Source organism: Electrophorus electricus, chromosome 21 (genome assembly GCF_041902795.1).
Source record: "Electrophorus electricus isolate QZ-2024a chromosome 21, ASM4190279v1, whole genome shotgun sequence".
In the NCBI taxonomy this organism is placed as follows: Eukaryota; Metazoa; Chordata; class Actinopteri; order Gymnotiformes; family Gymnotidae; genus Electrophorus; species Electrophorus electricus.
In genome coordinates, this window is record NC_137517.1 from 7,107,860 (window position 1) to 7,216,491 (window position 108,632).

General features: G+C 40.0%; 1 long non-coding RNA gene and 9 pseudogenes across 2 annotated transcripts; 9 read left to right on the forward strand and 1 right to left on the reverse strand.

Annotated features, from left to right (window-relative positions):
- Positions 1 to 2,615: 2,615 nt before the first annotated feature.
- Positions 2,616 to 3,899, forward strand: LOC145652888 (epidermal differentiation-specific protein pseudogene; annotated as a pseudogene). The gene is made up of 2 exons (XR_014119170.1): positions 2,616 to 3,625; positions 3,769 to 3,899. The product of XR_014119170.1 is annotated as an epidermal differentiation-specific protein pseudogene (transcript).
- A 15,863-nt stretch (positions 3,900 to 19,762) lies between these two features.
- On the forward strand, positions 19,763 to 24,629 carry LOC145652994 (epidermal differentiation-specific protein pseudogene; annotated as a pseudogene).
- Positions 24,630 to 32,388: 7,759 nt separating this feature from the next.
- On the forward strand, positions 32,389 to 33,671 carry LOC118240631 (epidermal differentiation-specific protein pseudogene; annotated as a pseudogene).
- An 11,065-nt stretch (positions 33,672 to 44,736) lies between these two features.
- Positions 44,737 to 46,237, forward strand: LOC145652995 (epidermal differentiation-specific protein pseudogene; annotated as a pseudogene).
- Positions 46,238 to 47,720: 1,483 nt separating this feature from the next.
- LOC145652996 (epidermal differentiation-specific protein pseudogene) lies at positions 47,721 to 54,841 on the forward strand (annotated as a pseudogene).
- Positions 54,842 to 69,859: 15,018 nt separating this feature from the next.
- Positions 69,860 to 74,726, forward strand: LOC118240659 (epidermal differentiation-specific protein pseudogene; annotated as a pseudogene).
- A 4,385-nt stretch (positions 74,727 to 79,111) lies between these two features.
- On the forward strand, positions 79,112 to 80,395 carry LOC145652948 (epidermal differentiation-specific protein pseudogene; annotated as a pseudogene).
- An 11,068-nt stretch (positions 80,396 to 91,463) lies between these two features.
- On the forward strand, positions 91,464 to 92,964 carry LOC145652997 (epidermal differentiation-specific protein pseudogene; annotated as a pseudogene).
- A 1,483-nt stretch (positions 92,965 to 94,447) lies between these two features.
- Positions 94,448 to 95,948, forward strand: LOC118240658 (epidermal differentiation-specific protein pseudogene; annotated as a pseudogene).
- A 6,264-nt stretch (positions 95,949 to 102,212) lies between these two features.
- LOC118240630 (uncharacterized) lies at positions 102,213 to 104,242 on the reverse strand. The gene is made up of 5 exons (XR_014119260.1): positions 104,195 to 104,242; positions 103,752 to 103,859; positions 103,516 to 103,659; positions 103,007 to 103,111; positions 102,213 to 102,593 (listed from the first exon to the last, which is right to left on the reverse strand). It is a non-coding gene; the product is annotated as an uncharacterized LOC118240630 (long non-coding RNA).
- Between the last annotated feature and the right edge of the window lie 4,390 nt (positions 104,243 to 108,632).

Genomic DNA, 108,632 nt, shown 5'->3' on the forward strand with positions numbered 1-108,632 from the left:
GCATAACTGCTGGTCACCGAATCATTATTTAAAGGACAGCACAAATATGCTTTTATTTCCTTTTGAGCCTGTAATGTCTTTGTTTTAACAGACACATGTTTAGGCAACTGACCAGTTGTTTCTCAAGACTAGTTGACTGCAGGTGCTTTCACTGAACATTCTTGTTTTAACGACAATCAACGATCAGTGCTGTGGGTAACAGCACTCTGCCCCTGAGGGGGCATGGGGTTCAAATCCTGTTCGACAAGTACTCTATGCTATACCAATTAGGGTCCTTGTACAAGGCTCCTAAGACTTCACTTGCCTACCTCTGTAATATGACTGAAATTTGTAAGTTGCTCTGAACGAGAGTGTCTGACCTGTGAAATATCAAGCCCTTCAGTCAGGAGTATTGGAAAGGAAAAAAGAACAAATTCATGAGTATAGGAGCAACTCTGGGAACTCGATTAATGCTGAATTTAAGGAGCAGAAGCTCTAATGCAGGTAGTAAACAGGGTCTACATGAAAATATAAATTACATATGTATTTTACATACACTCATCATATCTTGGATATGCAGCAGTAGTGTAGTAGCTTTACTCTGTGGTCACAAAAAAATTGACTTCATTTACTATTATTATTTCCAGAGAACTTTTCAGGTGTGGGAACCTTTTCGTTCTCCAGGCTACTGGGATACCCAATAAAGAATCTGTGTGACTAGCCCTGATAAGAAAAGAATAAAATGCTTTTTCTCCCCTATCTCTCTTGAAATTTTGATATTTGCTGTGTCGTTTTTTTAAAACATGGCATAAAATAATATAAAGAATAATTTAAAAAATCTAAGGGTCTTCTATGATGATCATGCATTGACAACATGCACTCATAAATATGCTTTACATGCATTTATTGTATATTCTAAAAGGGTTATATTATTAGCAAAATGCTTTTTTTGTGCTTTTCAATGTCATTTTTAGGGCAGACTTGCATTTCATTCCTGTTAGATCAGATGTATACAAAGCTTCTATCACATTCCATACTATAGAATATACGTTAGGCATGTTTCCGCCCATCTGCAAACAAAATATTTGTGGAAGGTACAATTGGAGTGCATGCATTTGATTAATGGGGCATTTGCAATGATCTGTGCATAACTGCTGGTCACCAAATCATTATTTAAAGGACAGCACAAATATGCTTTTATTTCCTTTTGAGCCTGTAATGTCTTTGTTTTAACAGACACATGTTTAGGCAACTGACCAGTTGTTTCTCAAGACTAGTTGACTGCAGGTGCTTTCACTGAACATTCTTGTTTTAACATGTCAATCAACGATCAGTGCTGTGGGTAACAGCACTCTGCCCCTGAGGGGGCATGGGGTTCAAATCCTGTTCGACAAGTACTCTATGCTATACCAATTAGGGTCCTTGTACAAGACTCCTAAGACTTCACTTGCCTACCTCTGTAATATGACTGAAATTTGTAAGTTGCTCTGAACGAGAGTGTCTGACCTGTGAAATATCAAGCCGTTCAGTCAGGTGTGTTGGAAAGGAAAAAAGAACAAATTCATGAGTCTTTCAGAGAATAGCAGTGCGGTTTGCAATGGAGATGGAGTCATCCTAGCTGTGGTGGAGGCAAGGCCTCCAGTGACCAGAGTGTCTTGAAGACAGTGTCATCCTGAAGACAGGGTGCAGCAGAGGCAGCACACTGAAGAAGAGCATCCTCTTGTGAGCATGGCGTGAGAGGATGGACTGCTGAGGGGTCAGGTGCTGAAGGATCCTCCTTATCTGCACCAGGATGTTCAGATGTTTAACTGACTTCATGCATCCCAGGTTCTTGTGGTCAGTGATCACACTAAAAGGGTGCTTGGCTCCTTCTAACCAATGTCTCCACTCCTGGATTGTTAGATTTACCGCAAGTAGTACCATTCAGCGGGTGTGTGGGAGTAAACGGCTATGAGATGGAGCTTCTGTTTGGGTCCTACACGCTGACACAACACTGCTCCTACCCCAGTCTCCGAAGTGTCTACCTCAAGTATAAAAGCTTTAGAAAGATCAGGTTGTTTGAGCAATGGAGCCATCATGATTGACTTTTTTAATGCACAGATGAGTGCCTCAGCAGCTGCAGCTTTGTGGGTGCTCCCTTTAGTAGAGCCATGAGGGGAGCAGCTATACAGCTACTATTCCTGATGAACCTTGTGTAGGATAGAGATAGGTATCTGCATAGAGGGAAGGTTAAGGGAAGGAGAGAGAAAAGGAGGGAGGGAGTTAGAGATCCAGTCAAAAGCACAGTTAATAGGGTGAAAGCGTAAGCTTTTGGCAAGGCCCAAAGCTACTAATTCCACATTCCTGTCTGTTTTCCAGTTTCAGGCAGAAGCACTTGCTGAATGCACGTCAGCAATGATGTGTTGTAAATCTTCAGTGCCATTTAAATGGCTGCTGGAAACTATTGGCTTGGCCGGTTTTGTTTTGGGATACAGTGCAGGTATCTGTTTCCTGTGCTTGGGAACAACCTGCAGATCCTCCCACTCCCACCCACTGCAGCCCTCCTATATATGAACAGGGATTCCTCCTCTTTTTCCACTGTCTAAGTCTCATCTGTTCCTGTACTGACTTCAGGGATACTAACTCTGCCGGACACCATGAACAAGATCATTGTCTATGAGCATATTAATTTTGAGGGTCTCAGCAAAGAGTTTACCTCCAATGTCTCCAACTTGGTTGAGCACTTTTTTAATGACACCATTTCCTCTTTGAAGGTGATTGGAAATCCATGGGTGGCTTACACAGATATCAATTTCAGTGGCTCCCAGGCTGTCTACGAAGAAGGAGAATACAACAGAGTGAATCCCAATGACAGCATTTCATCACTAGAGATGATTACAGATGACCTGACAAATCCTCAGATCACACTGTATGAACACTCGGCATACAGAGGTAGGAGCACTGTTCTTACCTGTGAGACAAACCTGGCCTATGGCTCTTTCAATGATACAGCTTCTTCTCACAAGGTGCAGAGAGGAGCCTGGGTCCTTTATGAGCATTCAAATAGAGGTGGCGCTATGATGGTGGCCAGAGCATCTCATGATGTGCCTATCTATGACTGGTTCAATGACAAAGTCTCTCATGTGCGCCCTCTAAACCCGGGCAGGGCCATTATAACAGCTGAGGTCCTCTGGAGCCAGAAGGAGGAACGTGTGTCATCTGCTGTCATTGACACCCTGGATGGTCGGAATGATACAGATCATGAGCAAAACTTCTCCACGGAGCTGGATCAAGAGTACGAGCAGGCTGTCACTGATACCTTCAGCTTCCACAACGAATCAAGCATCAGTGTGGGAGCAAGATTTGAGTTGAATGTGGGTTTAGTGAAGGCAGAGAGCAGCCTCACTTTGAGCAATACTTTCACAGTGGAAAAAGGAAGCAGCAACACTAGAACAGAGAAGAAGGCTGTCCGTGTCAGCCTGCCAGCCAAAATCCCTCCCCACACCAAGCTCACTGTGAATGTGGTGAGGAAGGAGGTGCAAGTGAAGGTCCCAGTCAAGCTGACCATCAACACAGGTTTCCTGAGTAAGGTGGAGTATGGTGAGTATAGGAGCAACTCTGGGAAATCGATTAGTGCTGAATTCAAGGAGGAGAAGATCTAATGCAGGTAGGAAACACGGTCTACATGAAAATATAAATTACATATGCATTTTACATACACTCATCATATGCTGGATATGCAGCAGTAGTGTAGTAGCTTTACTCTGTAGTCACACAAAAATTGACTTCATTTACTATTATTATTTCCAGAGAACATTTCAGGTGTGGGAACCTTTTCATTCTCCAGGCTACTGGGATACCCAATAAAGAATCTGCGTGACTACCCCTTATAAGAAAAGAATAAAATGCTTTTTCTCCCCTACCTCTCTTGTAATTTTGATATCTGCTGTGTCGTTTTTTTAAAACATGGCATAAAATAATAAAAAGAATTATTTAAAAAATCTAAGGGTCTTCTATGATGATCATGCATTGACAACATGCACTCATAAATATGCTTTACATGCATTTATTGTATATTCTAAAAGGGTTATATTATTAGCAAAATGCTTTTTTTGTACTTTTCAATGTCATTTTTAGGGCACACTTGCATTTCATTCCTGTTAGATCAGATGTATACAAAGCTTCTATCACATTCCATACTATAGAATATACGTTAGGCATGTTTCCGCCCATCTGCAAACAAAATATTTGTGGAAGGTACAATTGGAGTGCATGCATTTGATTAATGGGGCATTTGCAATGATCTGTGCATAACTGCTGGTCACCGAATCATTATTTAAAGGACAGCACAAATATGCTTTTATTTCCTTTTGAGCCTGTAATGTCTTTGTTTTAACAGACACATGTTTAGGCAACTGACCAGTTGTTTCTCAAGACTAGTTGAATGCAGGTGCTTTCACTGAACATTCTTGTTTTAACGACAATCAACGATCAGTGCTGTGGGTAACAGCACTCTGCCCCTGAGGGGGCATGGGGTTCAAATCCTGTTCGACAAGTACTCTATGCTATACCAATTAGGGTCCTTGTACAAGGCTCCTAAGACTTCACTTGCCTACCTCTGTAATATGAATGAAATTTGTAAGTTGCTCTGGACGAGAGTGTCTGACCTGTGAAATATCAAGCCCTTCAGTCAGGTGTGTTGGAAAGGAAAAAAGAACAAATTCATGAGTATAGGAGCAACTCTGGGAACTCCATTAATGCTGAATTTAAGGAGCAGAAGATCTAATGCAGGTAGTAAACAGGGTCTACATGAAAATATAAATTACATATGTATTTTACATACACTCATCATATGTTGGATATGCAGCAGTAGTGTAGTAGCTTTAGTCTGTGGTCACAAAAAAAATTACTTCATTTACTATTATTATTTCTAGAGAACTTTTCAGGTGTGGGAACCTTTTCGTTCTCCAGGCTACTGGGATACCCAATAAAGAATCTGCGTGACTAGCCCTGATAAGAAAAGAATAAAATGCTTTTTCTCCCCTATCTCTCTTGTAATTTTGATATCTGCTGTGTCATTTTTTTAAAACATGGCATAAAATAATAAAAAGAATTATTTAAAAAATCTAAGGGTCTTCTATGATGATCATGCATTGACAACATGCACTCATAAATATGCTTTACATGCATTTATTGGATATTCTAAAAGGGTTTTATTATTAGCAAAATGTTTTTTTTGTGCTTTTCAATGTCATTTTTAGGGCACACTTGCATTTCATTCCTGTTAGATCAGATGTATACAAAGCTTCCATCACATTCCATACTATAGAATATACTTTAGGCATGTTTCCGCCCATCAGCAAACAAAATATTTGTGGAAGGTACAATTGGAGTGCATGCATTTGATTAATGGGGCATTTGCAATGATCTGTGCATAACTGCTGGTCACCGAATCATTATTTAAAGGACAGCACAAATATGCTTTTATTTCCTTTTGAGCCTGTAATGTCTTTGTTTTAACAGACACATGTTTAGGCAACTGACCAGTTGTTTCTCAAGACTAGTTGACTGCAGGTGCTTTCACTGAACATTCTTGTTTTAACGACAATCAACGATCAGTGCTGTGGGTAACAGCACTCTGCCCCTGAGGGGGCATGGGGTTCAAATCCTGTTCGACAAGTACTCTATGCTATACCAATTAGGGTCCTTGTACAAGGCTCCTAAGACTTCACTTGCCTACCTCTGTAATATGACTGAAATTTGTAAGTTGCTCTGGACGAGAGTGTCTGACCTGTGAAATATCAAGCTCTTCAGTCAGGTGTGTTGGAAAGGAAAAAAGAACAAATTCATGAGTCTTTCAGAGAATAGCAGTGCGGGGTGCAATGGAGATGGAGTCATCCTAGCTGTGGTAGTGGCAAGGCCTCCAGTGACCAGGGTGTCTTTAAGATAGTGTCATCCTGAAGACAGGGTGCAGCAGAGGCAGGACACTGAAGAAGAGCATCCTCTTGTGAGCAGGGCGTGAGAGGATGGACTGCTGAGGGGTCAGGTGCTGGAGGATCCTCCTTATGTGCACTAGGATGTTCAGATGTTTAACTGACTTCATGCATCCCAGGTTCTTGTGGTCAGTGATCACACTAAAAGGGTGCTTGGTTCTTTCTAACCAATGTCTCCACTCCTGGATTGCTAGATTTACCGCAAGTAGTAACATTCAGCGAGTGTGTGGGAGTAAACGGCTATGAGATGGAGCTTCTGTTTGGGTCCTACACGCTGACACAACACTGCTCCTACGCCTGTTTCCGAAGCGTCTACCTCAAGTATAAAAGCTTTAGAAAGATCAGGTTGTTTGAGCAATGGAGCCATCATGATTGACTTTTTTAATGCACAGATGAGTGCCTCAGCAGCTGCAGCTTTGTGGGTGCTCCCTTTAGTAGAGCCATGAGGGGAGCAGCTATACAGCTACTATTCCTGATGAACCTTGTGTAGGATAGAGATAGGTATCTGCATAGAGGGAAGGTTAAGGGAAGGAGAGAGAAAAGGAGGGAGGGAGTTAGAGATCCAGTCAAAAGCACAGTTAATAGTGTGACAGCGTAAGCTTTTGGCAAGGCCCAAAGCTACTAATTCCACATTCCTGTCTGTTTTCCAGTTTCAGGCAGTAGCACTTGCTGAATGCAGGTCAGCAATGATGTGTTGTAAATCTTCAGTGCCATTTAAATGGCTGCTGGAAACTATTGGCTTGGCCGGTTTTGTTTTGGGATACAGTGCAGGTATCTGTTTCCAGTGCCTGGGAACAACCTGCAGATCCTCCCACTCCCACCCACTGCAGCCCTCCTATATATGAAGAGGGAGTCCTGCTCTTTTTCCACTGTCTCAGTCTCATCTGTTCCTGTACTGACTTCAGGGATACTAACTCTGCCGGACACCATGATCAAGATCATTGTCTATGAGCATATTAATTTTGAGGGTCTCAGCAAAGAGTTTAGCTCCAATGTCTTCAACTTGGTTGAACCCTTTTTTAATGACACCATTTCCTCTTTGAAGGTGATTGGAAATCCATTGGTCGCTTACACAGATATCAATTTCAGCGGCTCTTCTACGATGAAGGAGAATCCAACAGAGTCGAACACAATGACAGCATTTCGTCACTAGAGATGATTACAGATGACCTGACAAATCCTCAGATCACACTGTATGAACGCTCAGCATACAGAGGCAGCAGCATTGTTCTTACCTGTGAAAAAGTATTTTTGTGAAAATCCAAAGTTTAGAAGCACTTTCATTTAAAGGATATTTTGAACCAACCCTATATAGCTACAGGCTTTTCAGAAATACCCACGATAAAAAGAAAAAAAGTGGCTATTTCAAAGGACCTATATCGGTTAAAGAATCCCTGTTACACTGATTAGTAAACAGGCTCCCCAAACACTTTCACTGATTTCACTGAGTTCTGACAGTTATCAATTACGTGGTCTCAACATTAATATTCAACATATTTCCGCAGTCCAACATGCAGCAAAACTGACTTTCAAATTCTTTTTTATGAATTAGTTGTATGGCCCATTTATTTTGTAACGACATTGGCAGATCCTCACCTAGCAAGATCGTGTCACTGATTTCTGTCATTTTTTCACCAGCTTTTTAAATTCTTTTTACAAGGTTAATTATTAGCTAGCTGACTTCTCACTCATTATACACAGAGTCCATAGCATGTGAGCAAACATATTCACAGTATATGTTGTAACCTTTTGTTTATACTATAAGAGTAATGGAATTCTTAAACTCTTAGCTGGACAATTTGAGCTACAACCTTTGTGAAGGTGTGAGAGTGTAATGCAGAGTTGTCAAATTCAGTTGTGCCCACATTACATTCAGTTCAGTGTCAATGGAGCCAGACCAAAGAAGCATTTAAATAATATTCAGTAACACATCAGTAATATACACTATACTGTCAAAAGTATTCGCTCGTCTGCCTTCGCATGCATATGAACTAGAGTGACATCCCAATCTTAATCCATACGGTTTAATATGATGTCGGCCCACCCTTTGCAACTATAACAGCTTGAACTCATTTGGGAAGGTGTTCCACAAGGATTAGGAGTGTGTTTATGGGAATTTTTGACCATTCTTCCAGCAGCACATTTGTGAGATCAGACATTGATGTTGGACAAGGCCTGGCTCACAGTCTTCGCTCTAATTTGTCCAAAAGGTGTTCTATTGGGTTTAGGTCAGGATTCTGTGCAGACCAGTCAAGTTCTTCAACACCAAACTCACTCATTAATGTCTTTATTGACCTTGCTTTGTGCACTGGTGTGTAGTCATACTGGAACAGGAGGGGGCCATCCTCAAACCGTTCCCACAAAGTTGGGAGCAGGAAATTGTCCAAACTCTCTTGGTATGCTGAAGCATTAACAGTTCCTTTCACTGGAACTAAGGGGCCAAGCGCAACTCCTAAAAAACAACCCCACACCATAATCCCTCCTCCACCAAACTTTACACTTTGCACAATGCAGGCAGATAAGAACTGTTCTCCCGGCAACCGCCAAACCCAGACTCATCCAATGGATAGCCAGTCAGAGAAGTGTGATTCATCACTCCAGAGAACATGTCTCCACTGCTCTATAGTCCAGTGGCGTGCTTTACACCACTGCATCCAATGCTTGCATTGCGCTCGGTAACGAAAGGCTTGAATGCAGCTGCTCGGCCATGGAAACCCACTCTATGAAGCTCTCTATGCACTGTTCTTGAGATAATCTGAAGGCTACATGAAGTTTGGAGGTCTGTAGTGCCTGACTCAGCATCCACTGACCCTGCTGTGTCATTTTACATGGCTTACATCGTGGCTGAGTTGCTGTCATCCACTTTGTGATAATACCACTGACATTTGACAGTGGGATATTTAGTAGTGAGGAAATTTTACAACTGGACTTATTGCATAGGTGGCATCCTGTCATGGTACCATGCTGGAATTCACTGAGCTCCTCAGAGAGACCCATTCTTTCACAAATGTTTGTAGAAGCAGTCTGCATGCCAAGGTGCTTGGTTTTATATGCCTGTGGCCATGGAAGTGATTGGAACATCAATTAAGATGTTAGATTTGAATGTAGAGAGAGTTTCAGACTGTTGAACCAGAGGGGGAAGAAAATGCCAGAGTTGAAAGGAAAAAACACAATCGCCAGAGATTTTACAAAAGGATGAACATGGTAGATGTGTAGAAGTGGCTTGTGAGTGATTCAACATGTGTTGAGTGATTCCAAGTTGTTGCTTTTGAAGTGTAATGCTGTTAGCAGCTGGTGAGGGGTGCCGTACTGCAGAAAACCTGAATAAAACCTGCTGAGCAGGTTGCTCAACTCTTGGTTGAATATCTATTCACAGCTACCTTAACGCTTTGCATAACAGTAATTGATATGTCTTCCTTATGCATATCATGCATTAGAATTATACTGCCACCCATCTGACTATATCAACCCGCGTATTGAGAACTACCTTTATGAAGGTGAGCTATTTTTTCTAACAAGCACCAAACCCACAAGCATTATGCTAGGATATGCGTTTCTTGGGCGGTTTACCTTTAGATATGCCAACAGCCGAGATAATATATTAGCTAGGTGTGTGGGTGGTACACAAGAATTTATACTATAGTCTACCTGTATAATATCTACAGAACAAATAACAAAAATAATATTATTTGGTGAGAACCTGTTCACAATCTGTTAGTGACAGTATAATTTGTTTAAAAATCATTCTTACTTATGCTTAGGCTGGTGATGCTGCCACACTGAAATTGACACGGCTCTGAGTAATTAACCACTTAGCCCCCCCCCCCCCCCCAATAAATTAACCCGGAAGTTAAATCAGTCCATAAATAATTAAATATCAACACAAAATGATTCCTTATTCCTTACTAATACTAGTAACAACAGGGCAGTGTTGATTAAACCACACATGTATCAACTTAGAAAGACTTTACTCATTTTCTCTAAACTGTATTTTAGACTGCTGAAAAAAGCCAGTCAAAATAGAATACAATCACAATTTAAAATGCTACTCAATGATTAATAGGCAGTTAAAATATTATAAAATATTATAAAAATACAAATGCAAATGCTTTCTGGCAGGTGTATAATAAATGATTCTTTCTTTCCTTCTTCTTATCAAGACTGTACTGTACACCAAACACTGTTTGAGGAAATCCAAGAGGACCATAAGAGAGCCCATCCACCCAAGCCACAGTAATCTGTCACTGCTGCCGTCCAGGAATATGATTCAGAAGCATACAAAGCCAAAAACAGCAGGCTCAGGGTCAAATACCTCCTGCAGGTCATCAGGCTGCTGCATAGTCAGTAGTACTCCAACAAAGCCTGTACTCTGACATACACTCCCACCCTCTCAGATGCCACCTCTATTACTCTGCACCTTGTAGGAATATCAAGCTAAATACCTTAGACAATAAAATGACATCTAATGATATCACTTCCACTGCTATCCCACTCATTCTGCACTGTCTCACATATACTGTTTACTCAGGGTTGTTTTTGCAATAGTGCACAGCATGTTTGATGAATGCATGATGCGTGCATGATATGTATGACCATGACTGTACCATTGTACTCTTTTGTTCTTTAGCAACCTGCATATAACTTCCGTCTTTCCCCCCCGGAGTTTGTCAATAGTATATTCACAGATATTTGTTAATTACTGCCAGAATGGAAAGAGTTCATACTTCATCTTTTCACACACCTATAACTCCCATGAACAACTGTTTTGATTTTGAAGAACCCATGTCTATTTTTCATTAATTGCAATAAATGAACCTGTGTAGATCCTGAGTGTGTTCCTTCCATTTTGTTGTGCTCTGAAATCGGTTTCAGATATTTCTGGGAATGAAAATTCCCACAGTTTCATAACTGGAGTTTACTTTTAGTAGATATTGTGATTCTTCTAATGTTCTCTCAGTCACATTAGCTTGAATAAGTCACATAGCACAGGAGGCATCATTATGCTATTAAACTGAAACTGTAGAAATTAAAGGACAAGATTACACCACGGTTAATTCTTTTATTGTACTACATTAGACATCGTCATACTTTCTTGATACACAAAACGGAGAAATTACAAAGTTATCATTTAGGAATTGCTGTAGGTGCAGTATGAATGCATGCACACTGATTTTATAATTTAGAGCAAACATGGTAATAATTGTTTAAACCATTTCCTGAATGGAGGTTACCACAAAGCTGAGCTGAGGAAGGTGGAGGAGAGCAGATGCCCCAGAAAGACGAAGAGACTCAGTGTAAGCTGCCAGTACTGTTACACAGATCCCCCTCACAGCACTTCACATCCGTTATTACGTTTGTTGTATGCATGAGTGTTGAAAGGCCTTCACACACACTCTTGGTTGCACATCCACTCACGGTTACATTAATGCTGTACAAATCCACTGAGTGAGAGACAGGAAGAACAGAGAGAAATACTAAATCCAGTTGCATTATATCTGCATTATATCTTCCAATAGCCTTTCAGGTCCTTCAGGTGCTCTTGGTCTTGGTAGTCTGCTACGTCTTGGTAGTCTGCTACGTCTTGGTAGTCTGTCCATCGTAGCATGATTTTCAATCTCAGGCCAGCAGCTCTGGTAATGACCTTGGTACATGAACTCATTGGGTCTTGATTCCCATGTTTGGGGTGTGGGGATGATGATGATGATGATGATGATGATGATGATGATATCTCCCCTTTGACCTGTCATCATGGCTCCCCCTTGCCGTAGCATATGTACTGTATCTCTTTGATCTCAAGTTGTGATAGCAGTTGCCGCTTACGGATGTTGGAACACTGACCTACGAGTTAGTCCAATGTTTGTAATGTTTGTAGGAAACATTAAAAAACAGAATCCTGAGAGTCCCTCTTTTTTACATTAAATATTTGTAACTGTGGAGTCACGTGTACTCAGAAAAGTAGCTAGGTGACTATGTTAACAGAAATATATGTTAACAGAAAGTAGCATTCAATGTAACACTTTCTCATAGTGAATGTAAAAGGGTTGAACTCTAGCAGTCTCCAGGAAGTCCTAATCAATTTTATCACTGTGAAATGATACGTGGCTTTAATTTCTTTAACTCAATTTATGATAGTAATAAAGTTCAGATCTCCATACTTCTACATATGGTTGTCATAGGGCTTAATGTTGAACAAATGTTTTGTTTCTTGTCCCTATATCTGGAAGCTTATTTGAACCAGTTTTGTACTTGCATTTCCTACTACAACTCTTACCATAACTTTCAAAGAACACAAATAGCTGCACTTTTAAGGACAATGAAACAGCAGGTAACATTTAATATTAATTTTGTTTTTAATTATTAATTATTTTTAAATATTGTATGTGTTTTGGGGAAAAAAGCATGTTACTTATTAAAGGGGTTATACTTTGCTACATTTATGTTTCTGTCTCAATTTCTCTCCAAATTGAGCTGTTCAGATGTGATAGTCTAGTATGTTCATATGAACTCTGCATGTGTAACGCTCATGTAAAAAAGACATATTATTTAAAATTCACATTTAAATCCATTTTTTCAGTGCTCATGCATATGCATTTGGGTATCTGGAAATACCCACAAACTTTGAAACTAAACAACCCAGTCAGTTTCATGTTGAATTCCTACGTCAGATAACACAGGTTAAAACAACTTGTTCATATTTGGCTTCCTTATGCACATCACCTATGAGGGTCATTAGAATTATACTGTCCCAGTCTAAGTAGCTCCACCCACAGATTGAGAATTACCTTTATGAGAGTGAGCCATTTTTTCTCACAAGCGCCAAACCCACTGACATTATTTCTAAGAGCTAAGCAAGCGCACAACTCTGTTGTTGGCTGCACAGACCAGCACAAAGCGCATTTTCAACCCCCAGCCTCAGAGCACAGAAGAGAGAATTGGGCAAAATTTATTTTTAACAGCCTAGCTACATTCAGCAAATAAACTGTGTGCTAACCACTTTGTGTCTGAATGCTTTTACAACCTGGATCAGCACAACTCGGGACTGGCAATGACACATTAAGTAAAAGAGGGGACCACTCTTAGTAGTCAACTTTACAACACGGCAGGAACCAAATACTTGCATGCCAAGTATAGATGGAGTTTGCTGGTTTTCTGTTTAGGCATATCAAGCTGCATCTTCTTTGTCTTCTGGCACTGCACTCACTAATATGTGTAGAACATGCACAAGAGACCTGCGGTGGCAAAGTGATGAAATATTAGTCCATATTAGTGTAGCGGCACTGCCAAACACCTAAGCACTAGTAAGAATTACTTTAATATAAATTGTATTTGTCACTAAGAGATCTTGATCAGGTCTTCACTAAATAAAGTTATTTTTCTGTTTTATTCTGTAGGTGGTATACACATGGATTTTCGTATGAATACTTGCTTACCACCAAATGCTGTAGCACTGACCTCCATAATTTCCAAGCATTACCAAGTTTTCAAAACTAATAACTTTTCATAGAAAAAAGAACAGTACAGTATTACACATATGAGACAGTGTTCGGTTTCCAGCTATAGAAAAGTCTGCGGCATGGATGACATTTTAATTGGTCAAAAACACAGTACCTTAAAAGCTAAAACCTAGTGTAAACCTAGCCACTTTAAACTGTACATAGGAAACATCATGCACTTCAATGTAACTGAAACAAGTATAAATAGCAACATGTTTCGCATTAGATGGTTATCAAGGCAAAACCCAAAAAGCCACAGCACTGCAGTTTTCAGTTTTCACTGTGATTTTAATTCAGTTTAGACTGAAGTCTAAAGATATAGTGGCAGATATAATTGGATTTAATATATGTACCTTTTTAAACATTCTGTCTATTTTTGTCTTCCTCAGGTTTTTTGATCATGGATTAAGGGTGACTTTGAGTAGATGTGCAATCAGGAACATGTGTGAGAGACATCCATCACGCTTGCAAGAGTAAATGTCTTGAGAGCGTTAAGCCGAGTCTCCTCCTCGTGCTGGGACCTCTGCTGTCCTCCACCCTCTTATACTGAGCTCAATTCAGAGCACTGTGGCAGGTTTTAATTTTGCACAGTTCCTGTTTCATTGAAATGAGCGAACAAACAATTTCTCTCATCTTTAATGATGGCCAGCTTTCATTGTTCATTGCCTCTGTTGGTCGAGTCTATTGAACTGAATCACCCCCCCTTGTGGTCAAAGCTGGATGAAGTTATCGTTCCGTGTCCGGAGCTGGCGAGTCAGAGGCTTTTGAAGGTAGACCTTTCAGAAGCAGGAGTCTTGGTATATGTGGTTATGTGGCCCGTTTTTTCTTTTGATGACAATTCTAGAATGATTCATTTCTGCCCATATGTTGAGACTTGGGACTCAATCAAAACAATTAGGCGGATTTGCTTGATCACAAGAATTGGCAGTGAAGAGTGAATTTGGATTAACACGATCTAAAGATAAGAAATGAAACATAAACAAAATAAAATAAAGTAACATGAAACTTGAGTCTGTTTTAACCGTTTAGCAAGAGGTTAGGGTTAGTTTCAAAGAAAAGTCTGGATTTCTTCTCACAGATGTTCTTTGGTGGTATCTCACAGATTAGAGGTTTAACACCCCATTCCCTGTGTATTTCCTCCTCTCCTTTCTACCTCTATACTGGCTGGGGGGGTCAAACCCTTATCAGGTAGCCTTTTTCATGATAGGGAAAAATAATTCCTGCAAGACATTCTAAAAACGTCCACCACAAATCAATGAAACAAAAGAAACTAATCACAAATTTCTTAAACAATTTCATACCTCATCATTTTAGAATGAAGTTTCCAAACTAAAGTATCAAACCCTAGCATGGGTGAAGTGACTGGACAATCACTTTAATACTTTTCCAACTTTCTTGAAGTTACAAACTACTGACTTATAACTGATTCATATAAAATAGCAAACAGTTTTGAGTGGTTAAAAATTTGTTTACAGTAAACATGACATAAGCAACATAAGTGAATGTATTAGGATGGATAATGCAAATCATTAATGAAAAAAGTATTGAAGAGAATAAGGAAACAATGGACGATTATCAAATAATAGAAGCAAACACAATTTGAAGATTTTTCCTGTTCTATTCATAATCAGGCAAGATTTATTTTCCATTGTAATTCCACCATTTGGCAGGAAGAGGTATTGCTTTTTTACTGACTTTAAAAACAGGTGTCCAATGTAGTAACCGGTATGCATAGTGTTAAGGTTAAATGTTAAATGTTTTTAATGCTGCTGTTGGTTGACCGGCTGAGTCCTCATAGATTTTACTCCTGAGCCAAAGATTTGGAGAGGTGTGATAAGAACATGCATGTTGCTGCAATCATTATGTGTTAATGAACTGTTCTGTGGTATCTAGATTTCTTGTTGCCCCTTGAAGCAATGGTTGCAGGATTCTACTCTGTAAGGGTAACAACCATCTAGCTGCTGTTCTTTTGCCTTTCTCCTTTATTTTGGATGTTTATGTGCAATTTCTTGTATGTATGTGTATTGCATAATAGTGTATATGATCTCTTCAGGAAGGTGCACAGTACACTTGTGTGTATTAACTTTCTTTTTCACCTCCCTCTGCCTCTTTTTGCAGTTAGCCTGCTATTCTGACCAGGGATTTAAGCGTGAGGTGGCTGTTTTTATTGAAGTTGCTTTTTTAACCAGATAGCATTATGGCTATAGGCTGTTACAGGATATAGATGGCACCTTCCATCAGTATTTGAGTATTTGATGGCAGGTGTATAATAAATGAAAACTGTTTGAGGAAATCCAAGAGGACCATAAGAGAGCCATTCATTAGTAATGGTAAAAAAAAATGAAATAATAATAAAAAAGCTGTAGAAGTGGCTTGTGACTGATTCAACATGTGTTGAGTGATTCCCGGTTGTTGCTTTTGAAGTGTAATGCTGTTAGCAGCTGGTGAGGGGTGCTATACTGCAGAAAACCTGAATAAAACCTGCTGAGCAGGTTGCTCAACTCTTGGTTGAATATCTATTCACAGCTACCTTAACGCTTTGCATAACAGTAATCGATATGTCTTCCTTATGCATATCACGCATTAGAATTATACTGCCACCCATCTGACTATATCAACCCGCGTATTGAGAACTACCTTTAGGAAGGTGAGCTATTTTTTTGGGCGGTTTACCTTTAGATATGCCAACAGCCGAGATAATATATTAGCTAGGTGTGTGGGTGGTACACAAGAATTTATACTATAGTCTACCTGTATAATATCTACAGAACAAATAACAAAAATAATATTATTTGGTGAGAACCTGTTCACAATCTGTTAGTGACAGTATAATTTGTTTTAAAATCATTCTTACTTATGCTTAGGCTGGTGATGCTGCCACACTGAAATTGACACGGCTCTGAGTAATTAACCACTTAGCCCCCCCCCCCCCCCCCAATAAATTAACCCGTAAGTTAAATCAGTCCATAAATAATTAAATATCAACACAAAATGATTCCTTATTCCTTACTAATACTAGTAACAACAGGGCAGTGTTGATTAAACCACACATGTATCAACTTAGAAAGACTTTACTCATTTTCTCTAAACTGTATTTTAGACTGCTGAAAAAAGCCAGTCAAAATAGAATACAATCACAATTTAAAATGCTAGGGGAAATTATGTTAAAATGCTATTTGTCGACTACAGTTCAGCATTTAACACTATCATTCCCTCCCTAATCACTACTAAGTTGGGAGATCTAGGACTGCATACATCCCTGTGCGACTGGATCTCCAACTTCCTAACAGACAGACCACAATCAGTACGGGTGGGCAACTGCGCCTCATCCACCCTCACCCTCAGCACTGGAGCTCCTCAGGGTTGTGTCCTAAGCCCCCTGCTCTACTCACTGTACACCTACGACTGCACAGCCACTTCCAGCTCTAACACCATTGTCAAGTTTGCTGACGACACCGTTGTCGTGGGTCTGATCTCGGACAACGACGAGAGGGCCTACCTGGAGGAGATTAAACACCTGGAAAACTGGTGCCAGTAAAATAATCTCCTCCTAAACGTCAGTAAGACAAAGGAGCTGATCGTGGATTGCAGCAAGAAGCAGGAGCGGCACTACCAACCTGTGAGGATCAGTGGAACCACGGTGGAGAGAGTAGATAGTTTCAGGTACCTTGGTGTTCACATCTCGCAGGACCTGTCCTGGTCCCGCCATACCAGCTCCCTGGCAAAGAAGGCTCGTCAGCGTCTTTACCACCTCAGACGCCTAAGGGACTTCAGACTGCCCTCCAAGGTACTGGGGAACTTCTACACCTGCACTATCGAGAGCATCCTCACGGGGAACATCACAGTCTGGTTTGGAAATAGCACCAAGCAGGACAGACAAGCACTCCAAAGGGTAGTGCGTTCAGCAGAGCGCATCACTCACTCGGAACTTCCTGACCTGCAGACCACCTACTACAAGCGGTGCCAAACCAAGGCCAGGAAAATTGTGAAGGACCCCACCCATCCCAACAATAGACTCTTCTCTCTGTTGAGGTCAGGGAGGCGCTTCCGCTCCCTGAAGGCCAAGACAGAGAGGCTGAAGAGGAGCTTCTTCCCACAGGCCATTCGGGCCCTGAATCAGGGAAACTGATAAACTGTGGGGACCACCACCACCACCACGTAACATGACTGTATATCTGTACAGCTGTATATATAGATTTAGATTTATACTCAATTAACCTGTTACAACAACTGTAGATATGGTACTATACAATGGATCTGTACATTCTGTAGATTGTGTACATATATACTCAACCATATACATTGTACATTGTGTATATAATCATAATATACATATATTGTACATACATTGTTAATATATTTTTGTACATACATAGAATATATATTTATCTGTATATATATTTTTTTCTCTATGCACCCCTGGATCTCTTCCTCAGTTTGGACAGAGCACTCTCCACCATTTCACTGCATGTTGTACTGTGTATGACTATGTATGTGACAAATAAACCGAACTTGAACTTGAACTTGAACATAGCACAGGAGGCATCATTATGCTATTAAACTGAAACTGTAGAAATTAAAGGACAAGATTGCACCACGGTTAATTCTTTTATTGTACTACATTAGACATCGTCATACTTTCTTGATACACAAAATGGAGAAATTACAAAGTTATCAGTTAGGAATTGCTGTAGGTGCAGTATGAATGCATGCACACTGATTTGATAATTTAGAGCAAACATGGTAATAATTGTTTAAACCATTTCCTGAATGGAGGTTACCACAAAGCTGAGCTGAGGAAGGTGGAGGAGAGCAGATGCCCCACAAAGACGAAGAGACTCAGTGTAAGCTGCCAGTACTGTTACACAGATCCCCCTCACAGCACTTCATATCCATCACGTCATTTGTTGTATACATGAGTGTTGAAAGGCCTCCACACACACTCTTGGTTGCACATCCACTCACGGTTACATTAACGCTGTACATAACCACTGAGTGAGAGACAGGATATTCTTGTTTTAACGTCAGTCAACGATCAGCGCTGTGGGTAACAGCGTTCAAATCCTGTTTGGACAAGTACTCTATGCTATACCAATTAGGGTCCTTGTACAAGGCTCCTAAGACTTCACTTGCCTACCTCTGTAATATGACTGAAATTTGTAAGTTCCTCTGGAAGAGAATGTCTGACCTGTGAAATATCAAGCCCTTCAGTCAGGTGTGTTGGAAAGGAAAAAAGCACAAATTCATGAGTCTTTCAGAGAATAGCAGTGCGGGGTACAATGGAGATGGAGTCATCCTAGCTGTGGTGGAGGCAAGGCCTCCAGTGACCAGAGTGTCTTTAAGATAGTGTCATCCTGAAGACAGGGTGCAGCAGAGGCAGGACACTGAAGAAGAGCATCCTCTTGTGAGCAGGGCGTGAGAGGATGGACTGCTGAGGGGTCAGGTGCTGGAGGATCCTCCTTATGTGCACCAGGATGTTCAGATGTTTAACTGACTTCATGAATCCCAGGTTCTTGTGGTCAGTGATCACACTAAAAGGGTGCTTGGCTCCTTCTAACCAATGTCTCCACTACTGGATTGTTAGATTTACCGCAAGTAGTACCATTCACCGGGTATGTGGGAGTAAACGGCTATGAGATGGACCTTCTGTTTGGGTCCTACACGCTGACACAACACTGCTCCTACGCCTGTTTCCGAAGCGTCTACCTCAAGTATAAAAGCTTTAGAAAGATCAGGTTGTTTGAGCAATGGAGCCATCATGATTGACTTTTTTAATGCACAGATGAGTGCCTCAGCAGCTGCAGCTTTGTGGGTGCTCCCTTTAGTAGAGCCATGAGGGGAGCAGCTATACAGCTACTATTCCTGATGAACCTTGTGTAGGATAGAGATAGGTATCTGCATAGAGGGAAGGTTAAGGAAAGGAGAGAGAAAAGGAGGGAGGGAGTTAGAGATCCAGTCAAAAGCACAGTTAATAGGGTGACAGCGTAAGCTTTTGGCAAGGCCCAAAGCTACTAATTCCACATTCCTGTCTGTTTTCCAGTTTCAGGCAGTAGCACTTGCTGAATGCAGGTCAGCAATGATGTGTTGTAAATCTTCAGTGCCATTTAAATGGCTGCTGGAAACTATTGGCTTGGCCGGTTTTGTTTTGGGATACAGTGCAGGTATCTGTTTCCAGTGCTTGGGAACAACCTGCAGATCCTCCCACTCCCACCCACTGCAGCCCTCCTATATATGAAGAGGGAGTCCTGCTCTTTTTCCACTGTCTCAGTCTCATCTGTTCCTGTACTGACTTCAGGGATACTAACTCTGCCGGACACCATGAACAAGATCATTGTCTATGAGCATATTAATTTTGAGGGTCTCAGCAAAGAGTTTACCTCCAATGTCTCCAACTTGGTTGAGCACTTTTTTAATGACACCATTTCCTCTTTGAAGGTGATTGGAAATCCATGGGTGGCTTACACAGATATCAATTTCAGCGGCTCCCAGGCTGTCTACGAAGAAGGAGAATACAACAGAGTGAATCCCAATGACAGCATTTCATCACTAGAGATGATTACAGATGACCTGACAAATCCTCAGATCACACTGTATGAACACTCGGCATACAGAGGTAGCAGCATTGTTCTTACCTGTGAGACAAACCTGGCCTATGGCTCTTTCAATGATACAGCTTCTTCTCACAAGGTGCAGAGAGGAGCCTGGGTCCTTTATGAGCATTCAAATAGAGGTGGCGCTATGATGGTGGCCAGAGCATCTTGTGATGTGCCTAACTATGGCTGGTTCGATGACAAAGTCTCTCATGTGCGCCCTTAAACCCGGGCAGGTCCATTATAACAGCTGAGGTCCTCTGGGGCCAGAAGGAGGAACACGTGTCATCTGTTGTCATTGACACCCTGGATGGTCGGAATGATACAGATCATGAGCAAAACTTCTCCACGGAGCTGGATCAAGTGTACGAGCAGGCTGTCACTGATACCTTCAGCTTCCGCAACGAATCAAGCATCAGTGTGGGAGCAAAATTTGAGGTGAATGTGGGTTTAGTGAAGGCAGAGAGAAGCCTCACTTTGAGGAATACAGTGGGGAAAGGAAGCAGCAACACTAGAACAGAGAAGAAGGCTGTTCGTGTCAGCCTGCCAGCCAAAATCCCTACCCACACCAAGCTCACTTATATTTCATTCCTGTTAGATCAGATGTATACAAAGCTTCCATCACATTCCATACTATAGAATATATGTTAGGCATGTTTCCGCCCATCTGCAAACAAAATATTTGTGGAAGGTACAATTGGAGTGCATGCATTTGATTAATGGGGCATTTGCAATGATCTGTGCATAACTGCTGGTAACTGAATCATTATTTAAATGACAGCACAAATATGCTTTTATTTCCTTTTGAGTCTGTAATGTCTTTGTTTTAACAGATAAATGTTTAGGCATGTGACCAGTTGTTTCTCAAGACTAGTGGACTGCAGGTGCTTTCACTGAACATTCTTGTTTTAACGTCAATCAACGCTCAGCGTTGTGGGTAACAGCACTCTGCCCCTGAGGGGGCATGGGGTTCAAATCCTGTTTGGACAAGTACTCTATGCTATACCAATTAGGGTCCTTGTACAAGGCTCCTAAGTCTTCACTTGCCTACCTCTGTAATATGACTGAAATTTGTAAGTTGCTCTGGATGAGAGTGTCTGACCTGTGAAATATCAAGCCCTTCAGTCAGGTGTATTGGAAAGGAAAAAAGAACAAATTCATGAGTATAGGAGCAACTCTGGGAACTCGATTAATGCTGAATTTAAGGAGCAAAATATCTAATGCAGGTAGTAAACAGGGTCTACATGAAAATATAAATGACATATGTATTTTACATACACTCATCATATGTTGGATATGCAGCAGTAGTGTAGTAGCTTTACTCTGTGGTCACAAAAAAATTGACTTCATTTACTATTATTATTTCCAGAGAACTTTTCAGGTGTGGGAACCTTTTCGTTCTCCAGGCTACTGGGATACCCAATTAAGAGTCTGTGTGACTAGCCCTGATAAGAAAAGAATAAAATGCTTTTTCTCCCCTATCTCTCTTGTAATTTTGATATTTGCTGTGTCGTTTTTTTAAAACATGGCATAAAATAATAAAACGAATTATTTAAAAAATCTTAGGGTCTTCTATGATGATCATGCATTGACAACATGCACTCATAAATATGCTTTACATGCATTTATTGGATATTCTAAAAGGGTTATATTATTAGCAAAATGCTTTTTTTGTGCTTTTTAATGTCATTTTTAGGGCACACTTGCTTTTCATTCCTGTTAGATCAGATGTATACAAAGCTTCTATCACATTCCATACTATAGAATATACGTTAGGCATGTTTCCGCCCATCTGCAAACAAAATATTTGTGGAAGGTACAATTGGAGTGCATGCATTTGATTAATGGGGCATTTGCAATGATCTGTGCATAACTGCTGGTCACCGAATCATTATTTAAAGGACAGCACAAATATGCTTTTATTTCCTTTTGAGCCTGTAATGTCTTTGTTTTAACAGAAACATGTTTAGGCAACTGACCAGTTGTTTCTCAAGACTAGTTGACTGCAGGTGCTTTCACTGAACATTCTTGTTTTAACATGTCAATCAACGATCAGTGCTGTGGGTAACAGCACTCTGCCCCTGAGGGGGCATGGGGTTCAAATCCTGTTCGACAAGTACTCTATGCTATACCAATTAGGGTCCTTGTACAAGGCTCCTAAGACTTCACTTGCCTACCTCTGTAATATGACTGAAATTTGTAAGTTGCTCTGGACGAGAGTGTCTGACCTGTGAAATATCAAGCCCTTCAGTCAGATGTGTTGGAAAGGAAAAAAGAACAAATTCATGAGTATAAGAGCAACTCTGGGAACTCGATTAATGCTGAATTTAAGGAGCAGAAGATCTAATGCAGGTAGTAAACACGGTCTACATGAAAATATAAATTACATATGTATTTTACATACCCTCATCATATGTTGAATATGCAGCAGCAGTGTATTAGCTTTACTCTGTGGTCACAAAAAATTTGACTTCATTTACTATTATTATTTCCAGAGAACTTTTCAGGTGTGGGAACCTTTTCGTTCTCCAGGCTACTGGTATACCCAATAAAGAATCTGCGTGACTAGCCCTGATAAGAAAAGAATAAAATGCTTTTTCTCCCCTATCTCTCTTGTAATTTTGATATCTGCTGTGTCGTTTTTTTAAAACATGGCATAAAATAATAAAAAGAATAATTTAAAAAATCTAAGGGTCTTCTATGATGATCATGCATTGACAACATGCACTCATAAATATGCTTTACATGCATTTATTGTATATTCTAAAAGGGTTATATTATTAGCAAAATGCTTTTTTTGTGCTTTTCAATGTCATTTTTAGGGCACACTTGCATTTCATTCCTGTTAGATCAGATATATACAAAGCTTCTATCACATTCCATACTATAGAATATACGTTAGGCATGTTTCCGCCCATCTGCAAACAAAATATTTGTGGAAGGTACAATTGGAGTGCATGCATTTGATTAATGGGGCATTTGCAATGATCTGTGCATAACTGCTGGTCACCGAATCATTATTTAAAGGACAGCACAAATATGCTTTTATTTCCTTTTGAGCCTGTAATGTCTTTGTTTTAACAGACACATGTTTAGGCAACTGACCAGTTGTTTCTCAAGACTAGTTGACTGCAGGTGCTTTCACTGAACATTCTTGTTTTAACGTCAATCAACGATCAGTGCTGTGGGTAACAGCACTCTGCCCCTGAGGGGGCATGGGGTTCAAATCCTGTTCGACAAGTACTCTATGCTATACCAATTAGGGTCCTTGTACAAGACTCCTACGACTTCACATGCCTACCTCTGTAATATGACTGAAATTTGTAAGTTGCTCTGAACGAGAGTGTCTGACCTGTGAAATATCAAGCCCTTCAGTCAGGTGTGTTGGAAAGGAAAAAAGAACAAATTCATGAGTATAGGAGCAACTCTGGGAACTCGATTAATGCTGAATTTAAGGAGCAGAAGACCTAATGCAGGTAGTAAACACGGTCTACATGAAAATATAAATTACATATGTATTTTACATACCCTCATCATATGTTGAATGTGCAGCAGCAGTGTAGTAGCTTTACTCTGTGGTCACAAAAAATTTGACTTCATTTACTATTATTATTTCCAGAGAACTTTTCACGTGTGGGAACCTTTTCGTTCTCCAGTCTACTGGGATACCCAATAAAGAATCTGCGTGACTAGCCCTGATAAGAAAAGAATAAAATGCTTTTTCTCCCCTATCTCTCTTGTAATTTTGATATTTGCTGTGTCGTTTTTTTAAAACATGGCATAAAATAATAAAACGAATTATTTAAAAAATCTTAGGGTCTTCTATGATGATCATGCATTGACAACATGCACTCATAAATATGCTTTACATGCATTTATTGGATATTCTAAAAGGGTTATATTATTAGCAAAATGCTTTTTTTGTGCTTTTCAATGTCATTTTTAGGGCACACTTGTATTTCATTCCTGTGAGATCAGATGTATACAAAGCTTCCATCACATTCCATTCCATAGAATATACGTTAGGCATGTTTCCGCCCATCTGCAAACAAAATATTTGTGGAAGGTACAATTGGAGTGCATGCATTTGATTAATGGGGCATTTGCAATGATCTGTGCATAACTGCTGGTCACCGAATCATTATTTAAAGGACAGCACAAATATGCTTTTATTTCCTTTTGAGCCTGTAATGTCTTTGTTTTAACAGACACATGTTTAGGCAACTGACCAGTTGTTTCTCAAGACTAGTTGACTGCAGGTGCTTTCACTGAACATTCTTGTTTTAACGACAATCAACGATCAGTGCTGTGGGTAACAGCACTCTGCCCCTGAGGGGGCATGGGGTTCAAATCCTGTTCGACAAGTACTCTATGCTATACCAATTAGGGTCCTTGTACAAGGCTCCTAAGACTTCACTTGCCTACCTCTGTAATATGACTGAAATTTGTAAGTTGCTCTGAACGAGAGTGTCTGACCTGTGAAATATCAAGCCCTTCAGTCAGGTGTATTGGAAAGGAAAAAAGAACAAATTCATGAGTATAGGAGCAACTCTGGGAACTCGATTAATGCTGAATTTAAGGAGCAGAAGCTCTAATGCAGGTAGTAAACAGGGTCTACATGAAAATATAAATTACATATGTATTTTACATACACTCATCATATCTTGGATATGCAGCAGTAGTGTAGTAGCTTTACTCTGTGGTCACAAAAAAATTGACTTCATTTACTATTATTATTTCCAGAGAACTTTTCAGGTGTGGGAACCTTTTCGTTCTCCAGGCTACTGGGATACCCAATTAAGAGTCTGTGTGACTAGCCCTGATAAGAAAAGAATAAAATGCTTTTTCTCCCCTATCTCTCTTGTAATTTTGATATTTGCTGTGTCGTTTTTTTAAAACATGGCATAAAATAATAAAACGAATTATTTAAAAAATCTTAGGGTCTTCTATGATGATCATGCATTGACAACATGCACTCATAAATATGCTTTACATGCATTTATTGGATATTCTAAAAGGGTTATATTATTAGCAAAATGCTTTTTTTGTGCTTTTTAATGTCATTTTTAGGGCACACTTGCATTTCATTCCTGTTAGATCAGATGTATACAAAGCTTCTATCACATTCCATACTATAGAATATACGTTAGGCATGTTTCCGCCCATCTGCAAACAAAATATTTGTGGAAGGTACAATTGGAGTGCATGCATTTGATTAATGGGGCATTTGCAATGATCTGTGCATAACTGCTGGTCACCGAATCATTATTTAAAGGACAGCACAAATATGCTTTTATTTCCTTTTGAGCCTGTAATGTCTTTGTTTTAACAGAAACATGTTTAGGCAACTGACCAGTTGTTTCTCAAGACTAGTTGACTGCAGGTGCTTTCACTGAACATTCTTGTTTTAACATGTCAATCAACGATCAGTGCTGTGGGTAACAGCACTCTGCCCCTGAGGGGGCATGGAGTTCAAATCCTGTTCGACAAGTACTCTATGCTATACCAATTAGGGTCCTTGTACAAGGCTCCTAAGACTTCACTTGCCTACCTCTGTAATATGACTGAAATTTGTAAGTTGCTCTGGACGAGAGTGTCTGACCTGTGAAATATCAAGCCCTTCAGTCAGATGTGTTGGAAAGGAAAAAAGAACAAATTCATGAGTATAAGAGCAACTCTGGGAACTCGATTAATGCTGAATTTAAGGAGCAGAAGATCTAATGCAGGTAGTAAACACGGTCTACATGAAAATATAAATTACATATGTATTTTACATACCCTCATCATATGTTGAATATGCAGCAGCAGTGTATTAGCTTTACTCTGTGGTCACAAAAAATTTGACTTCATTTACTATTATTATTTCCAGAGAACTTTTCAGGTGTGGGAACCTTTTCGTTCTCCAGGCTACTGGTATACCCAATAAAGAATCTGCGTGACTAGCCCTGATAAGAAAAGAATAAAATGCTTTTTCTCCCCTATCTCTCTTGTAATTTTGATATCTGCTGTGTCGTTTTTTTAAAACATGGCATAAAATAATAAAAAGAATAATTTAAAAAATCTAAGGGTCTTCTATGATGATCATGCATTGACAACATGCACTCATAAATATGCTTTACATGCATTTATTGTATATTCTAAAAGGGTTATATTATTAGCAAAATGCTTTTTTTGTGCTTTTCAATGTCATTTTTAGGGCACACTTGCATTTCATTCCTGTTAGATCAGATATATACAAAGCTTCTATCACATTCCATACTATAGAATATACGTTAGGCATGTTTCCGCCCATCTGCAAACAAAATATTTGTGGAAGGTACAATTGGAGTGCATGCATTTGATTAATGGGGCATTTGCAATGATCTGTGCATAACTGCTGGTCACCGAATCATTATTTAAAGGACAGCACAAATATGCTTTTATTTCCTTTTGAGCCTGTAATGTCTTTGTTTTAACAGACACATGTTTAGGCAACTGACCAGTTGTTTCTCAAGACTAGTTGACTGCAGGTGCTTTCACTGAACATTCTTGTTTTAACGTCAATCAACGATCAGTGCTGTGGGTAACAGCACTCTGCCCCTGAGGGGGCATGGGGTTCAAATCCTGTTCGACAAGTACTCTATGCTATACCAATTAGGGTCCTTGTACAAGACTCCTACGACTTCACATGCCTACCTCTGTAATATGACTGAAATTTGTAAGTTGCTCTGAACGAGAGTGTCTGACCTGTGAAATATCAAGCCCTTCAGTCAGGTGTGTTGGAAAGGAAAAAAGAACAAATTCATGAGTATAGGAGCAACTCTGGGAACTCGATTAATGCTGAATTTAAGGAGCAGAAGACCTAATGCAGGTAGTAAACACGGTCTACATGAAAATATAAATTACATATGTATTTTACATACCCTCATCATATGTTGAATGTGCAGCAGCAGTGTAGTAGCTTTACTCTGTGGTCACAAAAAATTTGACTTCATTTACTATTATTATTTCCAGAGAACTTTTCACGTGTGGGAACCTTTTCGTTCTCCAGTCTACTGGGATACCCAATAAAGAATCTGCGTGACTAGCCCTGATAAGAAAAGAATAAAATGCTTTTTCTCCCCTATCTCTCTTGTAATTTTGATATTTGCTGTGTCGTTTTTTTAAAACATGGCATAAAATAATAAAACGAATTATTTAAAAAATCTTAGGGTCTTCTATGATGATCATGCATTGACAACATGCACTCATAAATATGCTTTACATGCATTTATTGGATATTCTAAAAGGGTTATATTATTAGCACAATGCTTTTTTTGTGCTTTTCAATGTCATTTTTAGGGCACACTTGTATTTCATTCCTGTGAGATCAGATGTATACAAAGCTTCCATCACATTCCATTCCATAGAATATACGTTAGGCATGTTTCCGCCCATCTGCAAACAAAATATTTGTGGAAGGTACAATTGGAGTGCATGCATTTGATTAATGGGGCATTTGCAATGATCTGTGCATAACTGCTGGTCACCGAATCATTATTTAAAGGACAGCACAAATATGCTTTTATTTCCTTTTGAGCCTGTAATGTCTTTGTTTTAACAGACACATGTTTAGGCAACTGACCAGTTGTTTCTCAAGACTAGTTGACTGCAGGTGCTTTCACTGAACATTCTTGTTTTAACGACAATCAACGATCAGTGCTGTGGGTAACAGCACTCTGCCCCTGAGGGGGCATGGGGTTCAAATCCTGTTCGACAAGTACTCTATGCTATACCAATTAGGGTCCTTGTACAAGGCTCCTAAGACTTCACTTGCCTACCTCTGTAATATGACTGAAATTTGTAAGTTGCTCTGAACGAGAGTGTCTGACCTGTGAAATATCAAGCCCTTCAGTCAGGTGTATTGGAAAGGAAAAAAGAACAAATTCATGAGTATAGGAGCAACTCTGGGAACTCGATTAATGCTGAATTTAAGGAGCAGAAGCTCTAATGCAGGTAGTAAACAGGGTCTACATGAAAATATAAATTACATATGTATTTTACATACACTCATCATATCTTGGATATGCAGCAGTAGTGTAGTAGCTTTACTCTGTGGTCACAAAAAAATTGACTTCATTTACTATTATTATTTCCAGAGAACTTTTCAGGTGTGGGAACCTTTTCGTTCTCCAGGCTACTGGGATACCCAATTAAGAGTCTGTGTGACTAGCCCTGATAAGAAAAGAATAAAATGCTTTTTCTCCCCTATCTCTCTTGTAATTTTGATATTTGCTGTGTCGTTTTTTTAAAACATGGCATAAAATAATAAAACGAATTATTTAAAAAATCTTAGGGTCTTCTATGATGATCATGCATTGACAACATGCACTCATAAATATGCTTTACATGCATTTATTGGATATTCTAAAAGGGTTATATTATTAGCAAAATGCTTTTTTTGTGCTTTTTAATGTCATTTTTAGGGCACACTTGCATTTCATTCCTGTTAGATCAGATATATACAAAGCTTCTATCACATTCCATACTATAGAATATACGTTAGGCATGTTTCCGCCCATCTGCAAACAAAATATTTGTGGAAGGTACAATTGGAGTGCATGCATTTGATTAATGGGGCATTTGCAATGATCTGTGCATAACTGCTGGTCACCGAATCATTATTTAAAGGACAGCACAAATATGCTTTTATTTCCTTTTGAGCCTGTAATGTCTTTGTTTTAACAGACACATGTTTAGGCAACTGACCAGTTGTTTCTCAAGACTAGTTGACTGCAGGTGCTTTCACTGAACATTCTTGTTTTAACGTCAATCAACGATCAGTGCTGTGGGTAACAGCACTCTGCCCCTGAGGGGGCATGGGGTTCAAATCCTGTTCGACAAGTACTCTATGCTATACCAATTAGGGTCCTTGTACAAGACTCCTAAGACTTCACATGCCTACCTCTGTAATATGACTGAAATTTGTAAGTTGCTCTGAACGAGAGTGTCTGACCTGTGAAATATCAAGCCCTTCAGTCAGGTGTGTTGGAAAGGAAAAAAGAACAAATTCATGAGTATAGGAGCAACTCTGGGAACTCGATTAATGCTGAATTTAAGGAGCAGAAGACCTAATGCAGGTAGTAAACACGGTCTACATGAAAATATAAATTACATATGTATTTTACATACCCTCATCATATGTTGAATGTGCAGCAGCAGTGTAGTAGCTTTACTCTGTGGTCACAAAAAATTTGACTTCATTTACTATTATTATTTCCAGAGAACTTTTCACGTGTGGGAACCTTTTCGTTCTCCAGTCTACTGGGATACCCAATAAAGAATCTGCGTGACTAGCCCTGATAAGAAAAGAATAAAATGCTTTTTCTCCCCTATCTCTCTTGTAATTTTGATATTTGCTGTGTCGTTTTTTTAAAACATGGCATAAAATAATAAAACGAATTATTTAAAAAATCTTAGGGTCTTCTATGATGATCATGCATTGACAACATGCACTCATAAATATGCTTTACATGCATTTATTGGATATTCTAAAAGGGTTATATTATTAGCAAAATGCTTTTTTTGTGCTTTTCAGTGTCATTTTTAGGGCACACTTGTATTTCATTCCTGTGAGATCAGATGTATACAAAGCTTCCATCACATTCCATTCCATAGAATATACGTTAGGCATGTTTCCGCCCATCTGCAAACAAAATATTTGTGGAAGGTACAATTGGAGTGCATGCATTTGATTAATGGGGCATTTGCAATGATCTGTGCATAACTGCTGGTCACCGAATCATTATTTAAAGGACAGCACAAATATGCTTTTATTTCCTTTTGAGCCTGTAATGTCTTTGTTTTAACAGACACATGTTTAGGCAACTGACCAGTTGTTTCTCAAGACTAGTTGACTGCAGGTGCTTTCACTGAACATTCTTGTTTTAACGACAATCAACGATCAGTGCTGTGGGTAACAGCACTCTGCCCCTGAGGGGGCATGGGGTTCAAATCCTGTTCGACAAGTACTCTATGCTATACCAATTAGGGTCCTTGTACAAGGCTCCTAAGACTTCACTTGCCTACCTCTGTAATATGACTGAAATTTGTAAGTTGCTCTGAACGAGAGTGTCTGACCTGTGAAATATCAAGCCCTTCAGTCAGGTGTATTGGAAAGGAAAAAAGAACAAATTCATGAGTATAGGAGCAACTCTGGGAACTCGATTAATGCTGAATTTAAGGAGCAGAAGCTCTAATGCAGGTAGTAAACAGGGTCTACATGAAAATATAAATTACATATGTATTTTACATACACTCATCATATCTTGGATATGCAGCAGTAGTGTAGTAGCTTTACTCTGTGGTCACAAAAAAATTGACTTCATTTACTATTATTATTTCCAGAGAACTTTTCAGGTGTGGGAACCTTTTCGTTCTCCAGGCTACTGGGATACCCAATAAAGAATCTGTGTGACTAGCCCTGATAAGAAAAGAATAAAATGCTTTTTCTCCCCTATCTCTCTTGAAATTTTGATATTTGCTGTGTCGTTTTTTTAAAACATGGCATAAAATAATATAAAGAATAATTTAAAAAATCTAAGGGTCTTCTATGATGATCATGCATTGACAACATGCACTCATAAATATGCTTTACATGCATTTATTGTATATTCTAAAAGGGTTATATTATTAGCAAAATGCTTTTTTTGTGCTTTTCAATGTCATTTTTAGGGCAGACTTGCATTTCATTCCTGTTAGATCAGATGTATACAAAGCTTCTATCACATTCCATACTATAGAATATACGTTAGGCATGTTTCCGCCCATCTGCAAACAAAATATTTGTGGAAGGTACAATTGGAGTGCATGCATTTGATTAATGGGGCATTTGCAATGATCTGTGCATAACTGCTGGTCACCAAATCATTATTTAAAGGACAGCACAAATATGCTTTTATTTCCTTTTGAGCCTGTAATGTCTTTGTTTTAACAGACACATGTTTAGGCAACTGACCAGTTGTTTCTCAAGACTAGTTGACTGCAGGTGCTTTCACTGAACATTCTTGTTTTAACATGTCAATCAACGATCAGTGCTGTGGGTAACAGCACTCTGCCCCTGAGGGGGCATGGGGTTCAAATCCTGTTCGACAAGTACTCTATGCTATACCAATTAGGGTCCTTGTACAAGACTCCTAAGACTTCACTTGCCTACCTCTGTAATATGACTGAAATTTGTAAGTTGCTCTGAACGAGAGTGTCTGACCTGTGAAATATCAAGCCGTTCAGTCAGGTGTGTTGGAAAGGAAAAAAGAACAAATTCATGAGTCTTTCAGAGAATAGCAGTGCGGTTTGCAATGGAGATGGAGTCATCCTAGCTGTGGTGGAGGCAAGGCCTCCAGTGACCAGAGTGTCTTGAAGACAGTGTCATCCTGAAGACAGGGTGCAGCAGAGGCAGCACACTGAAGAAGAGCATCCTCTTGTGAGCATGGCGTGAGAGGATGGACTGCTGAGGGGTCAGGTGCTGAAGGATCCTCCTTATCTGCACCAGGATGTTCAGATGTTTAACTGACTTCATGCATCCCAGGTTCTTGTGGTCAGTGATCACACTAAAAGGGTGCTTGGCTCCTTCTAACCAATGTCTCCACTCCTGGATTGTTAGATTTACCGCAAGTAGTACCATTCAGCGGGTGTGTGGGAGTAAACGGCTATGAGATGGAGCTTCTGTTTGGGTCCTACACGCTGACACAACACTGCTCCTACCCCAGTCTCCGAAGTGTCTACCTCAAGTATAAAAGCTTTAGAAAGATCAGGTTGTTTGAGCAATGGAGCCATCATGATTGACTTTTTTAATGCACAGATGAGTGCCTCAGCAGCTGCAGCTTTGTGGGTGCTCCCTTTAGTAGAGCCATGAGGGGAGCAGCTATACAGCTACTATTCCTGATGAACCTTGTGTAGGATAGAGATAGGTATCTGCATAGAGGGAAGGTTAAGGGAAGGAGAGAGAAAAGGAGGGAGGGAGTTAGAGATCCAGTCAAAAGCACAGTTAATAGGGTGAAAGCGTAAGCTTTTGGCAAGGCCCAAAGCTACTAATTCCACATTCCTGTCTGTTTTCCAGTTTCAGGCAGAAGCACTTGCTGAATGCACGTCAGCAATGATGTGTTGTAAATCTTCAGTGCCATTTAAATGGCTGCTGGAAACTATTGGCTTGGCCGGTTTTGTTTTGGGATACAGTGCAGGTATCTGTTTCCTGTGCTTGGGAACAACCTGCAGATCCTCCCACTCCCACCCACTGCAGCCCTCCTATATATGAACAGGGATTCCTCCTCTTTTTCCACTGTCTAAGTCTCATCTGTTCCTGTACTGACTTCAGGGATACTAACTCTGCCGGACACCATGAACAAGATCATTGTCTATGAGCATATTAATTTTGAGGGTCTCAGCAAAGAGTTTACCTCCAATGTCTCCAACTTGGTTGAGCACTTTTTTAATGACACCATTTCCTCTTTGAAGGTGATTGGAAATCCATGGGTGGCTTACACAGATATCAATTTCAGTGGCTCCCAGGCTGTCTACGAAGAAGGAGAATACAACAGAGTGAATCCCAATGACAGCATTTCATCACTAGAGATGATTACAGATGACCTGACAAATCCTCAGATCACACTGTATGAACACTCGGCATACAGAGGTAGGAGCACTGTTCTTACCTGTGAGACAAACCTGGCCTATGGCTCTTTCAATGATACAGCTTCTTCTCACAAGGTGCAGAGAGGAGCCTGGGTCCTTTATGAGCATTCAAATAGAGGTGGCGCTATGATGGTGGCCAGAGCATCTCATGATGTGCCTATCTATGACTGGTTCAATGACAAAGTCTCTCATGTGCGCCCTCTAAACCCGGGCAGGGCCATTATAACAGCTGAGGTCCTCTGGAGCCAGAAGGAGGAACGTGTGTCATCTGCTGTCATTGACACCCTGGATGGTCGGAATGATACAGATCATGAGCAAAACTTCTCCACGGAGCTGGATCAAGAGTACGAGCAGGCTGTCACTGATACCTTCAGCTTCCACAACGAATCAAGCATCAGTGTGGGAGCAAGATTTGAGTTGAATGTGGGTTTAGTGAAGGCAGAGAGCAGCCTCACTTTGAGCAATACTTTCACAGTGGAGAAAGGAAGCAGCAACACTAGAACAGAGAAGAAGGCTGTCCGTGTCAGCCTGCCAGCCAAAATCCCTCCCCACACCAAGCTCACTGTGAATGTGGTGAGGAAGGAGGTGCAAGTGAAGGTCCCAGTCAAGCTGACCATCAACACAGGTTTCCTGAGTAAGGTGGAGTATGGTGAGTATAGGAGCAACTCTGGGAAATCGATTAGTGCTGAATTCAAGGAGGAGAAGATCTAATGCAGGTAGGAAACACGGTCTACATGAAAATATAAATTACATATGCATTTTACATACACTCATCATATGCTGGATATGCAGCAGTAGTGTAGTAGCTTTACTCTGTAGTCACACAAAAATTGACTTCATTACTATTATTATTTCCAGAGAACATTTCAGGTGTGGGAACCTTTTCATTCTCCAGGCTACTGGGATACCCAATAAAGAATCTGCGTGACTACCCCTTATAAGAAAAGAATAAAATGCTTTTTCTCCCCTACCTCTCTTGTAATTTTGATATCTGCTGTGTCGTTTTTTTAAAACATGGCATAAAATAATAAAAAGAATGATTTAAAAAATCTAAGGGTCTTCTATGATGATCATGCATTGACAACATGCACTCATAAATATGCTTTACATGCATTTAATGAATATTCTAAAAGGGTTATGTAATTAGCAAAATGGTTTTTTTGTGCTTTTCAATGTCATTTTTAGGGCACACTTGTATTTCATTCCTGTGAGATCAGATGTATACAAAGCTTCCATCACATTCCATACTATAGAATATACGTTAGGCATGTTTCCGCCCATCTGCAAACAAAATATTTGTGGAAGGTACAATTGGAGTGCATGCATTTGATTAATGGGGCATTTGCAATGATCTGTGCATAACTGCTGGTCACCGAATCATTATTTAAAGGACAGCACAAATATGCTTTTATTTCCTTTTGAGCCTGTAATGTCTTTGTTTTAACAGACACATGTTTAGGCAACTGACCAGTTGTTTCTCAAGACTAGTTGACTGCAGGTGCTTTCACTGAACATTCTTGTTTTAACGTCAATCAACGATCAGTGCTGTGGGTAACAGCACTCTGCCCCTGAGGGGGCATGGGGTTCAAATCCTGTTCGACAAGTACTCTATGCTATACCAATTAGGGTCCTTGTACAAGACTCCTAAGACTTCACATGCCTACCTCTGTAATATGACTGAAATTTGTAAGTTGCTCTGAACGAGAGTGTCTGACCTGTGAAATATCAAGCCCTTCAGTCAGGTGTGTTGGAAAGGAAAAAAGAACAAATTCATGAGTATAGGAGCAACTCTGGGAACTCGATTAATGCTGAATTTAAGGAGCAGAAGATCTAATGCAGGTAGTAAACACGGTCTACATGAAAATATAAATTACATATGTATTTTACATACCCTCATCATATGTTGAATATGCAGCAGCAGTGTAGTAGCTTTACTCTGTGGTCACAAAAAATTTGACTTCATTTACTATTATTATTTCCAGAGAACTTTTCAGGTGTGGGAACCTTTTCGTTCTCCAGGCTACTGGGATACCCAATAAAGAATCTGCGTGACTAGCCCTGATAAGAAAAGAATAAAATGCTTTTTCTCCCCTATCTCTCTTGTAATTTTGATATCTGCTGTGTCGTTTTTTTAAAACATGGCATAAAATAATAAAAAGAATTATTTAAAAAATCTAAGGGTCTTCTATGATGATCATGCATTGACAACATGCACTCATAAATATGCTTTACATGCATTTATTGTATATTCTAAAAGGGTTATATTATTAGCAAAATGCTTTTTTTGTACTTTTCAATGTCATTTTTAGGGCACACTTGCATTTCATTCCTGTTAGATCAGATGTATACAAAGCTTCTATCACATTCCATACTATAGAATATACGTTAGGCATGTTTCCGCCCATCTGCAAACAAAATATTTGTGGAAGGTACAATTGGAGTGCATGCATTTGATTAATGGGGCATTTGCAATGATCTGTGCATAACTGCTGGTCACCGAATCATTATTTAAAGGACAGCACAAATATGCTTTTATTTCCTTTTGAGCCTGTAATGTCTTTGTTTTAACAGACACATGTTTAGGCAACTGACCAGTTGTTTCTCAAGACTAGTTGAATGCAGGTGCTTTCACTGAACATTCTTGTTTTAACGACAATCAACGATCAGTGCTGTGGGTAACAGCACTCTGCCCCTGAGGGGGCATGGGGTTCAAATCCTGTTCGACAAGTACTCTATGCTATACCAATTAGGGTCCTTGTACAAGGCTCCTAAGACTTCACTTGCCTACCTCTGTAATATGAATGAAATTTGTAAGTTGCTCTGGACGAGAGTGTCTGACCTGTGAAATATCAAGCTCTTCAGTCAGGTGTGTTGTAAAGGAAAAAAGAACAAATTCATGAGTCTTTCAGAGAATAGCAGTGCGGGGTGCAATGGAGATGGAGTCATCCTAGCTGTGGTGGAGGCAAGGCCTCCAGTGACCAGAGTGTCTTTAAGATAGTGTCATCCTGAAGACAGGGTGCAGCAGAGGCAGCACACTGAAGAAGAGCATCCTCTTGTGAGCATGGCGTGAGAGGATGGACTGCTGAGGGGTCAGGTGCTGAAGGATCCTCCTTATGTGCACCAGGATGTTCAGATGTTTAACTGACTTCATGCATCCCAGGTTCTTGTGGTCAGTGATCACACTAAAAGGGTGCTTGGCTCATTCTAACCAATGTCTCCACTCCTGGATTGTTAGATTTACCGCAAGTAGTACCATTCAGCGGGTGTGTGGGAGTAAACGGCTATGAGATGGAGCTTCTGTTTGGGTCCTACACGCTGACACAACACTGCTCCTACCCCTGTCTCCGAAGTGTCTACCTCAAGTATAAAAGCTTTAGAAAGATCAGGTTGTTTGAGCAATGGAGCCATCATGATTGACTTTTTTAATGCACAGATGAGTGCCTCAGCAGCTGCAGCTTTGTGGGTGCTCCCTTTAGTAGAGCCATGAGGGGAGCAGCTATACAGCTACTATTCCTGATGAACCTTGTGTAGGATAGAGATAGGTATCTGCATAGAGGGAAGGTTAAGGGAAGGAGAGAGAAAAGGAGGGAGGGAGTTAGAGATCCAGTCAAAAGCACAATTAATAGGGTGACAGCGTAAGCTTTTGTCAAGGCCCAAAGCTACTAATTCCACATTCCTGTCTGTTTTCCAGTTTCAGGCAGTAGCACTTGCTGAATGCAGGTCAGCAATGATGTGTTGTAAATCTTCAGTGCCATTTAAATGGCTGCTGGAAACTATTGGCTTGGCCGGTTTTGTTTTGGGATACAGTGCAGGTATCTGTTTCCAGTGCCTGGGAACAACCTGCAGATCCTCCCACTCCCACCCACTGCAGCCCTCCTATATATGAAGAGCGAGTCCTCCTCTTTTTCCACTGTCTCAGTCTCATCTGTTCCTGTACTGACTTCAGGGATACTAACTCTGCCGGACACCATGATCAAGATCATTATCTATGAGCATATTAATTTTGAGGGTCTCAGCAAAGAGTTTAGCTCCAATGTCTTCAACTTGGTTGAACCCTTTTTTAATGACACCATTTCCTCTTTGAAGGTGATTGGAAATCCATTGGTCGCTTACACAGATATCAATTTCAGCGGCTCTTCTACGATGAAGGAGAATCCAACAGAGTCGAACACAATGACAGCATTTCGTCACTAGAGATGATTACAGATGACCTGACAAATCCTCAGATCACACTGTATGAACGCTCAGCATACAGAGGCAGCAGCATTGTTCTTACCTGTGAAAAAGTATTTTTGTGAAAATCCAAAGTTTAGAAGCACTTTCATTTAAAGGATATTTTGAACCAACCCTATATAGCTACAGCCTTTTCAGAAGTACCCACAGTGACAGTACGTTAAAAAGAAAAAAGTGGCTATTTCAAAGGACCTATATCGGTTAAAGAATCCCTGCTACACTGATTAGTAAACAGGCTCCCCAAACACTTTCACTGATTTCACTGAGATCTGACAGTTATCAATTACATGGTCTCAACATTAATATTCAACATATTTCCGCAGTCCAATATGCAGCAAAACTGACTTTCAAATTCTTTTTTATGAATTAGTTGTATGGCCCATTTATTTTGTAACTGGACATTGGCAGATTCTCACCTAGCAAGATTGTGTCACTGATTTCTGTCATTTTTTCACCAGCTTTTTAAATTCTTTTTACAAGGTTAATTATTAGCTAGCTGACTTGTCACTCATTATACACAGAGTCCATAGCATGTGAGCAAACATATTCACAGTATATGTTGTAACCTTTTGTTTATACTATAAGAGTAATGGAATTCTTAAACTCTTAGCTGGACAATTTGAGCTACAACCTTTGTGAAGGTGTGAGAGTGTAATGCAGAGTTGTCAAATTCAGTTGTGCCCACATTACATTCAGTTCAGTGTCAATGGAGCCAGACCAAAGAAGCATTTAAATAATATTCAGTAACACATCAGTAATATACACTATACTGTCAAAAGTATTCGCCCGTCTGCCTTCGCATGCATATGAACTAGAGTGACATCCCAATCTTAATCCATACGGTTTAATATGATGTCGGCCCACCCTTTGCAACTATAACAGCTTGAACTCATTTGGGAAGGTGTTCCACAAGGATTAGGAGTGTGTTTATGGGAATTTTTGACCATTCTTCCAGCAGCACATTTGTGAGGTGAGACATTGATGTTGGACAAGGCCTGGCTCACAGTCTTCGCTCTAATTTGTCCAAAAGGTGTTCTATTGGGTTTAGGTCAGGATTCTGTGCAGACCAGTCAAGTTCTTCAACACCAAACTCACTCATTAATGTCTTTATCGACCTTGCTTTGTGCACTGGTGTGTAGTCATACTGGAACAGGAGGGGGCCATCCTCAAACCGTTCCCACAAAGTTGGGAGCAGGAAATTGTCCAAACTCTCTTGGTATGCTGAAGCATTAACAGTTCCTTTCACTGGAACTAAGGGGCCAAGCGCAACTCCTAAAAAACAACCCCACACCATAATCCCTCCTCCACCAAACTTTACACTTTGCACAATGCAGGCAGATAAGAACTGTTCTCCCGGCAACCGCCAAACCCAGACTCATCCAATGGATAGCCAGTCAGAGAAGTGTGATTCATCACTCCAGAGAACATGTCTCCACTGCTCTATAGTCCAGTGGCGTGCTTTACACCACTGCATCCAATGCTTGCATTGCGCTCGGTAACGAAAGGCTTGAATGCAGCTGCTCGGCCATGGAAACCCACTCTATGAAGCTCTCTATGCACTGTTCTTGAGATAATCTGAAGGCTACATGAAGTTTGGAGGTCTGTAGTGACTGACTCAGCATCCACTGACCCTGCTGTGTCATTTTACATGGCTTACATCGTGGCTGAGTTGCTGTCATCCACTTTGTGATAATACCACTGACATTTGACAGTGGGATATTTAGTAGTGAGGAAATTTTACAACTGGACTTATTGCATAGGTGGCATCCTGTCATGGTACCATGCTGGAATTCACTGAGCTCCTCAGAGAGACCCATTCTTTCACAAATGTTTGTAGAAGCAGTCTGCATGCCAAGGTGCTTGGTTTTATATGCCTGTGGCCATGGAAGTGATTGGAACATCTTAATTCAATTAAGATGTTAGATTTGAATGTAGAGAGAGTTTCAGACTGTTGAAACAGAGGGGGAAGAAAATGCCAGAGTTGAAAGGAAAAAACACAATCGCCAGAGATTTTACAAAAGGATGAACATGGTAGATGTGTAGAAGTGGCTTGTGAGTGATTCAACATGTGTTGAGTGATTCCAAGTTGTTGCTTTTGAAGTGTAATGCTGTTAGCAGCTGGTGAGGGGTGCTATACTGCAGAACATCTGAATAAAACCTGTTGAACAGAGGAATGGCTAAATATGTACACCATAAATATATGAATATTGTTGTAAAACTTTCAGAGTTGTGTTTTTAATTGAACTGACAGCTTTGAAAGGCTGTAGGGAAAATGTTACAACAAAGCTGAACTGAGGAGGGAGGAGAAGAGAAGAGGCCCCAGAACGAGGAAGAGACTCGGTGTAACACTGCTAGTACTGTTACACAGATCCCCCTCACAGCACTCCACATCCGTCATTACATTTACTGTATGCATGAATGTTGAAAGGCCTTCACACACTCTTGGTTGCACATCTACTAACAGCTCCCTTAACGCTTTGCATAACCACTGAGTGAGAGACAGAAAGATCAGAGAGAAATACGATGATGACACTATCATAGTATTATGTACTATGATAGTATTAATACTATGATATGAACATCTACTAACAGCTACCTTAACGCCTTGCATAAACACTGAGTGAGAGAAAGAAAGAACAGATAAATAAATTATTTATTTTAATGACTGCTTCACTACACTTTAGAAAAACCTTCCGCTCCTCAGGTTTTTATGGATTAGGATGTAAGATTCATCATTAATGGTAAAATAAATAAATAAAATAATAAAAACGCTATAGAAGTGGCTTGTGAGTGAGTCAACATGTTGGTGGTTCCTAGTTGTTGCTTTTGAAGTGTAATGCTGTTAGCAGCTGGTGAGGGGTGCCGTACTGCAGAAAACCTGAATAAAACCTGCTGAGCAGGTTGCTCAACTCTTGGTTGAATATCTATTCACAGCTACCTTAACGCTTTGCATAACAGTAATCGATATGTCTTCCTTATGCATATCACCCATTAGAATTATACTGCCACCCATCTGACTATATCAACCCGCGTATTGAGAACTACCTTTAGGAAGGTGAGCTATTTTTTCTAACAAGCACCAAACCCACAAGCATTATGCTAGGATATGCGTTTCTTGGGCGGTTTACCTTTAGATATGCCAACAGCCGAGATAATATATTAGCTAGGTGTGTGAGTGGTACACAAGAATTTATACTATAGTCTACCTGTATAATATCTACAGAACAAATAACAAAAATAATATTATTTGGTGGGTACCTGTTCACAATCTGTTAGTGACAGTATAATTTGTTTTAAAATCATTCTTACTTATGCTTAGGCTGGTGATGCTGCCACACTTAAATTGACACGGCTCTGAGTAATTAACCACTTAGCCCCCCCCCCCCCCCCAATAAATTAACCCGGATATTAAATCAGTCCATAAATAATTAAATATCAACACAAAATGATTCCTTATTCCTTAATAATACTAGTAACAACAGGGCAGTGTTGATTAAACCACACATGTATCAACTTAGAAAGACTTTACTCATTTTCTCTAAACTGTATTTTAGACTGCTGAAAAAAGCCAGTCAAAATAGAATACAATCACAATTTAAAATGCTACTCAATGATTAATAGGCAGTTAAAATATTATAAAATATTATAAAAATACAAATGCAAATGCTTTCTGGCAGGTGTATAATAAATGATTCTTTCTTTCCTTCTTCTTATCAAGACTGTACTGTACACCAAACACTGTTTGAGGAAATCCAAGAGGACCATAAGAGAGCCCATCCACCCAAGCCACAGTAATCTGTCACTGCTGCCATCCAGGAATATGATTCAGAAGCATACAAAGCCAAAAACAGCAGGCTCAGGGTCAAATACCTCCTGCAGGTCATCAGGCTGCTGCATAGTCAGTAGTACTCCAACAAGGCCTGTACTCTGACATACACTCCCACCCTCTCAGATGCCACCTCTATTACTCTGCACCTTGTAGGAATATCAAGCTAAATACCTTAGACAATAAAATGACATCTAATGAAATCACTTCCACTGCTATCCCACTCATTCTGCACTGTCTCACATATGCGGTTTACTCAGGGTTGTTTTTGCAATAGTGCACAGCATGTTTGATGAATGCATGATGCGTGCATGATATGTATGACCATGACTGTACCAGTGTACTCTTTTGTTCTTTAGCAACCTGCATATAACTTCCGTCTTTCCCCCCCGGAGTTTACTTTTAGTAGATATTGTGATTCTTCTAATGTTCTCTCAGTCACATTAGCTTGAATAAGTCACATAGTACAGGAGGCATCATTATGCTATGAAACTGAAACTGTAGAAATTAAAGGACAAGATTGCACCACGGTTAATTATTTTATTGTACTACATTAGACATCGTCATACTTTCTTGATACACAAAATGGAGAAATTACAAAGTTATCAGTTAGGAATTGCTGCAGGTGCAGTATGAATGCATGCACACTGATTTGATAATTTAGAGCAAACATGGTAATAATTGTTTAAACCATTTCCTGAATGGAGGTTACCATAAAGCTGAGCTGAGGAAGGTGGAGGAGAGCAGATGCCCCACAAAGACGAAGAGACTCAGTGTAAGCTGCCAGTACTGTTACACAGATCCCCCTCACAGCACTTCATATCCATCACGTCATTTGTTGTATACATGAGTGTTGAAAGGCCTCCACACACACTCTTGGTTGCACATCCACTCACGGTTACATTAACGCTGTACATAACCACTGAGTGAGAGACAGGACATTCTTGTTTTAACGTCAGTCAACGATCAGCGCTGTGGGTAACAGCGTTCAAATCCTGTTTGGACAAGTACTCTATGCTATACCAATTAGGGTCCTTGTACAAGGCTCCTAAGACTTCACTTGCCTACCTCTGTATTATAACTGAAATTTGTAAGTTGCTCTGGACGAGAGTGTCTGACCTGTGAAATATCAAGCCCTTCAGTCAGGTGTGTTGGAAAGGAAAAAAGCACAAATTCATGAGTCTTTCAGAGAATAGCAGTGCGGGGTACAATGGAGATGGAGTCATCCTAGCTGTGGTGGAGGCAAGGCCTCCAGTGACCAGAGTGTCTTTAAGATAGTGTCATCCTGAAGACAGGGTGCAGCAGAGGCAGGACACTGAAGAAGAGCATCCTCTTGTGAGCAGGGCGTGAGAGGATGGACTGCTGAGGGGTCAGGTGCTGGAGGATCCTCCTTATGTGCACCAGGATGTTCAGATGTTTAACTGACTTCATGCATCCCAGGTTCTTGTGGTCAGTGATCACACTAAAAGGGTGCTTGGCTCATTCTAACCAATGTCTCCACTCCTGGATTGTTAGATTTACCGCAAGTAGTACCATTCAGCGGGTGTGTGGGAGTAAACGGCTATGAGATGGAGCTTCTGTTTGGGTCCTACACGCTGACACAACACTGCTCCTACGCCTGTTTCCGAAGCGTCTACCTCAAGTATAAAAGCTTTAGAAAGATCAGGTTGTTTGAGCAATGGAGCCATCATGATTGACTTTTTTAATGCACAGATGAGTGCCTCAGCAGCTGCAGCTTTGTGGGTGCTCCCTTTAGTAGAGCCATGAGGGGAGCAGCTATACAGCTACTATTCCTGATGAACCTTGTGTAGGATAGAGATAGGTATCTGCATAGAGGGAAGGTTAAGGGAAGGAGAGAGAAAAGGAGGGAGGGAGTTAGAGATCCAGTCAAAAGCACAATTAATAGCGTGACAGCGTAAGCTTTTGGCAAGGCCCAAAGCTACTAATTCCACATTCCTGTCTGTTTTCCAGTTTCAGGCAGTAGCACTTGCTGAATGCAGGTCAGCAATGATGTGTTGTAAATCTTCAGTGCCATTTAAATGGCTGCTGGAAACTATTGGCTTGGCCGGTTTTGTTTTGGGATACAGTGCAGGTATCTGTTTCCAGTGCCTGGGAACAACCTGCAGATCCTCCCACTCCCACCCACTGCAGCCCTCCTATATATGAAGAGCGAGTCCTCCTCTTTTTCCACTGTCTCAGTCTCATCTGTTCCTGTACTGACTTCAGGGATACTAACTCTGCCGGACACCATGATCAAGTTCATTGTCTATGAGCATATTAATTTTGAGGGTCTCAGCAAAGAGTTTACCTCCAATGTCTTCAACTTGGTTGAACCCTTTTTTAATGACACCATTTCCTCTTTGAAGGTGATTGGAAATCCATTGGTCGCTTACACAGATATCAATTTCAGCGGCTCTTCTACGATGAAGGAGAATCCAACAGAGTCGAACACAATGACAGCATTTCGTCACTAGAGATGATTACAGATGACCTGACAAATCCTCAGATCACACTGTATGAATGCTCAGCATACAGAGGCAGCAGCATTGTTCTTACCTGTGAAAAAGTATTTTTGTGAAAATCCAAAGTTTAGAAGCACTTTAATTTAAAGGATATATTGAACCAACCCTATATAGCTATAGCCTTTTCAGAAATACCCACAGTGACAATACGTTAAAAAGAAAAAAAGTGGCTATTTCAAAGGAACAAGATCGGTTAAAGAATCCCTGCTACACTGATTAGTAAACAGGCTCCCCAAACACTTTCACTGATTTCACTGAGATCTGACAGTTATCAATTACGTGGTCTCAACATTAATATTCAACATATTTCCGCAGTCCAATATGCAGCAAAACTGACTTTCAAATTCTTTTTTATGAATTAGTTGTATGGCCCATTTATTTTGTAACTGGACATTGGCAGATTCTCACCTAGCAAGATTGTGTCACTGATTTCTGTCATTTTTTCACCAGCTTTTTAAATTCTTTTTACAAGGTTAATTATTAGCTAGCTGACTTGTCACTCATTATACACAGAGTCCATAGCATGTGAGCAAACATATTCACAGTATATGTTGTAACCTTTTGTTTATACTATAAGAGTAATGGAATTCTTAAACTCTTAGCTGGACAATTTGAGCTACAACCTTTGTGAAGGTGTGAGAGTGTAATGCAGAGTTGTCAAATTCAGTTGTGCCCACATTACATTCAGTTCAGTGTCAATGGAGCCAGACCAAAGAAGCATTTAAATAATATTCAGTAACACATCAGTAATATACACTATACTGTCAAAAGTATTCGCTCGTCTGGCTTCGCACGCATATAAACTAGAGTGAGATCCCAATCTTAATCCATACGGTTTAATATGATGTCGGCCCACCCTTTGCAACTATAACAGCTTGAACTCATTTGGGAAGGTGTTCCACAAGGATTAGGAGCGTGTTTATGGGAATTTTTGACCATTCTTCCATTTGACCATTCTTCTCATCATATCTTGGATATGCAGCAGTAGTGTAGTAGCTTTACTCTGTGGTCACAAAAAAATTGACTTCATTTACTATTATTATTTCCAGAGAACTTTTCAGGTGTGGGAACCTTTTCGTTCTCCAGGCTACTGGGATACCCAATAAAGAATCTGCGTGACTAGCACTGATAAGAAAAGAATAAAATGCTTTTTCTCCCCTATCTCTCTTGTAATTTTGATATCTGCTGTGTCGTTTTTTTAAAACATGGCATAAAATAATAAAAAGAATTATTTAAAAAATCTAAATCTTGAGTGCCATTTAAATGGCTTCTGGAAACTATTGGCTTGGCCGGTTTTGTTTCGGGATACAGTGCAGGTATCTGTTTCCAGTGCTTGGGAACAACCTGCAGATCCTCCCACTCCCACCCACTGCAGCCCTCCTATATATGAAGAGGGAGTCCTGCTCTTTTTCCACTGTCTTAGTCTCATCTGTTCCTGTACTGACTTCAGGGATACTAACTCTGCCGGACACCATGAACAAGATCATTGTCTATGAGCATATTAATTTTGAGGGTCTCAGCAAAGAGTTTACCTCCAATGTCTCCAACTTGGTTGAGCACTTTTTCAATGACACCATTTCCTCTTTGAAGGTGATTGGAAATCCATGGGTGGCTTACACAGATATCAATTTCAGTGGCTCCCAGGCTGTCTACGAAGAAGGAGAATACAACAGAGTGAATCCCAATGACAGCATTTCATCACTAGAGATGATTACAGATGACCTGACAAATCCTCAGATCACACTGTATGAACACTCGGCATACAGAGGTAGCAGCATTGTTCTTACCTGTGAGACAAACCTGGCCTATGGCTCTTTCAATGATACAGCTTCTTCTCACAAGGTGCAGAGAGGAGCCTGGGTCCTTTATGAGCATTCAAATAGAGGTGGCGCTATGATGGTGGCCAGAGCATCTTGTGATGTGCCTAACTATGGCTGGTTCAATGACAAAGTCTCTCATGTGCGCCCTCTAAACCCGGGCAGGTCCATTATAACAGCTGAGGTCCTCTGGGGCCAGAAGGAGGAACACGTGTCATCTGTTGTCATTGACATCCTGGATGGTCGGAATGATACAGATCATGAGCAAAACTTCTCCACGGAGCTGGATCAAGAGTACGAGCAGGCTGTCACTGATACCTTCAGCTTCCGCAACGAATCAAGCATCAGTGTGGGAGCAAACTTTGAGGTGAATGTGGGTTTAGTAAAGGCAGAGAGCAGCCTCACTTTGAGCAATACTTTCACAGTGGAGAAAGGAAGCAGCAACACTAGAACAGAGAAGAAGGCTGTTCGTGTCAGCCTGCCAGCCAAAATCCCTCCCCACACCAAGCTCACTTGTATTTCATTCCTGTTAGATCAGATGTATACAAAGCTTCCATCACATTCCATACTATAGAATATACGTTAGGCATGTTTCCGCCTATCTGCAAACAAAATATTTGTGGAAGATACAATTGGAGTGCATGCATTTGATTAATGGGGCATTTGCAATGATCTGTGCATAACTGCTGGTCACCGAATCATTATTTAAAGGAAAGCACAAATATGCTTTTATTTCCTTTTGAGCCTGTAATGTCTTTGTTTTAACAGACACATGTTTAGGCAACTGACCAGTTGTTTCTCAAGACTAGTTGACTGCAGGTGCTTTCACTGAACATTCTTGTTTTAACATGTCAATCAACGATCAGTGCTGTGGGTAACAGCACTCTGCCCCTGAGGGGGCATGGGGTTCAAATCCTGTTCGACAAGTACTCTATGCTATACCAATTAGGGTCCTTGTACAAGGCTCCTAAGACTTCACTTGCCTACCTCTGTAATATGACTGAAATTTGTAAGTTGCTCTGAACGAGATGGTCTGACCTGTGAAATATCAAGCCCTTCAGTCAGGTGTGTTGGAAAGGAAAAAAGAACAAATTCATGAGTATAGGAGCAACTCTGGGAACTCGATTAATGCTGAATTTAAGGAGCAGAAGATCTAATGCAGGTAGTAAACACGGTCTACATGAAAATATAAATTACATATGTATTTTACATACCCTCATCATATGTTGAATATGCAGCAGCAGTGTAGTAGCTTTACTCTGTGGTCACAAAAAATTTGACTTCATTTACTATTATTATTTCCAGAGAACTTTTCAGGTGTGGGAACCTTTTCGTTCTCCAGGCTACTGGGATACCCAATAAAGAATCTGCGTGACTAGCCCTGATAAGAAAAGAATAAAATGCTTTTTCTCCCCTATCTCTCTTGTAATTTTGATATCTGCTGTGTCGTTTTTTTAAAACATGGCATAAAATAATAAAAAGAATTATTTAAAAAATCTAAGGGTCTTCTATGATGATCATGCATTGACAACATGCACTCATAAATATGCTTTACATGCATTTATTGGATATTCTAAAAGGGTTATATTATTAGCAAAATGCTTTTTTTGCGCTTTTCAATGTCATTTTTAGGGCACACTTGCATTTCATTCCTGTTAGATCAGATGTATATAAAGCTTCTATCACATTCCATACTATAGAATATACGTTAGGCATGTTTCCGCCCATCTGCAAACAAAATATTTGTGGAAGGTACAATTGGAATGCATGCATTTGATTAATGGGGCATTTGCAATGATCTGTGCATAACTGCTGGTCACCGAATCATTATTTAAAGGACAGCACAAATATGCTTTTATTTCCTTTTGAGCCTGTAATGTCTTTGTTTTAACAGACACATGTTTAGGCAACTGACCAGTTGTTTCTCAAGACTAGTTGACTGCAGGTGCTTTCACTGAACATTCTTGTTTTAACGACAATCAACGATCAGTGCTGTGGGTAACAGCACTCTGCCCCTGAGGGGGCATGGGGTTCAAATCCTGTTCGACAAGTACTCTATGCTATACCAATTAGGGTCCTTGTACAAGACTCCTAAGACTTCACATGCCTACCTCTGTAATATGACTGAAAGTTGTAAGTTGGTCTGAACGAGAGTGTCTGACCTGTGAAATATCAAGCCCTTCAGTCAGGTGTGTTGGAAAGGAAAAAAGAACAAATTCATGAGTATAGGAGCAACTCTGGGAACTCGATTAATGCTGAATTTAAGGAGCAGAAGATCTAATGCAGGTAGTAAACACGGTCTACATGAAAATATAAATTACATATGTATTTTACATACCCTCATCATATGTGCTGTGTCGTTTTTTTAAAACATGGCATAAAATAATAAAAATAATTATTTAAAAAATCTAAATCTTCATTGCCATTTAAATGGCTTCTGGAAACTATTGGCTTGGCCGGTTTTGTTTTGGGATACAGTGCAGGTATCTGTTTCCTGTGCTTGGGAACAACCTGCAGATCCTCCCACTCCCACCCACTGCAGCCCTCCTATATATGAAGAGGGAGTCCTGCTCTTTTTCCACTGTCTCAGTCTCATCTGTTCCTGTACTGACTTCAGGGATACTAACTCTGCCGGACACCATGAACAAGATCATTGTCTATGAGCATATTAATTTTGAGGGTCTCAGCAAAGAGTTTACCTCCAATATCTCCAACTTGGTTGAGCACTTTTTCAATGACACCATTTCCTCTTTGAAGGTGATTGGAAATCCATGGGTGGCTTACACAGATATCAATTTCAGTGGCTCCCAGGCTGTCTACGAAGAAGGAGAATACAACAGAGTGAATCCCAATGACAGCATTTCGTCACTAGAGATGATTACAGATGACCTGACAAATCCTCAGATCACACTGTATGAACACTCGGCATACAGAGGTAGCAGCATTGTTCTTACCTGTGAGACAAACCTGGCTTATGGCTCTTTCAATGATACAGCTTCTTCTCACAAGGTGCAGAGAGGAGCCTGGGTCCTTTATGAGCATTCAAATAGAGGTGGCGCTATGATGGTGGCCAGAGCATCTTGTGATGTGCCTAACTATGGCTGGTTCAATGACAAAGTCTCTCATGTGCGCCCTCTAAACCCGGGCAGGTCCATTATAACAGCTGAGGTCCTCTGGGGCCAGAAGGAGGAACACGTGTCATCTGTTGTCATTGACATCCTGGATGGTTGCAATGATACAGATCATGAGCAAAACTTCTCCACGGAGCTGGATCAAGAGTACGAGCAGGCTGTCACTGATACCTTCAGCTTCCGCAACGAATCAAGCATCAGTGTGGGAGCAAACTTTGAGGTGAATGTGGGTTTAGTGAAGGCAGAGAGCAGCCTCACTTTGAGCAATACTTTCACAGTGGAGAAAGGAAGCAGCAACACTAGAACAGAGAAGAAGGCTGTTCGTGTCAGCCTGCCAGCCAAAATCCCTCCCCACACCAAGCTCACTTGTATTTCATTCCTGTTAGATCAGATGTATACAAAGCTTCCATCACATTCCATACTATAGAATATACGTTAGGCATGTTTCCGCCTATCTGCAAACAAAATATTTGTGGAAGATACAATTGGAGTGCATGCATTTGATTAATGGGGCATTTGCAATGATCTGTGCATAACTGCTGGTCACCGAATCATTATTTAAAGGACAGCACAAATATGCTTTTATTTCCTTTTGAGCCTGTAATGTCTTTGTTTTAACAGACACATGTTTAGGCAACTGACCAGTTGTTTCTCAAGACTAGTTGACTGCAGGTGCTTTCACTGAACATTCTTGTTTTAACATGTCAATCAACGATCAGTGCTGTGGGTAACAGCACTCTGCCCCTGAGGGGGCATGGGGTTCAAATCCTGTTCGACAAGTACTCTATGCTATACCAATTAGGGTCCTTGTACAAGGCTCCTAAGACTTCACTTGCCTACCTCTGTAATATGACTGAAATTTGTAAGTTGCTCTGAACGAGATGGTCTGACCTGTGAAATATCAAGCCCTTCAGTCAGGTGTGTTGGAAAGGAAAAAAGAACAAATTCATGAGTATAGGAGCAACTCTGGGAACTCGATTAATGCTGAATTTAAGGAGCAGAAGATCTAATGCAGGTAGTAAACACGGTCTACATGAAAATATAAATTACATATGTATTTTACATACCCTCATCATATGTTGAATATGCAGCAGCAGTGTAGTAGCTTTACTCTGTGGTCACAAAAAATTTGACTTCATTTACTATTATTATTTCCAGAGAACTTTTCAGGTGTGGGAACCTTTTCGTTCTCCAGGCTACTGGGATACCCAATAAAGAATCTGCGTGACTAGCCCTGATAAGAAAAGAATAAAATGCTTTTTCTCCCCTATCTCTCTTGTAATTTTGATATCTGCTGTGTCATTTTTTTAAAACATGGCATAAAATAATAAAAAGAATTATTTAAAAAATCTAAGGGTCTTCTATGATGATCATGCATTGACAACATGCACTCATAAATATGCTTTACATGCATTTATTGGATATTCTAAAAGGGTTTTATTATTAGCAAAATGTTTTTTTGTGCTTTTCAATGTCATTTTTAGGGCACACTTGCATTTCATTCCTGTTAGATCAGATGTATACAAAGCTTCCATCACATTCCATACTATAGAATATACTTTAGGCATGTTTCCGCCCATCAGCAAACAAAATATTTGTGGAAGGTACAATTGGAGTGCATGCATTTGATTAATGGGGCATTTGCAATGATCTGTGCATAACTGCTGGTCACCGAATCATTATTTAAAGGACAGCACAAATATGCTTTTATTTCCTTTTGAGCCTGTAATGTCTTTGTTTTAACAGACACATGTTTAGGCAACTGACCAGTTGTTTCTCAAGACTAGTTGACTGCAGGTGCTTTCACTGAACATTCTTGTTTTAACGACAATCAACGATCAGTGCTGTGGGTAACAGCACTCTGCCCCTGAGGGGGCATGGGGTTCAAATCCTGTTCGACAAGTACTCTATGCTATACCAATTAGGGTCCTTGTACAAGGCTCCTAAGACTTCACTTGCCTACCTCTGTAATATGACTGAAATTTGTTAGTTGCTCTGGACGAGAGTGTCTGACCTGTGAAATATCAAGCCCTTCAGTCAGGTGTGTTGGAAAGGAAAAAAGAACAAATTCATGAGTATAGGAGCAACTCTGGGAACTCCATTAATGCTGAATTTAAGGAGCAGAAGATCTAATGCAGGTAGTAAACAGGGTCTACATGAAAATATAAATTACATATGTATTTTACATACACTCATCATATGTTGGATATGCAGCAGTAGTGTAGTAGCTTTACTCTGTGGTCACAAAAAAAATTACTTCATTTACTATTATTATTTCCAGAGAACTTTTCAGGTGTGGGAACCTTTTCGTTCTCCAGGCTACTGGGATACCCAATAAAGAATCTGCGTGACTAGCCCTGATAAGAAAAGAATAAAATGCTTTTTCTCCCCTATCTCTCTTGTAATTTTGATATCTGCTGTGTCATTTTTTTAAAACATGGCATAAAATAATAAAAAGAATTATTTAAAAAATCTAAGGGTCTTCTATGATGATCATGCATTGACAACATGCACTCATAAATATGCTTTACATGGATTTATTGGATATTCTAAAAGGGTTTTATTATTAGCAAAATGTTTTTTTTGTGCTTTTCAATGTCATTTTTAGGGCACACTTGCATTTCATTCCTGTTAGATCAGATGTATACAAAGCTTCCATCACATTCCATACTATAGAATATACTTTAGGCATGTTTCCGCCCATCAGCAAACAAAATATTTGTGGAAGGTACAATTGGAGTGCATGCATTTGATTAATGGGGCATTTGCAATGATCTGTGCATAACTGCTGGTCACCGAATCATTATTTAAAGGACAGCACAAATATGCTTTTATTTCCTTTTGAGCCTGTAATGTCTTTGTTTTAACAGACACATGTTTAGGCAACTGACCAGTTGTTTCTCAAGACTAGTTGACTGCAGGTGCTTTCACTGAACATTCTTGTTTTAACGACAATCAACGATCAGTGCTGTGGGTAACAGCACTCTGCCCCTGAGGGGGCATGGGGTTCAAATCCTGTTCGACAAGTACTCTATGCTATACCAATTAGGGTCCTTGTACAAGGCTCCTAAGACTTCACTTGCCTACCTCTGTAATATGACTGAAATTTGTAAGTTGCTCTGAACGAGATGGTCTGACCTGTGAAATATCAAGCCCTTCAGTCAGGTGTGTTGGAAAGGAAAAAAGAACAAATTCATGAGTATAGGAGCAACTCTGGGAACTCGATTAATGCTGAATTTAAGGAGCAGAAGATCTAATGCAGGTAGTAAACACGGTCTACATGAAAATATAAATTACATATGTATTTTACATACCCTCATCATATGTTGAATATGCAGCAGCAGTGTAGTAGCTTTACTCTGTGGTCACAAAAAATTTGACTTCATTTACTATTATTATTTCCAGAGAACTTTTCAGGTGTGGGAACCTTTTCGTTCTCCAGGCTACTGGGATACCCAATAAAGAATCTGCGTGACTAGCCCTGATAAGAAAAGAATAAAATGCTTTTTCTCCCCTATCTCTCTTGTAATTTTGATATCTGCTGTGTCATTTTTTTAAAACATGGCATAAAATAATAAAAAGAATTATTTAAAAAATCTAAGGGTCTTCTATGATGATCATGCATTGACAACATGCACTCATAAATATGCTTTACATGCATTTATTGGATATTCTAAAAGGGTTTTATTATTAGCAAAATGTTTTTTTGTGCTTTTCAATGTCATTTTTAGGGCACTCTTGCATTTCATTCCTGTTAGATCAGATGTATACAAAGCTTCCATCACATTCCATACTATAGAATATACGTTAGGCATGTTTCCGCCCATCAGCAAACAAAATATTTGTGGAAGGTACAATTGGAGTGCATGCATTTGATTAATGGGGCATTTGCAATGATCTGTGCATAACTGCTGGTCACCGAATCATTATTTAAAGGACAGCACAAATATGCTTTTATTTCCTTTTGAGCCTGTAATGTCTTTGTTTTAACAGACACATGTTTAGGCAACTGACCAGTTGTTTCTCAAGACTAGTTGACTGCAGGTGCTTTCACTGAACATTCTTGTTTTAACGACAATCAACGATCAGTGCTGTGGGTAACAGCACTCTGCCCCTGAGGGGGCATGGGGTTCAAATCCTGTTCGACAAGTACTCTATGCTATACCAATTAGGGTCCTTGTACAAGGCTCCTAAGACTTCACTTGCCTACCTCTGTAATATGACTGAAATTTGTTAGTTGCTCTGGACGAGAGTGTCTGACCTGTGAAATATCAAGCCCTTCAGTCAGGTGTGTTGGAAAGGAAAAAAGAACAAATTCATGAGTATAGGAGCAACTCTGGGAACTCCATTAATGCTGAATTTAAGGAGCAGAAGATCTAATGCAGGTAGTAAACAGGGTCTACATGAAAATATAAATTACATATGTATTTTACATACACTCATCATATGTTGGATATGCAGCAGTAGTGTAGTAGCTTTACTCTGTGGTCACAAAAAAAATTACTTCATTTACTATTATTATTTCCAGAGAACTTTTCAGGTGTGGGAACCTTTTCGTTCTCCAGGCTACTGGGATACCCAATAAAGAATCTGCGTGACTAGCCCTGATAAGAAAAGAATAAAATGCTTTTTCTCCCCTATCTCTCTTGTAATTTTGATATCTGCTGTGTCATTTTTTTAAAACATGGCATAAAATAATAAAAAGAATTATTTAAAAAATCTAAGGGTCTTCTATGATGATCATGCATTGACAACATGCACTCATAAATATGCTTTACATGGATTTATTGGATATTCTAAAAGGGTTTTATTATTAGCAAAATGTTTTTTTTGTGCTTTTCAATGTCATTTTTAGGGCACACTTGCATTTCATTCCTGTTAGATCAGATGTATACAAAGCTTCCATCACATTCCATACTATAGAATATACTTTAGGCATGTTTCCGCCCATCAGCAAACAAAATATTTGTGGAAGGTACAATTGGAGTGCATGCATTTGATTAATGGGGCATTTGCAATGATCTGTGCATAACTGCTGGTCACCGAATCATTATTTAAAGGACAGCACAAATATGCTTTTATTTCCTTTTGAGCCTGTAATGTCTTTGTTTTAACAGACACATGTTTAGGCAACTGACCAGTTGTTTCTCAAGACTAGTTGACTGCAGGTGCTTTCACTGAACATTCTTGTTTTAACGACAATCAACGATCAGTGCTGTGGGTAACAGCACTCTGCCCCTGAGGGGGCATGGGGTTCAAATCCTGTTCGACAAGTACTCTATGCTATACCAATTAGGGTCCTTGTACAAGGCTCCTAAGACTTCACTTGCCTACCTCTGTAATATGACTGAAATTTGTTAGTTGCTCTGGACGAGAGTGTCTGACCTGTGAAATATCAAGCCCTTCAGTCAGGTGTGTTGGAAAGGAAAAAAGAACAAATTCATGAGTATAGGAGCAACTCTGGGAACTCCATTAATGCTGAATTTAAGGAGCAGAAGATCTAATGCAGGTAGTAAACAGGGTCTACATGAAAATATAAATTACATATGTATTTTACATACACTCATCATATGTTGGATATGCAGCAGTAGTGTAGTAGCTTTACTCTGTGGTCACAAAAAAAATTACTTCATTTACTATTATTATTTCCAGAGAACTTTTCAGGTGTGGGAACCTTTTCGTTCTCCAGGCTACTGGGATACCCAATAAAGAATCTGTGTGAGTAGCCCTGATAAGAAAAGAATAAAATGCTTTTTCTCCCCTATCTCTCTTGTAATTTTGATATTTGCTGTGTCGTTTTTTTAAAACATGGCATAAAATAATAAAAAGAATAATTTAAAAAATCTAAGGGTCTTCTATGATCATCATGCATTGACAACATGCACTCATAAATATGCTTTACATGCATTTATTGTATATTCTAAAAGGGTTATATTATTAGCAAAATGCTTTTTTTGTGCTTTTCAATGTCATTTTTAGGGCACACTTGCATTTCATTCCTGTTAGATCAGATGTACACAAAGCTTCTATCACATTCCATACTATAGAATATACGTTAGGCATGTTTCCGCCCATCTGCAAACAAAATATTTGTGGAAGGTACAATTGGAGTGCATGCATTTGATTAATGGGGCATTTGCAATGATCTGTGCATAACTGCTGGTCACCGAATCATTATTTAAAGGACAGCACAAATATGCTTTTATTTCCTTTTGAGCCTGTAATGTCTTTGTTTTAACAGACACATGTTTAGGCAACTGACCAGTTGTTTCTCAAGACTAGTTGACTGCAGGTGCTTTCACTGAACATTCTTGTTTTAACATGTCAATCAACGATCAGTGCTGTGGGTAACAGCACTCTGCCCCTGAGGGGACATGGGGTTCAAATCCTGTTCGACAAGTACTCTATGCTATACCAATTAGGGTCCTTGTACAAGGCTCCTAAGACTTCACTTGCCTACCTCTGTAATATGACTGAAATTTGTAAGTTGCTCTGAACGAGATGGTCTGACCTGTGAAATATCAAGCCCTTCAGTAAGGTGTGTTGGAAAGGAAAAAAGAACAAATTCATGAGTATAGGAGCAACTCTGGGAACTCGATTAATGCTGAATTTAAGGAGCAGAAGATCTAATGCAGGTAGTAAACACGGTCTACATGAAAATATAAATTACATATGTATTTTACATACCCTCATCATATGTTGAATATGCAGCAGCAGTGTAGTAGCTTTACTCTGTGGTCACAAAAAATTTGACTTCATTTACTATTATTATTTCCAGAGAACTTTTCAGGTGTGGGAACCTTTTCGTTCTCCAGGCTACTGGGATACCCAATAAAGAATCTGCGTGACTAGCCCTGATAAGAAAAGAATAAAATGCTTTTTCTCCCCTATCTCTCTTGTAATTTTGATATCTGCTGTGTCATTTTTTTAAAACATGGCATAAAATAATAAAAAGAATTATTTAAAAAATCTAAGGGTCTTCTATGATGATCATGCATTGACAACATGCACTCATAAATATGCTTTACATGCATTTATTGGATATTCTAAAAGGGTTTTATTATTAGCAAAATGTTTTTTTGTGCTTTTCAATGTCATTTTTAGGGCACACTTGCATTTCATTCCTGTTAGATCAGATGTATACAAAGCTTCCATCACATTCCATACTATAGAATATACTTTAGGCATGTTTCCGCCCATCAGCAAACAAAATATTTGTGGAAGGTACAATTGGAGTGCATGCATTTGATTAATGGGGCATTTGCAATGATCTGTGCATAACTGCTGGTCACCGAATCATTATTTAAAGGACAGCACAAATATGCTTTTATTTCCTTTTGAGCCTGTAATGTCTTTGTTTTAACAGACACATGTTTAGGCAACTGACCAGTTGTTTCTCAAGACTAGTTGACTGCAGGTGCTTTCACTGAACATTCTTGTTTTAACGACAATCAACGATCAGTGCTGTGGGTAACAGCACTCTGCCCCTGAGGGGGCATGGGGTTCAAATCCTGTTCGACAAGTACTCTATGCTATACCAATTAGGGTCCTTGTACAAGGCTCCTAAGACTTCACTTGCCTACCTCTGTAATATGACTGAAATTTGTAAGTTGCTCTGGACGAGAGTGTCTGACCTGTGAAATATCAAGCTCTTCAGTCAGGTGTGTTGGAAAGGAAAAAAGAACAAATTCATGAGTCTTTCAGAGAATAGCAGTGCGGGGTGCAATGGAGATGGAGTCATCCTAGCTGTGGTAGTGGCAAGGCCTCCAGTGACCAGAGTGTCTTTAAGATAGTGTCATCCTGAAGACAGGGTGCAGCAGAGGCAGGACACTGAAGAAGAGCATCCTCTTGTGAGCAGGGCGTGAGAGGATGGACTGCTGAGGGGTCAGGTGCTGGAGGATCCTCCTTATGTGCACTAGGATGTTCAGATGTTTAACTGACTTCATGCATCCCAGGTTCTTGTGGTCAGTGATCACACTAAAAGGGTGCTTGGTTCTTTCTAACCAATGTCTCCACTCCTGGATTGCTAGATTTACCGCAAGTAGTAACATTCAGCGAGTGTGTGGGAGTAAACGGCTATGAGATGGAGCTTCTGTTTGGGTCCTACACGCTGACACAACACTGCTCCTACGCCTGTTTCCGAAGCGTCTACCTCAAGTATAAAAGCTTTAGAAAGATCAGGTTGTTTGAGCAATGGAGCCATCATGATTGACTTTTTTAATGCACAGATGAGTGCCTCAGCAGCTGCAGCTTTGTGGGTGCTCCCTTTAGTAGAGCCATGAGGGGAGCAGCTATACAGCTACTATTCCTGATGAACCTTGTGTAGGATAGAGATAGGTATCTGCATAGAGGGAAGGTTAAGGGAAGGAGAGAGAAAAGGAGGGAGGGAGTTAGAGATCCAGTCAAAAGCACAGTTAATAGTGTGACAGCGTAAGCTTTTGGCAAGGCCCAAAGCTACTAATTCCACATTCCTGTCTGTTTTCCAGTTTCAGGCAGTAGCACTTGCTGAATGCAGGTCAGCAATGATGTGTTGTAAATCTTCAGTGCCATTTAAATGGCTGCTGGAAACTATTGGCTTGGCCGGTTTTGTTTTGGGATACAGTGCAGGTATCTGTTTCCAGTGCCTGGGAACAACCTGCAGATCCTCCCACTCCCACCCACTGCAGCCCTCCTATATATGAAGAGGGAGTCCTGCTCTTTTTCCACTGTCTCAGTCTCATCTGTTCCTGTACTGACTTCAGGGATACTAACTCTGCCGGACACCATGATCAAGATCATTGTCTATGAGCATATTAATTTTGAGGGTCTCAGCAAAGAGTTTAGCTCCAATGTCTTCAACTTGGTTGAACCCTTTTTTAATGACACCATTTCCTCTTTGAAGGTGATTGGAAATCCATTGGTCGCTTACACAGATATCAATTTCAGCGGCTCTTCTACGATGAAGGAGAATCCAACAGAGTCGAACACAATGACAGCATTTCGTCACTAGAGATGATTACAGATGACCTGACAAATCCTCAGATCACACTGTATGAACGCTCAGCATACAGAGGCAGCAGCATTGTTCTTACCTGTGAAAAAGTATTTTTGTGAAAATCCAAAGTTTAGAAGCACTTTCATTTAAAGGATATTTTGAACCAACCCTATATAGCTACAGGCTTTTCAGAAATACCCACGATAAAAAGAAAAAAAGTGGCTATTTCAAAGGACCTATATCGGTTAAAGAATCCCTGCTACACTGATTAGTAAACAGGCTCCCCAAACACTTTCACTGATTTCACTGAGTTCTGACAGTTATCAATTACGTGGTCTCAACATTAATATTCAACATATTTCCGCAGTCCAACATGCAGCAAAACTGACTTTCAAATTCTTTTTTATGAATTAGTTGTATGGCCCATTTATTTTGTAACGACATTGGCAGATCCTCACCTAGCAAGATCGTGTCACTGATTTCTGTCATTTTTTCACCAGCTTTTTAAATTCTTTTTACAAGGTTAATTATTAGCTAGCTGACTTGTCACTCATTATACACAGAGTCCATAGCATGTGAGCCAACATATTCACAGTATATGTTGTAACCTTTTGTGTATACTATAAGAGTAATGGAATTCTTAAACTCTTAGCTGGACAATTTGAGCTACAACCTTTGTGAAGGTGTGAGAGTGTAATGCAGAGTTGTCAAATTCAGTTGTGCCCACATTACATTCAGTTCAGTGTCAATGGAGCCAGACCAAAGAAGCATTTAAATAATATTCAGTAACACATCAGTAATATACACTATACTGTCAAAAGTATTCGCTCGTCTGCCTTCGCATGCATATGAACTAGAGTGACATCCCAATCTTAATCCATACGGTTTAATATGATGTCGGCCCACCCTTTGCAACTATAACAGCTTGAACTCATTTGGGAAGGTGTTCCACAAGGATTAGGAGTGTGTTTATGGGAATTTTTGACCATTCTTCCAGCAGCACATTTGTGAGATCAGACATTGATGTTGGACAAGGCCTGGCTCACAGTCTTCGCTCTAATTTGTCCAAAAGGTGTTCTATTGGGTTTAGGTCAGGATTCTGTGCAGACCAGTCAAGTTCTTCAACACCAAACTCACTCATTAATGTCTTTATCGACCTTGCTTTGTGCACTGGTGTGTAGTCATACTGGAACAGGAGGGGGCCATCCTCAAACCGTTCCCACAAAGTTGGGAGCAGGAAATTGTCCAAACTCTCTTGGTATGCTGAAGCATTAACAGTTCCTTTCACTGGAACTAAGGGGCCAAGCGCAACTCCTAAAAAACAACCCCACACCATAATCCCTCCTCCACCAAACTTTACACTTTGCACAATGCAGGCAGATAAGAACTGTTCTCCCGGCAACCGCCAAACCCAGACTCATCCAATGGATAGCCAGTCAGAGAAGTGTGATTCATCACTCCAGAGAACATGTCTCCACTGCTCTATAGTCCAGTGGCGTGCTTTACACCACTGCATCCAATGCTTGCATTGCGCTCGGTAACGAAAGGCTTGAATGCAGCTGCTCGGCCATGGAAACCCACTCTATGAAGCTCTCTATGCACTGTTCTTGAGATAATCTGAAGGCTACATGAAGTTTGGAGGTCTGTAGTGCCTGACTCAGCATCCACTGACCCTGCTGTGTCATTTTACATGGCTTACATCGTGGCTGAGTTGCTGTCATCCACTTTGTGATAATACCACTGACATTTGACAGTGGGATATTTAGTAGTGAGGAAATTTTACAACTGGACTTATTGCATAGGTGGCATCCTGTCATGGTACCATGCTGGAATTCACTGAGCTCCTCAGAGAGACCCATTCTTTCACAAATGTTTGTAGAAGCAGTCTGCATGCCAAGGTGCTTGGTTTTATATGCCTGTGGCCATGGAAGTGATTGGAACATCAATTAAGATGTTAGATTTGAATGTAGAGAGAGTTTCAGACTGTTGAACCAGAGGGGGAAGAAAATGCCAGAGTTGAAAGGAAAAAACACAATCGCCAGAGATTTTACAAAAGGATGAACATGGTAGATGTGTAGAAGTGGCTTGTGAGTGATTCAACATGTGTTGAGTGATTCCAAGTTGTTGCTTTTGAAGTGTAATGCTGTTAGCAGCTGGTGAGGGGTGCCGTACTGCAGAAAACCTGAATAAAACCTGCTGAGCAGGTTGCTCAACTCTTGGTTGAATATCTATTCACAGCTACCTTAACGCTTTGCATAACAGTAATTGATATGTCTTCCTTATGCATATCATGCATTAGAATTATACTGCCACCCATCTGACTATATCAACCCGCGTATTGAGAACTACCTTTATGAAGGTGAGCTATTTTTTCTAACAAGCACCAAACCCACAAGCATTATGCTAGGATATGCGTTTCTTGGGCGGTTTACCTTTAGATATGCCAACAGCCGAGATAATATATTAGCTAGGTGTGTGGGTGGTACACAAGAATTTATACTATAGTCTACCTGTATAATATCTACAGAACAAATAACAAAAATAATATTATTTGGTGAGAACCTGTTCACAATCTGTTAGTGACAGTATAATTTGTTTTAAAATCATTCTTACTTATGCTTAGGCTGGTGATGCTGCCACACTGAAATTGACACGGCTCTGAGTAATTAACCACTTAGCCCCCCCCCCCCCCCAATAAATTAACCCGGAAGTTAAATCAGTCCATAAATAATTAAATATCAACACAAAATGATTCCTTATTCCTTACTAATACTAGTAACAACAGGGCAGTGTTGATTAAACCACACATGTATCAACTTAGAAAGACTTTACTCATTTTCTCTAAACTGTATTTTAGACTGCTGAAAAAAGCCAGTCAAAATAGAATACAATCACAATTTAAAATGCTACTCAATGATTAATAGGCAGTTAAAATATTATAAAATATTATAAAAATACAAATGCAAATGCTTTCTGGCAGGTGTATAATAAATGATTCTTTCTTTCCTTCTTCTTATCAAGACTGTACTGTACACCAAACACTGTTTGAGGAAATCCAAGAGGACCATAAGAGAGCCCATCCACCCAAGCCACAGTAATCTGTCACTGCTGCCGTCCAGGAATATGATTCAGAAGCATACAAAGCCAAAAACAGCAGGCTCAGGGTCAAATACCTCCTGCAGGTCATCAGGCTGCTGCATAGTCAGTAGTACTCCAACAAAGCCTGTACTCTGACATACACTCCCACCCTCTCAGATGCCACCTCTATTACTCTGCACCTTGTAGGAATATCAAGCTAAATACCTTAGACAATAAAATGACATCTAATGATATCACTTCCACTGCTATCCCACTCATTCTGCACTGTCTCACATATACTGTTTACTCAGGGTTGTTTTTGCAATAGTGCACAGCATGTTTGATGAATGCATGATGCGTGCATGATATGTATGACCATGACTGTACCATTGTACTCTTTTGTTCTTTAGCAACCTGCATATAACTTCCGTCTTTCCCCCCCGGAGTTTGTCAATAGTATATTCACAGATATTTGTTAATTACTGCCAGAATGGAAAGAGTTCATACTTCATCTTTTCACACACCTATAACTCCCATGAACAACTGTTTTGATTTTGAAGAACCCATGTCTATTTTTCATTAATTGCAATAAATGAACCTGTGTAGATCCTGAGTGTGTTCCTTCCATTTTGTTGTGCTCTGAAATCGGTTTCAGATATTTCTGGGAATGAAAATTCCCACAGTTTCATAATTGGAGTTTACTTTTAGTAGATATTGTGATTCTTCTAATGTTCTCTCAGTCACATTAGCTTGAATAAGTCACATAGCACAGGAGGCATCATTATGCTATTAAACTGAAACTGTAGAAATTAAAGGACAAGATTACACCACGGTTAATTCTTTTATTGTACTACATTAGACATCGTCATACTTTCTTGATACACAAAACGGAGAAATTACAAAGTTATCATTTAGGAATTGCTGTAGGTGCAGTATGAATGCATGCACACTGATTTTATAATTTAGAGCAAACATGGTAATAATTGTTTAAACCATTTCCTGAATGGAGGTTACCACAAAGCTGAGCTGAGGAAGGTGGAGGAGAGCAGATGCCCCAGAAAGACGAAGAGACTCAGTGTAAGCTGCCAGTACTGTTACACAGATCCCCCTCACAGCACTTCACATCCGTTATTACGTTTGTTGTATGCATGAGTGTTGAAAGGCCTTCACACACACTCTTGGTTGCACATCCACTCACGGTTACATTAATGCTGTACAAATCCACTGAGTGAGAGACAGGAAGAACAGAGAGAAATACTAAATCCAGTTGCATTATATCTGCATTATATCTTCCAATAGCCTTTCAGGTCCTTCAGGTGCTCTTGGTCTTGGTAGTCTGCTACGTCTTGGTAGTCTGCTACGTCTTGGTAGTCTGTCCATCGTAGCATGATTTTCAATCTCAGGCCAGCAGCTCTGGTAATGACCTTGGTACATGAACTCATTGGGTCTTGATTCCCATGTTTGGGGTGTGGGGATGATGATGATGATGATGATGATGATGATGATGATATCTCCCCTTTGACCTGTCATCATGGCTCCCCCTTGCCGTAGCATATGTACTGTATCTCTTTGATCTCAAGTTGTGATAGCAGTTGCCGCTTACGGATGTTGGAACACTGACCTACGAGTTAGTCCAATGTTTGTAATGTTTGTAGGAAACATTAAAAAACAGAATCCTGAGAGTCCCTCTTTTTTACATTAAATATTTGTAACTGTGGAGTCACGTGTACTCAGAAAAGTAGCTAGGTGACTATGTTAACAGAAATATATGTTAACAGAAAGTAGCATTCAATGTAACACTTTCTCATAGTGAATGTAAAAGGGTTGAACTCTAGCAGTCTCCAGGAAGTCCTAATCAATTTTATCACTGTGAAATGATACGTGGCTTTAATTTCTTTAACTCAATTTATGATAGTAATAAAGTTCAGATCTCCATACTTCTACATATGGTTGTCATAGGGCTTAATGTTGAACAAATGTTTTGTTTCTTGTCCCTATATCTGGAAGCTTATTTGAACCAGTTTTGTACTTGCATTTCCTACTACAACTCTTACCATAACTTTCAAAGAACACAAATAGCTGCACTTTTAAGGACAATGAAACAGCAGGTAACATTTAATATTAATTTTGTTTTTAATTATTAATTATTTTTAAATATTGTATGTGTTTTGGGGAAAAAAGCATGTTACTTATTAAAGGGGTTATACTTTGCTACATTTATGTTTCTGTCTCAATTTCTCTCCAAATTGAGCTGTTCAGATGTGATAGTCTAGTATGTTCATATGAACTCTGCATGTGTAACGCTCATGTAAAAAAGACATATTATTTAAAATTCACATTTAAATCCATTTTTTCAGTGCTCATGCATATGCATTTGGGTATCTGGAAATACCCACAAACTTTGAAACTAAACAACCCAGTCAGTTTCATGTTGAATTCCTACGTCAGATAACACAGGTTAAAACAACTTGTTCATATTTGGCTTCCTTATGCACATCACCTATGAGGGTCATTAGAATTATACTGTCCCAGTCTAAGTAGCTCCACCCACAGATTGAGAATTACCTTTATGAGAGTGAGCCATTTTTTCTCACAAGCGCCAAACCCACTGACATTATTTCTAAGAGCTAAGCAAGCGCACAACTCTGTTGTTGGCTGCACAGACCAGCACAAAGCGCATTTTCAACCCCCAGCCTCAGAGCACAGAAGAGAGAATTGGGCAAAATTTATTTTTAACAGCCTAGCTACATTCAGCAAATAAACTGTGTGCTAACCACTTTGTGTCTGAATGCTTTTACAACCTGGATCAGCACAACTCGGGACTGGCAATGACACATTAAGTAAAAGAGGGGACCACTCTTAGTAGTCAACTTTACAACACGGCAGGAACCAAATACTTGCATGCCAAGTATAGATGGAGTTTGCTGGTTTTCTGTTTAGGCATATCAAGCTGCATCTTCTTTGTCTTCTGGCACTGCACTCACTAATATGTGTAGAACATGCACAAGAGACCTGCGGTGGCAAAGTGATGAAATATTAGTCCATATTAGTGTAGCGGCACTGCCAAACACCTAAGCACTAGTAAGAATTACTTTAATATAAATTGTATTTGTCACTAAGAGATCTTGATCAGGTCTTCACTAAATAAAGTTATTTTTCTGTTTTATTCTGTAGGTGGTATACACATGGATTTTCGTATGAATACTTGCTTACCACCAAATGCTGTAGCACTGACCTCCATAATTTCCAAGCATTACCAAGTTTTCAAAACTAATAACTTTTCATAGAAAAAAGAACAGTACAGTATTACACATATGAGACAGTGTTCGGTTTCCAGCTATAGAAAAGTCTGCGGCATGGATGACATTTTAATTGGTCAAAAACACAGTACCTTAAAAGCTAAAACCTAGTGTAAACCTAGCCACTTTAAACTGTACATAGGAAACATCATGCACTTCAATGTAACTGAAACAAGTATAAATAGCAACATGTTTCGCATTAGATGGTTATCAAGGCAAAACCCAAAAAGCCACAGCACTGCAGTTTTCAGTTTTCACTGTGATTTTAATTCAGTTTAGACTGAAGTCTAAAGATATAGTGGCAGATATAATTGGATTTAATATATGTACCTTTTTAAACATTCTGTCTATTTTTGTCTTCCTCAGGTTTTTTGATCATGGATTAAGGGTGACTTTGAGTAGATGTGCAATCAGGAACATGTGTGAGAGACATCCATCACGCTTGCAAGAGTAAATGTCTTGAGAGCGTTAAGCCGAGTCTCCTCCTCGTGCTGGGACCTCTGCTGTCCTCCACCCTCTTATACTGAGCTCAATTCAGAGCACTGTGGCAGGTTTTAATTTTGCACAGTTCCTGTTTCATTGAAATGAGCGAACAAACAATTTCTCTCATCTTTAATGATGGCCAGCTTTCATTGTTCATTGCCTCTGTTGGTCGAGTCTATTGAACTGAATCACCCCCCCTTGTGGTCAAAGCTGGATGAAGTTATCGTTCCGTGTCCGGAGCTGGCGAGTCAGAGGCTTTTGAAGGTAGACCTTTCAGAAGCAGGAGTCTTGGTATATGTGGTTATGTGGCCCGTTTTTTCTTTTGATGACAATTCTAGAATGATTCATTTCTGCCCATATGTTGAGACTTGGGACTCAATCAAAACAATTAGGCGGATTTGCTTGATCACAAGAATTGGCAGTGAAGAGTGAATTTGGATTAACACGATCTAAAGATAAGAAATGAAACATAAACAAAATAAAATAAAGTAACATGAAACTTGAGTCTGTTTTAACCGTTTAGCAAGAGGTTAGGGTTAGTTTCAAAGAAAAGTCTGGATTTCTTCTCACAGATGTTCTTTGGTGGTATCTCACAGATTAGAGGTTTAACACCCCATTCCCTGTGTATTTCCTCCTCTCCTTTCTACCTCTATACTGGCTGGGGGGGTCAAACCCTTATCAGGTAGCCTTTTTCATGATAGGGAAAAATAATTCCTGCAAGACATTCTAAAAACGTCCACCACAAATCAATGAAACAAAAGAAACTAATCACAAATTTCTTAAACAATTTCATACCTCATCATTTTAGAATGAAGTTTCCAAACTAAAGTATCAAACCCTAGCATGGGTGAAGTGACTGGACAATCACTTTAATACTTTTCCAACTTTCTTGAAGTTACAAACTACTGACTTATAACTGATTCATATAAAATAGCAAACAGTTTTGAGTGGTTAAAAATTTGTTTACAGTAAACATGACATAAGCAACATAAGTGAATGTATTAGGATGGATAATGCAAATCATTAATGAAAAAAGTATTGAAGAGAATAAGGAAACAATGGACGATTATCAAATAATAGAAGCAAACACAATTTGAAGATTTTTCCTGTTCTATTCATAATCAGGCAAGATTTATTTTCCATTGTAATTCCACCATTTGGCAGGAAGAGGTATTGCTTTTTTACTGACTTTAAAAACAGGTGTCCAATGTAGTAACCGGTATGCATAGTGTTAAGGTTAAATGTTAAATGTTTTTAATGCTGCTGTTGGTTGACCGGCTGAGTCCTCATAGATTTTACTCCTGAGCCAAAGATTTGGAGAGGTGTGATAAGAACATGCATGTTGCTGCAATCATTATGTGTTAATGAACTGTTCTGTGGTATCTAGATTTCTTGTTGCCCCTTGAAGCAATGGTTGCAGGATTCTACTCTGTAAGGGTAACAACCATCTAGCTGCTGTTCTTTTGCCTTTCTCCTTTATTTTGGATGTTTATGTGCAATTTCTTGTATGTATGTGTATTGCATAATAGTGTATATGATCTCTTCAGGAAGGTGCACAGTACACTTGTGTGTATTAACTTTCTTTTTCACCTCCCTCTGCCTCTTTTTGCAGTTAGCCTGCTATTCTGACCAGGGATTTAAGCGTGAGGTGGCTGTTTTTATTGAAGTTGCTTTTTTAACCAGATAGCATTATGGCTATAGGCTGTTACAGGATATAGATGGCACCTTCCATCAGTATTTGAGTATTTGATGGCAGGTGTATAATAAATGAAAACTGTTTGAGGAAATCCAAGAGGACCATAAGAGAGCCATTCATTAGTAATGGTAAAAAAAAATGAAATAATAATAAAAAAGCTGTAGAAGTGGCTTGTGACTGATTCAACATGTGTTGAGTGATTCCCGGTTGTTGCTTTTGAAGTGTAATGCTGTTAGCAGCTGGTGAGGGGTGCTATACTGCAGAAAACCTGAATAAAACCTGCTGAGCAGGTTGCTCAACTCTTGGTTGAATATCTATTCACAGCTACCTTAACGCTTTGCATAACAGTAATCGATATGTCTTCCTTATGCATATCACGCATTAGAATTATACTGCCACCCATCTGACTATATCAACCCGCGTATTGAGAACTACCTTTAGGAAGGTGAGCTATTTTTTTGGGCGGTTTACCTTTAGATATGCCAACAGCCGAGATAATATATTAGCTAGGTGTGTGGGTGGTACACAAGAATTTATACTATAGTCTACCTGTATAATATCTACAGAACAAATAACAAAAATAATATTATTTGGTGAGAACCTGTTCACAATCTGTTAGTGACAGTATAATTTGTTTTAAAATCATTCTTACTTATGCTTAGGCTGGTGATGCTGCCACACTGAAATTGACACGGCTCTGAGTAATTAACCACTTAGCCCCCCCCCCCCCCCCCCCAATAAATTAACCCGTAAGTTAAATCAGTCCATAAATAATTAAATATCAACACAAAATGATTCCTTATTCCTTACTAATACTAGTAACAACAGGGCAGTGTTGATTAAACCACACATGTATCAACTTAGAAAGACTTTACTCATTTTCTCTAAACTGTATTTTAGACTGCTGAAAAAAGCCAGTCAAAATAGAATACAATCACAATTTAAAATGCTAGGGGAAATTATGTTAAAATGCTATTTGTCGACTACAGTTCAGCATTTAACACTATCATTCCCTCCCTAATCACTACTAAGTTGGGAGATCTAGGACTGCATACATCCCTGTGCGACTGGATCTCCAACTTCCTAACAGACAGACCACAATCAGTACGGGTGGGCAACTGCGCCTCATCCACCCTCACCCTCAGCACTGGAGCTCCTCAGGGTTGTGTCCTAAGCCCCCTGCTCTACTCACTGTACACCTACGACTGCACAGCCACTTCCAGCTCTAACACCATTGTCAAGTTTGCTGACGACACCGTTGTCGTGGGTCTGATCTCGGACAACGACGAGAGGGCCTACCTGGAGGAGATTAAACACCTGGAAAACTGGTGCCAGTAAAATAATCTCCTCCTAAACGTCAGTAAGACAAAGGAGCTGATCGTGGATTGCAGCAAGAAGCAGGAGCGGCACTACCAACCTGTGAGGATCAGTGGAACCACGGTGGAGAGAGTAGATAGTTTCAGGTACCTTGGTGTTCACATCTCGCAGGACCTGTCCTGGTCCCGCCATACCAGCTCCCTGGCAAAGAAGGCTCGTCAGCGTCTTTACCACCTCAGACGCCTAAGGGACTTCAGACTGCCCTCCAAGGTACTGGGGAACTTCTACACCTGCACTATCGAGAGCATCCTCACGGGGAACATCACAGTCTGGTTTGGAAATAGCACCAAGCAGGACAGACAAGCACTCCAAAGGGTAGTGCGTTCAGCAGAGCGCATCACTCACTCGGAACTTCCTGACCTGCAGACCACCTACTACAAGCGGTGCCAAACCAAGGCCAGGAAAATTGTGAAGGACCCCACCCATCCCAACAATAGACTCTTCTCTCTGTTGAGGTCAGGGAGGCGCTTCCGCTCCCTGAAGGCCAAGACAGAGAGGCTGAAGAGGAGCTTCTTCCCACAGGCCATTCGGGCCCTGAATCAGGGAAACTGATAAACTGTGGGGACCACCACCACCACCACGTAACATGACTGTATATCTGTACAGCTGTATATATAGATTTAGATTTATACTCAATTAACCTGTTACAACAACTGTAGATATGGTACTATACAATGGATCTGTACATTCTGTAGATTGTGTACATATATACTCAACCATATACATTGTACATTGTGTATATAATCATAATATACATATATTGTACATACATTGTTAATATATTTTTGTACATACATAGAATATATATTTATCTGTATATATATTTTTTTCTCTATGCACCCCTGGATCTCTTCCTCAGTTTGGACAGAGCACTCTCCACCATTTCACTGCATGTTGTACTGTGTATGACTATGTATGTGACAAATAAACCGAACTTGAACTTGAACTTGAACATAGCACAGGAGGCATCATTATGCTATTAAACTGAAACTGTAGAAATTAAAGGACAAGATTGCACCACGGTTAATTCTTTTATTGTACTACATTAGACATCGTCATACTTTCTTGATACACAAAATGGAGAAATTACAAAGTTATCAGTTAGGAATTGCTGTAGGTGCAGTATGAATGCATGCACACTGATTTGATAATTTAGAGCAAACATGGTAATAATTGTTTAAACCATTTCCTGAATGGAGGTTACCACAAAGCTGAGCTGAGGAAGGTGGAGGAGAGCAGATGCCCCACAAAGACGAAGAGACTCAGTGTAAGCTGCCAGTACTGTTACACAGATCCCCCTCACAGCACTTCATATCCATCACGTCATTTGTTGTATACATGAGTGTTGAAAGGCCTCCACACACACTCTTGGTTGCACATCCACTCACGGTTACATTAACGCTGTACATAACCACTGAGTGAGAGACAGGATATTCTTGTTTTAACGTCAGTCAACGATCAGCGCTGTGGGTAACAGCGTTCAAATCCTGTTTGGACAAGTACTCTATGCTATACCAATTAGGGTCCTTGTACAAGGCTCCTAAGACTTCACTTGCCTACCTCTGTAATATGACTGAAATTTGTAAGTTCCTCTGGAAGAGAATGTCTGACCTGTGAAATATCAAGCCCTTCAGTCAGGTGTGTTGGAAAGGAAAAAAGCACAAATTCATGAGTCTTTCAGAGAATAGCAGTGCGGGGTACAATGGAGATGGAGTCATCCTAGCTGTGGTGGAGGCAAGGCCTCCAGTGACCAGAGTGTCTTTAAGATAGTGTCATCCTGAAGACAGGGTGCAGCAGAGGCAGGACACTGAAGAAGAGCATCCTCTTGTGAGCAGGGCGTGAGAGGATGGACTGCTGAGGGGTCAGGTGCTGGAGGATCCTCCTTATGTGCACCAGGATGTTCAGATGTTTAACTGACTTCATGAATCCCAGGTTCTTGTGGTCAGTGATCACACTAAAAGGGTGCTTGGCTCCTTCTAACCAATGTCTCCACTACTGGATTGTTAGATTTACCGCAAGTAGTACCATTCACCGGGTATGTGGGAGTAAACGGCTATGAGATGGACCTTCTGTTTGGGTCCTACACGCTGACACAACACTGCTCCTACGCCTGTTTCCGAAGCGTCTACCTCAAGTATAAAAGCTTTAGAAAGATCAGGTTGTTTGAGCAATGGAGCCATCATGATTGACTTTTTTAATGCACAGATGAGTGCCTCAGCAGCTGCAGCTTTGTGGGTGCTCCCTTTAGTAGAGCCATGAGGGGAGCAGCTATACAGCTACTATTCCTGATGAACCTTGTGTAGGATAGAGATAGGTATCTGCATAGAGGGAAGGTTAAGGAAAGGAGAGAGAAAAGGAGGGAGGGAGTTAGAGATCCAGTCAAAAGCACAGTTAATAGGGTGACAGCGTAAGCTTTTGGCAAGGCCCAAAGCTACTAATTCCACATTCCTGTCTGTTTTCCAGTTTCAGGCAGTAGCACTTGCTGAATGCAGGTCAGCAATGATGTGTTGTAAATCTTCAGTGCCATTTAAATGGCTGCTGGAAACTATTGGCTTGGCCGGTTTTGTTTTGGGATACAGTGCAGGTATCTGTTTCCAGTGCTTGGGAACAACCTGCAGATCCTCCCACTCCCACCCACTGCAGCCCTCCTATATATGAAGAGGGAGTCCTGCTCTTTTTCCACTGTCTCAGTCTCATCTGTTCCTGTACTGACTTCAGGGATACTAACTCTGCCGGACACCATGAACAAGATCATTGTCTATGAGCATATTAATTTTGAGGGTCTCAGCAAAGAGTTTACCTCCAATGTCTCCAACTTGGTTGAGCACTTTTTTAATGACACCATTTCCTCTTTGAAGGTGATTGGAAATCCATGGGTGGCTTACACAGATATCAATTTCAGCGGCTCCCAGGCTGTCTACGAAGAAGGAGAATACAACAGAGTGAATCCCAATGACAGCATTTCATCACTAGAGATGATTACAGATGACCTGACAAATCCTCAGATCACACTGTATGAACACTCGGCATACAGAGGTAGCAGCATTGTTCTTACCTGTGAGACAAACCTGGCCTATGGCTCTTTCAATGATACAGCTTCTTCTCACAAGGTGCAGAGAGGAGCCTGGGTCCTTTATGAGCATTCAAATAGAGGTGGCGCTATGATGGTGGCCAGAGCATCTTGTGATGTGCCTAACTATGGCTGGTTCGATGACAAAGTCTCTCATGTGCGCCCTTAAACCCGGGCAGGTCCATTATAACAGCTGAGGTCCTCTGGGGCCAGAAGGAGGAACACGTGTCATCTGTTGTCATTGACACCCTGGATGGTCGGAATGATACAGATCATGAGCAAAACTTCTCCACGGAGCTGGATCAAGTGTACGAGCAGGCTGTCACTGATACCTTCAGCTTCCGCAACGAATCAAGCATCAGTGTGGGAGCAAAATTTGAGGTGAATGTGGGTTTAGTGAAGGCAGAGAGAAGCCTCACTTTGAGGAATACAGTGGGGAAAGGAAGCAGCAACACTAGAACAGAGAAGAAGGCTGTTCGTGTCAGCCTGCCAGCCAAAATCCCTACCCACACCAAGCTCACTTATATTTCATTCCTGTTAGATCAGATGTATACAAAGCTTCCATCACATTCCATACTATAGAATATATGTTAGGCATGTTTCCGCCCATCTGCAAACAAAATATTTGTGGAAGGTACAATTGGAGTGCATGCATTTGATTAATGGGGCATTTGCAATGATCTGTGCATAACTGCTGGTAACTGAATCATTATTTAAATGACAGCACAAATATGCTTTTATTTCCTTTTGAGTCTGTAATGTCTTTGTTTTAACAGATAAATGTTTAGGCATGTGACCAGTTGTTTCTCAAGACTAGTGGACTGCAGGTGCTTTCACTGAACATTCTTGTTTTAACGTCAATCAACGCTCAGCGTTGTGGGTAACAGCACTCTGCCCCTGAGGGGGCATGGGGTTCAAATCCTGTTTGGACAAGTACTCTATGCTATACCAATTAGGGTCCTTGTACAAGGCTCCTAAGTCTTCACTTGCCTACCTCTGTAATATGAGTGAAATTTGTAAGTTGCTCTGGATGAGAGTGTCTGACCTGTGAAATATCAAGCCCTTCAGTCAGGTGTATTGGAAAGGAAAAAAGAACAAATTCATGAGTATAGGAGCAACTCTGGGAACTCGATTAATGCTGAATTTAAGGAGCAAAATATCTAATGCAGGTAGTAAACAGGGTCTACATGAAAATATAAATGACATATGTATTTTACATACACTCATCATATGTTGGATATGCAGCAGTAGTGTAGTAGCTTTACTCTGTGGTCACAAAAAAATTGACTTCATTTACTATTATTATTTCCAGAGAACTTTTCAGGTGTGGGAACCTTTTCGTTCTCCAGGCTACTGGGATACCCAATTAAGAGTCTGTGTGACTAGCCCTGATAAGAAAAGAATAAAATGCTTTTTCTCCCCTATCTCTCTTGTAATTTTGATATTTGCTGTGTCGTTTTTTTAAAACATGGCATAAAATAATAAAACGAATTATTTAAAAAATCTTAGGGTCTTCTATGATGATCATGCATTGACAACATGCACTCATAAATATGCTTTACATGCATTTATTGGATATTCTAAAAGGGTTATATTATTAGCAAAATGCTTTTTTTGTGCTTTTTAATGTCATTTTTAGGGCACACTTGCATTTCATTCCTGTTAGATCAGATGTATACAAAGCTTCTATCACATTCCATACTATAGAATATACGTTAGGCATGTTTCCGCCCATCTGCAAACAAAATATTTGTGGAAGGTACAATTGGAGTGCATGCATTTGATTAATGGGGCATTTGCAATGATCTGTGCATAACTGCTGGTCACCGAATCATTATTTAAAGGACAGCACAAATATGCTTTTATTTCCTTTTGAGCCTGTAATGTCTTTGTTTTAACAGAAACATGTTTAGGCAACTGACCAGTTGTTTCTCAAGACTAGTTGACTGCAGGTGCTTTCACTGAACATTCTTGTTTTAACATGTCAATCAACGATCAGTGCTGTGGGTAACAGCACTCTGCCCCTGAGGGGGCATGGGGTTCAAATCCTGTTCGACAAGTACTCTATGCTATACCAATTAGGGTCCTTGTACAAGGCTCCTAAGACTTCACTTGCCTACCTCTGTAATATGACTGAAATTTGTAAGTTGCTCTGGACGAGAGTGTCTGACCTGTGAAATATCAAGCCCTTCAGTCAGATGTGTTGGAAAGGAAAAAAGAACAAATTCATGAGTATAAGAGCAACTCTGGGAACTCGATTAATGCTGAATTTAAGGAGCAGAAGATCTAATGCAGGTAGTAAACACGGTCTACATGAAAATATAAATTACATATGTATTTTACATACCCTCATCATATGTTGAATATGCAGCAGCAGTGTATTAGCTTTACTCTGTGGTCACAAAAAATTTGACTTCATTTACTATTATTATTTCCAGAGAACTTTTCAGGTGTGGGAACCTTTTCGTTCTCCAGGCTACTGGTATACCCAATAAAGAATCTGCGTGACTAGCCCTGATAAGAAAAGAATAAAATGCTTTTTCTCCCCTATCTCTCTTGTAATTTTGATATCTGCTGTGTCGTTTTTTTAAAACATGGCATAAAATAATAAAAAGAATAATTTAAAAAATCTAAGGGTCTTCTATGATGATCATGCATTGACAACATGCACTCATAAATATGCTTTACATGCATTTATTGTATATTCTAAAAGGGTTATATTATTAGCAAAATGCTTTTTTTGTGCTTTTCAATGTCATTTTTAGGGCACACTTGCATTTCATTCCTGTTAGATCAGATATATACAAAGCTTCTATCACATTCCATACTATAGAATATACGTTAGGCATGTTTCCGCCCATCTGCAAACAAAATATTTGTGGAAGGTACAATTGGAGTGCATGCATTTGATTAATGGGGCATTTGCAATGATCTGTGCATAACTGCTGGTCACCGAATCATTATTTAAAGGACAGCACAAATATGCTTTTATTTCCTTTTGAGCCTGTAATGTCTTTGTTTTAACAGACACATGTTTAGGCAACTGACCAGTTGTTTCTCAAGACTAGTTGACTGCAGGTGCTTTCACTGAACATTCTTGTTTTAACGTCAATCAACGATCAGTGCTGTGGGTAACAGCACTCTGCCCCTGAGGGGGCATGGGGTTCAAATCCTGTTCGACAAGTACTCTATGCTATACCAATTAGGGTCCTTGTACAAGACTCCTACGACTTCACATGCCTACCTCTGTAATATGACTGAAATTTGTAAGTTGCTCTGAACGAGAGTGTCTGACCTGTGAAATATCAAGCCCTTCAGTCAGGTGTGTTGGAAAGGAAAAAAGAACAAATTCATGAGTATAGGAGCAACTCTGGGAACTCGATTAATGCTGAATTTAAGGAGCAGAAGACCTAATGCAGGTAGTAAACACGGTCTACATGAAAATATAAATTACATATGTATTTTACATACCCTCATCATATGTTGAATGTGCAGCAGCAGTGTAGTAGCTTTACTCTGTGGTCACAAAAAATTTGACTTCATTTACTATTATTATTTCCAGAGAACTTTTCACGTGTGGGAACCTTTTCGTTCTCCAGTCTACTGGGATACCCAATAAAGAATCTGCGTGACTAGCCCTGATAAGAAAAGAATAAAATGCTTTTTCTCCCCTATCTCTCTTGTAATTTTGATATTTGCTGTGTCGTTTTTTTAAAACATGGCATAAAATAATAAAACGAATTATTTAAAAAATCTTAGGGTCTTCTATGATGATCATGCATTGACAACATGCACTCATAAATATGCTTTACATGCATTTATTGGATATTCTAAAAGGGTTATATTATTAGCACAATGCTTTTTTTGTGCTTTTCAATGTCATTTTTAGGGCACACTTGTATTTCATTCCTGTGAGATCAGATGTATACAAAGCTTCCATCACATTCCATTCCATAGAATATACGTTAGGCATGTTTCCGCCCATCTGCAAACAAAATATTTGTGGAAGGTACAATTGGAGTGCATGCATTTGATTAATGGGGCATTTGCAATGATCTGTGCATAACTGCTGGTCACCGAATCATTATTTAAAGGACAGCACAAATATGCTTTTATTTCCTTTTGAGCCTGTAATGTCTTTGTTTTAACAGACACATGTTTAGGCAACTGACCAGTTGTTTCTCAAGACTAGTTGACTGCAGGTGCTTTCACTGAACATTCTTGTTTTAACGACAATCAACGATCAGTGCTGTGGGTAACAGCACTCTGCCCCTGAGGGGGCATGGGGTTCAAATCCTGTTCGACAAGTACTCTATGCTATACCAATTAGGGTCCTTGTACAAGGCTCCTAAGACTTCACTTGCCTACCTCTGTAATATGACTGAAATTTGTAAGTTGCTCTGAACGAGAGTGTCTGACCTGTGAAATATCAAGCCCTTCAGTCAGGTGTATTGGAAAGGAAAAAAGAACAAATTCATGAGTATAGGAGCAACTCTGGGAACTCGATTAATGCTGAATTTAAGGAGCAGAAGCTCTAATGCAGGTAGTAAACAGGGTCTACATGAAAATATAAATTACATATGTATTTTACATACACTCATCATATCTTGGATATGCAGCAGTAGTGTAGTAGCTTTACTCTGTGGTCACAAAAAAATTGACTTCATTTACTATTATTATTTCCAGAGAACTTTTCAGGTGTGGGAACCTTTTCGTTCTCCAGGCTACTGGGATACCCAATTAAGAGTCTGTGTGACTAGCCCTGATAAGAAAAGAATAAAATGCTTTTTCTCCCCTATCTCTCTTGTAATTTTGATATTTGCTGTGTCGTTTTTTTAAAACATGGCATAAAATAATAAAACGAATTATTTAAAAAATCTTAGGGTCTTCTATGATGATCATGCATTGACAACATGCACTCATAAATATGCTTTACATGCATTTATTGGATATTCTAAAAGGGTTATATTATTAGCAAAATGCTTTTTTTGTGCTTTTTAATGTCATTTTTAGGGCACACTTGCATTTCATTCCTGTTAGATCAGATATATACAAAGCTTCTATCACATTCCATACTATAGAATATACGTTAGGCATGTTTCCGCCCATCTGCAAACAAAATATTTGTGGAAGGTACAATTGGAGTGCATGCATTTGATTAATGGGGCATTTGCAATGATCTGTGCATAACTGCTGGTCACCGAATCATTATTTAAAGGACAGCACAAATATGCTTTTATTTCCTTTTGAGCCTGTAATGTCTTTGTTTTAACAGACACATGTTTAGGCAACTGACCAGTTGTTTCTCAAGACTAGTTGACTGCAGGTGCTTTCACTGAACATTCTTGTTTTAACGTCAATCAACGATCAGTGCTGTGGGTAACAGCACTCTGCCCCTGAGGGGGCATGGGGTTCAAATCCTGTTCGACAAGTACTCTATGCTATACCAATTAGGGTCCTTGTACAAGACTCCTAAGACTTCACATGCCTACCTCTGTAATATGACTGAAATTTGTAAGTTGCTCTGAACGAGAGTGTCTGACCTGTGAAATATCAAGCCCTTCAGTCAGGTGTGTTGGAAAGGAAAAAAGAACAAATTCATGAGTATAGGAGCAACTCTGGGAACTCGATTAATGCTGAATTTAAGGAGCAGAAGACCTAATGCAGGTAGTAAACACGGTCTACATGAAAATATAAATTACATATGTATTTTACATACCCTCATCATATGTTGAATGTGCAGCAGCAGTGTAGTAGCTTTACTCTGTGGTCACAAAAAATTTGACTTCATTTACTATTATTATTTCCAGAGAACTTTTCACGTGTGGGAACCTTTTCGTTCTCCAGTCTACTGGGATACCCAATAAAGAATCTGCGTGACTAGCCCTGATAAGAAAAGAATAAAATGCTTTTTCTCCCCTATCTCTCTTGTAATTTTGATATTTGCTGTGTCGTTTTTTTAAAACATGGCATAAAATAATAAAACGAATTATTTAAAAAATCTTAGGGTCTTCTATGATGATCATGCATTGACAACATGCACTCATAAATATGCTTTACATGCATTTATTGGATATTCTAAAAGGGTTATATTATTAGCAAAATGCTTTTTTTGTGCTTTTCAGTGTCATTTTTAGGGCACACTTGTATTTCATTCCTGTGAGATCAGATGTATACAAAGCTTCCATCACATTCCATTCCATAGAATATACGTTAGGCATGTTTCCGCCCATCTGCAAACAAAATATTTGTGGAAGGTACAATTGGAGTGCATGCATTTGATTAATGGGGCATTTGCAATGATCTGTGCATAACTGCTGGTCACCGAATCATTATTTGAAGGACAGCACAAATATGCTTTTATTTCCTTTTGAGCCTGTAATGTCTTTGTTTTAACAGACACATGTTTAGGCAACTGACCAGTTGTTTCTCAAGACTAGTTGACTGCAGGTGCTTTCACTGAACATTCTTGTTTTAACGACAATCAACGATCAGTGCTGTGGGTAACAGCACTCTGCCCCTGAGGGGGCATGGGGTTCAAATCCTGTTCGACAAGTACTCTATGCTATACCAATTAGGGTCCTTGTACAAGGCTCCTAAGACTTCACTTGCCTACCTCTGTAATATGACTGAAATTTGTAAGTTGCTCTGAACGAGAGTGTCTGACCTGTGAAATATCAAGCCCTTCAGTCAGGTGTATTGGAAAGGAAAAAAGAACAAATTCATGAGTATAGGAGCAACTCTGGGAACTCGATTAATGCTGAATTTAAGGAGCAGAAGCTCTAATGCAGGTAGTAAACAGGGTCTACATGAAAATATAAATTACATATGTATTTTACATACACTCATCATATCTTGGATATGCAGCAGTAGTGTAGTAGCTTTACTCTGTGGTCACAAAAAAATTGACTTCATTTACTATTATTATTTCCAGAGAACTTTTCAGGTGTGGGAACCTTTTCGTTCTCCAGGCTACTGGGATACCCAATAAAGAATCTGTGTGACTAGCCCTGATAAGAAAAGAATAAAATGCTTTTTCTCCCCTATCTCTCTTGAAATTTTGATATTTGCTGTGTCGTTTTTTTAAAACATGGCATAAAATAATATAAAGAATAATTTAAAAAATCTAAGGGTCTTCTATGATGATCATGCATTGACAACATGCACTCATAAATATGCTTTACATGCATTTATTGTATATTCTAAAAGGGTTATATTATTAGCAAAATGCTTTTTTTGTGCTTTTCAATGTCATTTTTAGGGCAGACTTGCATTTCATTCCTGTTAGATCAGATGTATACAAAGCTTCTATCACATTCCATACTATAGAATATACGTTAGGCATGTTTCCGCCCATCTGCAAACAAAATATTTGTGGAAGGTACAATTGGAGTGCATGCATTTGATTAATGGGGCATTTGCAATGATCTGTGCATAACTGCTGGTCACCAAATCATTATTTAAAGGACAGCACAAATATGCTTTTATTTCCTTTTGAGCCTGTAATGTCTTTGTTTTAACAGACACATGTTTAGGCAACTGACCAGTTGTTTCTCAAGACTAGTTGACTGCAGGTGCTTTCACTGAACATTCTTGTTTTAACATGTCAATCAACGATCAGTGCTGTGGGTAACAGCACTCTGCCCCTGAGGGGGCATGGGGTTCAAATCCTGTTCGACAAGTACTCTATGCTATACCAATTAGGGTCCTTGTACAAGACTCCTAAGACTTCACTTGCCTACCTCTGTAATATGACTGAAATTTGTAAGTTGCTCTGAACGAGAGTGTCTGACCTGTGAAATATCAAGCCGTTCAGTCAGGTGTGTTGGAAAGGAAAAAAGAACAAATTCATGAGTCTTTCAGAGAATAGCAGTGCGGTTTGCAATGGAGATGGAGTCATCCTAGCTGTGGTGGAGGCAAGGCCTCCAGTGACCAGAGTGTCTTGAAGACAGTGTCATCCTGAAGACAGGGTGCAGCAGAGGCAGCACACTGAAGAAGAGCATCCTCTTGTGAGCATGGCGTGAGAGGATGGACTGCTGAGGGGTCAGGTGCTGAAGGATCCTCCTTATCTGCACCAGGATGTTCAGATGTTTAACTGACTTCATGCATCCCAGGTTCTTGTGGTCAGTGATCACACTAAAAGGGTGCTTGGCTCCTTCTAACCAATGTCTCCACTCCTGGATTGTTAGATTTACCGCAAGTAGTACCATTCAGCGGGTGTGTGGGAGTAAACGGCTATGAGATGGAGCTTCTGTTTGGGTCCTACACGCTGACACAACACTGCTCCTACCCCAGTCTCCGAAGTGTCTACCTCAAGTATAAAAGCTTTAGAAAGATCAGGTTGTTTGAGCAATGGAGCCATCATGATTGACTTTTTTAATGCACAGATGAGTGCCTCAGCAGCTGCAGCTTTGTGGGTGCTCCCTTTAGTAGAGCCATGAGGGGAGCAGCTATACAGCTACTATTCCTGATGAACCTTGTGTAGGATAGAGATAGGTATCTGCATAGAGGGAAGGTTAAGGGAAGGAGAGAGAAAAGGAGGGAGGGAGTTAGAGATCCAGTCAAAAGCACAGTTAATAGGGTGAAAGCGTAAGCTTTTGGCAAGGCCCAAAGCTACTAATTCCACATTCCTGTCTGTTTTCCAGTTTCAGGCAGAAGCACTTGCTGAATGCACGTCAGCAATGATGTGTTGTAAATCTTCAGTGCCATTTAAATGGCTGCTGGAAACTATTGGCTTGGCCGGTTTTGTTTTGGGATACAGTGCAGGTATCTGTTTCCTGTGCTTGGGAACAACCTGCAGATCCTCCCACTCCCACCCACTGCAGCCCTCCTATATATGAACAGGGATTCCTCCTCTTTTTCCACTGTCTAAGTCTCATCTGTTCCTGTACTGACTTCAGGGATACTAACTCTGCCGGACACCATGAACAAGATCATTGTCTATGAGCATATTAATTTTGAGGGTCTCAGCAAAGAGTTTACCTCCAATGTCTCCAACTTGGTTGAGCACTTTTTTAATGACACCATTTCCTCTTTGAAGGTGATTGGAAATCCATGGGTGGCTTACACAGATATCAATTTCAGTGGCTCCCAGGCTGTCTACGAAGAAGGAGAATACAACAGAGTGAATCCCAATGACAGCATTTCATCACTAGAGATGATTACAGATGACCTGACAAATCCTCAGATCACACTGTATGAACACTCGGCATACAGAGGTAGGAGCACTGTTCTTACCTGTGAGACAAACCTGGCCTATGGCTCTTTCAATGATACAGCTTCTTCTCACAAGGTGCAGAGAGGAGCCTGGGTCCTTTATGAGCATTCAAATAGAGGTGGCGCTATGATGGTGGCCAGAGCATCTCATGATGTGCCTATCTATGACTGGTTCAATGACAAAGTCTCTCATGTGCGCCCTCTAAACCCGGGCAGGGCCATTATAACAGCTGAGGTCCTCTGGAGCCAGAAGGAGGAACGTGTGTCATCTGCTGTCATTGACACCCTGGATGGTCGGAATGATACAGATCATGAGCAAAACTTCTCCACGGAGCTGGATCAAGAGTACGAGCAGGCTGTCACTGATACCTTCAGCTTCCACAACGAATCAAGCATCAGTGTGGGAGCAAGATTTGAGTTGAATGTGGGTTTAGTGAAGGCAGAGAGCAGCCTCACTTTGAGCAATACTTTCACAGTGGAGAAAGGAAGCAGCAACACTAGAACAGAGAAGAAGGCTGTCCGTGTCAGCCTGCCAGCCAAAATCCCTCCCCACACCAAGCTCACTGTGAATGTGGTGAGGAAGGAGGTGCAAGTGAAGGTCCCAGTCAAGCTGACCATCAACACAGGTTTCCTGAGTAAGGTGGAGTATGGTGAGTATAGGAGCAACTCTGGGAAATCGATTAGTGCTGAATTCAAGGAGGAGAAGATCTAATGCAGGTAGGAAACACGGTCTACATGAAAATATAAATTACATATGCATTTTACATACACTCATCATATGCTGGATATGCAGCAGTAGTGTAGTAGCTTTACTCTGTAGTCACACAAAAATTGACTTCATTTACTATTATTATTTCCAGAGAACATTTCAGGTGTGGGAACCTTTTCATTCTCCAGGCTACTGGGATACCCAATAAAGAATCTGCGTGACTACCCCTTATAAGAAAAGAATAAAATGCTTTTTCTCCCCTACCTCTCTTGTAATTTTGATATCTGCTGTGTCGTTTTTTTAAAACATGGCATAAAATAATAAAAAGAATGATTTAAAAAATCTAAGGGTCTTCTATGATGATCATGCATTGACAACATGCACTCATAAATATGCTTTACATGCATTTAATGAATATTCTAAAAGGGTTATGTAATTAGCAAAATGGTTTTTTTGTGCTTTTCAATGTCATTTTTAGGGCACACTTGTATTTCATTCCTGTGAGATCAGATGTATACAAAGCTTCCATCACATTCCATACTATAGAATATACGTTAGGCATGTTTCCGCCCATCTGCAAACAAAATATTTGTGGAAGGTACAATTGGAGTGCATGCATTTGATTAATGGGGCATTTGCAATGATCTGTGCATAACTGCTGGTCACCGAATCATTATTTAAAGGACAGCACAAATATGCTTTTATTTCCTTTTGAGCCTGTAATGTCTTTGTTTTAACAGACACATGTTTAGGCAACTGACCAGTTGTTTCTCAAGACTAGTTGACTGCAGGTGCTTTCACTGAACATTCTTGTTTTAACGTCAATCAACGATCAGTGCTGTGGGTAACAGCACTCTGCCCCTGAGGGGGCATGGGGTTCAAATCCTGTTCGACAAGTACTCTATGCTATACCAATTAGGGTCCTTGTACAAGACTCCTAAGACTTCACATGCCTACCTCTGTAATATGACTGAAATTTGTAAGTTGCTCTGAACGAGAGTGTCTGACCTGTGAAATATCAAGCCCTTCAGTCAGGTGTGTTGGAAAGGAAAAAAGAACAAATTCATGAGTATAGGAGCAACTCTGGGAACTCGATTAATGCTGAATTTAAGGAGCAGAAGATCTAATGCAGGTAGTAAACACGGTCTACATGAAAATATAAATTACATATGTATTTTACATACCCTCATCATATGTTGAATATGCAGCAGCAGTGTAGTAGCTTTACTCTGTGGTCACAAAAAATTTGACTTCATTTACTATTATTATTTCCAGAGAACTTTTCAGGTGTGGGAACCTTTTCGTTCTCCAGGCTACTGGGATACCCAATAAAGAATCTGCGTGACTAGCCCTGATAAGAAAAGAATAAAATGCTTTTTCTCCCCTATCTCTCTTGTAATTTTGATATCTGCTGTGTCGTTTTTTTAAAACATGGCATAAAATAATAAAAAGAATTATTTAAAAAATCTAAGGGTCTTCTATGATGATCATGCATTGACAACATGCACTCATAAATATGCTTTACATGCATTTATTGTATATTCTAAAAGGGTTATATTATTAGCAAAATGCTTTTTTTGTACTTTTCAATGTCATTTTTAGGGCACACTTGCATTTCATTCCTGTTAGATCAGATGTATACAAAGCTTCTATCACATTCCATACTATAGAATATACGTTAGGCATGTTTCCGCCCATCTGCAAACAAAATATTTGTGGAAGGTACAATTGGAGTGCATGCATTTGATTAATGGGGCATTTGCAATGATCTGTGCATAACTGCTGGTCACCGAATCATTATTTAAAGGACAGCACAAATATGCTTTTATTTCCTTTTGAGCCTGTAATGTCTTTGTTTTAACAGACACATGTTTAGGCAACTGACCAGTTGTTTCTCAAGACTAGTTGACTGCAGGTGCTTTCACTGAACATTCTTGTTTTAACGACAATCAACGATCAGTGCTGTGGGTAACAGCACTCTGCCCCTGAGGGGGCATGGGGTTCAAATCCTGTTCGACAAGTACTCTATGCTATACCAATTAGGGTCCTTGTACAAGGCTCCTAAGACTTCACTTGCCTACCTCTGTAATATGAATGAAATTTGTAAGTTGCTCTGGACGAGAGTGTCTGACCTGTGAAATATCAAGCTCTTCAGTCAGGTGTGTTGTAAAGGAAAAAAGAACAAATTCATGAGTCTTTCAGAGAATAGCAGTGCGGGGTGCAATGGAGATGGAGTCATCCTAGCTGTGGTGGAGGCAAGGCCTCCAGTGACCAGAGTGTCTTTAAGATAGTGTCATCCTGAAGACAGGGTGCAGCAGAGGCAGCACACTGAAGAAGAGCATCCTCTTGTGAGCATGGCGTGAGAGGATGGACTGCTGAGGGGTCAGGTGCTGAAGGATCCTCCTTATGTGCACCAGGATGTTCAGATGTTTAACTGACTTCATGCATCCCAGGTTCTTGTGGTCAGTGATCACACTAAAAGGGTGCTTGGCTCATTCTAACCAATGTCTCCACTCCTGGATTGTTAGATTTACCGCAAGTAGTACCATTCAGCGGGTGTGTGGGAGTAAACGGCTATGAGATGGAGCTTCTGTTTGGGTCCTACACGCTGACACAACACTGCTCCTACCCCTGTCTCCGAAGTGTCTACCTCAAGTATAAAAGCTTTAGAAAGATCAGGTTGTTTGAGCAATGGAGCCATCATGATTGACTTTTTTAATGCACAGATGAGTGCCTCAGCAGCTGCAGCTTTGTGGGTGCTCCCTTTAGTAGAGCCATGAGGGGAGCAGCTATACAGCTACTATTCCTGATGAACCTTGTGTAGGATAGAGATAGGTATCTGCATAGAGGGAAGGTTAAGGGAAGGAGAGAGAAAAGGAGGGAGGGAGTTAGAGATCCAGTCAAAAGCACAATTAATAGGGTGACAGCGTAAGCTTTTGTCAAGGCCCAAAGCTACTAATTCCACATTCCTGTCTGTTTTCCAGTTTCAGGCAGTAGCACTTGCTGAATGCAGGTCAGCAATGATGTGTTGTAAATCTTCAGTGCCATTTAAATGGCTGCTGGAAACTATTGGCTTGGCCGGTTTTGTTTTGGGATACAGTGCAGGTATCTGTTTCCAGTGCCTGGGAACAACCTGCAGATCCTCCCACTCCCACCCACTGCAGCCCTCCTATATATGAAGAGCGAGTCCTCCTCTTTTTCCACTGTCTCAGTCTCATCTGTTCCTGTACTGACTTCAGGGATACTAACTCTGCCGGACACCATGATCAAGTTCATTGTCTATGAGCATATTAATTTTGAGGGTCTCAGCAAAGAGTTTACCTCCAATGTCTTCAACTTGGTTGAACCCTTTTTTAATGACACCATTTCCTCTTTGAAGGTGATTGGAAATCCATTGGTCGCTTACACAGATATCAATTTCAGCGGCTCTTCTACGATGAAGGAGAATCCAACAGAGTCGAACACAATGACAGCATTTCGTCACTAGAGATGATTACAGATGACCTGACAAATCCTCAGATCACACTGTATGAACGCTCAGCATACAGAGGCAGCAGCATTGTTCTTACCTGTGAAAAAGTATTTTTGTGAAAATCCAAAGTTTAGAAGCACTTTCATTTAAAGGATATTTTGAACCAACCCTATATAGCTACAGCCTTTTCAGAAGTACCCACAGTGACAGTACGTTAAAAAGAAAAAAGTGGCTATTTCAAAGGACCTATATCGGTTAAAGAATCCCTGCTACACTGATTAGTAAACAGGCTCCCCAAACACTTTCACTGATTTCACTGAGATCTGACAGTTATCAATTACATGGTCTCAACATTAATATTCAACATATTTCCGCAGTCCAATATGCAGCAAAACTGACTTTCAAATTCTTTTTTATGAATTAGTTGTATGGCCCATTTATTTTGTAACTGGACATTGGCAGATTCTCACCTAGCAAGATTGTGTCACTGATTTCTGTCATTTTTTCACCAGCTTTTTAAATTCTTTTTACAAGGTTAATTATTAGCTAGCTGACTTGTCACTCATTATACACAGAGTCCATAGCATGTGAGCAAACATATTCACAGTATATGTTGTAACCTTTTGTTTATACTATAAGAGTAATGGAATTCTTAAACTCTTAGCTGGACAATTTGAGCTACAACCTTTGTGAAGGTGTGAGAGTGTAATGCAGAGTTGTCAAATTCAGTTGTGCCCACATTACATTCAGTTCAGTGTCAATGGAGCCAGACCAAAGAAGCATTTAAATAATATTCAGTAACACATCAGTAATATACACTATACTGTCAAAAGTATTCGCCCGTCTGCCTTCGCATGCATATGAACTAGAGTGACATCCCAATCTTAATCCATACGGTTTAATATGATGTCGGCCCACCCTTTGCAACTATAACAGCTTGAACTCATTTGGGAAGGTGTTCCACAAGGATTAGGAGTGTGTTTATGGGAATTTTTGACCATTCTTCCAGCAGCACATTTGTGAGGTGAGACATTGATGTTGGACAAGGCCTGGCTCACAGTCTTCGCTCTAATTTGTCCAAAAGGTGTTCTATTGGGTTTAGGTCAGGATTCTGTGCAGACCAGTCAAGTTCTTCAACACCAAACTCACTCATTAATGTCTTTATCGACCTTGCTTTGTGCACTGGTGTGTAGTCATACTGGAACAGGAGGGGGCCATCCTCAAACCGTTCCCACAAAGTTGGGAGCAGGAAATTGTCCAAACTCTCTTGGTATGCTGAAGCATTAACAGTTCCTTTCACTGGAACTAAGGGGCCAAGCGCAACTCCTAAAAAACAACCCCACACCATAATCCCTCCTCCACCAAACTTTACACTTTGCACAATGCAGGCAGATAAGAACTGTTCTCCCGGCAACCGCCAAACCCAGACTCATCCAATGGATAGCCAGTCAGAGAAGTGTGATTCATCACTCCAGAGAACATGTCTCCACTGCTCTATAGTCCAGTGGCGTGCTTTACACCACTGCATCCAATGCTTGCATTGCGCTCGGTAACGAAAGGCTTGAATGCAGCTGCTCGGCCATGGAAACCCACTCTATGAAGCTCTCTATGCACTGTTCTTGAGATAATCTGAAGGCTACATGAAGTTTGGAGGTCTGTAGTGACTGACTCAGCATCCACTGACCCTGCTGTGTCATTTTACATGGCTTACATCGTGGCTGAGTTGCTGTCATCCACTTTGTGATAATACCACTGACATTTGACAGTGGGATATTTAGTAGTGAGGAAATTTTACAACTGGACTTATTGCATAGGTGGCATCCTGTCATGGTACCATGCTGGAATTCACTGAGCTCCTCAGAGAGACCCATTCTTTCACAAATGTTTGTAGAAGCAGTCTGCATGCCAAGGTGCTTGGTTTTATATGCCTGTGGCCATGGAAGTGATTGGAACATCTTAATTCAATTAAGATGTTAGATTTGAATGTAGAGAGAGTTTCAGACTGTTGAAACAGAGGGGGAAGAAAATGCCAGAGTTGAAAGGAAAAAACACAATCGCCAGAGATTTTACAAAAGGATGAACATGGTAGATGTGTAGAAGTGGCTTGTGAGTGATTCAACATGTGTTGAGTGATTCCAAGTTGTTGCTTTTGAAGTGTAATGCTGTTAGCAGCTGGTGAGGGGTGCTATACTGCAGAACATCTGAATAAAACCTGTTGAACAGAGGAATGGCTAAATATGTACACCATAAATATATGAATATTGTTGTAAAACTTTCAGAGTTGTGTTTTTAATTGAACTGACAGCTTTGAAAGGCTGTAGGGAAAATGTTACAACAAAGCTGAACTGAGGAGGGAGGAGAAGAGAAGAGGCCCCAGAACGAGGAAGAGACTCGGTGTAACACTGCTAGTACTGTTACACAGATCCCCCTCACAGCACTCCACATCCGTCATTACATTTACTGTATGCATGAATGTTGAAAGGCCTTCACACACTCTTGGTTGCACATCTACTAACAGCTCCCTTAACGCTTTGCATAACCACTGAGTGAGAGACAGAAAGATCAGAGAGAAATACGATGATGACACTATCATAGTATTATGTACTATGATAGTATTAATACTATGATATGAACATCTACTAACAGCTACCTTAACGCCTTGCATAAACACTGAGTGAGAGAAAGAAAGAACAGATAAATAAATTATTTATTTTAATGACTGCTTCACTACACTTTAGAAAAACCTTCCGCTCCTCAGGTTTTTATGGATTAGGATGTAAGATTCATCATTAATGGTAAAATAAATAAATAAAATAATAAAAACGCTATAGAAGTGGCTTGTGAGTGAGTCAACATGTTGGTGGTTCCTAGTTGTTGCTTTTGAAGTGTAATGCTGTTAGCAGCTGGTGAGGGGTGCCGTACTGCAGAAAACCTGAATAAAACCTGCTGAGCAGGTTGCTCAACTCTTGGTTGAATATCTATTCACAGCTACCTTAACGCTTTGCATAACAGTAATCGATATGTCTTCCTTATGCATATCACCCATTAGAATTATACTGCCACCCATCTGACTATATCAACCCGCGTATTGAGAACTACCTTTAGGAAGGTGAGCTATTTTTTCTAACAAGCACCAAACCCACAAGCATTATGCTAGGATATGCGTTTCTTGGGCGGTTTACCTTTAGATATGCCAACAGCCGAGATAATATATTAGCTAGGTGTGTGAGTGGTACACAAGAATTTATACTATAGTCTACCTGTATAATATCTACAGAACAAATAACAAAAATAATATTATTTGGTGGGTACCTGTTCACAATCTGTTAGTGACAGTATAATTTGTTTTAAAATCATTCTTACTTATGCTTAGGCTGGTGATGCTGCCACACTTAAGTTGACACGGCTCTGAGTAATTAACCACTTAGCCCCCCCCCCCCCCCCCCCAATAAATTAACCCGGATATTAAATCAGTCCATAAATAATTAAATATCAACACAAAATGATTCCTTATTCCTTAATAATACTAGTAACAACAGGGCAGTGTTGATTAAACCACACATGTATCAACTTAGAAAGACTTTACTCATTTTCTCTAAACTGTATTTTAGACTGCTGAAAAAAGCCAGTCAAAATAGAATACAATCACAATTTAAAATGCTACTCAATGATTAATAGGCAGTTAAAATATTATAAAATATTATAAAAATACAAATGCAAATGCTTTCTGGCAGGTGTATAATAAATGATTCTTTCTTTCCTTCTTCTTATCAAGACTGTACTGTACACCAAACACTGTTTGAGGAAATCCAAGAGGACCATAAGAGAGCCCATCCACCCAAGCCACAGTAATCTGTCACTGCTGCCATCCAGGAATATGATTCAGAAGCATACAAAGCCAAAAACAGCAGGCTCAGGGTCAAATACCTCCTGCAGGTCATCAGGCTGCTGCATAGTCAGTAGTACTCCAACAAGGCCTGTACTCTGACATACACTCCCACCCTCTCAGATGCCACCTCTATTACTCTGCACCTTGTAGGAATATCAAGCTAAATACCTTAGACAATAAAATGACATCTAATGAAATCACTTCCACTGCTATCCCACTCATTCTGCACTGTCTCACATATGCGGTTTACTCAGGGTTGTTTTTGCAATAGTGCACAGCATGTTTGATGAATGCATGATGCGTGCATGATATGTATGACCATGACTGTACCAGTGTACTCTTTTGTTCTTTAGCAACCTGCATATAACTTCCGTCTTTCCCCCCCGGAGTTTACTTTTAGTAGATATTGTGATTCTTCTAATGTTCTCTCAGTCACATTAGCTTGAATAAGTCACATAGTACAGGAGGCATCATTATGCTATGAAACTGAAACTGTAGAAATTAAAGGACAAGATTGCACCACGGTTAATTATTTTATTGTACTACATTAGACATCGTCATACTTTCTTGATACACAAAATGGAGAAATTACAAAGTTATCAGTTAGGAATTGCTGCAGGTGCAGTATGAATGCATGCACACTGATTTGATAATTTAGAGCAAACATGGTAATAATTGTTTAAACCATTTCCTGAATGGAGGTTACCATAAAGCTGAGCTGAGGAAGGTGGAGGAGAGCAGATGCCCCACAAAGACGAAGAGACTCAGTGTAAGCTGCCAGTACTGTTACACAGATCCCCCTCACAGCACTTCATATCCATCACGTCATTTGTTGTATACATGAGTGTTGAAAGGCCTCCACACACACTCTTGGTTGCACATCCACTCACGGTTACATTAACGCTGTACATAACCACTGAGTGAGAGACAGGACATTCTTGTTTTAACGTCAGTCAACGATCAGCGCTGTGGGTAACAGCGTTCAAATCCTGTTTGGACAAGTACTCTATGCTATACCAATTAGGGTCCTTGTACAAGGCTCCTAAGACTTCACTTGCCTACCTCTGTATTATAACTGAAATTTGTAAGTTGCTCTGGACGAGAGTGTCTGACCTGTGAAATATCAAGCCCTTCAGTCAGGTGTGTTGGAAAGGAAAAAAGCACAAATTCATGAGTCTTTCAGAGAATAGCAGTGCGGGGTACAATGGAGATGGAGTCATCCTAGCTGTGGTGGAGGCAAGGCCTCCAGTGACCAGAGTGTCTTTAAGATAGTGTCATCCTGAAGACAGGGTGCAGCAGAGGCAGGACACTGAAGAAGAGCATCCTCTTGTGAGCAGGGCGTGAGAGGATGGACTGCTGAGGGGTCAGGTGCTGGAGGATCCTCCTTATGTGCACCAGGATGTTCAGATGTTTAACTGACTTCATGCATCCCAGGTTCTTGTGGTCAGTGATCACACTAAAAGGGTGCTTGGCTCATTCTAACCAATGTCTCCACTCCTGGATTGTTAGATTTACCGCAAGTAGTACCATTCAGCGGGTGTGTGGGAGTAAACGGCTATGAGATGGAGCTTCTGTTTGGGTCCTACACGCTGACACAACACTGCTCCTACGCCTGTTTCCGAAGCGTCTACCTCAAGTATAAAAGCTTTAGAAAGATCAGGTTGTTTGAGCAATGGAGCCATCATGATTGACTTTTTTAATGCACAGATGAGTGCCTCAGCAGCTGCAGCTTTGTGGGTGCTCCCTTTAGTAGAGCCATGAGGGGAGCAGCTATACAGCTACTATTCCTGATGAACCTTGTGTAGGATAGAGATAGGTATCTGCATAGAGGGAAGGTTAAGGGAAGGAGAGAGAAAAGGAGGGAGGGAGTTAGAGATCCAGTCAAAAGCACAATTAATAGCGTGACAGCGTAAGCTTTTGGCAAGGCCCAAAGCTACTAATTCCACATTCCTGTCTGTTTTCCAGTTTCAGGCAGTAGCACTTGCTGAATGCAGGTCAGCAATGATGTGTTGTAAATCTTCAGTGCCATTTAAATGGCTGCTGGAAACTATTGGCTTGGCCGGTTTTGTTTTGGGATACAGTGCAGGTATCTGTTTCCAGTGCCTGGGAACAACCTGCAGATCCTCCCACTCCCACCCACTGCAGCCCTCCTATATATGAAGAGCGAGTCCTCCTCTTTTTCCACTGTCTCAGTCTCATCTGTTCCTGTACTGACTTCAGGGATACTAACTCTGCCGGACACCATGATCAAGTTCATTGTCTATGAGCATATTAATTTTGAGGGTCTCAGCAAAGAGTTTACCTCCAATGTCTTCAACTTGGTTGAACCCTTTTTTAATGACACCATTTCCTCTTTGAAGGTGATTGGAAATCCATTGGTCGCTTACACAGATATCAATTTCAGCGGCTCTTCTACGATGAAGGAGAATCCAACAGAGTCGAACACAATGACAGCATTTCGTCACTAGAGATGATTACAGATGACCTGACAAATCCTCAGATCACACTGTATGAATGCTCAGCATACAGAGGCAGCAGCATTGTTCTTACCTGTGAAAAAGTATTTTTGTGAAAATCCAAAGTTTAGAAGCACTTTAATTTAAAGGATATATTGAACCAACCCTATATAGCTATAGCCTTTTCAGAAATACCCACAGTGACAATACGTTAAAAAGAAAAAAAGTGGCTATTTCAAAGGAACAAGATCGGTTAAAGAATCCCTGCTACACTGATTAGTAAACAGGCTCCCCAAACACTTTCACTGATTTCACTGAGATCTGACAGTTATCAATTACGTGGTCTCAACATTAATATTCAACATATTTCCGCAGTCCAATATGCAGCAAAACTGACTTTCAAATTCTTTTTTATGAATTAGTTGTATGGCCCATTTATTTTGTAACTGGACATTGGCAGATTCTCACCTAGCAAGATTGTGTCACTGATTTCTGTCATTTTTTCACCAGCTTTTTAAATTCTTTTTACAAGGTTAATTATTAGCTAGCTGACTTGTCACTCATTATACACAGAGTCCATAGCATGTGAGCAAACATATTCACAGTATATGTTGTAACCTTTTGTTTATACTATAAGAGTAATGGAATTCTTAAACTCTTAGCTGGACAATTTGAGCTACAACCTTTGTGAAGGTGTGAGAGTGTAATGCAGAGTTGTCAAATTCAGTTGTGCCCACATTACATTCAGTTCAGTGTCAATGGAGCCAGACCAAAGAAGCATTTAAATAATATTCAGTAACACATCAGTAATATACACTATACTGTCAAAAGTATTCGCTCGTCTGGCTTCGCACGCATATAAACTAGAGTGAGATCCCAATCTTAATCCATACGGTTTAATATGATGTCGGCCCACCCTTTGCAACTATAACAGCTTGAACTCATTTGGGAAGGTGTTCCACAAGGATTAGGAGCGTGTTTATGGGAATTTTTGACCATTCTTCCATTTGACCATTCTTCTCATCATATCTTGGATATGCAGCAGTAGTGTAGTAGCTTTACTCTGTGGTCACAAAAAAATTGACTTCATTTACTATTATTATTTCCAGAGAACTTTTCAGGTGTGGGAACCTTTTCGTTCTCCAGGCTACTGGGATACCCAATAAAGAATCTGCGTGACTAGCCCTGATAAGAAAAGAATAAAATGCTTTTTCTCCCCTATCTCTCTTGTAATTTTGATATCTGCTGTGTCGTTTTTTTAAAACATGGCATAAAATAATAAAAAGAATTATTTAAAAAATCTAAATCTTGAGTGCCATTTAAATGGCTTCTGGAAACTATTGGCTTGGCCGGTTTTGTTTCGGGATACAGTGCAGGTATCTGTTTCCAGTGCTTGGGAACAACCTGCAGATCCTCCCACTCCCACCCACTGCAGCCCTCCTATAGATGAAGAGGGAGTCCTGCTCTTTTTCCACTGTCTTAGTCTCATCTGTTCCTGTACTGACTTCAGGGATACTAACTCTGCCGGACACCATGAACAAGATCATTGTCTATGAGCATATTAATTTTGAGGGTCTCAGCAAAGAGTTTACCTCCAATGTCTCCAACTTGGTTGAGCACTTTTTCAATGACACCATTTCCTCTTTGAAGGTGATTGGAAATCCATGGGTGGCTTACACAGATATCAATTTCAGTGGCTCCCAGGCTGTCTACGAAGAAGGAGAATACAACAGAGTGAATCCCAATGACAGCATTTCATCACTAGAGATGATTACAGATGACCTGACAAATCCTCAGATCACACTGTATGAACACTCGGCATACAGAGGTAGCAGCATTGTTCTTACCTGTGAGACAAACCTGGCCTATGGCTCTTTCAATGATACAGCTTCTTCTCACAAGGTGCAGAGAGGAGCCTGGGTCCTTTATGAGCATTCAAATAGAGGTGGCGCTATGATGGTGGCCAGAGCATCTTGTGATGTGCCTAACTATGGCTGGTTCAATGACAAAGTCTCTCATGTGCGCCCTCTAAACCCGGGCAGGTCCATTATAACAGCTGAGGTCCTCTGGGGCCAGAAGGAGGAACACGTGTCATCTGTTGTCATTGACATCCTGGATGGTCGGAATGATACAGATCATGAGCAAAACTTCTCCACGGAGCTGGATCAAGAGTACGAGCAGGCTGTCACTGATACCTTCAGCTTCCGCAACGAATCAAGCATCAGTGTGGGAGCAAACTTTGAGGTGAATGTGGGTTTAGTAAAGGCAGAGAGCAGCCTCACTTTGAGCAATACTTTCACAGTGGAGAAAGGAAGCAGCAACACTAGAACAGAGAAGAAGGCTGTTCGTGTCAGCCTGCCAGCCAAAATCCCTCCCCACACCAAGCTCACTTGTATTTCATTCCTGTTAGATCAGATGTATACAAAGCTTCCATCACATTCCATACTATAGAATATACGTTAGGCATGTTTCCGCCTATCTGCAAACAAAATATTTGTGGAAGATACAATTGGAGTGCATGCATTTGATTAATGGGGCATTTGCAATGATCTGTGCATAACTGCTGGTCACCGAATCATTATTTAAAGGAAAGCACAAATATGCTTTTATTTCCTTTTGAGCCTGTAATGTCTTTGTTTTAACAGACACATGTTTAGGCAACTGACCAGTTGTTTCTCAAGACTAGTTGACTGCAGGTGCTTTCACTGAACATTCTTGTTTTAACATGTCAATCAACGATCAGTGCTGTGGGTAACAGCACTCTGCCCCTGAGGGGGCATGGGGTTCAAATCCTGTTCGACAAGTACTCTATGCTATACCAATTAGGGTCCTTGTACAAGGCTCCTAAGACTTCACTTGCCTACCTCTGTAATATGACTGAAATTTGTAAGTTGCTCTGAACGAGATGGTCTGACCTGTGAAATATCAAGCCCTTCAGTCAGGTGTGTTGGAAAGGAAAAAAGAACAAATTCATGAGTATAGGAGCAACTCTGGGAACTCGATTAATGCTGAATTTAAGGAGCAGAAGATCTAATGCAGGTAGTAAACACGGTCTACATGAAAATATAAATTACATATGTATTTTACATACCCTCATCATATGTTGAATATGCAGCAGCAGTGTAGTAGCTTTACTCTGTGGTCACAAAAAATTTGACTTCATTTACTATTATTATTTCCAGAGAACTTTTCAGGTGTGGGAACCTTTTCGTTCTCCAGGCTACTGGGATACCCAATAAAGAATCTGCGTGACTAGCCCTGATAAGAAAAGAATAAAATGCTTTTTCTCCCCTATCTCTCTTGTAATTTTGATATCTGCTGTGTCGTTTTTTTAAAACATGGCATAAAATAATAAAAAGAATTATTTAAAAAATCTAAGGGTCTTCTATGATGATCATGCATTGACAACATGCACTCATAAATATGCTTTACATGCATTTATTGGATATTCTAAAAGGGTTATATTATTAGCAAAATGCTTTTTTTGCGCTTTTCAATGTCATTTTTAGGGCACACTTGCATTTCATTCCTGTTAGATCAGATGTATATAAAGCTTCTATCACATTCCATACTATAGAATATACGTTAGGCATGTTTCCGCCCATCTGCAAACAAAATATTTGTGGAAGGTACAATTGGAATGCATGCATTTGATTAATGGGGCATTTGCAATGATCTGTGCATAACTGCTGGTCACCGAATCATTATTTAAAGGACAGCACAAATATGCTTTTATTTCCTTTTGAGCCTGTAATGTCTTTGTTTTAACAGACACATGTTTAGGCAACTGACCAGTTGTTTCTCAAGACTAGTTGACTGCAGGTGCTTTCACTGAACATTCTTGTTTTAACGACAATCAACGATCAGTGCTGTGGGTAACAGCACTCTGCCCCTGAGGGGGCATGGGGTTCAAATCCTGTTCGACAAGTACTCTATGCTATACCAATTAGGGTCCTTGTACAAGACTCCTAAGACTTCACATGCCTACCTCTGTAATATGACTGAAAGTTGTAAGTTGGTCTGAACGAGAGTGTCTGACCTGTGAAATATCAAGCCCTTCAGTCAGGTGTGTTGGAAAGGAAAAAAGAACAAATTCATGAGTATAGGAGCAACTCTGGGAACTCGATTAATGCTGAATTTAAGGAGCAGAAGATCTAATGCAGGTAGTAAACACGGTCTACATGAAAATATAAATTACATATGTATTTTACATACCCTCATCATATGTGCTGTGTCGTTTTTTTAAAACATGGCATAAAATAATAAAAATAATTATTTAAAAAATCTAAATCTTCAGTGCCATTTAAATGGCTTCTGGAAACTATTGGCTTGGCCGGTTTTGTTTTGGGATACAGTGCAGGTATCTGTTTCCTGTGCTTGGGAACAACCTGCAGATCCTCCCACTCCCACCCACTGCAGCCCTCCTATATATGAAGAGGGAGTCCTGCTCTTTTTCCACTGTCTCAGTCTCATCTGTTCCTGTACTGACTTCAGGGATACTAACTCTGCCGGACACCATGAACAAGATCATTGTCTATGAGCATATTAATTTTGAGGGTCTCAGCAAAGAGTTTACCTCCAATGTCTCCAACTTGGTTGAGCACTTTTTCAATGACACCATTTCCTCTTTGAAGGTGATTGGAAATCCATGGGTGGCTTACACAGATATCAATTTCAGTGGCTCCCAGGCTGTCTACGAAGAAGGAGAATACAACAGAGTGAATCCCAATGACAGCATTTCGTCACTAGAGATGATTACAGATGACCTGACAAATCCTCAGATCACACTGTATGAACACTCGGCATACAGAGGTAGCAGCATTGTTCTTACCTGTGAGACAAACCTGGCTTATGGCTCTTTCAATGATACAGCTTCTTCTCACAAGGTGCAGAGAGGAGCCTGGGTCCTTTATGAGCATTCAAATAGAGGTGGCGCTATGATGGTGGCCAGAGCATCTTGTGATGTGCCTAACTATGGCTGGTTCAATGACAAAGTCTCTCATGTGCGCCCTCTAAACCCGGGCAGGTCCATTATAACAGCTGAGGTCCTCTGGGGCCAGAAGGAGGAACACGTGTCATCTGTTGTCATTGACATCCTGGATGGTTGCAATGATACAGATCATGAGCAAAACTTCTCCACGGAGCTGGATCAAGAGTACGAGCAGGCTGTCACTGATACCTTCAGCTTCCGCAACGAATCAAGCATCAGTGTGGGAGCAAACTTTGAGGTGAATGTGGGTTTAGTGAAGGCAGAGAGCAGCCTCACTTTGAGCAATACTTTCACAGTGGAGAAAGGAAGCAGCAACACTAGAACAGAGAAGAAGGCTGTTCGTGTCAGCCTGCCAGCCAAAATCCCTCCCCACACCAAGCTCACTTGTATTTCATTCCTGTTAGATCAGATGTATACAAAGCTTCCATCACATTCCATACTATAGAATATACGTTAGGCATGTTTCCGCCTATCTGCAAACAAAATATTTGTGGAAGATACAATTGGAGTGCATGCATTTGATTAATGGGGCATTTGCAATGATCTGTGCATAACTGCTGGTCACCGAATCATTATTTAAAGGACAGCACAAATATGCTTTTATTTCCTTTTGAGCCTGTAATGTCTTTGTTTTAACAGACACATGTTTAGGCAACTGACCAGTTGTTTCTCAAGACTAGTTGACTGCAGGTGCTTTCACTGAACATTCTTGTTTTAACATGTCAATCAACGATCAGTGCTGTGGGTAACAGCACTCTGCCCCTGAGGGGACATGGGGTTCAAATCCTGTTCGACAAGTACTCTATGCTATACCAATTAGGGTCCTTGTACAAGGCTCCTAAGACTTCACTTGCCTACCTCTGTAATATGACTGAAATTTGTAAGTTGCTCTGAACGAGATGGTCTGACCTGTGAAATATCAAGCCCTTCAGTCAGGTGTGTTGGAAAGGAAAAAAGAACAAATTCATGAGTATAGGAGCAACTCTGGGAACTCGATTAATGCTGAATTTAAGGAGCAGAAGATCTAATGCAGGTAGTAAACACGGTCTACATGAAAATATAAATTACATATGTATTTTACATACCCTCATCATATGTTGAATATGCAGCAGCAGTGTAGTAGCTTTACTCTGTGGTCACAAAAAATTTGACTTCATTTACTATTATTATTTCCAGAGAACTTTTCAGGTGTGGGAACCTTTTCGTTCTCCAGGCTACTGGGATACCCAATAAAGAATCTGCGTGACTAGCCCTGATAAGAAAAGAATAAAATGCTTTTTCTCCCCTATCTCTCTTGTAATTTTGATATCTGCTGTGTCATTTTTTTAAAACATGGCATAAAATAATAAAAAGAATTATTTAAAAAATCTAAGGGTCTTCTATGATGATCATGCATTGACAACATGCACTCATAAATATGCTTTACATGCATTTATTGGATATTCTAAAAGGGTTTTATTATTAGCAAAATGTTTTTTTGTGCTTTTCAATGTCATTTTTAGGGCACACTTGCATTTCATTCCTGTTAGATCAGATGTATACAAAGCTTCCATCACATTCCATACTATAGAATATACTTTAGGCATGTTTCCGCCCATCAGCAAACAAAATATTTGTGGAAGGTACAATTGGAGTGCATGCATTTGATTAATGGGGCATTTGCAATGATCTGTGCATAACTGCTGGTCACCGAATCATTATTTAAAGGACAGCACAAATATGCTTTTATTTCCTTTTGAGCCTGTAATGTCTTTGTTTTAACAGACACATGTTTAGGCAACTGACCAGTTGTTTCTCAAGACTAGTTGACTGCAGGTGCTTTCACTGAACATTCTTGTTTTAACGACAATCAACGATCAGTGCTGTGGGTAACAGCACTCTGCCCCTGAGGGGGCATGGGGTTCAAATCCTGTTCGACAAGTACTCTATGCTATACCAATTAGGGTCCTTGTACAAGGCTCCTAAGACTTCACTTGCCTACCTCTGTAATATGACTGAAATTTGTAAGTTGCTCTGGACGAGAGTGTCTGACCTGTGAAATATCAAGCTCTTCAGTCAGGTGTGTTGGAAAGGAAAAAAGAACAAATTCATGAGTCTTTCAGAGAATAGCAGTGCGGGGTGCAATGGAGATGGAGTCATCCTAGCTGTGGTAGTGGCAAGGCCTCCAGTGACCAGAGTGTCTTTAAGATAGTGTCATCCTGAAGACAGGGTGCAGCAGAGGCAGGACACTGAAGAAGAGCATCCTCTTGTGAGCAGGGCGTGAGAGGATGGACTGCTGAGGGGTCAGGTGCTGGAGGATCCTCCTTATGTGCACTAGGATGTTCAGATGTTTAACTGACTTCATGCATCCCAGGTTCTTGTGGTCAGTGATCACACTAAAAGGGTGCTTGGTTCTTTCTAACCAATGTCTCCACTCCTGGATTGCTAGATTTACCGCAAGTAGTAACATTCAGCGAGTGTGTGGGAGTAAACGGCTATGAGATGGAGCTTCTGTTTGGGTCCTACACGCTGACACAACACTGCTCCTACGCCTGTTTCCGAAGCGTCTACCTCAAGTATAAAAGCTTTAGAAAGATCAGGTTGTTTGAGCAATGGAGCCATCATGATTGACTTTTTTAATGCACAGATGAGTGCCTCAGCAGCTGCAGCTTTGTGGGTGCTCCCTTTAGTAGAGCCATGAGGGGAGCAGCTATACAGCTACTATTCCTGATGAACCTTGTGTAGGATAGAGATAGGTATCTGCATAGAGGGAAGGTTAAGGGAAGGAGAGAGAAAAGGAGGGAGGGAGTTAGAGATCCAGTCAAAAGCACAGTTAATAGTGTGACAGCGTAAGCTTTTGGCAAGGCCCAAAGCTACTAATTCCACATTCCTGTCTGTTTTCCAGTTTCAGGCAGTAGCACTTGCTGAATGCAGGTCAGCAATGATGTGTTGTAAATCTTCAGTGCCATTTAAATGGCTGCTGGAAACTATTGGCTTGGCCGGTTTTGTTTTGGGATACAGTGCAGGTATCTGTTTCCAGTGCCTGGGAACAACCTGCAGATCCTCCCACTCCCACCCACTGCAGCCCTCCTATATATGAAGAGGGAGTCCTGCTCTTTTTCCACTGTCTCAGTCTCATCTGTTCCTGTACTGACTTCAGGGATACTAACTCTGCCGGACACCATGATCAAGATCATTATCTATGAGCATATTAATTTTGAGGGTCTCAGCAAAGAGTTTAGCTCCAATGTCTTCAACTTGGTTGAACCCTTTTTTAATGACACCATTTCCTCTTTGAAGGTGATTGGAAATCCATTGGTCGCTTACACAGATATCAATTTCAGCGGCTCTTCTACGATGAAGGAGAATCCAACAGAGTCGAACACAATGACAGCATTTCGTCACTAGAGATGATTACAGATGACCTGACAAATCCTCAGATCACACTGTATGAACGCTCAGCATACAGAGGCAGCAGCATTGTTCTTACCTGTGAAAAAGTATTTTTGTGAAAATCCAAAGTTTAGAAGCACTTTCATTTAAAGGATATTTTGAACCAACCCTATATAGCTACAGGCTTTTCAGAAATACCCACGATAAAAAGAAAAAAAGTGGCTATTTCAAAGGACCTATATCGGTTAAAGAATCCCTGCTACACTGATTAGTAAACAGGCTCCCCAAACACTTTCACTGATTTCACTGAGTTCTGACAGTTATCAATTACGTGGTCTCAACATTAATATTCAACATATTTCCGCAGTCCAACATGCAGCAAAACTGACTTTCAAATTCTTTTTTATGAATTAGTTGTATGGCCCATTTATTTTGTAACGACATTGGCAGATCCTCACCTAGCAAGATCGTGTCACTGATTTCTGTCATTTTTTCACCAGCTTTTTAAATTCTTTTTACAAGGTTAATTATTAGCTAGCTGACTTGTCACTCATTATACACAGAGTCCATAGCATGTGAGCCAACATATTCACAGTATATGTTGTAACCTTTTGTGTATACTATAAGAGTAATGGAATTCTTAAACTCTTAGCTGGACAATTTGAGCTACAACCTTTGTGAAGGTGTGAGAGTGTAATGCAGAGTTGTCAAATTCAGTTGTGCCCACATTACATTCAGTTCAGTGTCAATGGAGCCAGACCAAAGAAGCATTTAAATAATATTCAGTAACACATCAGTAATATACACTATACTGTCAAAAGTATTCGCTCGTCTGCCTTCGCATGCATATGAACTAGAGTGACATCCCAATCTTAATCCATACGGTTTAATATGATGTCGGCCCACCCTTTGCAACTATAACAGCTTGAACTCATTTGGGAAGGTGTTCCACAAGGATTAGGAGTGTGTTTATGGGAATTTTTGACCATTCTTCCAGCAGCACATTTGTGAGATCAGACATTGATGTTGGACAAGGCCTGGCTCACAGTCTTCGCTCTAATTTGTCCAAAAGGTGTTCTATTGGGTTTAGGTCAGGATTCTGTGCAGACCAGTCAAGTTCTTCAACACCAAACTCACTCATTAATGTCTTTATCGACCTTGCTTTGTGCACTGGTGTGTAGTCATACTGGAACAGGAGGGGGCCATCCTCAAACCGTTCCCACAAAGTTGGGAGCAGGAAATTGTCCAAACTCTCTTGGTATGCTGAAGCATTAACAGTTCCTTTCACTGGAACTAAGGGGCCAAGCGCAACTCCTAAAAAACAACCCCACACCATAATCCCTCCTCCACCAAACTTTACACTTTGCACAATGCAGGCAGATAAGAACTGTTCTCCCGGCAACCGCCAAACCCAGACTCATCCAATGGATAGCCAGTCAGAGAAGTGTGATTCATCACTCCAGAGAACATGTCTCCACTGCTCTATAGTCCAGTGGCGTGCTTTACACCACTGCATCCAATGCTTGCATTGCGCTCGGTAACGAAAGGCTTGAATGCAGCTGCTCGGCCATGGAAACCCACTCTATGAAGCTCTCTATGCACTGTTCTTGAGATAATCTGAAGGCTACATGAAGTTTGGAGGTCTGTAGTGACTGACTCAGCATCCACTGACCCTGCTGTGTCATTTTACATGGCTTACATCGTGGCTGAGTTGCTGTCATCCACTTTGTGATAATACCACTGACATTTGACAGTGGGATATTTAGTAGTGAGGAAATTTTACAACTGGACTTATTGCATAGGTGGCATCCTGTCATGGTACCATGCTGGAATTCACTGAGCTCCTCAGAGAGACCCATTCTTTCACAAATGTTTGTAGAAGCAGTCTGCATGCCAAGGTGCTTGGTTTTATATGCCTGTGGCCATGGAAGTGATTGGAACATCAATTAAGATGTTAGATTTGAATGTAGAGAGAGTTTCAGACTGTTGAACCAGAGGGGGAAGAAAATGCCAGAGTTGAAAGGAAAAAACACAATCGCCAGAGATTTTACAAAAGGATGAACATGGTAGATGTGTAGAAGTGGCTTGTGAGTGATTCAACATGTGTTGAGTGATTCCAAGTTGTTGCTTTTGAAGTGTAATGCTGTTAGCAGCTGGTGAGGGGTGCCGTACTGCAGAAAACCTGAATAAAACCTGCTGAGCAGGTTGCTCAACTCTTGGTTGAATATCTATTCACAGCTACCTTAACGCTTTGCATAACAGTAATTGATATGTCTTCCTTATGCATATCATGCATTAGAATTATACTGCCACCCATCTGACTATATCAACCCGCGTATTGAGAACTACCTTTATGAAGGTGAGCTATTTTTTCTAACAAGCACCAAACCCACAAGCATTATGCTAGGATATGCGTTTCTTGGGCGGTTTACCTTTAGATATGCCAACAGCCGAGATAATATATTAGCTAGGTGTGTGGGTGGTACACAAGAATTTATACTATAGTCTACCTGTATAATATCTACAGAACAAATAACAAAAATAATATTATTTGGTGAGAACCTGTTCACAATCTGTTAGTGACAGTATAATTTGTTTTAAAATCATTCTTACTTATGCTTAGGCTGGTGATGCTGCCACACTGAAATTGACACGGCTCTGAGTAATTAACCACTTAGCCCCCCCCCCCCCCAATAAATTAACCCGGAAGTTAAATCAGTCCATAAATAATTAAATATCAACACAAAATGATTCCTTATTCCTTACTAATACTAGTAACAACAGGGCAGTGTTGATTAAACCACACATGTATCAACTTAGAAAGACTTTACTCATTTTCTCTAAACTGTATTTTAGACTGCTGAAAAAAGCCAGTCAAAATAGAATACAATCACAATTTAAAATGCTACTCAATGATTAATAGGCAGTTAAAATATTATAAAATATTATAAAAATACAAATGCAAATGCTTTCTGGCAGGTGTATAATAAATGATTCTTTCTTTCCTTCTTCTTATCAAGACTGTACTGTACACCAAACACTGTTTGAGGAAATCCAAGAGGACCATAAGAGAGCCCATCCACCCAAGCCACAGTAATCTGTCACTGCTGCCGTCCAGGAATATGATTCAGAAGCATACAAAGCCAAAAACAGCAGGCTCAGGGTCAAATACCTCCTGCAGGTCATCAGGCTGCTGCATAGTCAGTAGTACTCCAACAAAGCCTGTACTCTGACATACACTCCCACCCTCTCAGATGCCACCTCTATTACTCTGCACCTTGTAGGAATATCAAGCTAAATACCTTAGACAATAAAATGACATCTAATGATATCACTTCCACTGCTATCCCACTCATTCTGCACTGTCTCACATATACTGTTTACTCAGGGTTGTTTTTGCAATAGTGCACAGCATGTTTGATGAATGCATGATGCGTGCATGATATGTATGACCATGACTGTACCATTGTACTCTTTTGTTCTTTAGCAACCTGCATATAACTTCCGTCTTTCCCCCCCGGAGTTTGTCAATAGTATATTCACAGATATTTGTTAATTACTGCCAGAATGGAAAGAGTTCATACTTAATCTTTTCACACACCTATAACTCCCATGAACAACTGTTTTGATTTTGAAGAACCCATGTCTATTTTTCATTAATTGCAATAAATGAACCTGTGTAGATCCTGAGTGTGTTCCTTCCATTTTGTTGTGCTCTGAAATCGGTTTCAGATATTTCTGGGAATGAAAATTCCCACAGTTTCATAATTGGAGTTTACTTTTAGTAGATATTGTGATTCTTCTAATGTTCTCTCAGTCACATTAGCTTGAATAAGTCACATAGCACAGGAGACATCATTATGCTATTAAACTGAAACTGTAGAAATTAAAGGACAAGATTACACCACGGTTAATTCTTTTATTGTACTACATTAGACATCGTCATACTTTCTTGATACACAAAACGGAGAAATTACAAAGTTATCATTTAGGAATTGCTGTAGGTGCAGTATGAATGCATGCACACTGATTTTATAATTTAGAGCAAACATGGTAATAATTGTTTAAACCATTTCCTGAATGGAGGTTACCACAAAGCTGAGCTGAGGAAGGTGGAGGAGAGCAGATGCCCCAGAAAGACGAAGAGACTCAGTGTAAGCTGCCAGTACTGTTACACAGATCCCCCTCACAGCACTTCACATCCGTTATTACGTTTGTTGTATGCATGAGTGTTGAAAGGCCTTCACACACACTCTTGGTTGCACATCCACTCACGGTTACATTAATGCTGTACAAATCCACTGAGTGAGAGACAGGAAGAACAGAGAGAAATACTAAATCCAGTTGCACATGTAGACTTCAGTAATGTATAGATATTTCCATTTTGCCACAGTCCTCCCCACATTTAGTTGATTTAATTATTCTTTTATCAGTTTTTCTAAAATTCTAACCAGTGGATAGTTCAGTGTCTTTGCTGTTCCAATGCCCTGTGTTATGAGTTCAGTCAAAGAAAAATTGTGATAAGTAGAACATTTCCTTAAGAACCTCGGATTTAAAATATTCCCCTGTTTCTGACCAACTAAGGACACTACACACTGCAGGCTTTTCTACAGCTGGAATTGGAAACCTCAACCATCATAAGCAGATTACTTTGTACTTTTGTCATGCATAAAAGAACCGGCTTTATCCTGTAAGCAGATTGTTTGATTTTTACCTGTTGTGCTAAAGCAGTGGTCTTCATCTCCTTCACAGTTCACAGTATCTGAGCAGTCTCTGGTATTGCAACACTTCTTCCCATTAGGAGGCTGGTTTGGTAAAGCTAAAAGCAAGTAAACATACAGAGAAAAAGAGGAAGCTAATCAACATCAGTCTGCAAAATATGGTTCAGAAGGTCTCGCTACTATATTGTTAAACATGACTGTGATTTAAATTTCCAGTTTAGTAATGTTCCTCTGGTGTTCTCTCTCACTGTGCACTTCCTCTTTAGATGTCATGCTCTACACACTCTGCCCATTTGCTCATTAGGGTCCACTCCCTCAGGTCTAAGTCATGATAAACTAGGACAAGTCAAGGTCACTGACATGAGCTGTGTCAAGTCCAGAGAAGTATAGTATTTATGTTTATAGCATTTGGCAGATGCCCTTGTCCAAAGCACTTCTGAAAGATGCTCTAGACAAGGAACAGTTCAGAGAATTTTGTGAAAGAAGTAGATTAATCATTTACCTGGGACCATTTGCTTGTTGCACCTATCAGTGTCGCAGCATTTGGAATTAGCGGTCAATTTCAAAAGCCCAGCGTTCACCCTGCCACTGATACACAGTGTGGGTGGTATACAAGTATGTATACTATAGTCTATCTGTATACCATCTATAGAACAAATCATAAAAATAACATTATTTAGTGGAAATCTGTTCAGGATCTGTTAGTGACAGTATAATTTGCATTAAACTCATTCTTACTTGTGCTTAGGCTGGCAGTGACGCTACCACACTGATATAGACACGGATATGTGTAATTGTATTCAGTAGGTACCGGTGCATAATACTCATAGCATTCGAGTGCCAGTGCTAGAAAACAATGAGAATCCAGAGTGAACTGACTGCATAGAGAAATAGCAAAATACACACGCACTTGGCATACATGCATTTGTTTTGTGTAGTCTACTGCATATTATTCCTGTAGTGGCTATGATAAATAAACAAAATATCAGGATGTTAAATAAGTTTGTACATCATTATCAACACAAACACATAGGACATTAAACCATTACAACTTAAGCATACATTATCCCTTAATAATACTAGTAACACCAGGACAGTGTTGATTAAACAATACATTTATTAAAAGTAATTATGGTGCTGACTATGCTAATTATATATACAAATGATATGATTCTCCTCACCTTTGGTGAAAAACAAAGTGATTAGTCCCAATGTGATTTGAATGTCCATTACTGCATGAATCTTTCACATTGTATGAGAAATGTGAAGTGAGCATGTATCTATTTGTTTTATCAGGGTGTTTATAAGGGTGTGTACTGTGGAGTCACATGTACTCAGAAAAGTAGCTAGGTGACTATGTTAACAGAACTATATTTTAACAGAAAGTAGCATTCAATGTAACACTTTCTCATAGTAAATGTAAAAAGGGTGAACTCTAGCAGTCTCCAGGAAGTCCTAATCAATTTTATCACTGTGAAATGATACGTGGCTTTCATTTCTTTAACTCAATTTATGATAGTAATAAAGTTCAGATCTCCATACGTCTACATATGGTTGTCATAGGGCTTAATGTTGAACAAATGTTTTGTTTCTTGTCCCTATATCTGGAAGCTTATTTGAACCAGTTTTGTACTTGCATTTCCTACTACAACTCTTACCATAACTTTCAAAGGACACAAATAGCTGCACTTTTAAGGACAATGAAACAGCAGGTAACATTTAATATTAATTTTGTTTTTAATTATTAATTTTTTTAAATATTGTATGTGTTTTGGGGAAAAAACATGTTACTTATTAAAGGGGTTATACTTTGCTACATTTATGTTTCTGTCTCAATTTCTCTCCAAATTGAACTGTTCAGATGTGATAGTCTAGTATGTTCATATGAACTCTGCATGTGTAACATTCATGTAAATGGGACATATTATTTAAAATTCACATTTAAATCCATTTTTTCAGTGCTCATGCATATGCATTTAGGTATCTGGAAATACCCACAAACTTTGAAACTAAACAACCCAGTCAGTTTCTTGCTGAATGCCTACGTCAGATAACACAGGCTAAAACAACTTGTTCATATTTGGCTTCCTTATGCACATCACCTATGAGGGTCATTAGAATTATACTGTCCCAGTCTAAGTAGCTCCACCCACAGATTGAGAATTACCTTTATGAGAGTGAGCCATTTTTTCTCACAAGCGCCAAACCCACTGACATTATTTCTAAGAGCTAAGCATGCGAACAACTCTGTTGTTGGCTGCACTGACCAGCACAAAGCGCATTTTCAACCCCCATCCTCAGAGCACAGAAGAGAGAATTGGGCAAAGTTTACTTTTAACAGCCTAGCGACATTCAGCAAATAAACTGTGTGCTAACCACTTTGTGTCTGAATGCTTTTACAACCTGGATCAGCACAACTCGGGACTGGCAATGACACATTAAGTAAAAGAGGGGACCACTCTTAGTAGTCAACTTTACAACACGGCAGGAACCAAATACTTGCATGCCAAGTATAGATGGAGTTTGCTGGTTTTCTGTGTAGGCATATCAAGCTGCATCTCCTTTGTCTTCTGGCACTGCACTCACTAATATGTGTAGAACATGCACAAGAGACCTGCGGTGGCAAAGTGATGGAATATTAGTCCATATTAGTGTAGCGGCACTGCCAAACACCTAAGCACTAGTAAGAATCACTTTAATATAAATTGTATTTGTCACTAACAGATCTTGAACAGGTCTTCACTAAATAAAGTTATTTTTCTATTTTATTCTGTAGGTGGTATACACATGGACTTTCGTATGAATACTTGCTTACCACCAATTGCTGTAGCACTGACCTCCATAATTTCCAAGCATTACCAAGTTGTCAGAACTAATCACTTTTCATAGAAAAAAGAACAGTACAGTATTACACATATGAGACAGTGTTCGGTTTCCAGCTATAGAAAAGTCTACAGAATGGATGACATTTTAATTGGTCAAAAACACAGTACCTTAAAAGCTAAAACCTAGTGTAAACCTAGCCACTTTAAACTGTACATAGGAAACATCATGCACTTCGATGTAACTGAAACAAGTATAAATAGCAACATGTTTCGCATTAGATGGTTATCAAGGCAAAACCCAAAAAGCCACAGCACTGCAGTTTTCAGTTTTCACTGTGATTTTAATTCAGTTTAGACTGAAGTCTAAAGATATAGTGGCAGATATAATTGGATTTAATATATGTACCTTTTTAAACATTCTGTCTATTTTTGTCTTCCTCAGGTTTTTTGATCATGGATTAAGGGTGACTTTGAGTAGATATGCAATCAGGAACATGTGTGAGAGACATCCATCACGCTTGCAAGAGTAAATGTCTTGAGCGCGCTAAGCGGAGTCTCCTCCTCGTGCTGGGACCTCTGCTGTCCTCCACCCTCTTATACTGAGCTCAATTCAGAGCACTGTGGCAGGTTTTAATTTTGCACAGTTCCTGTTTCATTAAAATGAGCGAATAAACAATTTCTCTCACCTTTAATGATGGCCAGCTTTCATTTTTCATTGCCTCTGTTGGTCGAGTCTATTGAACTGAATCACCCCCCCTTGTGGTCAAAGCTGGGTGAAGTTATCGTTCTGTGTCCGGAGCTGGCGAGTTAGAGGCTTTTGAAGGTAGACCTTTCAGAAGCAGGAGTCTTGGTATATGTGGTCATGTGGCCCGTTTTTTCTTTTGATGACAATTCTAGAATGATTCATTGCTGCCCATACGTTGAGACTTGGGACTCAATCAAAACAATAAGGCGGATTTGCTTGATCACAGGAATTGGCAGTGAAGAGTGAATTTGGATTAACACAATCTAAAGATAAGAAATGAAACATAAACAAAATAAAATAAAGTAACATGAAACTTGAGTCTGTTTTAACTGTTTAGCAAGAGGTTAGGGTTAGTTTCAAAGAAAAGTCTGGATTTCTTCTCACAGATGTTCTTTGGTGGTATCTCACAGATTAGAGCTTTAACACCCCCTTCCCTGTGTATTTCCTCCTCTCCTTTCTACCTCTATACTGGCTGGGGGGGTCAAACCCTTATCAGGTAGCCTTTTTCATGATAGGGAAAAATAATTCCTGCAAGACATTCTAAAAACGTCCACCACAAATCAATGAAACAAAAGAAACTAATCACAAATGTCTTAAACAATTTCATACCTCATCATTTTAGAATGAAGTTTCCAAACTAAAGTATCAAACCCTAGCATGGGTGAAGTGACTGGACAATCACTTTAATACTTTTCCAACTTTCTTGACTTACAAACTACTGACTTATAACTGATTCATATAAAATAGCAAACAGTTTTGAGTGGTTAACAATTTGTTTACAGTAAACATGACATAAGCAACATAAGTGAATGTATTAGGATGGATAATGCAAATCATTTATGAAAAAAGTATTGAAGAGAATAAGGAAACAATGGACGATTATCAAATAATAGAAGCAAACACAATTTGAAGATTTTTCCTGTTCTATTCCTATTCAGGCAAGATTTATTTTCCATTGTAATTCCACCATTTGGCAGGAAGAGGTATTGCTTTTTTACTGACTTTTAAACAGGTGTCCACTGTAGTAACCAGTATGCATAGTGTTTTTAATGCTGCTGTTGGTTGACTGGCTGAGTCCTCATAGATTTTACTCCTGAGCCAAAGATTTGGAGAGGTGTGATAAGAACATGCATGTTGCTGCAATCATTATGTGTTAATGAACTGTTCTGTGGTATCTAGATTTCTTGTTGCCCCTTGAAGCAATGGTTGCAGGATTCTACTCTGTAAGGGTAACAACCATCTAGCTGCTGTTCTTTTGCCTTTCTCCTTTATTTTGGATGTTTATGTGCAATTTCTTGTATGTATGTCTATTGCATAATAGTGTATATGATCTCTTCAGGAAGGTGCACAGTACACTTGTGTGTAGTAACTTTCTTTTTCACCTCCCTCTGCCTCTTTTTGCAGTTAGCCTGCTATTCTGACCAGGGATTTAAGCGTGAGGTGGCTGTTTTTATTGAAGTTGCTTTTTTAACCAGATAGCATTATGGCTATAGGCTGTTACAGGATATAGATGGCACCTTCCATCAGTATTTGAGTATTTGATGGCAGGTGTATAATAAAATGAAAACTGTTTGAAGAAACCCAAGAGGACCATAAGAGAGCCATTCATTAGTAATGGTAAAAAAAATGAAATAATAATAAAAAAGCTGTAGAAGTGGCTTGTGACTGATTCAACATGTGTTGAGTGATTCCTGGTTGTTGCTTTTGAAGTGTAATGCTGTTAGCAGCTGGTGAGGGGTGCTATACTGCAGAAAACCTGAATAAAACCTGCTGAGCAGGTTGCTCAACTCTTGGTTGAATATCTATTCACAGCTACCTTAACGCTTTGCATAACAGTAATCGATATGTCTTCCTTATGCATATCACGCATTAGAATTATACTGCCACCCATCTGACTATATCAACCCGCGTATTGAGAACTACCTTTAGGAAGGTGAGCTATTTTTTTGGGCGGTTTACCTTTAGATATGCCAACGGCCGAGATAATATATTAGCTAGGTGTGTCGGTGGTACACAAGAATTTATACTATAGTCTACCTGTATAATATC